At 41.8% G+C, this 144,179-nt stretch overlaps 5 protein-coding genes and 1 pseudogene across 15 annotated transcripts in view; 2 read left to right on the top strand and 4 right to left on the bottom strand.

Annotated features, from left to right (window-relative positions):
* Positions 1 to 388: 388 nt before the first annotated feature.
* On the bottom strand, positions 389 to 7,812 carry LOC134536655 (uncharacterized). The gene is made up of 4 exons (XM_063376506.1): positions 7,756 to 7,812; positions 3,976 to 4,095; positions 3,221 to 3,376; positions 389 to 1,370 (listed from the first exon to the last, which is right to left on the bottom strand). The coding sequence occupies exons 1-4, from the start codon at positions 7,792 to 7,794 to the stop codon at positions 1,143 to 1,145; spliced, it is 543 nt and encodes a 180-aa protein (XP_063232576.1). The 5' UTR covers positions 7,795 to 7,812; the 3' UTR covers positions 389 to 1,142.
* Positions 7,813 to 9,394: 1,582 nt separating this feature from the next.
* Positions 9,395 to 26,934, bottom strand: LOC134530987 (snRNA-activating protein complex subunit 3). Of its 3 annotated transcripts, none has more exons than XM_063366411.1 (7): positions 26,547 to 26,934; positions 23,685 to 23,868; positions 22,029 to 22,283; positions 16,712 to 16,953; positions 13,311 to 13,418; positions 12,716 to 12,883; positions 9,395 to 10,185 (listed from the first exon to the last, which is right to left on the bottom strand). In XM_063366411.1, exons 1-6 carry the CDS (start codon positions 26,756 to 26,758, stop codon positions 12,736 to 12,738), a joined length of 1,149 nt encoding a protein of 382 aa, XP_063222481.1. In that variant the 5' UTR covers positions 26,759 to 26,934; the 3' UTR covers positions 9,395 to 10,185; positions 12,716 to 12,735. The 3 variants fall into 3 exon arrangements, with proteins under 3 accessions (XP_063222481.1, XP_063222473.1, XP_063222465.1); XM_063366403.1 differs by having other exon boundaries at positions 9,398 to 10,185; positions 26,531 to 26,913; XM_063366395.1 differs by lacking the exon at positions 9,395 to 10,185 and adding an exon at positions 12,121 to 12,319 and having other exon boundaries at positions 26,547 to 26,913.
* A 19,064-nt stretch (positions 26,935 to 45,998) lies between these two features.
* On the top strand, positions 45,999 to 107,104 carry LOC134531001 (transcription elongation factor SPT6). 8 transcript variants are annotated; one of them, XM_063366443.1, is made up of 33 exons: positions 46,008 to 46,206; positions 47,626 to 47,739; positions 50,613 to 50,673; positions 51,366 to 51,474; positions 51,783 to 51,979; positions 52,962 to 53,081; positions 58,109 to 58,123; positions 60,288 to 60,448; positions 61,255 to 61,395; positions 61,745 to 61,853; positions 62,246 to 62,386; positions 62,476 to 62,664; positions 63,176 to 63,318; positions 64,057 to 64,349; positions 64,433 to 64,562; positions 65,623 to 65,802; positions 67,890 to 68,055; positions 70,192 to 70,368; positions 72,046 to 72,261; positions 72,758 to 72,970; positions 74,863 to 75,000; positions 75,346 to 75,641; positions 75,731 to 75,932; positions 76,022 to 76,196; positions 77,238 to 77,359; positions 78,792 to 79,039; positions 84,381 to 84,585; positions 86,767 to 87,075; positions 90,068 to 90,302; positions 90,398 to 90,543; positions 90,800 to 90,978; positions 103,990 to 104,118; positions 104,199 to 107,104. In XM_063366443.1, exons 3-33 carry the CDS (start codon positions 50,635 to 50,637, stop codon positions 104,410 to 104,412), a joined length of 5,337 nt encoding a protein of 1,778 aa, XP_063222513.1. In that variant the 5' UTR covers positions 46,008 to 46,206; positions 47,626 to 47,739; positions 50,613 to 50,634; the 3' UTR covers positions 104,413 to 107,104. The 8 variants fall into 8 exon arrangements, with proteins under 8 accessions (XP_063222529.1, XP_063222561.1, XP_063222513.1 ...); XM_063366459.1 differs by lacking the exon at positions 47,626 to 47,739 and having other exon boundaries at positions 45,999 to 46,218; positions 51,369 to 51,474; XM_063366424.1 differs by lacking the exon at positions 47,626 to 47,739 and having other exon boundaries at positions 46,008 to 46,218.
* LOC134528653 (U2 spliceosomal RNA) lies at positions 52,074 to 52,249 on the top strand (annotated as a pseudogene).
* Positions 107,105 to 110,570: 3,466 nt separating the features above from the next.
* Positions 110,571 to 123,190, bottom strand: LOC134531023 (probable isocitrate dehydrogenase [NAD] subunit alpha, mitochondrial). Its single transcript, XM_063366507.1, has 6 exons — positions 123,110 to 123,190; positions 122,838 to 122,960; positions 118,013 to 118,185; positions 116,061 to 116,324; positions 115,721 to 115,970; positions 110,571 to 115,634 (listed from the first exon to the last, which is right to left on the bottom strand). The coding sequence occupies exons 1-6, from the start codon at positions 123,134 to 123,136 to the stop codon at positions 115,398 to 115,400; spliced, it is 1,074 nt and encodes a 357-aa protein (XP_063222577.1). The 5' UTR covers positions 123,137 to 123,190; the 3' UTR covers positions 110,571 to 115,397.
* A 12,401-nt stretch (positions 123,191 to 135,591) lies between these two features.
* Positions 135,592 to 144,179, bottom strand: part of LOC134536784 (LWamide neuropeptides-like) — an 18,573-nt gene continuing 9,985 nt past the window's right edge. Inside the window, exons 3-4 of one of the 2 annotated variants that reach the window (XM_063376744.1) lie at positions 140,410 to 141,142; positions 135,592 to 135,889 (exon numbers count right to left, since the gene is read on the bottom strand). In XM_063376744.1, coding sequence (XP_063232814.1) covers positions 135,800 to 135,889; positions 140,410 to 141,138 — 819 coding nt within the window. In that variant the 5' untranslated portion in view covers positions 141,139 to 141,142 and the 3' untranslated portion in view covers positions 135,592 to 135,799. The remainder of the gene's footprint in view (positions 135,890 to 140,409; positions 141,143 to 144,179) is intronic. The other variant, XM_063376838.1, reaches the window with a different exon arrangement.

Raw genomic sequence — 144,179 nt, forward strand, 5'->3', positions numbered from 1 at the left:
TTACAACCATACTTACTATTTTTCATCTTAAGAGGTGGAATTTAAGAAAGTGGTAAAATAAAATTGGTAGATTATCCATTTTAAAAATCATATCGTATAACTAACATCCCGCTTGATTATCTTCAGAGATATTAATTTTATAATAAACCCAAAATTAACCGCCCTTGCACGCATTTTGCGGTTGAATACATAACAATGGTAAAAGTACAAAACATGCTATTAAATCATATAATACATGTTATTCTTGCTGTTTTTTTACCTCCAGCTTAATATACAAGGATTTATGATTTATATCAAAACAAACGTACTCCTAATTAACTGTATTTGGGGAAAATATTCAAAAAATGGTAAAAGCACCCTACAATATTAATTATTTGATTTATTCATGCTCAGCTCCTTACATCCAGCTTTATTTGCTAAGGAGATATGATTTTTTCATGATAAAACCAAACTTACCTGTTTTACACCCCTCGGAGACAGAATTTTGGAAAGTGAAAATAATAATGTACTTATGGTTTATTTGTTAGCATTCTTACCAAATAATGTAGGTCTTACTTAAATTTTTTTCCAAGATTTTATTTATATATATATTTTAAAAAAACTAAAACAAATCAAAACTTACCCCCATTTCACACCCTTGAAAGATGAATTTTGATAAATGAAAGAAAAAAATATAAGACGTAAATCTACATGCAAGTTCTGCTTAGTTTTTAACCCCTAGTCTTAACACAATAAGAAGTGTTCAATTTCGTTTTGAAACCATACACGTTTTTAACCCTCCTTGAGGGTTGAATTTTGTAAAATGGTAAAATTGTGGTTGGTAGTTTTTGTATGCTTATCATTGGTACCAAATAACATTTCCTTAGGCTCGATTACATATCGGCACCAACAAGATTATAACTATGTATGCTGCAGCCGCAAACGCCGAAACACAAAACAATTGCCGCAGTTACGTTAGTTGCAGACGTTGCAGTACATACTTAGAAATGCCAGTTAACATGTATAGCATTTCAAATGTGACCAGCTTGTACAGAACTATTCCACGCTGGACTGCGAACCCGAGGGCATTGCTAGCATCAAGGAGCAGACAGGCACAGAGGCGTCACATTTATTCAGTACAAGGACTCGACACGGCAGCGCGGCTAGGCGGGCTCGCCGTGCCGCCCGCCCGACAGCGCCAGGCACACGGGCACCGCGGAGCTGAGCCTCACACGCACGGGGCAGTGCGCGTACGAGGCGTGGTGGCGGCCGCGGCAGTTGCAGCAGGTGGGGTCATCGCGCGGGTGCACGCACAGCTCCACGCCGTGCGCCTCGCCGCAGCGCACGCAGCGCGGCTGGTGCCGGCAGCTGGCGGCCGTGTGCCAGAACCCCTGCAGGCAACACACGCCATGCACGTGCCAGATCATTCAATTTAACAGTACATCTTTATCACTGTGTCATACTAGGGATGTAAGGGAACGAACAAATGAAATGTCGGAGTGGGCGCCACCACGTGATGTGGGCACGTGGACCCGGTGGAGACACTCTTCAGAGCATGACGTCGCCCGTGTAGGGCTAGGCCCGGTTACCTTAGCACGCGATATCGCACCAGTGGGCTCTTAAGGCGTCCCACACGCCTCGAGGTTCGGGAGCAGGGACACGTGGTCACTCGACTAAAAATCACAAGTTCGACGTTACTCCTTTTATTCCGGCAACGTTACAACACGTCTCCAATCGCGCTACACCTACATACACTCAATGAAACTGTTAATAATGCCAACGGCGGGAAAGAATCAGTTTACAGGCCGACCAGGTCACTTCGTGGCCTGGCCTCGTGAGTTTAGGACGCGGTTCGTGGTTAAATGTTCGAAATGAACTGAAATATTTATTAAAACGAGTCGGCCACCCTAAGTAGGCCTCGCAGATACAAAAAGGTGGTGGTGGGAGGAGAGGGGTGGCGATGGTGTGAGGCACATCGGGCTTAGGGAGGGCGTAGCCCCGGTCGACGTCAACTGTTTTAATAAATTAAAAAGTATTCCATTTATTTAGTTTTAAATATTTTCATTTATGTATTATTATGTAAAATATTGCATGCATATTTAATTGAATAAAAAAACATTTCAATTATTTAATTTTTAGAAATTAAAAGAGCGATATCTCTAATTTCTTAATTAATAAACCCTACTACGTATTTATATAACTTACAGTATTACACAGAAACATTCTTTTTTTTACTTCACGTGTCAGCAATACAATCAAAAGTCCACTATTGTACAATGTGTGGTTCTAATCAATTATAAATTAAATTTTTAAAAAATTTAACAGTATAAAAATAAAGAATATGTAACCATTGTAACTACTCATGTAATTTATAATTATGGTGTTCAACAGAAACAACAAAGGCATATACAAGTTAATATATTTTGGCTCTCAGGGAACTTAAATCGCAGTGCCCTATCTTTATAAGCTGTCTATTATTATTCTTAGCAATTGCAAGTGAATCTACATAATTTGTTAATATTATATTTTTGTGAAATAACAACCAAGCTATTTTATACATGTATACAATCAGAAGAAATTTGTTACGCAATATCTTGAAAAGTACGGAATATTAATTGAAAACATGAAAGAATTCCTCAGATACCTGTATGGAAACAAAATCATTGTATTTCAGGAACCAACCCGAAACGTCGGTTCAATCACGAAAGTGGGTTGGATGCACTAATGTAGCACTAATGTAGCACTAAGGGGTGCTTTCATAACTTAGAAACACACAACTTAGAAACACACAACTTAGAAACACACAACTTAGAAAAACATAACTTAGAATTTTCTAAGTTATGACAGTTCTAAGTTATGACTTTCTACATTATGGCATTTCTAAGTTGTGTGGTTCTGCATTGTGTGTTTCTATGTTACGTGTTTCTAAGTTATGACGTTTCTAAGTTGTGATAGTTTTAAGTTATGAGTTTATACATTATGATGTTTCTAAGTTGTGTGGTTCTGCGTTGTGTGATTCTAAGTTGTGTGTTTCTAAGTTATGATCTTTCTAAGTTGTGTGTTTCTAAGATACGTGGATATTTCCAAGTTTTATAAGTTATGACAGTTCTAAGTTGTGACTTTCTAAGTTATGTGTGGTTCGCTAGCACTAATGTAGTATTGTTTAAAGCAATTGAATTGTTTTCAACTTGCACGCGAGGCGGTGCCGGGGCGCTCAGGAACGGACGACAGAGGCAGGTACCTGGCAGCGGTAGCACTGCACCACGGCGTCCCGGGAGCCGGGCCCGTCCCCGGCGCGGCCGTGCTGCCCCGGGTCGGGCGTCGCGGCGAAGCTCGTCACCCCGAAGAAGCTGAGTCCTCGCACCAGCAGGAGCTCGTAGTCGCTGCGGCGCAGCACCTGCCAGGCACAGCAGTCGCCTGCTTCCGTGACACGCACACACACCCCCTTGTGGTCCCACAGACTACACCGTCGCTACAGCGCCACCGACTTGAACCTCAGTCTCACTCGCACATCGGTTACTTCATTTTCTTCACATGTCACTACAAACTGACCATATCTAGGTGTTTGATTTGTAGTTTCGAACCAAATTTCGTCAACGGATTTTTAATTTGCAAGCTGTTATGAACAGTTGCGTGGTATTCACTTGCTAAAAGATACGTTCAGAAGATACCTTATTCAGAGGATAGGTACCTATCTGGCCCTAAAAGTTTGGAACAAATCTTTGAAGGCAAGGAAGCTAGTGCGATAACATTCAGAGCTTAGATAACCGTCATGAAGTGTGAGACTGAGGTTTTTAGGCTTTTCACCCAAAACAATTACAAGCTCCGAGCTGGACAACATGTGACGGGAAGGAACCAGTGATCGTCTTCAGCCTCGGTCACATCAGCAAACCTCCCAACTGGCAGAGCGCTCGTTCCTGTGTGTGCACAGATGTGCAATGAAACGACCCTTCCTTCACAGACCTGCACCTGTGCCTCCCGGAGCAGAGTACTCACTTCTACTCTGACGTGCTGGGGCGACCTGTCCACAGCTCCAACAGGGATGGACAGCTCCTGGAACGCCTGTCTGATGTCCTCCACAGGAATCATGCTCGGCACATCTCGCAGCAGAACAGCCTGCTAACAAACACACTAGTTTATCTACCTTGTGACAGCAACATTTATTACAAGTACCTATGAGAAATTAAAGTTTTTTTTTTCTTAAATTTATTATGCTTGTGTTATCGTACTTAGATACTTGTTATTCAAAAGTCCTGCATGGTGATAAAATGTGACTAGAGGCAAACAAAATAAAAATACTACTAATTAACCACTCTGTCAGCAATAATTGCAACAAACACATTTTGAGTTTTGCCAGAAGTGAATCCACACAACTTGACTATTCCTTTGAACCAAAATACAGTATCATTATTTCCAAATTACTGAAGAAAAACTTTAACTGAAAATTGCTTAAAAAGGACATAAAGTATATTTTATATTTCATACTTGGAATTAATTAATTGAATTTCAACACCAAGAATGAAAAAAATATATATATGAGTCCAGCAATATTGTTTAAAAAGTATCTTTATCTATACATGATTTGAGAAATGACCAGTGAAATGTAAAATATAACAGGCTAGAAAACAGGAATCACTGCACTGAAATGAAAACTGACAGTAACAATGCATACAGCAAACTACAAACGCAGACAGCTCAAACCCGCCCAGTGACTATTGACGCTGGATTGCAGAATGTGCTGAACCACAAGTTACCATTTATAAACCTTTTCCTACAAATGAAAATTATAAACATTTAATGATTTTGATACTGTCAAACAAAATTCAGACATTTCTCGTGTACCAACAGCTGAGATACACTTCCACTAAATGGCTTGTCTCAACACCAGGAGACAGTTATTGGAACATGGCATCAGGAGCCCACCATGACAGGAGATATAAGAACATGGCATCAGGAGCCCGTCCGACAGGAGACAGTTATAAGAACAAGGCATCAGGAGCAAGCTACGACCAGGAGATAGTTATAGGAACAAGGCATCAGGAGCCAGCTAAGACCATGAGACAGTTATAAGAACATGGCATCAGGAGCCAGCTACAACCAGGAGACAGTTATAATAACAGGGCATCAGGAGCCAGCTACAACCAGGAGACAGTTATAGTAACAGGGCATCAGGAGCCAGCTACAACCAGGAGACAGTTATAATAACAGGGCATCAGGAGCTAGCTACAACCAGGAGACAGTTATAAGAACATGGCATCAGGAGCCATCTATGACCAGGAGACAGTTATAAGAACATGGCATCAGGAGCCAGCTACAACCAGGAGACAGTTATATAACAGGGCATCAGGAGCCAGCTACGACCAGGAGACAGTTATAATAACAGGGCATCAGGAGCCAGCTACGACCAGGAGACAGTTATAGTAACAGGGCATCAGGAGCCAGCTACAACCAGGAGACAGTTATAATAACAGGGCATCATGAGCCAGCTACAACCAGGAGACAGTTATAAGAACAGGGCATCAGGAGCGTGCTACAACAGGAGACAGTTCTAGGAACATGGGATCAGGAGCCAGCTACAACCAGGAGACAGTTATAATAACAGGGCATCAGGAGCCAGCTACAACCAGGAGACAGTTATAAGAACAGGGCATCAGGAGCCAGCTACAACCAGGAGACAGTTATAAGAACAGGGCATCAGGAGCCAGCTACGACCAGGAGACAGTTTTTGGAACAGGGCATCAGGAGCGTGCTACAACAGGAGACAGTTCTAGGAACATGGGATCAGGAGCCAGCTACAACCAGGAGACAGTTATAATAACAGGGCATCAGGAGCCAGCTACAACCAGGAGATAGTTATAGGAACAAGGCATCAGGAGCCAGCTACAACCAGGAGACAGTAATAAGAACAGGGCATCAGGAGCGTGCTACAACAGGAGACAGTTCTAGGAACATGGGATCAGGAGCCAGCTACAACCAGGAGACAGTTATAATAACAGGGCATCAGGAGCCAGCTACAACCAGGAGACAGTTATAAGAACAGGGCATCAGGAGCCAGCTACAACCAGGAGACAGTTATAAGAACAGGGCATCAGGAGCCAGCTACGACCAGGAGACAGTTATTGGAACAGGGCATCAGGAGCGTGCTACAACAGGAGACAGTTCTAGGAACATGGGATCAGGAGCCAGCTACAACCAGGAGACAGTTATAATAACAGGGCATCAGGAGCCAGCTACAACCAGGAGACAGTTATAATAACAGGGCATCAGGAGCCAGCTACAACCAGGAGATAGTTATAGGAACAAGGCATCAGGAGCCAGCTACAACCAGGAGACAGTTATAAGAACAGGGCATCAGGAGCGTGCTACAACAGGAGACAGTTCTAGGAACATGGGATCAGGAGCCAGCTACAACCAGGAGACAGTTATAATAACAGGGCATCAGGAGCCAGCTACAACCAGGAGACAGTTATAAGAACAGGGCATCAGGAGCCAGCTACAACCAGGAGACAGTTATAAGAACAGGGCATCAGGAGCCAGCTACGACCAGGAGACAGTTATTGGAACAGGGCATCAGGAGCGTGCTACAACAGGAGACAGTTCTAGGAACATGGGATCAGGAGCCAGCTACAACCAGGAGACAGTTATAAGAACAAGGCATCAGGAGTCCGTTACAAGGAGACAGTTATAAGAACAGGGCATCAGGAGTCAGGCGCAACAGGAGACAGTAATAAGAACATGGCATCAGGAGCCAGCTACGACAGGAGACAGTTATAAGAACATGGCATCAGGAGCCAGCTACGACAGGAGACAGTTATAAGAACATGGCATCAGGAGCCAGCTACGACAGGAGACAGTTATAAGAACATGGCATCAGGAGCCAGCTACAACCAGGAGACAGTTATAAGAACAGGGCATCAGGAGCCAGCTACAACCAGGAGACAGTTATAATAACAGGGCATCAGGAGCCAGCTACGACCAGGAGACAGTTATTGGAACAGGGCATCAGGAGTGTGCTACAACAGGAGACAGTTCTAGGAACATGGGATCAGGAGCCAGCTACAACCAGGAGACAGTTATAAGAACAGGGCATCAGGAGCCAGCTACAACCAGGAGACAGTTATAATAACAGGGCATCAGGAGCCAGCTACAACCAGGAGACAGTTATACGAACAGGGCATCAGGAGCCAGCTACGACCAGGAGACAGTTATAGTAACAGGGCATCAGGAGCCAGCTACAACCAGGAGACAGTTATAATAACAGGGCATCAGGAGCCAGCTACAACCAGGAGACAGTTATAAGAACAGGGCATCAGGAGCCAGCTACAACCAGGAGACAGTTATAAGAACAAGGCATCAGGAGTCCGTTACAAGGAGACAGTTATAAGAACAGGGCATCAGGAGTCAGGCGCAACAGGAGACAGTTATAAGAACATGGCATCAGGAGCCAGCTACGACAGGAGACAGTTATAAGAACATGGCATCAGGAGCCAGCTACAACCAGGAGACAGTTATAAGAACAAGGCATCAGGAGTCCGTTACAAGGAGACAGTTATAAGAACAGGGCATCAGGAGTCAGGCGCAACAGGAGACAGTAATAAGAACATGGCATCAGGAGCCAGCTACGACAGGAGACAGTTATAAGAACATGGCATCAGGAGCCAGCTACGACAGGAGACAGTTATAAGAACATGGCATCAGGAGCCAGCTACGACAGGAGACAGTTATAAGAACATGGCATCAGGAGCCCGCCCGTCGGGCCCAGGGAGGCCAACACACCTGCGTGTGGGGCAGGTGCTGTGGTCCCAGCCTCGCCATCCTCACGACACAGCTGCACACTGCCTGCACGTCAGCACGGCAGAAGGCCTCTGCGTCTGCGGCAGCGGTGAAGGAGACCAGCAGCCCGTGACCGGTCTCGGTGAGTGTCCATGGGTGCGGCAACTGTAGGGACGCTACCAGTGTTCTGAGCTGTGCAGCGACCGTGCTCGGCTGCACGTACAAGGAGCACGCCCAGTCAGTACCCTCCGTGGTTGCCCGCTCCGAGTCCATGCGTGTTCCGACAATCCCTGTGGAAGATACGCAACTTCAGTACTGGCACTGATCCGGCCCTACCCGAGTCAACCACACACAACTACAGCCATTCCAAATATCACATCAATTATTATTTCGTCTTTAATAAATAATGTAAGCAATTTCTTCGAATCAATTTATTCGAATTAGAATTAATGCAGAAGTTTTCTTCAGCTCACTGCCAACTACACTGAACCCATAATTCATTTAATTACTGGCAATTCATGTACTCAAGCATTTAAACCTACGGTTTAGAATAATTCACAAGCACTATACAATAAATAGAGTCCCAAATTTTTTCTCAAATAATGTGTTAATGAGTTCAGTTTTTAGCTGCAAGGATTAGTTTTTCGTTTGCAAGCCCCACTCTTCAATTACATCAATATACTGGCATATAGTATTATCTATTTAGTTTGTGTTTATCTGTGATCATTCACTATACAAAATCAGGGTAACATATTCATTCCAATAACTAACAAACATGTTAACGTTAACTTCATAATGACTACATGATGAACATCCAGTTCAGTTCACATCCAATTTGAAAAATTATTTTTTCCTTGTTTTAAGTGTTAACATTTTTAATGGTGACCTCTCAAATTATGAATCTAGCAGTAGAAGTAAAATATTTTGAAAATGCATAGTATTATAACGTCCATGGCAGTTGACTGTTCAAATGCACAGTAGCTCACAACGGTATGGTATTTGACGCTCTACTCCAAACGTCACCTCGCGCCAGCCTCGATGTAGGCAGAATGGTCAACCTAGTGCACTTCCTGCCCTGCGTGTGGGTTCGAGTCCCACCTCACACAAGGGCATTCACTAAGCCCTCAAGCTTCCTTCAGATGTACTAAGATTACTGAAAATGGCAACTTACCACGATAGACTGCAAATAAAACAAAATGTTGATGGTGTGCTCCAGAAAAAGAAAATACACAGAATAATTTAAGGAACAGACACGGGAATTTTGCTAGCTTCAAAACCTCTGACGTTTGTTTACTTAACAGCTGGCAACGGCATCTAGGTCTGTCCCGCGCTCAGCAACGCAGCAACACAGCTGGACAGTGTTGCTGGAAGACAATGGTTCCACATTATTGAAGACAAATTTCACCATCAAACAATACTGCTGTCTACCCCACTCTGTCCCACACCACGACACTCGCGGAGCTCTGTGATTGGCTGCGGCCCACAGAGGCCTGACAGCAGCATGCCGACAAGGTAGTCACGTCACCAGGTGATGCCAATCTTGCTGGTGCCAAACCTCAACAAGTGATTACTATTTTGTCAAGAATTAATGGATTTTCTTTACAAAGGTAGACGTAACAATACATAAATATTAATATATACATGGTTTTTCAAATCAAAATGTTTATTTTCAAAAGAAAAATACATTCTATCCAGAGCCAGTTTCAATAGAAATGAAAAAAATAATAACAATAAGACAAATACAAATTTTTTTAAAAGAAAATAACTGAGAAATATAACAAAAAAAAATTTTTATGTGAAATAATACTTGAAATGTGATCACAAGGCTGACACTGCATCCATTCACACTTATCTAATAATACACAAAAATTATTATTACAGTTTGACATTTAAAATTACAGTTTACTCGCTTCTCTAACGTTTCATGCAATTTTAAGCACTATCCATGTTAATATTGAATTCACTTTATAAAACAGTATAAAATATAAAGTACTTTTTTTTATAAATAACATAAATACATACTGTAAAACTATACTGAAATTTGTGATATGCTCAACCTAAGTTTATAATTTTGAGTTTCGGCTGGAATAATACTTAATAAACGTATTGCCTCCAAATAAACATTTAGCTATAGTTGAATGTTACAAACAAACAATTCTATAATTCATAACTGGCACAAATAACTTGCTGGTATACAAAGCAAATTGATGATCAATGATCATCAAAAAGTTCAAAACTGTTCCTAGGAACTGCACGCTGACGACGTAACAGTCTGTCGTGGACGTTCCCGGGTCACTCGAGGTAACAGACTGTGGCGAGTGACGCAGGCACAACACGACGTAACGCACTGCAGCACGGCAGTCGGCGCACCACTGCTCCGACGGCATGGCGCTGCAGCTAGCAGCAAGACGACCGTCGCCAGCGGACTGCGACCTGGGGCAATCAGAGAGCAATGGTCCAGAGGCGATAAAACCAAAATAACACAGTCACTACACCACTACACATCAAAATGCAAGTCAAAACACAAAACGAAGTGAAATTCATCTCAATTACCTTCCTTCGTCTATTAAAATAAATATACAATTCGGCACTTAAATATTTAATTTAGACTTTTATCTAAAAACCTAAATATTATGCACTAAATGAAAAAATTTATTTAGTTTTTACATGTGAGTGTTTTATTTTTTCTGAAAGAAAAGTATATAAAAGCAGTCATTACTGATAACAAACTGTCATAGCCAAATACTCCTCTCTGGCTGGTTTATTTGTAGGTTATCCCCTCCCCTCCTCTTCCTCGCAGCACAGCAGACACGTCTCTTGCCGGTCGAGCGGCCGACACGGCACACGGACAATAACTGCTCTGTTCACGGAGCTTCACGCGACTGCCGAGAGGTTTTGATCTAACAATTTATACTTAGTCGTGGAGTTACATTTATTAAAAACCAACAGGATATTTATTTATGCACATATTCAACCACACAGTACAATTTTATTTTTTTAAACCTAAAATTTGCATGTGAATCGCAGTACATTTTTTTACTCTAAAAAACGGCATAAAATATGTGACTCGCACACAAGAAAATACGGCATTTGAGAATGACTATTTTCTTAGATCCATAGTATTGATTCTCAGTCCAAATTTGTGCATTGATTTACATAACAATATTTATATCTTCTAATTAATTTTCCAACTAGACCTTCTCATTAATAAGACTAAACTACAGCAAGTCAGAAATCATACTAACAATTTAATTCGAACATTCTGATGTTTATTCTTCAAGTAATAAAATAAAAAAAAATAATCTGTCTAAATAAAAATATATAATCTGTCTAAAACTACCCTAATGGATGTGACCAATCAAAGTTGACGTTACAAGTTCATATCCATACAATATTTTAGACTATTTTATAACTGCATTATTTATTGGTAGTTGCAAAAGTTGATTTAATTTAGGAAGCAAAGATAAAATATCATGAAAGGGGTTGAATAAAAACATAAACATACGTACTTGCATTCAAAATATTGCAAAGATAAAATATAATTCACAAATTTAACAATGTTTGTAACCATTTACTATGAAGGTGATATTCATTTCTTCCTTCATACAACCTTGAATGTAAAACTGTCTCAATTAAAAGACTTATTTGTATTACAAGTTCAAATGCAAGATGATATCATGTCCAAAACAAACTCGGATAGAAGAAGACATCAAATGTAAAACGACTTTAAATGTTAGACATCAAATTTTAGAACGCCTAGACCATCTAGCCTGTACTACGATCTCAAATGTAAGATGACCTTAAATGTAAGACAACTTCAAATATAAGACCTCCCCAACATTTACAGTAAAGCTCTGAAATAAGACAACCTTAACTGTATGATAAATTATAATAAAATGATATGTTAAACACAAACCAACTCATTGTTTAAAATGATTCCAAATAAGTTAAAATTTTATTACGGCCAGGTTCACATGTGAAATAATGTTTATGTTGTTATTCATTATTCTAAGCTTTGGATCTTGAAACACTCTAACAATTGTTTCATTTTTGTTTCAGTAGAGAACAGCCGTATTCACAAAACCTTACGCAATTATAAGCAAAGATATTGAGCACGAAGCTGCTACCTCGCCAACGCTGGACAAACCTCATGTCCAGCAACGCAAAGCGCTGCTGTCTTGCCCAACAAGGGTGTAGTGTGTGGTATTGTAAAACAAACCAACACGAGTCATAACATGTTCATGAGAATAACACAAATTTTTAATAATATATTATATAAATTATTCCCAGGCTGCGCCCTTCTGAGCCCGATGTGCCACCACCTCCCCCCTTCCACCACCCTCTACGACCGCCCGCCGAAGTGTGAGTGTGTGTGTGCGTGCGTCGGCCCGCGCCCACCGATGTGACGTCAGTGCTCCGCTCCCGAGAGTTGCCGAGCGAGGACGAACGGGCAGTGAGTCGCGAGCGCTGCTAGAGGAAGGAGCTTCACGCACCTGTTATCGTTCTCGGAGGTATTCAGTGCTACAGGAGGAAACGGGCCTCGCCACACACGGGCTACGTCACGGCCCTGGGAACAGAGTAGCCGGGACCACATGCCCGTTATACATGTGGTGGCGCCCTAGGCTTCGACGGACACGTCAACCCCCATTGCGGTAGCAATATATACATAATATTTTTAAGTCAATTTCAAATGGCATAATTCGTCAGTAAAACAGTCTTTGAAGACATACCTTAAATATATATATATATATATATATATATATATATATATATATATATATATATACACATATATATACATATATATATATTTTTTCTATTTAAAAGAATAACTATTACTTTGAAAATACTTTAAAAAGTTGTAATGTTTTAGACTCAAACATGCAGTAAAAGATCCACGAGAAAGAGTTGACCGGCTGACAAACTCTCTGGTGTCGCTGGGGGACGGCTGAAGGCTGCAGACCTGCTCGCCGGGCGGACGCCTCACTTGGCCGGCGGGCAGACGCTGCGGATGCAGTAGGCACGGAAGTCGCACACCTTCTGGCTGTCCACGTAGTTGAAGGAGAAGAAGCAGCTCTCGCAGAAGTAGCCAGGGTTGTAGGGGCAGTGCTCGTTGTCCACTGTCACCCACCTGTCACACACACACACACACACACGACTGCCGAGCGAGCGCGGGGACAAGGGACAGGGGGCAGGCGAGAGCAGTAGAAGACACCCTATGTTCTCATGCATTCACACCACAGAACACACTCCTCCCGTTTGTCAACTGGCCATCTAACATTTTGCAAGTCTCTCAATGCAATGTATGCACAATGAAATTTTTTTATTTCCTTGTCTGTAATTTTTAATTACTTTCAGTAATGTAAATATATTTTACTTTTAACTTTGAACGTTTAAAACTTAAGATTAAAACACAAGTTTCAGAAACAAGTAGACTTTGAACCTTTCTATAAAGCAAGATTGCAGTAACATCACCTACTTTCAAGTGAAAGGTAAACCTTGCTTGGATCCAATGACACTGTCTGTCGAGCGTAACACAGGTGCTGATGGCGACTCACTTGGCCACGTGGGAGTTGCAGATGTTGCAGTAGCGCTCCTTGATGTGCCCCACGTGCGCGACGAACGGGTAGGCGGCCGAGCAGAGGTTGTCGTCCGAGTGCAGCAGTCTGCGGGACAGGAGAGGTCGGCAGTTAGCCGAGACCTGCGGCGCTCGTGAGCAAACACAGAGCGTCACGTCACCCACCCAGAGCCCACACTGAAGTACAAGCAAGCATCATCCACTGCCAGGAACAAAGGTGGCAGAGGTGTTTGACGCAAACACAGAGTAAAAATTAACGTTTTACAAATATTTGTAGCCGAACAAACATGACAAATAATACAGAAATAACCTATCCTCTCGTTTGTTTACATTTGACGTTTTTTTGTAATTTTATAGATTAGGTCACGAAATAATTGTTAACGTTATGATAAAACATGTTCACAATGTGTTGCGTAAGTTTAGCCCCATTCCTTGGTTTACATTTACTTAATTTGTTAATACAACATCTAGAAATGAACACACTGTGTAGGTTGTACCAAATATTAGGATATGTGTATTGCTTTTTTTTTTTCTTCAATACCTACCAGGTGTCAATGATTTAACAGTACTATATTTTAGATGTTTGGTAGAATTTTATGCCAGTTATAGAGATAATCAGGTGTATAATTAATCTTTAATTCTGAAGAAGAGCCTCTTTTCTGAACTAAAATAATAAAACTGCATTTTATTTATTTCTTTATATATTTTTCAAACATCTCTTTTTTTTAAAAAAAAAAAAAAGAATGCTGTGATACTTCAAAATAGTTTACTATTTTAATACTAATTAGGTTTGGTTAGTTAAATTCAGAATACTTAAAAATAGGTAGTGTAGACATTTGGTTAGGTAAGATGAGCAACATATACCTAATATACTTTAAATAGTGTGGCTGGTTGATCAGGTTTGGTTAGCCACATTAAAAATACTTAAGATCATTATGAATTACCAATTTAAAATATAACTAGGTAACTTAACCAATCATCCTTATTGTTGTAAAATATTTTTAATGTAGCTAAGCTAGCCATTTGTTCACATAATTTTACAGATTTTTTTATGTAGCAACTTAACCAACCGTGCACACAATGTCATAGTACTTTTAATATACCTAACCTAACTTGTGAAACCAGTTTAATTACTTTAAGTATTAAAACAGCTCTCTCTTAAAAAAGGATTGAAAAAAAAAAGGAAGGAAAAGACAGATTTTTAATTCTTTTTTAGACAGGAGGCTTTTTCTTCATAATTACCTAAAGTTCTTAAGTTTTAATTCACAGTGTATATAAAACAACTTTTAAGGGAATAAAAGGCAAAAATAATAATAATTTGATACTGAATTTTAGAAGTAACATTTAATTTTGTACACAGATTTTTATGTTTTAGTACCAAAATTTTGCACAGCTTTTGCCATATTTTAACATCAATTTTATTTACAATTTTTCAAGGTCCTACTAATCATTATACCGTATATACTCGTGTATAGCGCGCCCTTTTTTCCCCTCAAGTAAAGGAAAAAAATAAGGATGCGCGCTATACACGGGAAAAAAAAAGTGAGGCGGGGAGGAGGAGTGGAAGTCGTTAACTGCCCGGTGACGGGTGACGTTTCTGGCCAGCCCCCACACATACGCACAGCACAAGGAACGAGGCATCTCTTTCACACACACACACACACACGCGTGCGCGCGCAAGCTCGCACATCATGGTCTCTTGTTTATTTTTAGACCTCCCCCTTTACAGAAAGCCAGCTCAGAAGCTAGTAAAAAAAGAGACAGAGAGAGAGAATGTTGTCACCAGTTCCCCCCACCCCCCTCCACCGATCGCTTTCTTCGCTTCCACCATTCCTCGTCCCAGCAGCAACCGGTGAGTCATCTAGTTCTCGGCGCCAGCTTAGCAACGTAGCGCGGCACGCCTCCCTCCCTCCCTTCCACATACCAGTTGTGACGATACAGCGCTTCATTATCTTCCGTCTACACAGCAGAGTTTAAGTATTTTCCTGACGCATCACCACACATCAATTTAAATAATCAGGTACCACAAAATGTTAGTAAAATTTATTTATGGGGAAAAAAAATTTCAATTTTTTTTTCTTTGGAATTTATTGCAAAAATCGTGGTTCGCGCTATACACGAGGGCGCGCTATACACGAGTAAATACGGTAATTACCTCATTTCTATTCATTCAAATAACAATTTTCTATCACATGCTGTATGCCAAAATTCACATCACAGCAAGCAACTTGAACCAACTGAAACACATACTTATTAAATTACCAACTGAAAATAAGAATGTTTTTTTCTTCAAAATGCTTTAATTATTCTTGCAACAGAAATAAATTGAAAAACACAGATAACACACACATACAAGCATTAAGAAAAATATAATTCTTAAACAATAATTAATATTAAGTTATAAAAATTAAAAGCAAATACTACAATGCCAATATTAAATGCTTGAAAAGATTAATTAACTTTATGTAAAGATAATTCCATTTTTTATTTTTTTACAACTGTAAACAAAACGCGCACACCTTGATGGAGCTTGCACGTGAGAACAGCGAGCAACACAGGGACTAGGACATACCCTCTTTTATCGCATAATAATCGTACCCATAATTTAGGGCGTCAAAATTTGGATAAAAAACTTCTCGCGTAAACGTCGCATAATGTTTTTGGTCCCGCTATTAGATTTCGAGCGCTTTATGTAGGTATCTTTTCCGTATAAAACGATGTATTTTAAAGAAGAAATCTAATAATCAGAAATCAACTATTTTACTTATTTAATTAACGGAAATACGAAACTGTCTGATGTGTAAATATTCTTTTAAAGACTTTTTAAACGTTATAACCTTGATCTGATCGTCTGCGTCGCCGCGGTGTACCGCTTATAAAAATGCAGCCAGCGCTAGTTGGCATCATTCATGTTTGGTTATGTTGCTTCCTGTATAGAGCGCGCGCACGCAGTCGAATATCGATATCTCGCCGACTGGATGCAACGCGCGCTCTCCGTCAAGTGCCGAGTTAACTACATCTGATGGCCCGCACTCTTTCGCGGTAAAATGTGTACTACGACGATAGTTACGCTTTAGTTCACGTCACAGATTCAAGTGGCTTGCGTTCGGGTCACAGAGTTTGTTTTCTATTTAAAGTTCAATAAAAGTTTTTTGTTGCATGAATTATTAATATAAATTTTTGGCGTGCTCTTGTTTAACCAACTTTTTTTTTTAAATTGTAAACGTACTTTTTATGAACGGTTTTTTTATGAATAACTTTACCTAACAAAAAAAATTTTTCCGCATAATCGTCGTAATTTTACTTTTCAAACTTGATTGTAGCATAAAATGTGCGAGGATTGTGCGAGGGTCGCCGGAGGCAGAGACCGTGTGGAGTTACCGTGCGACGGAGAAGACGACGAGGTGCTCGCAGTCGCCCTGGTGCACGTACACGTACGGGTAGCCCAGCCGCACGGACAGGTCGCACAGGCGCGTGCTCTCCATGCGCGCGGTCGCCATGCGCGGCAGGCCTCGCTCCAGCGCCCACTCCCTAGTCTGCGCGCTGATGTCGTGGCTGGAGGGGTGCCGCCCGTCGTTGTAGAACACGGACTCGATGTAGAAGAAGCCCGACCTGTAGATGGCCTGCGGGCACACGCCGGTCCTCTCTCTCACTGCACGGCCCCTTCACTCCCTCAGCCGACACCTCGCACGCTCGCTTCCCAACTCGTTCCATCTCCAGCATCACCGAGCTGCAGAGAACTCCTGATGCCATTAGTCAGGCACAATTTTAACTGAGAATATTTAAAAAAAAAAATTGGTTGTCTGTAGTCTGTTTACGGACGATAGTTTAACGTGACGTCATAAAAAAACATTGATGAAATGAATGCATACTTTTGTGAATAAAATTGAATCATTTTTGTTGAATTATCACTATTTTGTATGGAAACAAAGGAGTGAAATGAAATCTACAATTTAATTGATAAATTTACTTTTATTTGCACCCATTAATTAAAATATGTTTAATACATTAACGAAGAGATTATTTATATATATAACTTGACGCCGACCGCCAATGCTCCTCTGTCGCATAGACCGCTATGCCTCATCAACGTCTCGTAAAAACGTGTGCACCGAACGCGCTCGTGCGCGCAGCAAAGTGTAGTGCGTGCGACGAGGCGAACGCCATGCAACAAGTGCTGCGCCGGCGGAAGGATCCGGCCGGGTGTGGCATATCCCTCCGCCGCACTACAACAAATTATTTTAATTATGTTTTCCACAGGTTTTTATTAAACATTATTTTTCATTAATTAATAATTCAGTCTTTGCAAAATCATGTTTCACTGTGCGATTTGTCCCGAACCTGGCCGGTTCAGTTTCCCGCGAAATTCACACGTTTCCGCGGGAGGGCTGGCGGGGGAGGGGGGTCGCGCGCGGCGACACAGTTAGTGTCCTTCGAGAGCTCACCCAGGCCGGCAGCCTGCGCGCAACGCGGAACCTTCAACCTTTGCATTCACCAACATGTAGTTTTCAATAGTGTAATTTCTTTTCAACCTTTTACATACAGTTCCGCGGTCGGCCTAAATTTACCATGAGGTACTTAACTTAATGAAATCAGTGTTCCGAGATGAGTGTTCTACGTCATACATAAGTACTGTGGGGAGTTTTTGTGAATTTACGTCGGCGCTTCACGCCCCAACCTAGCCTACCGGCTACATAGTTTTGGCCCGCACGGGGCAGCCAGCAGGAGACGCGTGCCATCGAACATAATAACGATTCAGTCCCTGGGACACATCTAGACACCACGTAGAGTCGCCGGAGACACGGGCCTACGTGCTGCTAGCCCAGTTTATTAAGAGCTAGGTAATAGTGTAGTGTATTGTTCATCAAGATATCGTGTGCCATATCAGAGTGTATTTTTGTACCTATCGCATCACGTGTACAAGTCCGCCCCTCACGCGCATTAAAATCGTGAGCCACCACTGAGGAAGTGAGCTGCGCGTGTGACTAGTCGCGTCGGGCAAACCGTTACGGCCAGAACGGGCAGCACCATGTATTGGGCTGTGCTGTATTAAATTCACCAAATATCTTCCAGAAACTTTGTGTTCTTCTTCAGGCGTCCCGAGTGGCCATAACAGCTCGGGGGGCCCTACTGCGTTGACCCCTACCTCTAGCCACAAGGCCGAACCCTCCCTGAGATCACGAACCCGAGCAAAAATCACGTCTAAATAGTCAGAGGTAGCGGGGACGGCATCAAACTTTTATACATGTTTGCTATTTAACTTCTTCCAATCTGTGTTATTCTGTTACGGATAGGATGATGATAGGAAAATTAGAAAACGAATGGGAGTGTTTCAAGTTTAATGTGCCTTGAAAAAGTCAAATCGATGGTTGTTCCAATCGAGTGGAAGAGAGATAGATGCGGCACAAGTGTACAATGAGCTTAACGGGACAATGTGCGTTATGGGACACTTTTTCGTGCATGCAGCCGGCGTTCATCGATTTATTAGACGTCACGTCAAAAAAAAGCTGATAGAATAAAGCTAAATCTGATGGAAATATTAACAGAAAGACACATGCAACACTTTCCCGATCAAACATCTGTATTAGTTACAATAAAACACAAATAATGCAGTGAAGAAACAATAACCAGCCGGCAGACTGTGCCACGAGCGTGAGCAGAGCGCTGTCAGCTCGCGTCCGCTCTGAGTCGAGTCAGCGGTGGATGTGCAGTAGGGTGCAACGAAGAAAATAGATTCGTCAATTTGTTTCATGGCAGGCAAAACTTGGCCTTTTGCCATCATTATCAATTCCCCAAAACTGGGGCTATATCGAAAATTATCTTGAGGTGCCGCAAACGCCTCAAACATTTGACATTTTCATGATTTTGGTCGGTTTTGATCCTTTTTTGTAATTTTAAAACCTTAAGAAAATTGTTTAGATTCTTGAATTGAGTGTAAGGATGTACCCTATTTATACAGAAGAGTATAAGAAAAATATTAATATTTGCTAGAGTACCCTCCTTTATCGCATAATCGTCACACGCGCATAATCGTCACACCCATATTTTAGGGCGTCAAAATTTGGATAAAAAACTTCTCGCGTAAACGTAGCATGATTATGCGATAAAACACGGTATTAACAAAAAGATGACATTAAACGCTGCAGACTGTTTCCTGGAATCAACACGTAGGCTATAAACAAACACAGGAATCCTAGTTTCGTGTCACCCCTTCCTTCTTCCATTCCCAGGCTCCCCATCCTCCAAATAATTTTCTCTTTACTTGCCATTTTGATCATTTTTCAATCTGCTAGTAAAGAAGGAACGATCTGTATTGTGTGGTGTTTTGTAAACAATAACAGTTAAAGCAAGTAGTGTAGTAACCCATGATGTGTTTTCCCATCACGGTTGAATAAACAAGTTCTGTCAAGTTACTGTGATGTGATGAGATAATATCTTAATTTATGGAAAGCACTACGAGCAGAAAACAAGTCAAATTTCCCCTACCTTGGTCACGAAAATTGAAGAAATATGGGTTACCGATTTATTCCCACTGTGTCACGAAACCAAATTTGAGAATCATAGACATGTATCAAGGAAAAAATTGGAGCTTCCTCATAAGTTAAGGCCGAAAAGGAAATCAGTAATTTTAACTAAATTTATGTGCTTTCAAAATGAGTTCAGATAAACCTTTTGATGTAGCTGCTTGCAAATGCACGGAATTTGCATCATGAAAATGTGAAAACCCCAAAAAATCAAGTCCTAAAAATGGAACAGTCTTTTCTACAAAACCAAAGAACACTAAAAAAAAAATGAAAATGGGTGGGGATGATGAAAAAAACTACTAAAGAATTACTCAAGTGTGGAAATAGAAACCAAAAGATAAAGGAAGAGATGGAAAAAGATAAATAACAGAGTTCAGAAATAAATAAAAACTATAGTGGAGAGCTTGTGCAAAGTTCCATAACCATGAGTGTAGCTGTAGATACTGTAAATTCAAGTTCCGTTCGTGAAGATGGAAGCCAATCAGTTCCAAAGGGTAAGCCATCGTCGTCAACAGGCGCGTCATGGTTTTCCCAGCCATCTACCTCTCAGTCACAAATGTGAGTTAAGTTACCTACATTAGCATCAATTTGTGACAGAACCAGCATTTCAGATCGTGAAGCAGCTATCATTGCCAATGCACTGCTTCACGACGTGGGTCTTGTAAAAACAACTGACACGAGCAAAGAAAAGAACAATTTTCCAACAAAAAAAAGGTGCTAAAAAATTTAGAAGATCCGTTGTTGAAGAACATTACTGTAGTGGAAGAACCTGGCTCAAGATTTTTGCATTTTTGGGATACTTCACCCCACAATCTGACACCTCGCTTGAAATTTAAAAAAAAATATTGACTTCTCTGAAGAAAAAGCAATCTATACATCTACAATAATAATGGTAGGGTGTCATGGAACTAACAGTAACACAGGAACAAAAGGACGAATAATTATATTTGGGTGGTATCTGCTAACAGCTAGAAACTTGCGAACAGTTTCCAGTGGTGGAATTCCAAACAATCCAAGGATGTCTACCCGACGGTTTGACTGCATTTAGTGATTTAAGTAGTGACCAAAATTACCTTTTTGAAAGGTTCATGTAATTTCAAATGGTGTGTGTTCATCTGATCTGGCGAATAGGAACCCAGGCAAACTCGCCCGTTCCCGCTGGCTCACGGCGGCAAACAGTATTCTTAGACTTTACATCGCAAGTTACAAAGCATCGAAAAACCTACGCACGCTGGCAGAATATGTGGTTAAAGTGTAAGCCCCGTCTGGTTCAACTCAAGCTAAGAGCCCTACTTTAACGATGGCTCATAACACCTCGGCTGTTGATCAAGTCATCGCGGTATCTTCCCCGGACTTTGTGGGAAGTTACTGATACGGGTACTATGCAACACCTGAAAAATATTCTGGCAATGTTGACAGATGAACGTAAGGGCATTTAAGTATTGGGGTTAAGGCGAATTGTAAAAGCCCAAACCCATTCTTCTAGACAAATCAGACATTTCCATATCCCAGAGATCCAGCTCACTGATGTGATGAACTGGCCGGAGTGCCAAGCCACCAAGCCTCCCTCGACCAACCACAACGGGACAGTGGACTTCAACACCTTGCGCCTAGGTAACCAGCAGCTCTGGGGACGATCTACCACACGACACTTCTGAGACCACCACGCCCCACTCGGGCTGTCGACAGACTGGTGGAGCTGGTTAGAGGCTTCGTCCGCGGTTCGTGCGACGGCTTCATCATGTCAACATTGGAATCGCACAAAATTACGCCAATTTGAAACAACGAAACACTTCAATTTTGAGTAAATCACTACTTTTTCTCAATGCTTTCTTACATTCCAAGTTCTTGATTTTTATTTTCCCAAACAGTTATATATATTGCTATATAGTACAGTTGAAAAGCATAGCTCATTTAGTATTCTGTAACATTGTTTTAAAATCTTTGAATAAAATTTTGTTGATGACACGCTTCAGTTTCATTCTAATCCTTGTGCTAGCGGACGGACGCCTCGGCCGATGCGGGACGCAACCAGGGCGAGGAGTACTCTCCGGGACAGCTGCTGAGCGAGAGGGTGCACATCGAGCGGGAGAGCGACACAACTGCGCTGGGCTAGATCCCCTCGGGGACTTGAACCACGCCACATCAACGTCACGTGCGCTGCACGCCCTCACCTTGGCCTTCTTGAGCGACTGGTCGGCCCCGAAGGGGGTGGTGCTGACCTCGCGGCACACCACGTCGTCGCTGCGGCACTCGACGACGTCGCGCACGTGCGCCAGCGTGTGCTGGCCCAGGGCCACCACCTCGTGCGAGAAGCGCGGCAGCTCGCGGTCCCCCCGGGAGTGCCTGAAGGGCAGGTACACCCGCAGGTGCACCACCATCTCGTCCAGGGGCTGCAGGTCCAGCCTCATGGACCTCGGCGGCCGCACCTGCACACACCACTCAACTACATGCTGGTCACTTCAGCCACCTTCGCAGCTCAACAATCACCGTACACAAGTTTGTGTTCCGGAAAAATATTTTGGTAATGTACCAAAAACGTTTCCACAAAACTAAGAAAATTTTTTCAACGCAATATACTTTCACAGATACACACAAATTTTATGGACCATTTTACATCAACATAACCAAACGACAAAAGAAGTGAGCCATATTCTATATATGTATACAGGCATACCCCACAATTCCACACCCACTGTTAAAGTTCAAGTTAATTTACCTGTTAAGTGAATATAATGGTAACGTAAAATTATGCAAGTGGCACTCAAAAGGTTGTAACACAGGATGAATGCAGAACACTATAAACATGCATACAGATTACAGTATTGGTTGAAGATTGTACTATTATTTTAGTAAATCAACTTATCTTAAATTATGTATTCTATGTTTGTATTGTGGCTACATCTTCTCCAAAAATTTGCCCCCTCTAATCTCTAGATAAAGGAGAAAGAAAGGAATATTAGTGAGCTGAAGCTAACCACACTCCCTTCACTGCCACAGCATTTCACCATTCTCCGAAACAAGACAATTTAAAATGATTCTCGTGCATAATATGAGCACATTGTCAGTCTGTCGGGCGACACTTGCACACGTACAGGCAGCAACTTTAGTTTCAAGTATTCTAACCACATGGCTACTAATATGTAAAATTGACAAGTAATTAATTAATTAATTTAAAAAATTTGGAAAATGTCTTAAGTTATGCTAGTCTTGGAAGTATTAAACATGTATTTCTATATATAATAATTCTATAAGGGCTCAAAACATACTGGATATAAAAACATAAATAATCACAGGTAAAAAAATTTCAATGAAATATGAAACCCAATTTTTTTTTCTAAACTTATATTTTTTGTAGCACCAGCCAGTTTGATTTGTCGAGTTGCCTAGTGTATACTTTCCCTTCGCTGAGGTTGGCCACCTTTTCCAGCTAAGCCTGTTTGGTCGAAGCCACGTCCAAGTTCAGGAATGATGCTCCAGTTTCAACTCACAAGTGCAGCAAACTGTTTAGTACTTTGTCAATTATCATCTGATATCCGACCAGAGTGTACCAATACGAAACCGAACCTGGACTGAAAAATTTTACTGCCTGTATCTCTCCCTCCACTCTATGGTCAGCTTGAAAGAAGTGGGAAACTAATCAGTTTTAAGATATTTCTGCAAAAAAATTCTAAAATAATAGTTTTGTGCTGCTAGATTTGTTGTCTTCCCTAAAAAAATTTATTTTTTTTAGTACTGAAACTGTCCCTTGCATTATTTAATGACTACGTGGAAGCACGCGGAAGACGGAGGAACGGAGACCACTGGCGAGAGAGAGCGGAGGCACTCACGACGGGGATGTTGCCTCGGTACTTGAGGTCGGAGTCGGCGACACGAGCCAGGCGCCCCACCACAGTCTGCAGCTTCTTGGCCTCCTCCACCACGCCCATGCCGCTGAACAGGCACGGCCGCATCTTCACCTCCTGCACGTTCGTCATGGGCTTCAGGAGCTCCCGGTGCATGAGTCGCTCCGGCCTGCGCAACGCACCGCGCCGTCACACAGCTGCACGCGCACCGCTGTGACTGCCGTGCGTGGCTGCACGCGCACCACTGCCACTGCCGTGCACGGCTACATGCGAGCCTCATCAATGCCATGCATGGCTACACACACACAGCCTACACACCACTAGCACACTGCTGCAGTGCATGGCTACACACACACCGCACTGGCACACAGCCTCTGTACATGACTACAAGCACACCGTGCCGGTGCACCGCTGCCGCGCGTTGCTACACGCAAAACTGCACTTACATACTCCTGCTGTGCATGACTACACGTGCAACCCCACCGGCACACTGCTCAGTGTTCGTGGCATGTTGTGATTCCTGGGTACCTACTTAAATATTAATCCATTAAAAGTTTGAGTATGGTCAAAAAATATGTAATTGAAAAATTAGTCCATCGATTACAATTTCATTTTTTTCACTGCAAATGATGGAGATCCACCCCTATCAATCATCTGCCTGTCTGTCTGTCTGATTGTCTTGTGACATGTCACATTTTTGTAACTTGAATCCAGCTGCTGTTGGGCAATCGCCTGTCAGCAAGCAGTGGCCCTACTTTCCTCTTACCCTCCGCCTGAACTGTGCCACATTCCTCGCCGACACACACTCAGATAAACCATTCCATCCTCCTAGCCTTCTCTTACTCCTTCCATTACCACCCTGTCCATTGGGTGATATCCAGTTTAGGAACATCTGCAAAAAAAAACTATTTATGGTGGTTATTATAAGACAGGTAAAGTTTGTAACATTTAAATGATTTGCAAAACGTTAATAGGTTAAGTGGTGTATTCACGTCAGTATATCATTAGCACCATGTTAACTACGTGTGTGCATCTGTTTTGGTATGAACCCGTGTCAAGTGTGGTGATTTATTAATAATGCAGATAGTTTTGAAAGTAAAATAACAAATGTTTTCGTCGCCGCAGCTGTAAAGACTGGTTCATTCACGTTGCCCATGCAGCAACAGTGACTCGGACCTTACAAAACCTGGTGTCATGTGACATGACAAGGTAAACTGCTGCAATTGTGGGGTGAAATACATTAAAAACTAGAAAAATAATGATTGTAATGTTGCAGCAAGTATCTTTGTTATGTCATTTGAAACCTGTCACTACGTGAAAGTACTGTTTTAATGTGCCTATCACTACTAAGGCAAGCTGTTTGCAAGCATGATAGGGATTCATGCACGGTGGCACCTGCATTACCACGCAGGCGAACATTACAACGGTTGTTCTGGGAAATAACCTGTCTTTATACTTGCAATCATGAAGAAACCTGTTGGATTATATACAAATATATTTTCATTATTAATAAAATAACACAAATTGAAACAAGTATTTAACATAGCGCTAATTATGTACTGATGTGAATCAACTATAAACAGTAAAAGTTTTGTATCACATATCCAAGTCTTATCCCTTGATCCTAATGGCGTGATCCTGAATACATTGATCCTGCGGTACATTATGCTTAATGTTGTAATATGGTACATCGAAAGATCCTGGATATGACAAAAATTGTGATTTAATAATGAATTATGATTGTATTATCAGATCAAATAGAAACCTGAAATTGAACTTTTTTTTTTACTTCCTAACATTTTTATAGCAATATTTATGTTGTGGCTACGGGCGGATCCAGAAGAATGGTCAGGGGAGGGCCACATTAAATTTCTTATACAATTTTAGAACATTTAGAAATTAAATATTTAGTACGTTTTGTGTGTTATTCAAAAAGTCATCTATTGCACTGCTGTAAAATACTTTAGTAAGTTTAAGAATCTATGATAAGGAATTTGGAGAAAATCTGCAAATTGTTCAGAATTCAGAGGGGGCCATGCCGCTATGGCCTCCCTTCCGAATCCGCCAGTGGTTACGTTCAGGATCTTTCGACATACTAAATTAAAACAGCAACAACCGTACAAGAGCATACCATCAGGATCAAGGGATAAACTTGGAAACATGACCCAGAACAATTACAGTATAAACATTTCACAAATCACTGAAATGTAACAAACTTGCTCTCCTGTCTCAAAATAACCACCATAATGGTCAGTCAGTAAAAATAAAATAAAAATTATTTGTAAAGCCTTTGTTTAACTTTTAAAGAAGCCTTCCAACTAGACATTTACCTTCATGATTTTTCTTATGAAATTAGACTACACAAGTCCACAGTCGAAAAGAGCTGTTTCCACCATGTCTAACCCGACTACTGGCACAATGGTACACATTTCAACAGCTCTCGAGAGCAGCCGTGTTTGAAGACATGTGCTCTGATCATAATTTTGTTTACATTGAAATTTGTGTTGTTTGTGATACCATCTCTGAACTACTTAATAACTGTTACGCTCGCAATTGGACCTTCACCCGGTGGCAAGGAGTCCCCTTTCACACACTTCCCCCCACCCCTTTCAGTTTTCTCCTCAGATCCCTTGCATCTTTCACCCCTAGCAACTCATCAGGCCAATCCACCCCCTCCCTGGACTGCCAAAGGAAGCGTTCCTGCCCCTTTCCGTTCACCCCAAAGTCCCCTCTGGAGCTTCCACCCCGTGATCTCTAGGCCCTTTAAAACCCGCCGGTGTATCCTACACTGTTCACAAGACATCGTACCGATTAAAAATTTATGAATTCACCTATCTATGAGCATACCGACAATCCTTCATTTCTTCAAAATCTGTCTTAGAACCATTGCGTCCCATAAGCTTGAAAGCCAAGTCCCATTTCAATTTATCTGACCTCACTTTAAATGGAACAATTGGGTCATTTATCCGTATACGTTCCCGAAATTCGGTCAACAATGTAGATAACTTTATCTTCTCGGATATCCAGAAACGTTCATCGGCTTCATAAACACTCTCCATTACACTTTTAATCAAACACTAATATACTCGGTGAACACAACCTTAAAATGATTTCTAAATAGTTCAAAACAAGGAGTATTCAAATAAATAAAAAAAGTTTGTTTCACTCGCAGACTCTTTTCAACCAATTAACTCTCGGAGTGTTTTTTTTTTTTTTCGTTGTATACAGCGGAAAACAATTTGGAGGGGATTTTTTTTAATATATTTTGTGGCCTACTCTTTCATCAACGGCCAAAGGGTCATTATATTGACGTCATCACAAATGTCTCCTCGGCTCCTTCAGGCCGTTATGCCTCGTCAGCGTCCTCTCTTGCATAAGTGGTTTACGATCAGGGACGCACCCGCGTGCGCCCTAGCACGACAGTAGACTTCATTATGTTAGTATGCCGTCGTCCGGGGTCTCGGGCTCGAGTCCCGGTGCGGTTCCTAGCGCGAGTGGCTGTTGCAAATGTAATGATTCCGGGTGGGCGCCAGACTAGTTCTGGTGCTAGTCGGTAGTTGGGTCGTGGGGTCGATTGCCCTGCGTGGCCCACTAGGACCGTCGGCGGTGTTGCGTGGGTTTAAAAGAATCCCCTACTCGTCGGTGATTGGGAATAGCAGGTTTAAAGAAGCAGACGCTGGAATGAGGTAATAAATGACGGACGTCATTTATTCAGTCGACAGTGGCTCTGGTGTAACGTTGCTAGTTACACGCCACGTCGTACAAGAGGTGACGTTACAAGATACAAATTACACAATTACACGCAACTGAGTCTGAGAGTTACTGAATTACCGTAGAACAAGTTTACAAAAAGAATGTTACACGAGGTTGCGTTATACAAGTTTACGAATGTTACGTGGAGAGATGCGTCGAACAAGTTTACAAAAGAATTGTTACACGAGGTTGCGTTGCACAAGTTTACAAAAGAAATGTTACACGAGGGTGCGTTGCACAAGGTTACAAAGAAATGTTACAAAGTCACTAATTATTCCGTATTATCGTGTCCCTAGGCGTTTCTGAGCCTGGTTACTCAACGATGGGTGAGGGTGATTGGAGGCGGCCAATCCCGTAAATCTGCGTATTGAGGCGGTGCTCGCGTCCACGGCAGTGGAGCGCGGACCGCAGCTAAATTCGCTCAAGAGTTCCCTTACGGGGAGTGTCAGCGCCGGAGCGACTGACATTAGCAAAAGTTCTGTCCTCGGGAGTCGGCCCATACCGGATAATGCACCTACCCCGCGGACCAAGTGTGGTGCAGGGGGGGGTGTGATATTTATGCGGCCGGATTAGGTCCTGGACCGAAAAGCTGGACCGGGTACACACGGAGAGATTATTAAAAGGGTTTGAAGAATGACTATATTTACCAGAAGTGAACTCGGTGTGGACAAAGGATGATGTCTCTCCGTGGGACGTGCGTCCGCCCCGGTCCACGAGTCGCGTTGAACTGGCGTCATGTCATGGCGTCCGGCCGAGGCTCGGTGGCCCTCGCGCCAGGGTTGACCTCATTACATTAATTTCTGATCTGATAAGTTAATAAGAGAATTTAATGATGCTAAATTCTTATATTAATTATAAAGGCTGAATTAAGGTCATTTGTCCCTTCTATGAATTGAAAGTTATTATATTTAAGAATTATTATGTTTGAATGTTTTACGTCACACCAGCGACTGTTCGTCTCTCGTCAGATTGCTCTGGTGGGGTTAATGACGCAACACAAGGTTTGAATAATTATGTCATAAGGTCTGGTTGATTGATTCAGGCAGAAGGCCGCCAGGGGAACACTCACACGCGTTTTGCTGTAGTTACACACGTGAGTGACCGGGCACTCCTACGTCGCACTTCCGTCAACCGACTTTAAATTACTACGTAATATAGTTTAATAATTAGTGTTTGTTTTTATAACGTGGTTGATTGAAGTCTGTTTATTTGAGGGGAGGCCGGGTTCTACCTTAGTTGCTGGTGGCTCGCCTGACTCGGGTGGGCCATGGCTAGGGGCGCGTTCCGTTAGCGGGGTGAATACTGGCGGTTGCAGGTCGGGCTTTAGGGTGGCCTTCGGTCGGACGACGTCAAGTAAATAGTTATACTTCTTATGTACATTTAATTCATCACGAGCCTCTGAATTGTATAATTTGTAATGTAACAGAACTCTCACGTCTTTAAATAGTGTGTTTGAATACTGTACAAATACTTAACTAATTCTGCCGTCAGCCGCGGTCTCGTGTTCGATGTCGGGCGCAAGTCCTAGCGGGGTGGCTGGCTTTTTTAGAGATTTCTGTTCCGGGAGGGCGCCAGGTTAGCTCGGTGTCTAACCGTGTGATGGTCGTGGGTTCGTTGCCCCAGCGTGGCCCGCTAGAACCGTCAGAGGTGATGGAATTTGGTTCCTGATTAGGTTGGGTTGTTTAGGTTTATTTCCATACACTGTTCTGGTTGTTTTACGGGTCGCACGTCGCGCACAGGAAGTGCGGGGTGGACGTTTTATTGTTCAAGTTTTACACTGGTTCTTTACATTAGGCGCGAGATCTACTTGGCGGTACATGACTTCCTGTGAGGCGTCGGAACACGTAGAAGTTTTGGTTACACTATTACACGATTACACTTGAAAAAACTGCACACTGTGGTGCTCTTACGTACACGATTACACTCCACACGTTATCTAAGGGGGGCACCTGCGTGCCTCTACGTGTGTTTACTTATTAAGCCCTCACGCCAGTCGAGGGTGGGGGGGGGAAGCTTGATTGTTTGTCGGCCAATCCCGTAAATCGTCTCTACGTTGTGGGCCGGGCCACTTGCGTTGGCTGCGGTCCGTAGGCTACATTAGGTTCACAAGCGAAGTGTCGTTGTGGCCGGTGCCGGTGCACACGGCTTTTAGTTAAAGTTCTGCGGTGGCGGGAGTCGGCCCGTGCCGTACATTGAACTGCCCCGCGTAACCACTGGTGCGGGGAGTTTTATTAATGAGCGGCTGGGTTAGTCCCTACACCGAAAAAGGACCGGGGACACACGGGGAGTTTAATTGTAAGAGAAAAGGTTGATTTTTTAAATGACTATATTTACCAGAAGTGTTCGGTCGGTGTACAAAGGATGATGACTCCCCGTGGAACGCACGTCCGCCCCGGCCCGCAAGCTGCTCTCAACTGGCGTGTGACCCTGGCGCGAGGGAAGGGCTCGGCCACTTCTCGCGCCAAAGTTTCCCAATTTCCGTTATTCGGAAATTAATATGTTTACAAAAGGCTGAAGGCCGCTTAAAATTCCTAATATTATTACTAATGACAAGTTCTGACAAAATACTCTCTTAAATAATTGCAATTTAGTGTTTCACGTAATAAAGTTTGAATTTGTAACGTCACACCAGCGACTGTCTGTCTCTTGTTAACCGCTCCGGGGCTAATCAATTATGTAAGCACTGGGTTGCACACTGATGTTAATTAGTTGCTGTATTTAAGTTAGGCTGAAGGCCGCAAGGGGGGCACTCACACATGTATTGTTTACTTAATACGTGTGAGTGACCCGGGCACTCCTACGTCGCACTCTATTAGTTAGCGGCTTTTGTTTTGACGTCGTCCGACCGAAGGCCACTCTAAAGCCCGACCTGCAACCGCCAGTATTCAACCCCGCTAACAGAACGCGCCCCTAGCCATGGCCCACCCGAGTCAGGCGAGCCACCAGCAACCAAGGTAGAACCCGGCCCCCCTAATAAACAGACCAACATTACAGCCGACCACGTTGCAAAAACAAACACAGAATACTAAACAATATTACGTATAAATTAAAAGTTGATTAACGAAAGTGCGACGTAGGAGTGCCCGGGCACTCACGTGTGAAAATACGTCGATACGTGTGTGAGTGTCCCCCTGGCGGCCTTCTGCCTAGATTAGTTAATTAACCCATGTGACATAATTATTAACCCCTTGTGTTTCGTTATTACCCCCACCAGAGCAGTCCGGCAAGAGACGAACAGTCGCTGGTGTGACGTATAATTTAAAGGACATAATTCGTAAACATACTAACTCTAAATTGTAGAAGGGATGAGTAATGTTAATTTAGCCTTAATAATTAATGTAGGAATTTAGCGCCCTTAAAATCTCTTATTAACGTGTCACATCAGAAAATAACGTAATGAGGTCAACCCTGGCGCGAGGGGCAGCGAGCCTCGGCCGGACGCCATGACATGACGCCAGTACAGCGCGACTCGTGGACCGGGGCGGACGCACGTCCCACGAAGAGACATAATCCATTGTCTGCATTGAACTCACTTCTGGTAATTATAGTCACTTCCTCGAAACCTCTTTTTACTTATCTCTCCGTGCGTACCCGGTCCAATTTTCGGTCCAGGACTTAATCCGGCCGCATAACTTTTAAAACCCCCTGCACCACACTTGGTCAGCGGGGTAGTTTCAGTATACGGCACGGGCCGCCTCCCGAACCACATAACTTGAACTAAAACCAGTCGCTCCGGCGCTGACACCACCCCGTAAGGGAACTTGGACGAATTTAGCTGCGGTCCGCGCTCCACTACAGTGGATGCGAACACCGCCTCAAGACATTGATATACGGGATTGGCCGCCTCCAATCGCCCTCACCCCTCTTTTGAGTAACCAGGCTCAGAACCGCCTAGTGCCACTCTAATACGAAATAATTAGTAATTTTGTGCGACGCCTTGAATCTGGAACGTCTTTAGTAAACTTGTGCGACGCGCCACCACGTAACATTCAGTAAACTTGTGCAACGTCCCATCAATAACATTTTTTGTAAACTTGTGCCACGTCTTATTACGTAACTTTCAGACTAACTTTGTGTAATTGTGTAACTTCTGTATTGTGTGACGTCACCCTCTGTACGACGTGGTATGTAATCAACGGTACTTCACCAAACCCACAGTCGCATGAATAAACGCCGCACATCATTTGTTGCACTACTTCAGCGCCTAATCAATTAACCATACGAATCCCAATCACCACCAAGTAGGGAATTCCTCATATCCCACGCAACACCGCCGACGGTCCTAGATGGCCACGCAGGGCAACCGACCCCACGACCCACCCGGAAACACTACATCGACAACAGCCATTCCCGCTAGGAGCCGCACCGGGACTCGAGCCCGAGACCCCGGACGACGGCATGTTTAGTAATGTAACCGCAGCCTGGCTCGCAGCCAGACGGGCCTCTCCCATGCCGGCCTATTTCCCCTCCCCTCCTCCGCAGCCCTAGAGCCCCGGCGCGCGGACGGGCGAAGGAAGGCAGTGGCTAGTCAGACTCGGAGCCGATCAGACGTGGGCTCGCTCCGCTCCGCTCGGGACGCGTGTAGCACGGCAATGTTGTTCGCTCTCAGTACGAAACTGCCTCTGCAGTCGAGTTGCACTGTGTCAGAATTCGTCAGTACGTATCGTTACCGAACTATCTCCGCTTATGTAACAGACCATCTACCATTCCTTCTACCTACGTAAATTTCCCTCCTGGTCCCATATTTCCCGGTCCTGGCCACATTGGCCTGAACTTCACTCACTCTCCAACTGGAGCTACGCGAGCAAACCAGAGTGAGTCTCAGGACAATTCACAACAGGGACTTAGGGACCATAGGCCGAGGGACATCAATATTCAGTGTGAATCTCAATTTCAACTCATTATCAATATCAGAATATATATGGTACACCCATGCCTTACCCGGAACTCGAACCCAGGACCCCTCGCACCGTAAGCCGGTGTGCATCCGATTACGCTACGGAGGTCGGCTCTTGTCTTTAGAAAGAGTGTGAAGGTATTTTACTAATTAAAAATAAGGAAGATAAGACTCTATGAATGGTAATTAAATTGAATATATTGGCGTGTCATAGTTTTTGAATCAATTAGTGGTTGTTAATTCTAGCCAATGAAAACGTGTGAGAATGCAGCCATGTTATAAAAGAAGAAATTTAAATCTGTAGTTAAAACATCTTTAATTTTAAGTGCATTTCGATTAGAAATTGTTGCCTTTTGATAATTTGTTCAATGTAGCAATTTTATATAGGACTTTTCCTGATATGTATTATTATTCCAACCGAACTTAGCTACTAACATGCATGCCAAATGGCCCAAAGAATGTTAAAGGGGCCTATGCTGGCATAGCAAAATATGAGGGCTTGCCAGAAAAAAAAAACTGCGAACAAAATAGCCCAAATGTCAGAATTGCGAAGATAGTTTATGCATGACGAAAACACTGTTTCCTCATTCCCCTGATTGATTTAAGTAATTTGCTAATACTTTCAGTATATTTGAAAACATTTACTGTATGCCTTTTCAAAAATAAAGGGAAAACGAACTCCGGCCAAATAAGGTGGCCTCTCTCACCTGTCGTTGCCCTGCGACTCTCGTCTCCGCGCACGTCTGCCTCGTCCAGTCCATAGACGCCAACTGCTCTCACCTGTCTTTGCCCTGCGACTCTCGTCTCCGTGCACGTCTGCCTCGTCCAGTCGCCAGATGCCAACTGCTCTCACCCGTCGTTGCCCTGCGACTCTCGTCTCCGCACACGTCTGCCTCGTCCAGTCCTCAGACGCCAACTGCTCTCACCCGTCGTTGCCCTGCGACTCTCGTGTCCGCGCACGTCTGCCTCGTCCAGTCGCCAGACGCCAACTGCTCTCACCTGTCTTTGCCCTGCGACTCTCGTCTCCGTGCACGTCTGCCTCGTCCAGTCGCCAGATGCCAACTGCTCTCACCCGTCGTTGCCCTGCGACTCTCGTCTCCGCACACGTCTGCCTCGTCCAGTCGCCAGATGCCAACTGCTCTCACCCGTCGTTGCCCTGCGACTCTCGTCTCCGCACACGTCTGCCTCGTCCAGTCCTCAGACGCCAACTGCTCTCACCCGTCGTTGCCCTGCGACTCTCGTGTCCGCGCACGTCTGCCTCGTCCAGTCGCCAGACGCCAACTGCTCTCACCCGTCGTTGCCCTGCGACTCTCGTCTCCGCACACGTCTGCCTCGTCCAGTCGCCAGATGCCAACTGCTCTCACCCGTCGTTGCCCTGCGACTCTCGTCTCCGCACACGTCTGCCTCGTCCAGTCCTCAGACGCCAACTGCTCTCACCCGTCGTTGCCCTGCGACTCTCGTGTCCGCGCACGTCTGCCTCGTCCAGTCGCCAGACGCCAACTGCTCTCACCTGTCTTTGCCCTGCGACTCTCGTCTCCGTGCACGTCTGCCTCGTCCAGTCGCCAGATGCCAACTGCTCTCACCCGTCGTTGCCCTGCGACTCTCGTCTCCGCACACGTCTGCCTCGTCCAGTCGCCAGATGCCAACTGCTCTCACCCGTCGTTGCCCTGCGACTCTCGTCTCCGCACACGTCTGCCTCGTCCAGTCCTCAGACGCCAACTGCTCTCACCCGTCGTTGCCCTGCGACTCTCGTGTCCGCGCACGTCTGCCTCGTCCAGTCGCCAGACGCCAACTGCTCTCACCCGTCGTTGCCCTGCGACTCTCGTGTCCGCGCACGTCTGCCTCGTCCAGTCGCCAGACGCCAACTGCTCTCACCCGTCGTTGCCCTGCGACTCTCGTCTCCGCGCACGTCTGCCTCGTCCAGTCGCCAGACGACAACTGCTCTCACCTGTTGTTGCCCTGCGACTCTCGTCTCAGCGCTCGTCTGCCTTGTCCAGTCGCCAGACGCCAACTACCCCTCTCCTGCCGGGGGTCGCGCCCCTCTGCCCGTCCTACCCCCACTCCGTGACACGTACAGTGTTCGGAGAGATTCCGGGTGTTGGCCTCGGCTTCGTCGCCCAGTGAACAAAGTTACGTAATTATTTAACATAGTTTTTTAGAAAAACATATAATCATTATTAATACAAAATATTACATAAAATATAAACCATTACACATTAAACATATAAGTATGTTCTTAATACTCAATTACACAATATCACACTGCACGGGGCATGGGTGGCTCAGGGCCTGACAAGGCATAACGGCCTAAGGGAGCCAGTGAGATTCTTGGGTCGACGTTAACTTTATGCCTGGGTCAGAGCCCTGCGCTGTTGGAACACACCTTGTCGTCATCCCACTAGCCCTCCCTCGTTGTTCGACGCCCGGCTGCTCAGTTGTCCTAGGTAGAGTGGGGTTCGGCCAGTGTGGCCAGGGAGGGCCAAGCTCAGATATATACTTTGACGTGTCCCGGCAACATCATCCAGTGCTGGAGTGGCTTGAGGTAGGTTGTGACTTCCTCAGTCGTCACTGTTGAAAAGCTCCCGTAGTCGGCAGCCCGCCAGGCAGAGAGGGGCTGCAGCTGGTCCTCCTACTGGGCAGGGATCAGGGAAGAGGAGGGAGGGAAAGGCCCTAGAGCGTAATCCTCGAAAGGCCGCTCCAGGGGGAAGATCCTAGAGCGTAATCCTCAAGAGGCCGCGCCAGGGGAGGAGGGATGCTAGAGCGTAATCCCAAGGGCCGCTCCAGCTTAGGATACCAGAACGTAATCCCGAAGGCTGCTCCTGAGGAAGGAAAGAGAGAGAGAGGAGGAAAGAGGAGAGCAGAAAGTAATACACCATTTCTAGTTTCCTGTTGTATTTTTTCAGATTTCTCTGGGGTAAGGATCTTTGACTGGTACAGTAGAAACCAAGTTTATATACAAGTCGGTACCATTATCATTACAGTCAATATTTACATATTTAGCCTTTGGAGCATTCTCTATAAGATGTCAATGACTGTCCTGATCATATGCTAATTACTGACTCTCGGAATGTTCCCAACACGAGTGGAAGCCCGCTCCTTCCCTGAGTAATGACACAATGAATCCCACTTATTTACATTCTGCATCAGGCACCATTGCCATAAGTCGGGGTTTCGGGTGCGATTCCCACAGCGAGTCTAAGGAGCTGTACGTGAAAATTGGGGTGTTTTCCGGGAGGGTGCCAGGCTAGCTCTGTCGTCTAACCATGAGTGGGTCGATCGGCCCCAGCGTGTCCCCTATACTCGGTGGCTTGACTTGGAAAGTAGCGACGGCTGGGTTAATCCCTGCACAGTAGAAAAAAAACAGACCCGGAGTCGCGTGGGGAGTTGCGTTGAAAAAGGTATTTGGTGATGACTATAGTTACTAGTCGTGAGGAATCAGAGAGACAAAACTTGAAGGATCCCCACGGTACGCGCACGTCCGCTCCGGGCCGCTAGCTGATCAGAACTGCTATCAGGGGTTGGCGTGCAGAGGTGGGGACACTCCCTCCATGCGCCAAGGTTACGCCGCTCGTCTTGTGTGGGTGGAGACTTGACGAGGGGTGCGTTCCGCCAGCAGGAGCTAGTACTGCGGGCTGAGGCCGGGCTAGTGGCCTTCGGTCGGTACGACGTCAAACGCCCCCCTGAAGAAGCCCGGCCTTAAACGCGATCAGGCTCTGCGGCAGTTTGCACTCCTAGCATGTCGTTGACTCCTTTTCCTGGCGCCTGGGGTGGCTGCGGCTGGTGGGGCCGGCGCTCTGGACCTGGTGGCTATGGCTGGTGGGGCCGTGTGGAGGCGTGATGAGGTGGTGGTGTGCAGTGTTGTGGTGGTGTCCAGTGTTGTGGTCGTGTGGTGGTGTAGTTTGGTGGCCTAGTTTTCACAGCATGTCCAGGCAGTTGGGGCTCTGGGCGGTCGCAGGTAGTAGTGCGTGTCCACCGGTGGTCGAGTTTCCTCTGTCGTACCCTCGGGGTTGCGGGGGCCGCGGTGGCCCCTCTGGGCCCTCCCGAGGTCGTACTCGGCCAGGTACCCCGGGGGCCGCCATTCCCTGGCAGGTCTCGTCACTTGGTATGTGGGCGGTTCGTCGGGCGCTCCTGGTGGGTTGTGAGGCGTCCGAGTGGTGGTCGTGGTGTTGTTGTTGTGGTCTTCCGTCGGGGTTGTATGGCGGTTGCTCGCGTCGTGGTTGTTGGATAGCCCGCTAGAGTAAGGTTGCCTCCATCGTTCAGGTATACCCGGGGTTTTTCTTGCCTCGTCGTCGGGTTCCTCCACGACGGGTGTTGTGCCCTCAGGTAGGGTTGCCGCCTCCTCCTCTGATGCGTGGGCGATCACTGGTCCAGCCGCACAGAGTTGTGGTTGTTGTCTGGCGGCGCCGAGTACCACGTCGTAGGGTTCATCGACTATGGTGGCGGTGTCTCCCAATAGGCCCTCCGGGTCGCTCAGTGAGATGTCGGTGATGGTCACCTGTCCGTGGCGGGTCATCTGTCCCGGTTGGCGTGACGTTGTCATCTCGTGCGTGGGATCTTGTGCATCACTTGGTGTTACCAGGTCGTCGAGGGCCTCTTCTGGTGTCCTGGTTCGGATTGCGTGGTCATGCTCTCCGGTAGCTGGTTCGGGCTCGTCTGCTACCGGTTGATCGTCGTCGTGCATGTCGTCGTGTGTCTCGTCGTGGTCTGGTTCTTCTGGCATCAGGTAACCCGGTGTCGTGACCAGTCGTAGATTGTCGCGGTGGATCTTCCGGATGCGCAGCTCCCCGAGTCTGACCAGATATGCGGTCCTGCCCACGCGTCTCTGGATTTTGTAAGGCCCGCTCCAGCGTGGTGCCAATCCAGCGCAGTAGTTGCGGAGGGCTGCCGACAGCGGGTGGACTCGGGCGTAGTCTTGGTCTCCCGCTCGGACTAGGGGTGGCTCCCGCGTGATCTTGGGGGTGATCTTCTTCGAGTAGGTTGTTTGTCGTCGTCGTGCATCTTCATACATGTCTGTCCTGCGTGGTCGCATTCCTCCGTCCCTTCTTTGTCGTGCAGTATCCCGTGGGTGGCCTATTCGCCTGGGAGGTGCAGATTACTTCCTTGCACCATCTCGGCGGGCGTGTGGCCGGTGGCTGCGTTCACACGACGGCGGATGCAGAACAGGGCGTCGGCGAGGTGTTGGTCCCACTTCGAGTGGTCGTCAGTCAGTCGGAGTCGGAGTTGGATCTTCAAGTCCTGGTTCCTGTGCTCGGTGGGGTTGGCTATGGGATGGTAAGCTGTGGTGGTGTGGTGCTGGATATGAACCCGCGCGCACCAGTCCTGCCATTGCTTGCCGATGAATTGGCTTCCATTATCGGTCAAGGCCGACTGTGGTTAGCCCCACCGAGGCAGGAACTCCTGCGTCATGAGGTGGATGATGGTGGATGCCCTGGCATTGCTGCACGGATATGCCTCTGTCCACCTTGTGAACATATCTGTCATGACGAGTATTAACATTTTCCCTCTCGGCGACCTGGGGTAGGGCCCCATCTGGTCAAGTGCGATGGTCTGGAAGGCATGGGTCGGTTGTCGTGGGTGCTGTTGCAGCTCCCCGTCGCGTCGGCGTGCCTTGCGGACCTGGCAGACCTCGCACTCCTGGACGTACTCCCTCACATCCCGCGCCATGCCGGGCCAATGGTAGTGTTGGGAGACTGCGTGTCGTGTCTGGTCCGTACCGGGGTGTCCTGCCAGGTCGTGGTCGTGGTAGAACCTCAAGACGGCCTAGCGCGCCTCGGGAGGCATGTAGGTCTTCCATGAGCCAGCCTCTCCAGGCTCTCGGTGCATGATCCGGCAGTCCTGGTCTCTCCACATCGGGTGTAGTTTGTCTCCGGCTTGCTGTCGTCATCGGGTCATTTCGGTTGATTGATGTTGAGCGGTCATGACCCGTTGGTCGATGTCAGTTGTGGTGTCAGGTGGTGGGTCGGTTTGGTTGGCGTCGGTCGTGATCCGTAAACAGGTCTTTAGTGGCGAGAGGTGTTCGGTGTTGCGACCGTGCGGCAGCATGTCCTCCCACTCCTCCACGTCGATGACCTCGTGTTGGTCGCTTGGTTGCCGCGACAGGGCGTCTGGCAGCTGGTTTTCACGCCATGGCACATGCTCCACCACGAAGTCGAAGGACTGGAGGAGTAATGCCCACCGTATGATTTTCCCTTTTCTGCTCTGCATGGTCTGGAGCCAGGTGAGGCAGCGGTTGTCGGTACGGAGAGTAAAGGTCCGGCTCTCGAGATGCGGCTGGTACGTTTTTACTGCCCAGATCACCGCCAAACACTCCTGCTCATTTCTGTGGTATATACGCTCAGCAGGCCCGAACTTTGCGCTGGCGTACTCCACTTCGTGCTTGTGTCCTAGGTGGTCAACTTGAAACAGGACGGCGCCTACCCCTAAGGCGCTGGCATATGTCTGCAGGATGAGTGGGCGTTCGGGGTCAATACGCGCAAGGGTGTGGCAGCGAGTGAACGCGCTCTTTACCTCCTCGAACGCGCATTGCGCATCGCTGCCCCAGTGGTAGCACCTTTGCATTGACAGCAGGTCGGTGAGGGGGGCGATTACCCGGGAGAAATCGGGTATGTATAACCTTGCCGTCACCCGACCTATGTGAAAGGCCCGGGGGATAACTGACGGGCGCTACGGGCGTCGCGGTGCTCTTGTTGTCCGGAGGGGCGCCAGGCTAGCGGACTGCTAGGCCGTTGGTGTCGGGTCGTGGGTCCTCTGCCCCCGCGTGCCCCGCCAGGTACACGGCTTGAATCTACCCTGAATGGTTCTCTCTTGACTGTGAAGGCCGCTCGGCCGTGTGGGGGACGGGAGACTCCGGAAAATTAGTATACACGAGTTGGTGAGAATTACCTTTAATCTAGTCCCGCTACAAAACACTCTCACCAACACTTGGCGACGTCTAGCCGTTACACGATTAATACAGAAAAAACATAACGCTACGCGACATTAATGGTTACCGCAGCAGTCTCGCGGGACACGGGTCGATGCTCGCTGGAGACGGCCAGCGCCGAACATTAATGGGTGCAGGGGGTGCTCTATGAGCGGGCTCCTAAATTCGGCGAAACACTTACGTGTGTGCAGCCGGCAGGCATATGCACGGCGTCTTTAAGTAAAAACACTTTCGCTGGAGTCGGCCAGTACCGTACGTTTTGTGCTACGATACGTATCGCGGTATCGCGCTGAAGACGGTCGGGATAGGCCCGGCTCCGCAAAATACGCGCCGAGTCGACGTGGGCAGCGGTGAATTAACAAAAGGTTTTAAATTTAAAGATTTAGTACAGAATAAAAAGTAATAAAATGAAAGAAACTTGGATGCTGCCCACGGACACACGTCTGTTCCCGGCGCGGAGTGGTTCGAGACTGCCGGACATGGCCGCCTCGCAAGGAAGAGAAACTTTCTCTTCTTTGTGAGTCGGCGTCAAAAAACTTATATTAATTTAATTTACTATATTACCAGTTAAAACATGTTCCAGGTGCTCAATTAAAATGTAGCACCTGGTAATTGGTGCTTAAGGCTTAACAATAGTTTTAATGTATTTAATTATTTAAAATTTGACATCAAGTTGGCGACTGTAAATTTACTACCATGTTGTCCCACTGTGAATTGTTTTAGAGGGACTTCTCCGATTCCGACATTCACGGGCATTTTAATTAAGGCCAGTGGCCGTGGTGACTGTTAATTTGGTTTGTTGTTTATTGGGGTCACGCCCGAGGCGCTCGCCTGACTCAATCCGGCTGGGCAAAGGGCGTGCTCCGAAAACGGGATACGGTACTGGCGGTGCGGAGCACGGGCTTAAAGGCCATGGTCGGTACGACGTCAACCTCAGCCAATTGATCAGACCGATAAACATTTGGAGCTGCTTCCTCGTACATGGGGCCTCCGCGTTCGCGATTTTCTGTAGATGGCCAGTCTGAGGCTGGCTCCCCTCCACGTTGACGGGGTGCCCCAGGAATTCCACCTCCTCGGTACCCAGGTGGCATTTAGCGGGGTTCGCGGTCAGGTGGTGGGTAGCGAGTCTTTCGAACACGAGTGTTAGGTGGCGGCAGTGGTCCTCCCATGTCTCCGAGAAGACGATAACGTAGTCTAGATATGCGAGGGCGAACTGGCCGAGGTACCCTTCTAGCACCCGCGTCATCATTGCTTGGAATGTCGCTGGTGCACTCTTCAGCCCGAAAGGCATGGCCCTGTACTGGAATCGCCTGCCATCTGGGACGGTGAAGGCGATTTTCTCCCGGTCTTGGTGTTTGATTGGTACTTGCCAGTACCCCGACTTCATATCTAGCGTGCCGAACACGCAGGCCCTCCCAAGGCAGGATACCGCCGTCTCGATGCTGATTTGCGGGGGTGGTGCACTGATGGTTACGGCATTGAGGGGGCGAAAATCAGTACAAAAACGCAGGGTACCGTCCCTTTTGGGGGCCAGAACTATACACGCGTTGAAGGGGCTGCTGGAGGGTTCGATCACCACACTGTGCAGCATTTCAGTGACCTGCTCCTGTATGATCCTCGGCTCCTTGTACCCATAACCCTGGGGTGATTCATAGATGGGTTGGTCGGTGGTGGTCGGGATTGAGTGCTCGGCAACAGTGGTGCGCCGTAAGGGCTCGGCGGTCGCGAACACGCCTCGTCGTTCGTGCAGGACTTTGTTGATGGTGCTACGGAACTCCGGTGGTACATCGTGGTGGAGGTCGTCTAGGGTTATGGTCGGGCCTGATGGTCTAGGTGTTCGACCCACCACGTACACAGCGAACCTCTCTGTTCGCCCCACATTGATTTTAGCTGGCCCCATCTCCAACACGGCATCGTGTTCGGCCAGCCAGGGTTGCCCTAACACAAGCTCTTCCCCCAAGTCCCCTACAACAACAGGGGTCACTGGTGTAGTTAGCTCTGGAAGGCTTACCTTTACATCTGCGTGTCCCATCATTCGGCCGGCGTGGGTGGTGGTTGCCAGCAGGAGCACGCCCTGGTGTGGGCGGAAGGTGCCGGGAGGTACCAGCGAGGGGTGGATGAACACCTGGCTCGCCCCCATGTCGATGAGGGCGAGGGTCGGACATCCATTCACCTCGACAGGCACGCGGAGCAGGTGGTCACTGGGTTGTGCGAGTTGTTCCATCCTGGGGGGTTGTTGTAACTGGATTGGTCCGCCGTGGCCGGGCTGTTGGGCTTGGTGTATGTCGGCGCGGTGGGTGATCTCGGCGGTTGAGCATAGTGTGGTGCTGGGGTCACCGGGTCCTGTCGTGAGTGTAGTGGTGGGTGGTTCACATCGTGCTGCCCTTTTCGCAGGTGGGTTTGTCATGGTCATTGCACACCTGGTTCGCGTGTCGGTATTGCGGGTGGAGGCTCCATCTGTGTCCCCCCCTTACTCGTTTCCCGTTGGCTCTTGGTCGTGCGAGGTGGTGGGTGGCCGGTAGGCGAGTTGTGTCGTGCGCCGGGCGTTTGCCCCCCTTGGACAGTCGCTGTGCCAGTGGTACGTGCCCTGGGAGCATTCTAACCTGCACTGCGGTGGTTGATAACTCGCGTTGGCTTCTGGCCGCGTCAGGCCATCGGTGCGTAGCGTTCTCGGCTCCCTGAGGTTGAGGCCCCTCTGTTGTGGTTGGGGTGGTGGTGCCTGGATTGCTAGCAGGTGTCGGCGGTTGGGTGGGCTGCTCCGTTCTCGCTCGGGGCCACGTGCGCTCCTTCCCCACATCCTCTGAACATTTTGCTCCGTCGCCACTGCGAGTTGCACGTATTCCATGACGGTGTTTACGTGGGTGACGCGCATGAACGGCTGGAGCTCGTCCCTCAACGGTAGGGTGATGGTGGGGAGTGCTCTGGTGGGCTCTGCAAGTGGTGCTATGCACTTGAAGAGCTGTAGCTTGTGTGCCACGAAGTTCTCAACGGGTTCGCCGTCTCGCTGTGTGTTCCCGTAGAATTGCACTGTGCATTGCACCATCTTCGCGCCTGCATCGAACCGTTGGCTGAAGGCCTCGGTGAATTCCTGCCACTCCATATCGAAGCGACCCCATAGGCGCCACCAAGTCAAGGCGCTTCCCAGCAGCTGTTCGCTGGTCCGCTCGTGCCACTCATCGATTGCGGTTCCACTTCGCGTAAGTCTGATTTCGCACTGGTGGAGGTAGGCGCGAGGGTCCTCGTGAGGCGCACCACTAAATTTGGGTAACCTCGATGAGTATAGGGCGGTTCGCACCTACTCCATGTGCGTGTTGGTAGGTCGCGTTGCAATGTCGTGCCCAATCGGTTGTGCTGTGGTTTGGTGTGGGGGCATGCTGTAACACGTGTTTGGCATGTTCCCAGTGACTGGCACTGTCAGTGTGGGTTGTGGTGGTATTGTATCCCTGTCTCTACTTTTTCCTCCCAAATCTTCTCCCAGTCTATGTTCCACTGTTCGTGGTTTGCTTGGTTGATTGGTGACGTGGTATTGGTTTGCGCTACGCATTGGCACATGCTTTGCCAAGGCAGTGAGCCTGTCAGCAAGTCGGTGGTTCTCGGTTGCTTGCAGTGTGCGCATGTCCCGTTGGATGTTTGGTGAAACATAGTTGTGTTGCGACTCTTGGTGCTTTGGACAGCTGTTATCGTTGACGTGCCGCGCGCGCCTACAGCGGGTCTGCGGGCTGTGTGCCCGGACAGCTGCACAAAGCAGAGATCACGATTCGGATGGCGGGTTGGTTGCGCGCGCCGCTCCAATGGCCCAGGAAAAGGGGGTGGTGCGGACACCTGTGTGAAGGTAGGGGCCGAGAGCACCCGGACTGCAGCACAAAGCGGTGGACCGATCGGGCATGGTGGAGAAGGGGGAGTACGGATAGCCGTGCGCAGCGGCGGCCGAGAGCGCCCGGACAGCCACACATAGCGGAGCTGAAAAACGGTCGCTGGGGGGAGGGGATGTCGGGCTGTTGTGTCGCGCTCCCACGTCGCGAAGGTCGTGAAGAGGGTGGCTGCGAGGGGGGGGGGAGTATCTCCTATGTCCTCTCGCCTCGACACGCCGTCTGTCTGAACCTGATTCGTTCTCGCCTGCAAAATGGCGGTTTCGTGCCCGCTTTGTCGTCCGAGTTGGGAAGGGCTTGAAGAATTCTGTTTTGAGATTTCTCCTGGTTTGTTTTCTGTCCGGTTTTGCTTGATGGGTGTTTCTATTGCTGATTTATTTTGCACTATTTGCCATACGCAGGGGCCCTATTTGCCATCAGCCGGGGTTTTGGGTGCGATTCCCACGGCGAGTCTAAGGAGCTGTACGTGAATATTGGGTTTTTTTCTGGGAGCGCGCCAGGCTAGCTCTGTCGTCTAACCGTGAGTGGGTCGATCGGCCCCAGCGTGTCCCCTAGACTCAGTGGCATGACTTGGAAAGTAGCGACGGCCGGGTTAATCTCTGCACAGTAGGAAAAAAAAACCGACCCGGAGTCGCGTGGGGAGTTGTTTTGAAAAAGGTATTTGGTGATGACTTTAGTTACCAGTCGTGAGGAATCAGAGAGACAAAACTTGAAGGCTCCCCACAGTACGCGCAAGTCTTCTCCGGGCCGCGAGCTGATCAGAACTGCTATCAGGGGTTGGCGTGCGGAGGGGGGGACACTCCCTCCATGCGCCAAGGTTACGCCGCTCATCTCGTCTGGGTGGAGACTTGACGAGGGGTGCGTTCCGCCAGCAGGAACTAGTACTGCGGGTTGAGGCCGGGCTAATGGCCTTCGGTCGGTACAACATCACCATCTATTGGCGCCATGTTTGTTTCAGGGGTGTGCATGTAGCACTCGCATAAGGGGGCCGAGGCCAAATGCAGGACACGACAAATTATCCATTACCAGTCTGTGTCAAACACTCAGTTTATTAACACATTACCCTGTATATGGGGCTGTCCCATCCCCGCCTGCGACAGTCTGTTTTTACGCACAGCGACACGAGGGTTTTTTCTCCTGACTGGATACGTGGCATTACTTTCAGGATAGTCTGCACTGTACTATATACGAGTTTAGGCCTGTGTAACATTATGGAGGGGGGGGGGTTCCCTGCCCGCAATACATGTCCTAACGCCCTTCTGGTTTGGCGACTCTACTTCGCGTGGCCCGGCAATGTCTGGAGATGCGGCACGATATGCACACTAGGTTGCAAACATCTACGTACAAATGCAGATATTCCAATCCGATACGCCCATATACACTCCTAACAGGCCTCGCGCTAATGGTGCCTTCTAGCGCTATATCATACATTTCGGCGACGTCCGGAAGTGTGGCGCAATACTGACACACTATGCTACAGGCTTATTATGAACAGACGTAAATATTCCGCAAGCTACTACGTGCAAACGTAAATGCCCCAGTCCTAGCCACCTGTATACGAACAAGATGAAATTCGTGCTATGGCTGTATGCCGTCGCTATGCTCGCGTCGCGATGCCGACATCCACTTACTGACTCGTTTGCTCACTGCTCGCTGACCGTCTCGAGGCACGACTGCCTCTCGTCACGTGACTGCTTCTCGTGCCCGCCTGGCGACGACTGCTCCCTGCGTGCTCCGGCGCGGCATGCGGCTGATCCTTCCCCCTCCCCGCATCCCGTGCCGAACCTGACGTGTCGCAGATGGGTGTGTTGTAGTTGCCCAGTAAATAATAGTAATTGTACAAAACATAGACTTCAATGATAAAAATAAATATGTAAAATAAATGTGATTAATAAAAAAAATTACAATATTCGTCCTGCTGTAAATATAGCGTCTATCCTTTCCAAAGGAAGTTCATCTTCCACTGTTGGTCCCCCTGGCGCATGAATCTCCCTCGCCCCCCTGTTCTAGCCGCACCGCACTACACTGTTCGGCGCACCGGCGACACAAGGCAGGAGAAGGCGTTGGCGTGGAATAACGGGCTGTGAGAGCTGGGTGAACACTTGGGTCTACGACACACATCACTAACATTTAAAGTTAATATACTTACATGAAACAATATCATTTAAAACAAAATATCTGCTTGCTCTGAAAACTATTTATGCAATTTTCTAAAGTGTATGACACCCCATTGAAACTGATTGAAGGTAATGTTATATTCAGTCTGGAGAATATGAATCAGCCTCATGATTCTAAACATGATAATTAAATAAAATATACTCATCTGTGTTCAGGGTAAGGCAATTGAAAACTCTGTACTTCTAGGACTTCTGGTCTTGTCCCCTGCTGGTTCAGGATATGTGCCACCTCTTGCTGTGAAATGAAGTCTAGAACTACGACCCAGCAGAAAAAAACATGTAATATTTTGCACATTCTGTACCATTCACTTTCCTTGAAAGTTATTTTTCATATTTACACATTAATGTCAGACTCAACGATTTAACTTGTAGACATGCTTTGGTAGCCATTTGCACTGATGTAGGACTGTAATCCGGGCTTTGGTATTACCCAGGGCAATGCGATGTTGTCACCTTTAAGTAAAAAATATTTTTCTTTATTTTTGTTTTGAAATTAGAGATGAAATAAAAATTTCATTAACATGCAGTTTTTGTATTCTGGCAGCATATGTGTAAGGAAAATGATGGTGAACGATTTAATTTTGATTTAAGTACTTAATATATGCTCTTTACAGTATGAAAACATATGATAAATATTTTATTTACAAATTGTGATGAAATCTTTGTATCGTTGCTGTTTTGTGCAACTCTATGGTGACCAGATTTAGTAGAAAATTGTTTTGTTACTTGGAAAAACAAAATCGAATTTTCATTTTGCGAGACATTACTGTGTAGATTCTACATTTTTCTGCAGCTAATTTGTTTGATATCCAGATCTCAGAAGGGTTTTGGTGTCAGAATAGATCGAATTTAGGTTGCACACATTTGTTTGACCACAACTTGATACGAGGTAAAATTTGGAGTGAGTAAATGATAAGTAAAGAAATGTTGCATGGTTTCTTATCCTAGGGTATTAAAATTACACACACAAACAAAAAATACAGAGCCTCATCATGGCTTGTGTTTAGATAATTGTGATTTCTTTTTCTTTTCTATTTAGATAATTGTGATTTCTTGTGTGTGGTAAGTTACGCATATGTTTGCTAGTAAAGACGAGTCCCAATTGCGGATTGACTTATTTCGTGCTCTCCCTTTTTGCACACGGTGGTTCACTTCTGAAAGGAGGGGCGATATTCGCTTTTGTGAATGTGCCTTCTGTGAACTTAACGGATATTTTTCTTTATCCGGTTTTGCGTGAAAATAAAAATCCGAAAATTGTATTTTTGATCTAATGTTTCTTGATTTTCGCACAAAACGGCGGTATGTTGAAGTTAAATTAATTTTTTACACAATTTTAAAAGACGCTAACCAACCGTTCACTCAGTTACTATTAAAAATACCACAAAGCTGTTTTACAAAATTATCCAGGAAAAATGTAGGAAATTTAAAATAAGATAGGACTAGGGGTGCTATTAAGAGTAAGGAAAACAGCCGAAAATATATTTATTCAGTTCGTTCTATTTTTAATGATTCTGTTGAGGTGCATTGAGATATTTTCATGAACTTTAGATGTAATTATCTCTGTTTATGTTTTCCTGTGCTACAATTATGCTATCACCATGCTTGAATCCAGGTCATCTTTATGGTATTTTGAGGTTAAGGGTGGTATAACATTATTGTAAATATTTCTTGCAATATAAATAGTGATTTAAATTTATTTTGTGCTGTAATAGCATAGCCAAGACTTTTCAACAAGAGATATCCGTGATGCTGTTGCTGTCGACCTACTGTTCATTCTGTACTAGCTGAACATGATCCTTTGGTTCTCTAGAGCTATTTAGAATTACAGCATAGCTAAGACTGTTTTCAATAAGAAAGTGTTGTTTAGTGTCAGTATGTTACAGCTTGGGCCAAGACTGTTTTCTACCTTAAATTGGTTTTCTATTCCAAGTTAATATTGTTCAATCTTCAGTTGAAATGGAAAACCAATTAGGGTGAAAACAGTCTTTGCCTCGGGTGTTACGTACTGACATTAAACATCCCTTTCTTATTGAAAACATCCTTGGCTGGAGAACCACAGGATCATGCTGCAGCTAGTATCAAGGGCTGAGACAAGTCTCGTTGTTAACAATATCAGCTACGCTATCAAAGCCTACAGTAATTGGTAAAAATTCCATATCACGTATCCAAGTTAATCCCTTGATTTTGATGGCATGTTCCTGTTCCTGTACACATTGTTCGTGTGGTACAAGATGCTTGTTTTAATTTAGTTTGTTGACTGATCTTAGACTTAAGAAAAACTTGTGATATTGAAGGGTACTTGTTGCAGATCAGCAAGTAACCTCCAACCCACGCATGGATAAACATAAGAAGTACCCTCATAAAATATGTACCTTAAAACAAATGACAAAGTCCTAAGCTGGATTAGGAATGGCTACTAGAGGTGTGTTATTGTAGGTACAAGCAAAGTTATATTTTATCTTTATGTCTCCTGTAATTATTATCCTTTCAACTGTAAATAGGTACATTATAAATAAATACATATAGTTTCTTACACAAAATGCCTTTACATATTTGAATAATTCGCTCAAACATGTATAATACTGATCCATGCACCTTTAACATTCAATACTTGTACAAAATTATAAGCATAACATGAAACCATTATATTTTACATTATCAGGTTCCTTAATCTTACTCTCGCAAAGCAAAGCTAGCCAGCTGTGAATGACAAAAAAAGAGAGAGTCAAATAGATAACAGTGCATCATGCCTCAAACGGCTTAAAATATTAACGTAGACCAGACAACAATACAGAACTGGCAAAGCAAGATACAGTTACAAAAAAAGAAAAGGAATTGAAAAATTATTGAGCCACAAAACCGTACGTACCACAAGACTACTTGAATTGGTTACCCTATTGCAAAATTCCAAACGTATATTTCCAAGTGGCAAGCCGAAACAAATGATTTAGAACAAATTTCAAAAGGCTACATAACGATCACATGACGTTAAGAACAGGGCACAACCTGTTGGTGCCCAAGAACACAAACCCAAGTTCCGCGAAGAAGCTTACCATGTCGAGAGCTCACCAGCACCGTACCCCTAACTGACCTAAAGAGTAACAAAAGGAACTACATGCTGCTCAAATGCAAAGTGACCCGACACTGTCGGTAGCTACAGCTAAACAGGCCTCGAGACCCAGCGCGGACAATCCTCAAATGCCGCGCCCCAGAAGGGGAACAGCGCAAGCGCTGTAAACCTGAAGGGTGGGGGATCAATTACCAGTTGGAAGGAGAAGGAATCGTGACATATTTAAAGGGGAAAGGAGGGGGAATGGGTAGGAGGGGTGATGACCACGCCGCGCCAAAGTCAAAGTACCTACATGACGTCATTACAATATATAAAAAGTAGTTATTATCGCAAGTTGAATACAAAAATAAAATTCCACCAAGACATTACATAATTTATTTGTATTGTGATATGTTTGTTTTGTTCAGGGTCTGTTGACGTACTAAATTAAAACAGCAAGCATCATTTACCACAGGATCAATTATACAGGATCATGCCATCAGGAACAAGGGATAAACTTGGATACGTGATATAAAACAATTACCCAGTAATTTACTTTAGTGTATTTCTTTTACGTAGAATATTTATAATAAATTTACACGAACCCTTAACCCAAAAATGCCATTATTCACATGGTGGCGTGCAAGTCACCACACAGGCGAATGTAAAATGATTACTTGCATGTGAAGTTCTTGAAAATAACTGAATGCACCTGACATAATTATTAGAAATAAAACAAGGAATTAAATAAATAAAATTTAGGTTTTTTTTTTCTTTTTTGAAAATAGTTGCTTTTGTGGTAAAAATTACCAAAAATAACTTTTTACTGAATTTTTTATTTACTAGGTAGCCTATTTTTATGACTCAGCCGTGCTTGTAACAAATTACCTCTTATTTCCATAGTTTTTTTCCCTGTTTCAAGCAGAAGTGTTGAGTCCCTGGTACCGTGGGATGCTGTGCCACACTGCACTGCTTTAGAGATACAGTGACCTGTCACATACATGCATAGATTGTATGTAGCTTGTAAATATGTAGTCACTTATTATTTGTGTATATAATTATTATATGGAAATTTTATTTGCTATGACCATTTTCATCTTTATTTATATTTTTATACCTAAATCAATATTAATTTACCAATAAATGTAGAGTTCCTGTTTATTACTGTGTCTGCATACAACTCTCGCACTTTTGAGTGGTTCGTGTCATTACTCGTTATGGCCAAACATGCGTGGAGTTCTGATAACCTTCGTATAGAATTAAATCACCAAATCCATCAGCACTGCTCTCATCTGCCAATTGCAGTCACGTGAAAAGTAACCTACTTAAGTATGCAAAATGACCATCGGACTGACGGTGGCTCAATGCGCCAGGACTTTTGAAAACGTTCCTCAGGTTTTTAAAATGTATTCACTATGGATTTTCTTGCCCAATTGTTTCTATAACATTGTACTGCAGGTCACTAATCATTGAACATTTTTAACCAAAAGCCTCATCAGGTCATTTATTTATCTTTTTCAAGATGAAATAGCAATTCAAAATTTTATTTGATAGTTTTAACTACTTATTACTTCAAACACCGTAGACCTGGTTATAAATGAATGGTTTGTTTATGCTATGGAAAGTAAGCTGGCTGCCTAAAAGGGAACACTTAAAAGATTGGACACTTAATTTACTCTCACTGTCCTCTTCTCCCTTGAGTTGTAACACTGCTACGTCGAGTGAGCGAGTACTCTCTCAGCGAGTTGAAACACTGTGCTACTTCATCTTATTATATCCACGGTTATATCACTGGCTCGTGCGCACATACACGTTAATAGTTCAAAAACGAAAAGAAGAGTATGCGGAGTCACATTGAACCCCACAGTAAGCGTAGTTCCTGGACAAGCAAAGGAACAATTATTACTTAGCTCGTGTTTCATAATTTTCAAACAAAACTTTGACATAAGGATGTGTCGGTTTAATTTATCAGCTTTATGAATAAATTCAGTTTTCTTTATTGCTAAATTATACATTTTCAGTGCTATGTTGTATATTAACTTGCATTCTGGTGACTGTTTCAGTTTTCTCTCTATTCAGGACATAATCGTCACTCCTGACTCTTAGCCCATGGCTGCGTTACTTGTGATTGTTCTAATAAGAGTAATACAAAGAGAGTGCGGTTTTGGAGTGCACGTGAACACACTTAGACTGCCTGTGCAAATTTGACGCTGGTTAGTTGTTCTAATGGCTTGATCTTGTTTTAGGAGTACGGGCGCTAGGTGAATAATGGCCGACTTTTTGGACTCTGAGGCAGAAGAGAGTGAGGTAGGTAGTCACCTTCTCTACGCACTGTGTGTGTGTATGTGTGGGTGTTTGTGCAGCCAACAGGCTGGTTACGAGTCGAACCATGATTCTGTGTCTAGTTAGCTGTCGACGTGGGTCCACTGTTATGGTTACAGAACACAGTTGTAATGATGTGTGCTTGCAGATTTATTTATTTATTTCAAATGTGTTACCCGCCCAGCAACAGTCACCAAGGACTGTGCCGGTGGGCACGACAGTGGAACAGTTCCAGGACAGACACAGCACTAGTCTCGAGACACACAGTTCCTGCAGTGACGTGGCAGCCGACAGCCGGCGGACTCGGGGCAGGCACCACTTGGAGAGGGAACCCCCCCAAGCAGTCACTACCGCAACCGCAACCACGTGACTGCAGGCATTATTGCAAAAAAACACTGATAAAAATAACAAAAAACAATACAAACGGGCAGAAAGACTGACAAAACAAAGACAAGTAGAACATGTATAAGTTCTTGAACAAGGTATTAGTCATATATTTTTTTTTACAAAAATACAGTCGTAAAATGACAAACTATCAGGTGTATAGCCAGGTTTTTGTCTTGCAAGGGAAGTGTTTGTTCCACTAGATGTACAGTTACCTGCACATGTGTACTGACGTATGGAGCGTCCGCGGACGCACATGCTGATGCGAGTGTGTGTGTGTGCGTGTGTCGCAGGAGGAGGAGGAGGAGGAGGATGAGGAAGAGGGGGGCTACAAGACCAAGAAGAAGAAGAAGAAGGGCAAGAAGGTCCGGGCAGTGGACAGCGATGACGAGGAAGAGGAAGGTACGGAAACCAGCAACTTTGTCCACCTGTGACGTTCATTCGCGAAAGGAACTTAAATTTTTTTTCTTCAGCATTTTTGCGCAGCTGGCATGATTATGTTTAAAAATAGTAGTTTGCCTTGTAAAGGAAAACTCTGGCTCTTTCGTTATTAAGTTTATTCAGGGATGAATACTTTGCTGTGAATTTGGCCAAGCATGTTGTTGGAGTTGAAGCTGGTCAGGTGTCTGCAGAGTGTGTGTCGCTGTGTGCTGGCTGGTGAGTCGGTGAGGTGTGTGCGGAGTGTGCGGAGTGTGTGGTGAGTGGTGCAGATGACGAGGAGCGGCTGCGGGAGGAGCTCAAGGACCTGATAGACGACGCCCCCATCGACGAGAGCGACGGGGAGGACTCGGACGCCTCGCGCGGCTCCCGCAAGCGCAAGAAGAGCGACGACGAGGAGTTCGACGACCGCCTGGAGGACGAGGACTACGACCTGCTGGAGGAGAACCTGGGCGTGAAGGTCGAGAGGGTGCGTGCGCATCTTCGCTCGTCATTCTCGTCCCTCGCGAGATACGTTTCCGTCCTCCTCGTGCACTTGCTGACCAGTGGGCGTGAGCCATGAGCAACCATTTCTGTTTTGTAATTAGAAAAACACGTCTTTCATAAACTTAAATTAAGTCAGTCTTAAGACCAGAATACTAAACTGATTTTTGGAACAGGGCAGAGTGCTAGGGGCTTGCAGCACCTCCGCCGCGGGTTGTCCCTGTATTGTAGTACCACCGGGATCGGCCCACCACAAAATGTAATAAACTTTAAGTTTGTTTCAAATTTTATAAAAACACCCTTGGCAGTACTTTTCTTGTTTTTTGCTGTCGCAGAGAATCGATTAGTCATCATTGCTGCAAGTACAGTGCAGTTTTTTTGGACATACGCCATTGCAGTTTTGCACTGTTTGTCATGGAAAAATTCAGAAACTAAAAATAAATTAAAAAACGAGTTTTGTTTCATCGTTGGTTCCGTTTGTCCACCAGCAGCCGATTCAGTCTTGTTTTCTGTGAATTTTTATTGTCATATATATTTTTTTATTTATTTTTAGATTTGAAATTTTTCAATGACAAAACAGTGCAAAACTGCAATGGCATGTCCAAAAAAACTGCATTAAATCAAAATTCCCCATTGCATGAATCATTTAAGGAACATAATATCAACATTTCTGCGCGGCACAAGTTTCCATCCCTGTGGTGCATTGATCACTAAACCTCTTGTTTGACACTCCATATTCATACCTTGCACATAGTTGAAGGTTGATGAGAAGTTGTTTTACTAATGACAGTAGTGTCTCATGCGTTGCTTCTCTGCGACAGAGCATCTTCTGAGCAACGGAAATAATCATTCCTCGCAGTCCAAATGGTATTGTGATTGTGTTTGGCACACGTAGCTCACGTGTGTGTGTGTGTAGAGAGAGAGAGAGAGACACAACTGGATGCACGTGGCGTGTGGCGTGGTTGCAGAACCGCTTCAAGAGGCTGCGGAGGATCCAGGACGAGGAGTCTGAGGACGAGCAGGAGGACCACGTCGAAGGAGAGCGCGACGCGATCGCCAACGAACTGTTCGACGAGGGCTCGGAGCACGTGAGTACTGGTGTTGTTCGAGTTGGCCCGCCTGCCGCGTGGCTTTGTGTGCTGCTTACCTGCGTGGTTTCCAAACATGGGCCGGGGCCCGGCTTGTTACTCGGTCCGTTATCGTGTCCTCTCTGTGCCAAAGGCAGCGTCAGGAAGCTCCTGCAATTTAGGTTTGTCAAGTTGATCCAAGTTCGAGCAAGTACAGTAGTCTCATTTAACTGAGTTTCCTTACTATCCACGCTGACCTAAAGTGCCATTACCAGCGAAGACTGTTAAATCATTTGCTTGAGGACACAGGACATGATGTAACTGTCGTCGATAGCCGAAATAACATTACTCCCAAAGATGTCATTCAATTGAAAACCGAGATTATTTTCTTATTACCGTATTCACCCAAAAATAAGTCAGACCTGAATATAAGATGACCCCCAAATATACAAGTCCGGCTTCCACAAAAAATTATTAACTACCATGAGAAAATAATTTAATAAATTTTTTATTTTCTTGTTAAAATCTATAAGGATTAAAAATGGTTAACTAATATTTTATCAATAATAATGGTTCTATTCAATATAAAAAAAAAAAAAAATTCTGTAATTTTAAACAATTTTTTTCAATAAACAATATTTTCAGTTAAAACATTTTTTGAACATTTTTGCAATACAAATTGCTAACCATTCCCAATTGCTGTTAGATCCCTGGTTTTTGGGTGGTCTTTCAACTAAATACTCTCGTCTTCTTTTTTGGTTAATATGGTACATATATCATCCGTATTTTCTGAGATTTTGCTTTACCGAGATTTCTGCAGACCACATCAACTCAATTAATTGAGACTCTACTGTTTTGCTTTTGATCTTGAGTCAAATTCAAATAGATGTTTTCAGTGCTCATTAAAATTTGTTTATGAGTAATTCGTAAAGTTTTGTATTAAATAATGATGCTCATTGTAGATTTTTAATTGTGTTTGTCCATATTTGTCAGTAATAGCACTCATATACTCGGTACAAAATGCTGAAGTTGAATTCGTTAGAGAATATCCGTGAAAAGTCGCCTATTAAAATTAAAGTAGTTACAGTTCTTGCTGGCTACTTAAAAGAAATTTTGTACTTAAAGGAGAACTATTAAGGATGATTAAAATAAGTGCATCTTACATTTGTAGATGTGGCACACTGTACAATGTCACGGCAACGTTTTTCTATACGTTACTCTTCCCTTTAGCGTTCAAACAACTTTCACTAAAACAAGAGGAAACATTCCACAGTACTTTGTTGCAAGTTGAGATGAGAATGTCACAGGCTGCTGTTAGCAGAGCTGTTTTCAATACTCAATATGAGTACAGATACTACAGAAGTGATGTAAGCTTTAATAGGGGTTATTATAAGTTAGATTAGGTTAGCAGGTATGGTTTAGTTGGCATTAGTGTGTACAAATTTTTGAAGCCATTCCGTTGATGTGTGCATACTTGTAGCCTACATAAAATATATTTTTCCTCTAGAAATTTATAATCAATCATTGTTGAATCAGGGCAGAAAACCTTGAATTAGCTAGGATTCTTTTTGGTGCTGGGAAAATCTTGAAAGCCATTGGATATAATTTGTGTATCTACTAAGTTGAAAAGAGCTTAAGTAGTTGAAAAGCTACTCGCAGTGCCTTCAAAATGCACCACATATACACTAGAACCCTGATTTTATGAACCCAGATTTAATGAAGTAGTGAGTTTACAAATACATTTTCAGGAACCGCCAAAAAATCAGAAATTTTGTCACCAAAATATAAATGATTTAACATATAAAGCTGATATTGTGAAGTGCGTAGAATTGGAAGGCATGAAATTCTTCCAGCTTATCAATAAGGCCCTGGTATTTCCGTTGTTCTTTTCACCCCTTTCTTTATCACTCCCGTACAGATTGTGTACTGGCGTGTCTTTAGGCGGAATTAATTAAAGAGGGGAGGAGAAAAGTATCGGTGTTGGCAAAATAAGAAGCAGAATACACGGTTGTTGTATTTTACGCGCGAAATGTCTAAAATGTGTAGACCTATCAAAAAAATACGAGCATTCATTAGTATTAACATTCAACATGCTGTCCACAACTGGAAAAAGCCAGCATTCACACGATCGTGGGAATAACAGTGTGCGTGAAAGGTGGGCATGATTACACCGCATGATAAGCTGTGACGTACGGTATGTTTGCTACGAGAGAGACGCGAACATGCGAGACTGACTACAGCGCAGAGGAGGGAGGGCGAGCGCGCGGCTGACTGACGGCCCGCCCGCATTCCACGTTCACACGCTGCGGCCGGAAGTTATGTTTGTGTGGCATTAGTATTTTATACTAAATTGGTATTTTATTTATAAAGACCAAATACACACAGATAACACCAGAATTGTTTGGTTCAAAAAGTAAAACAAGAATATTTTTCTTTGGTGGAGGGGGGGGGGAGCGTCACAATGGGCCACCCCCGATTTTACGAACGCAGTCTGTGGAACCCTGAGCATGCATATAAAGTCAGGGTTCTAGTGAACTATCTGTGAGCGCTGTGAACCGGTGAACCTCCCCAGCGGATGTGAGGAGTGCGGCAACGTGTTAAAGTAATGCTGTTGTTATCGCTGGGGTGCCAGATGACGACGGAAATAACCTGGAAGGCGTCGCCATAACTTTTTAACACATTTATTCAAAATTATAATGAACCAGTTCACAATAATAAGCGACGAGCGTCGGCGAGTGTAGTGATGTCCTCGGTGAACTCCATGCTGTTACTTGCCCTCCAGGGGGTTTTATGTACCCGAAGCAGCGCTGATCGGCCCAGAAGAGAACGTCCTAGAACACTCTTCTACGTAGTCGCATCTGTGGTCGCCTTCTGGTATTACGTAATCTCAGGGTGTTTACAATAGGAACATTATTTTCCTCAGGACACTTCTTTTCTTGGCAGATCCACTGCTCCCCTGGCTGTTAGACTGCTCCCTTGTCGTGCAATCATTGCAGGTAGCAAACCCCGCAGGCATCGTGTTAGAGATATTACTAAATAATTACAAGACAAGCGCTAGATGGGAGGGGTCTAACACTGTGGCCACTCTGGGTAGTCTGCTGGCCGGAGGAAGCTTCCTTTAATTTCTTTTCTCTCTTTTGTCGTGTTCCTTTTTTATATTATGTTTTACCACCATTTATAAATTACTGCAGGTACAATAAATATTGATTTCAGTCATAACCTTGGAGCAATATTAAATATTTAATAAAATTAAAAAAAAATCAAAACCTAATTTAGATACATTAAACTCTTCAGATTTTTTGGTTGGGTGTGTGCATGTAACTACTTAAACGCAATAATGAAATTTTACAAGTCTCAGTTCTATTTAAATTGTCTTTCAAAAATTTATGCCTTTAAAACAATTAAATTTTTGCTAATGTATTTACTTACTGGCACTCTCTGATATGTTTCTCTGTTTCGTTAACAACTCCGGGAAAATTTAGTGCAAAACCCTCATTACAAAAAGGGGCAGTTCCAGTGCCTTTAAAATCTTGGTCTGCTGCAATGCATTTTGAGAGACGGGGTTCACTTGAATATCTTGATTATGTTGTTGGTGCAGTTCTCTCTGTGAAATTTCATTCAATTTTATAGGCATATTTACGAAAATCGTAACAGGCTGAACTGGCCCATTACCAATAGGCGTAATCTCGACACGCGTTATCTTGCCAGTCACCCAGAACACAGCAGACAAAAAGAAACATTCACAAAATCTTGGCATTGCGAATATCAACAACGCAGTACCATCGCCGGGCATTCACACAGCTGCGTCGTACGAAACGTAGACCTCCATTGTGTTGAAAACTTTTTAAAATCCAACATTGTTCCAGGCCTAACCGCCACACTCGTAGAAAACATTTTTACAAGCAGTATGATGCCACACACATCCTCTCTCGCGCGCCGCCCAAGCACAAGAGGCACAGCTGTCAGACTCAGACACTCCACTTCTTCGCGACTCGGAAGATAAACCACTTCGGCTTTGCTTTTTTGTGCACACACCCGAAGCCTTTCTTACGCATGCATACACATTAGATTTTTAATACATACTAGCTTAACACAATTATTAACAACTGACCTCAAACTACGTTCTTAAATATAATTTTAAATTGCAAAATTCTCTGGCCCATGTTGGAATATTTTAGAGTTCAGCACATGTTGCCAAACTTTTCCATAGTTCAAAGAAAATTGACATCCAAATTACAAAATTACCCAAAACATGACTGAATAACATAAAAAAATCAATCTAAAACTAAATATGTATTTTACCTCAGGATGCAACGCTTTGTGGCCATGCACAAGTGTAGGCCACAGTTTTCCCAGAACGTTGGAAAAACCAGTTAATAAATGAGTAATGAATTTATATGACACCACCACAGTATCTTGCATCTTCAATTAAAAGCTCAAAAAATTGTGGAAATGGTTGGAAATTAGATGCCAAATATTTGCTAAATTGTGTGCAAGTTATGAATGTGGTTGAAAAATTTCTGGTTAGTGCAGGTATCCGATACCACTTCATTGATTAGGGCAGTCTGTGGCGTTAGTAAACATTAAACATACCCGTACGATGGTCGGAGCAGCATGCTAACTCAGCCGTGGAAAAGAAGAACTTGAATGATCAGGTTTAGTGCTAGGCTGAAGGTTGTGATGTTTTACCAAAGCAAAGGTAAAGGATGGTTTTTAAAAAATTAATCACATGATTGTAGATTCTACTAAATAATTCCTTTTTCATTCCACTCCTGTAAGTTCTTCAGCACTTTTTTTTATATAACGGTTCGTAGCAGTTTCATTTGCTATTTGTGAATATTTGTTTTTAGAAGTTTTAAGATGCAAACTTTGATGGAGCTTACTGTAATTTCGTTTTCCCCACCTTGACTCTTGAGTGAACCGACACTGTATTGAAACATGTTTACTCTATGTAGGTTGTGTTTGTGTGTGTTTGCTTTGACCCTTTTTTGCGTGTTGTGTTTCTAATATTTGTCTGTTTGTTTCCTTTCAAATCACGGTCCATTTAGGAAAGAGAAGAGCTGGTATGTTACATTATGTTTCTTTTTTTTTTTACGTAGATTGTAGTTTTTTTTTTCTTGGTGAATCTTTTAAAACATTTTTGGTGATGGAACTAAATGTCAAATTTTTTGAGATAAGAATTTTCTCTATATTGCATTGATTACATTTTAAATTGACGTTTTACTAACAATAGCAGTTTTAGTTTTGTCTTGTTTTCATTTAGCTCTTTGAAATAGCTAAAATCTTTGGTTTTTGTATTTTTATTGGTTCATGGATTAGTTGATTTGAAGGTTCATAACAACTCATAAGTGTTGTGCATGGTTATGGTGATATGCTTACTGTAGTCACAAGAATTACTAATCTGTGTTGCTTCAAGGTTACAGTGAATATTAATTTTTATTTCTTTTTAAGTGAAATACTTAAAAGTTAGCAATGTTCAAATTATTTCCACTGTGATATTTGTGAGGTGAGTAGGCCTACATTAATTACTGTAGAAATCTAACTATTCATAGTAATTGTACATTAACATGGTTGGTTATGCAAAAATCAGTATAATTTGATCTTTTTTTTTAAAAAAATTTTACAACATGTTAAAAATATTAACAGAACAAGAGCCCCAAATATTTAATTACATAAAAAAAAGGCAGCATTCACTGATCTGGGGATTTGGGGTGGCAGGGATAAGTTTGGCACTGGTTTTGGAGCAAAGGAAAAACTATTTACCGAATTTAGTGTATTTCAATGTTACAATATATTATGTTGGGATGGTCAAAGTTCTACGGTGTAAAAATTCTGTACAGTGATGCCCCTGTTTATTTTTTTGTGATTTTTTTTACATCTTTCTGATCCATTCCTTATAGTGCTTATTTAGCTATGTAAATATAGTAGATTCACCATACATATATCTAACATGTGTTAATAGTGATAGAGAATTGTAGAGTACGAAATTATTTTCGGGCAACTAGTCTCACCATATTTTTTAAAAATAATTCTTTCCATTTGTCATTTTTTTCTGTGATAGCATTTATTTGAAAGTGTAATGCAGTCGAAGGATCCATTATTTTTACGTTATCACGGTAATTTTGTGCAAGTATGTTCTAAACTTGTTTTTGGAGAGAATAAAATGGCTAACTTTTTGACGATAATGACCCACAAATGCAGTGATGTGAATCATCCCAGTCGACAACACATCAGGACAGTTATTAATTTTACATCGTAACATCTTACTGACTGCAGGAAAACACGTAACGGGGCTGTGTGAGCAGTCATGTTACATGGCCTTGTTATGTCGTTAGCTCTCTCTGCACTTAGTGAGCTCATGTCATCTCTTCCACTGAAGGAGTTTTGTTTTTTGGAAGTACGTACAGTTCTGTGAGGATGTGGTCTGGCATAGCTTGCTAATTTTGCTGCATTCAGTTTCTCTGAAGTGGAAATGTTTTCTGCAGCTCAAAACAATTTTCAAACTCATACTTTTATTTTTAAGAATATTTTAATTTGCAAAGAATAGAAAGGATTTAAGAATTTAAGATTAATTTCAATTACAGCCTATTTATGTTTCTGGTATTTGCTTTACTTGCTAACGTAGATATAGGTTAGCCAATTCCTCACAAAAAAAATTATGTACAGTACAACTATTTGGCTTGACATTTTAAGTTTTATTTATAAAGAGCTGTACATGGTAAATTATTTCCAGTCAATGCGAGTCGAAAGAGGCAGCAAGTATGAGGAGTAGGTGCTTGGTAACATGAAAAAACAATGTTCAAGCAACTGGATAAGTTGATTGTTTACCCTCCAAAGAGCGGTAACCTGTGCACGTTTACTTGTGTGAGCCGTTGCTAGTGGTTGTGTGCCGGGACTTTTTTTTTAAATTTTTATTATAATTTTAAATTATTTTTGGTTACAAAAGGGTGATTTACACTTTGTTAGGCTGGTGTACTCTACCTAGTTAAACTTTGTGCCAGTGGTCCGAGGTACCTTTTCTCAGGGACCAATCTGGTATTTTGCAAGTGTAATGTAGACGTTAGCAGCTTCTGGTAAAACTTGTATTTTCTTTATAATTTTGCCCAGCTGTTTCCTAGGCCTTTCTTTATTAAATTAAAATACTATAATTTTAGGGCACGAGGGGCGTATCAGTTGGGTGTCTCGGAAGTGCTGTGAGTGTCGACTGTGGGTTGTCATCGTCGGTAGGACGAGGACCACGTCTCGGACAGAGGCCGCGCGGAGGTGGAGCACTACGACGACGAAGAGGAGGAGGGGGAGCTGTCCGACGCAGACGACTTCATCGTGGATGACGACGGACGCCCCATTACGGACAAGAAGAAGAAGCGGAAACCAATCTTCACGGATGCGTAAGGGTGGTCGTGAGTCTGTGAGAGGCGTTGTTACAACGTGCAGAATGAGAATCTTTTATCATTCATTAATTGGAGAAAATAGCTCGGACCTTAGAAACTAAGGCAGTGCTAAGCAGACGGTGAGGAATCTTAGTCTGATTGTCTGTTTGAACTTTGTCTTTGTCTTGCCTAGCGACAAGCAGCGTGATCACTTCACTCTGGCATGTCTGCGCACAACTCTGTGCAGCTCCAAGTATTACAGTTGTACATATATTAGTTGAATAACTATTGCAGAAGTTTTTTTTTTTAGCACTGAGCAAAGACAATCTGAATTTGTCTAGTTGTAAACTTGGAACAGATCGGGTTAAGTTGTTAAGGTTTTTGTAGTAGGTTTTTTTGACTGATGTGTCTAGTGGTAGAACAGCCAATGTTTTGCAAACATTTTGATAGTTTGTTAAAGCCTAAAATAAGTAGCACTATCAGTTTTTACTGTTTTTGTTTTTAAGCTAATTTTCGTAAGATTAGGGGAATGCGTTGAATGTGTTGTTAGTGATGAGTGTTCTGTTTTTTTTTTATTATTTCTAGTGTAGGTTTCAGCAAAAAATTTGGTTTCTAAAATTTTCTCTCTTACTGTTTTAAAAATCTGTTAAAAAAAACACATGTATTTAGTGTTCATCATGTATATTTGCTGCAGCATATTTATAACAGTTATTTGCACTGATTTAAATGAGAAACTTAACTTGATGTAATTCCAGTATTATGTGGTCGTGGTGAAAAACAGACGTGTTTGACCGCAGGACTGCAGCGTGACCTGTGTGTTCCAGGGCTCTTCAAGAAGCTCAGGACATATTCGGTGTGGACTTCGACTACGAAGAGTTTGAGAAGTACGACGATGAGTTTGATGAAGAAGAGGAAGAAGATGACGAATATGATGTGGAAGAGGGCGATGAAGACGTGGAGAAGAGGTGTGTGCAATTGTGTGTTTGTGGTTTGGTAGGCCCTAACTTGTCACAGGCACAGTTTGACATGTACAGAGGACAACCTTGTGTGACAACAGGAAGCCTGTGTTGCTTAATGACTGTTGTACGAATTAACAAGGTTGTGGAAAACCAAAGCAAGAATCATTTTAATTCCTTAACTTTCTTACTATTTACTCAGACTTTCCCGAAATTGTCAAAGCTTCCCTCCTGCTTTGCACAGGGATTCGTTAAGTGTAGATTGATAAGGAAACGTTATAAGTATGATTGTCACAACAGGTTTTCTTTTGAAGTGTTTTTGCTACTTTCTTATTGAAATTGATAATTTGTGTTGCAGACGGAAGCCGAAGAAAGCAGCGAAGAAGAAACCAACCAGGAAGTCGATATTCGAGATCTACGAGCCGAGCGAGTTAAAGCGGGGCCACTTCACAGATCTTGACAACGAGGTGAGGAGTTGAGTTGGTCATTCGCACCGCGTTTGTGGTGTGATGGTAGCGGTGGTTCAGTGAGCGTATGTTACGTAATACGTGTGTGTTGAGGTTTCAAAGGAACAAGTGATGGAGCTTAATAATGTTCGCAGGCTTCAACGGCCATTGCCTGAAGTATAGCTCGGCTTCTGGGTGCTGGCCGTGTCCTTGGCAACTGCTCCCAGATGATGGCGACTGCACTGTCGACCGAAACGTTGGTGAATTTTTTTTGCCGAGGACACGGCCACAACCCAGAAGCCGAGCTACAAGTGACGGAGCTGTAACATGCAGTTGCCAGTTGGCGTTCGTGTGAGCGCTTGCCCGGGGGAAGCGCAGACGTTGCGCCACGCCGTGCTGGTGTTTGCCGGCAGATCCGCAACACGGACATCCCGGAGCGCATGCAGCTGCGGGACTTCCCGGTGACGGCGGTGCCCGACGGCTCGGACGAGCTGGACGAGGAGTCGGAGTGGATCTACAAGCAGGCGTTCTGCAAGCCCAGCATCTCGCTCCAGGTGAGGCACGGCACATCACGGCACCGCGCACGCCCTCGCCCGCGCCTCTCGCTGCTCCGACCGAACCCCCGGGAGTCGCTGTTTTGCAGGACGGGCACGGGGAAGGCAGGGACAGGTCCAAGAAGGGACCCCAGACGATCGCCAAGATCAAGAAGGCGCTGGAGTTCATGAGGAACCAGCATTTCGAGGTGCCGTTCATCGCGTTCTACCGGAAGGAGTACGTGCAACCGGAGCTGAACATCAATGACCTGTGGAAGGTCTACAAGTTCGACGAGAAGGTACGAACCAGCGCTCGTCCCTTGCCGGCCGGCAGCATCGGGGAGTGTCTTTGATGTCTCGGAACAGAGATGTCACAAGTGCAGATGCTAGCAGTAATTGAGACTTGGAAGCACTTACTCGTGTGTTCCCAGCAGTTCACCTTTGAATAATTTTTTTTTTTGAAATTTATGAAAGAAAATATAAACATGTGAGGTATAAAATCTTAACATTAAATTGCAATATCGTGTAACTTTAACCATTTCTTAACATTAAAAATAAATGGTTGATGCTCACCTCTACTATTTAATATGCAAGCATCCGTATGTAAACTATATGGGAAATAATTTTACCTAAGCAAATAAAATAAAATATTTCCTCACTTAATTGGAATGAAATACATAGCTTGCGTGCCAGATTGTCTTATTGTGGTAGTGACTGGTACTGTACAGCTCAGAGAGATGCCTTCGAAACAGGTATTTGATAGCATTGTTGACTTGGAGAAGGGCAGAGAGTGGACATGTGTGTGGACAGTGGTGCCAACTGCGGTCCAGAAAGGAGAGTCTCACGACCCTGTTCGAGAGGATGCGAGACTACCAGGCGGAGGAGCTGATGAAGAACGTCGATGCCCCGATACCGGACCACGTGCGCATCCTCCGGGACGAGGACATAGAGAGGTTAATATTGTTGAGGGGGCGCCTCCCATTTCAGGTCAAGTCTTTAACTTTATATTTACAGTAATTACAGATAAACTTGTAGACTTTTTCAATTGTTTAACTTTCACGAAATGAAAAAGGTAGACTTTTTCAGTTGTTTAACTTTCACGAAATAAAAAATTTATTCAGCGCATACTTTTTGTATAATTAGCTGCCAAAGTTACATTTTTAATGTTTTTGAGTTGTAAAAATAAGGAAAAAATAATTTATTGCAGAACTGAAACTTTTTAGGTTTAACTGCAGTGCCAGTGGAAATGGTTTGAATTTCTTTCAGAAAATTTTAATTAATTTTACCTGGCATTTCAAAATTCTCAAATTTGTTATGATTTTGACAGCCGAGAATCATGCTACCTCTACCAAAACACTCTGAATCTAACAACGGGACCAAAAACATCATGCGATTTTTATGACATTTTTTCCCCCCCAAATTATTGGAATCTAACCTATACGTGCGATTATTGTGAGAGTTTTCCCCCCAAATTTTGATCCCCCTAAGTAACGTTGCGACGATCATGTGATAAACCGGTGGGCACGACACAAAACAAGTTAAAACAAACACTATCACAATAAATACAGACAGCACGGGATAAACACAATACATGAAAATGTAATATATTATTTTCAAATGAAGACTTGGAAGTGGATGGCGGACGGAATGTGTCAGCGGGGTCAGAGAGCGAGGACCGGACGCGGGCGCAGGCTCAGGCTGGTGCAGACGGCGGAGGAGCTCAGGGACGTGCACCACCACTTCCTGCTGCACTACGCCCAGGACGTGGCGCCCATGAACGCGGCGTGGCGCGCCAAGGAGCGCGAGCGGGCGCGGGAGGCCCGGGCCAGGCGCCGGGCGCGGCCGGAGGGCGAGGACGGCGACGAGGGCGACGAGCCCCCGGAGGAGGACGCGGAGGAGCCGCCCGAGGAGCCCCGGGACGCGGAGACGGTGAAGAAGGCCGTCGCCAGCGGTCCCTACGCCATGTGTCGCAAGGCCAAGCTGGGTGAGTTCGCCGGGTCCCCTTCCCTCGCCGTGTCCCTGGGTGCTTGCCTGGACTGACCGGCCGTGTGGCGGGCTGTGCTGCAGACGGCTTCGCCAAGAGGTTTGGCCTGACGCCGGAGCAGTTCGGCGAGAACCTGCGAGACAACTACCAGCGCCACGAAGTGGAGCAGGAGCCCTGCGCCCCGGACGAGGTCGCCCCGGAATACGTCAGCAGGTGACGGTTTCCCTTCCGTGCTGTATTGTGGGGTTTTCCCCCAATTAAGTCTGGAGTCGCATTGGTAACTTCCCCTCTTTCCAGTACAAATGTATGAAAGTTCCACATTTTACAAGTTGAATGATCTGCTTCATTTTTATATGTAATTTTATTTCTAAAATAACTCTTTTTTTTTCCCCCCATAGAATTGTGCAGAATTTTTTTTTTTTGTGTTCAAGAATTTTACGGGCATGAAAAAAGTATTTCCCACAAAAATCAGGATGGGATTGGAAAAGATAATTAGTGAAATGAACAGTGCTTGCTAATAATGTAGAACCAAGAATTTGTCAGGAATTTCCACATTTGGGTTGTAAGGGAGTGGTGATGTGTTAGTCCCGATCTCTGTTCTCTGTTCTCTGTTCTTAGCAAATTAACCGGCATTCTCTATTTTGACCAAAAAGAACTTGAAATAACGAAACAAAATGTTTGGTCAGTTACAAACACATTTGAAACAATATGGCGTCTTTCTGTTCCTTTCATATATTGGTGATATTGTTTTTTCTGCCGGTTGGAATGTTACATATTATGGCTATTTGTACTTTAAAGGCCAATTACAGTACAAACAAACCAGGCAAGCAAAACATAATTGGCTATGTGCAGTAGTATACAGTAAGACGCCAAAGGGCTTTTCGAAACTCACGCAGTGTCTAATGAAGTCTCTTGAGTACGCACAGTACTGTATCCATGTTACGAAGCAAGCACTGAGCACTTTTTATGTTTTACGTTACTGAAGTGTATGTTAATTATTCAGTAAAATACTATAATTTTAGCATCATTTACAATTTTTTTGCCGTTAATTGTAACTTGTACTGTACATAAATGTTTTAGATTTTTAAGTTGAAATTAATGTTTCCTTTTTTTGTTTCCCATTTTCGGCTCTCTTGCGGTTCATCCGCTATTTTCACCATCTGCGGTGGCCCTGCCACTTAGGTAATTTGGCGGATACTCTGGAGTGTACTGTAGTAGGAGTGTCATGCGCGGGGCACGGTCGTGGGGAACACGGTGATCCTCTGCCGCGCAGCAAGTTCAGCGAGGTGGGGGACGTGCTGAAGGCTGCCAAGTTCATGGTGGCCGTGCAGCTGGCGCGCGACCCGCTGGTCAGGAAGTGCACGCGCGAGGCCTTCTTCGAGCGAGCCAAGATCGACGTGCAGCCCACCAAGAAGGGAATGAAGGAGATCGACGAGAACCACCCGTGCTACAGGTGCGTGCGCACTTCCCTGTTGCGACTCTCCTTCTGTTCGGTAAAATAATACACGTGTTGCGCTTATCGTGCGATTCGGCGGATGGATACTACTCCTGCAAGTAGTCATCTGGCAACACTGTCCGTTGGTAGATGGCGTCGCGGTAAGCTGCTTGGTAACTTTGTCGGTGATCGGGCACAGTTTTTAAGTATATACACAACACCTTCGTCTGTTCACTACGAGAGGGCGTGAGGCGCGGCCGTGAACTGCCGTGGTTTGGTCATCAACTGTAGGTACTTGCTACCAGTGTTGCAGCTCTACATTATTTTAGTTCGATCAGCAAATCTTTTGTTAACTGTTAACTTCAGGAATAGGGCAGTCACCTATGAAAAAAATATGCCCACAATTATTGTTTTACTCCGGTTTTTAATTTTTCAGCTGTCGCTTGTGTATGAGTTTTTTATTTTTTAACATTATATTCCTCCATCAATCTTGCTAACAAGCTAAATACAAAAAAGAGGCAGATTGGAATATGTTATTAAATGTTTGTTCTTCCCAGCACGAAGTAAACACAGGCTAACCCTTTCTCTCATCCTGATTGGTGTCAGAATATGTGGGAATGTTTCCATGATTTTTTGTTTTGTTACAAGTACTGAAAAATTTTCTATGGTTTTATTTTTTGTTTTGCAAATTGTTGGGTAGGGGCCCCCCCACTATGATTCCCTTCGCGGTGACTGGTCAGTCTATGTCACTCTTCTGCTGTATTGTAGAGTGTACCAAGTACATGTAACTGTTGAATTTCTGTTGTTCATTGAAGCTGTATGTACAGCATTCACCCGAAAATAAGTCGATCCTGAATGTAAGACGACCCCCAATTTTATAAGTCAGGGTTCCACAAAAAATTATTAACTCATCCACCTTTATTCTTCCTTGCTTATTAGCAACTCACTGCACAGAATCGCAATACAAATATAAATTTTTATTTTCTTGCCCAAACCTCAGTGAGAATTGAATATGCTTAACAAATATTTAATGTTATTAATGATGCTTCGTTTGAATATAAAAAAACAACAATAAATTTAAATTCTGTAATATAGAATTTTTTGTTGAACCATTTTTTCAACATTTTTGCAATACATCTTTTAATCTTTTTCTCCATCACTGTCACTTTGAAGATCATCACTCTCACTGCTGACATTCTCTTCGTCTCTCCAGTGCCATCCACGGCATGTGTTTTGCAGATCGGTAAACAGAGTTCCAGACCTGAAAGATTGTTGAAATAGTTCGCTCTCGGTTATGTTATAAGACAACTTGTTACCGGTATCTCAATGAAAAACTCTTCTTATTTTTGAGTAGATACAGTACTTACATTGGAAGAGGCAAAGCAATATCCTTTGTACCAAATGGTAAGACTACTATTTGACTTTATAATTAACACTTAACAGAGAAAAAAGACAGTTCCTGGTGTAGTGTTTAACAACCTGCATGATAGACTGACTTTAAGGCCTTTTGAAATAAATGTTCACATTGCAAATGTAGCTCCATATTTAATTGAATCATGCTATCACATGTCTTAACATTTTTTTTGTTAATTGCATTTGTTAGTTTTTTAGTTTTTTCAAGCTGCGTCAATTGGTTAGCAAGCTTGTTTCCCACAGTCTAGTATTATTTATTCAGTAAATGGTTTGTACGATGAGCTGAGGAAACACCTTCTCAGGCTTTTAAAATTGTACTACTATTTGCAGGGGTGCATCAATAGGGGAGGGGGGGGGGCAAGGGTATTTTGCCCCCCTCTGAAACCTTGAAGTGGGGGCGAACAGGGGCAAAGAAAGTGCTGTGTAATCAATTTTTAGATGATAAAACTGCTTAAATAGCACCATTTTCCACCTTGAAATACAAATTTTCCCGGGGGAGGACCTCCGGACCCCCAGCTTCAATAGGGGGGATCGATGGTTCTTTATAAAAACATATATTGCGCCCCTGACTATTTGTATAGTGTCCTTGATGGAATGAAATGTTGACGTGATGTTTGTCTTGGACTGTGATGCAGTTGATGTGAGTTGAATGGATTGTACGGAGGCTGTGATGTGGCGTGGCGGTGCGGCAGCATGAAGTACCTGAAGGGCAAGCCGGTGCGGGACCTGGTGGGCGACCAGTACCTGAAGCTGGTCCTGGCCGAGCAGGACGGCCTGATCCAGCTGAGCTTCAGCGACCACATCGAGGGCCTCACTTCGCACTCCTACACCGAGGAGGCCAAGCAGCTCTACATGAGGGTGCGTGGCCGGCGAGCGCTGGTGTACAGTGCCCAACTGCTTCAACTCCAACAGATTGCTTCAAACAAACTAAACGTATCTCAATTTAACATACACGAGGATGGTCCAATTTTGTTGATAATGACGAATTCACCAAAAATTAAAAGAAAGATCACTTGCACATGTAATGTAAATAAAAACTCATGGGCCAAACAAATCCTCGAATACCATCAAATCCTTAGTATTCAAAGGATTCGATATACGAGGAAAAAGATTTGAAGAAAAATGTTAAAAGTAAATTTAAAAATTCAGCACTGACAACCTCTGAAGTTTAATAATCTATTTTTTCCTTCATATATATCTGGTTAACAATCTCCCCAAGATATTGTATTTTTAACATTTGATAATATAAAAATAACTACATTATTTATTGATTGTGTAAACTTAGTTCGCGAATAAAAAATTTAAGAAGGTTAAATGTTTCAACACCATAGTTAATGTTATTCATTTCATGTTCATTATTTCATTGTGGAACCCTTAATACTTATTTAGATTCTAGGGTTGTACTCGAAGTTCCCTTTGAGATTCAAATTCGTGATTCTGATTCGAGGAAATTGGGACCCGACACATGACTAACAAATAACCTTGCTCTTGGTAGTGATTAGAAGTTTCACCAGGCTTGTAGGTGCAAGGCACTGGTAGACATAAAAGTAATGCTAGCATACTTTATATGTGTGTATGATAAAAAAATTTTTTTGTACTAATAATCATTTACCATTTTCAAAGTGCACAAGACAAACGTGCATGTTTTTTATTCATAAATCAGTAAACTGTGGCTACCATCCATTAGAACGTACACACAAAAATTGCTGATTTTGAATGTCAAATCAAACAATATTAATGTTTTAAAGTTTTTTTTTGGTTCAGCATCTTGAGTACATTAATGTAATCATTTACACAGTGTAAAATAAAATGTTTATTTACCTTAATTGTCATCACGCCAGTGATCAATGAGCTGCAAGAATCTAAGTGATTGATTGCTTCAAAGAAAAGGGGGTTGTCTGTAAAGTCTGTTTACGGACTATAATTTTACGTTATAACGTCATATAAAATTTTTTAAATTGCTGCTGTTTTTAAAAAGCCCGCCTTAACCTGTTTGATATTATAGAAGATTTTCTCGTACGGTGGTTGGCCGGTTCTTGCACGCTAGGCTCAGGTGAAACGTGATAATGAGTCATGCTGTTTCGTGCGTGCAGCTGGCGTTCATCGATTTATAAGATGTTATCACGTCAAAAATAATTTTTTCAACTTCCACTAAAATCGGCAATCTCATTTTGACTTCAGTGACATTTTCAAAGCTTCAATCACCCTTACTGGTATCTTAGTGAAGACTGGGGTCTTGTGTATTTCTGCTTATTTTCAACGAGAAACATAAGTTTTGGTAGAGCTCGTTCGGTATGTATCAAGTTTGAATGTTTTGCATGTATTGGTGAGCATTAAGGGCGTGCTTCCCATTTCAGGTCATGATTTTATATTTATATTAATCACTGATCAACTTTTAGAATTTTTCAATTGTTTAACTTTCACGAAATGAAAAATACATACAGCGCATACTTTTTGCATAATCAGCTGCCAATGTTAAATTTTTTACGTTATTGGGTTGAAGAAGTAAGGAGAAAATTTAATTTCTTGCAGAACTGAAACTTTTTATGTTTAACTGCAATGCCACTGGCTACTTCATGATGTGGTTTGCATTTCTATCACAAAAACTCATTTCATGATTCTTGGCTGTCAAAACTCAAAATCGTAACAAATTTGAGAATTTTGATATGCCAGGTAAAATAAATTAATATTTTCTGAAAGAAATTCAAACCATTTCTTGAAGTTGCCAGTGGCATTGCAGTTTAAATTTAAAAGTCAGTTCTGCAATAAATCAAATTGTGCTTATTTTTACAACCCAAAAATGTTGAAAAAGTAACTTTGGCAGGTAATTATGCCAAAAGTATGCGCTGTATATATTTTATCCGTTTCGTGAGAGTTGAACAATTGATAAAGTCTACAAGTTGATGTGTAATTGTCGACCTGAAACGGGAGGCGCCCCGGCAGCGGAGTCGCGAGTGTGCGAGAGTGAGCGGCAGGGGGGCCGGCTGGGTGCAGGACGAGTTCAGCAAGAACGTGCAGGAGTGGAACAACCTGCGGGGGGAGTGCGTGGAGCTCGCGCTCGCCCGCCTGCTGCTGCCCGACCTCAAGAAGGAGCTGCGCAGCTGTCTGCTGGCCGAGGCCCGGGAGTTCGTGCTCAGGAACTGCTGTCGCAAGCTCTACAGCTGGCTCAAGGTCCGTCCCGTCCCGTCCCGTCGAGCGTCCGAACGCCCTTGGGAACGGACGAGGTGGAAGGGTGAAGCTGTACAAAGAACGCGGTCACAGTGGTGCTTTACGATTCGTGGCACAATTTATAACATGTTTCACACTTGTAAAAGTGTTACTGCCTACCGTTGGAGGTGAACCAGAATTGTTTCGGGGGAAGCAGAGTGACGTTGCTGGTTTACGTTTGTGGCTCCCGGCAGTGCCAAGACAAGCATTTTGAAAAAAAATTGTAAGCGGCATGCAGTGTAGGAGAATTCTCGCGTGGTTTACGAATCAATTAGTCATGTAGTTTGCTCTGGGACATTTGATGTCAGTGGATATGCTTTCGATTAGAAGTAGCCTGGCTTCCGGGTTGTATCCGTGTGCAAGGCGGATATATCACCGACGTTTCAGTCGACATTGCAGTTGCCATGAGTTACCTACTGCGGTTATTACAAGTTCTATTGCCTTTAATACACTGGCCTGTGAGGAGTGTTTCCTTATTGGCTGCAGCAGTGAGTTTGACCAATTCCAAACCATAGGCAACATCATAAAATACAAAAAAAGGTACATTCAAGAATCAGTAGGAATATTAAAACACTCAGCAAACATAAATAGAGAAGATGGCTACAAATTAAACAGGATATGAGATCTACTCTTCAAAAAACCTCAAAGCTTAGCTCTGCATCTAACAAAAGATAGGTCGCCTCTGGTTGGCCAAACAGCCCAGCCAATCAGAAGAGAAGAGTTCACTGATTGCCAGCACCCCCAGCCAATCACAGAAGCCCAGCTTCGATTGGCCAAACCTACATGCCATCTAGACGAAAGGAAGGCTGTGATTGGTTCACAGCTGCAGCCAATCAGGAAACACTCTCCTCTCAGGCAAGAGTATTAAAGGCAGAAAAACTTGTAATAACCTCAGTAGGTAACTCTACACTGATGATGGCGACTGCAATGTAAATTGAAACATCGGTGATACATTTGCCTTGCATGGGGCTAACAACCCAGAAGCCAAGCTACTTCTGACAATGGCCGCAAAAGGCTTTGATCTTTATGCTGTTGATTAGTGAATGAAATCAGTAGCGAAAGAGAGCTGATTCAATTCATAAAGTAACACTGAGATTAGGTCTCAGCTTAAAATGTAGGTTTTTCCTCAAAAAAATTTATATTCTTTTTTGGGTTCATTTAAGGAGAGAGAGAGTTGTCATTAATTTGCAGCAATGCATTTTTCTGCAATAATAAACAAGTAAAGTATTATATTAGTTATTAATTAATTAATTAATTTATTTATTTGAATTTGTTACATGCCCACAGACAGTCTTGAGACTTTAGAGGTGGGCACGACACAAAACAAGTACATACGACACAAAACAAGTAAAAACAAACACTATCACAATAAATAGAGACAGCACAGGATATTCTCAAAACATGAAAACAGAAAGACATAAATACCTAAAGGACAAGATAACATGACACATTACATAGCGAAATATTGTGTTTTCACATTCTGGGAAGTTAAGAGTATATTAAGTAGGCCGGGGAACCCATTCGTAAATTAAATGCTCTGCATGAAGACGTATATTTGCAAGTGAATGAAGCATGAGAGCGTGACGAAGTGTGAGTGTGCTCCGAGCGGCGCTCCGGCTGAGGCACGCACGGCTGCCGCAGGTGGCGCCCTACTCCGTGGAGTTTGCGGAGGAGGACGAGGAGGAGTGGGACGCCAGCAAGGGCCTGCGCGTGATGGGCGTGGCGTACGTGCCCGACTTCTCGCAGGCCGCATTCACGTGCCTGGTGGGGCCGCAGGGCGACTGCACGGACCACCTGCGCCTGCCCAACCTGCTCAAGAGGAAGAACACCTTCCGCGAGGATGAGAAGCTCGAGAAGGTACTTACGTGTGGGATCATGTGTACTTGTGTGTTTGTGTGTGTTGGATTTGTAAATAGTGCTTACCCTTGATTTATATTAACTAGTCCAAGTGTTGGACGCTTCAAAATTCAAATATGGCGCCATTTTGCTGCCATTAACTCAGGCGATCCTGGTGGCCACCGGGAAAGACTCGGTGGTTCGTCTGGTACCGGCGTCATCGGACGTCCGGCTATCGTTTTTGACTTTCATGTTATCTGGTAACAGTTTCAGTACGAAAAAGTGTGTCTCTTCAGCTCAGTAGGTTTCAAAATAAATTTGGCAGGAATCTTTCAATTCTTATGATACAGTCAGTGCATTTTAACTTGAATAAATTTATGAAATAATATGTACACTGCTTTGAAGACGAACAATGGTAATGAAGTATCAAGGCTTTGCTGGACAAGAAGCTAATGAAACGTCCATGTGCGAGGTGTTGGTGGGTGGCGTGACTGAGCTGGAGGGCCTGTTTCCGCAGGAAGCAGACCTGTCGGCGCTGCGCAGCTTTATCAGCTCGAAGCGGCCGCACGTGATCGTGGTGGGCGGGGAGTCGCGGGAGGCCCTCATGGTGGCCGCCGACCTCAAGGAGATAGTGGCTCAGCTGGTGGAGGACGACCAGTTCCCGTCCATCGCCGTGGAGGTCATCGACAACGAGCTGGCCAAGGTCTACGCCAACTCCATCAAGGGAGAGGTAACCACCGTGTCTCGTTACCACCAGCTCCGTCGAGGGAGAAGTGTTAAGTGTATAAATGTACATCACCTGATAAACTCAAATAGTCTTAAAATTTGGTATGAAGAGGAAGTCTAAGATCTATAGTTTTGCAGCCACAAGGGAAATTATTAGTGGTGCACCGATGCGGATACCGATGAATCGTAATCGGCGATTATGGGTACTTACCGATTAATCGTAATCGGCGATTATCTTAACGATTATTTACGTCCCGGCGTAATTAAGTAGGTTTTTACCGTGTAATATTTTGTTACACATTTTAGGACGAAATACCGTAATATTTGTATATATTACAAAATACATCTAACTCTGTAATATCATAATTACAGATATTTCGTTAAGTTTAATAAATCTCATTGCCTCGAACAATAAAAAATACATATTTCCTACACGTTTATTTATGTTTCGTCTTTTGTTTAGTGGCCATGTACATTACCTATAGCCAGAGACGTAAAATAGATGGCACGCAATCAAAATACCACAAGCAGTTGCAGTGGATTCTATGACAATCGATCTTTCCGAGTCGTAGTAGCGGTTGAAAATCGTGGTCCCGATACCTTCTAGTTTTTATCACTGCATTTTACAAACTTGTTAAGGGCGTCTTTGGTAACATTATCCGTTTGTTATTTGTATGTGACGTGAAAAGTGAAAAAGTATTTATAATTTTATATATTCAGCCAACATAAATAAAATCACATGTGCTAGAATTGGTTTTGAGTCATTTTTATATAATTATAGTGAGATGGCGAGTAGGGAGAAAAAAAGTGAAGTGTGGAAACATTTTTCTATAAACTAAAGTGAATAAAATAAAGCAGCATGTTTACATTGTTAAACGGTAATTTCTTGATGCAACCTTATGTGATAGTCGATAATAAAGCTATTTTCCGCAACAAAAACTTACCCATTGTCAATTACAATTATTAGACTGTAGTTCAAGTTGTTTACAATAACAAATATTAAATAGAAGTTAATTTAATTTACACTTTGCAATGACTTAATAGTGTATTTTATATATTTTTATACTGTTATTATAACTGTATTCTCAATTTTACCTAATCTTGTTATTAAATTCACATGGGAATAAAAATTTTTGTGTGCATTATTACACTTAAAAAAATTTCATTATAATCGGTAACTGAATCGGTATCTGCCGATTATTGCTCTCATAATCGGTAATTGAATCGGTAATCGGTAAAGTCATATTGGTGCACCACTAGAAATTATTTCTCCCATGAATAGCATTGCTGTTGTCTGTTAAGAAGAATATAATTGGATTCATTAATCTTTAGTTACGGTATTATTTAAAAACCTTAAATATTTGTTCTAATCAAAAAAAATTAATTAATTCTTACATTTTGCTTTTTTAAATAAAGAAAATTTAAATTAATTTATATCTGATGTCCACAGATGTGGCTAAAGGCCTGCAGAGACACATGTGTTTGGATATTTAACATTGCATTTTATTCATATAAATAGTATTGAAAGACAGTGACAAAAAGTAAAAATAAGGGGGGTGGGGGGGGCTGTGTAGCACCTGGTGGGTTATCTCCGCTGTGCATTCTCTAAACGTGCTGACTGTTATTCATTTTTAATGGCTAAGTGGTTCTCTTGCTGGTAAACACCGTGGTAGTTATTTGTGACCCCAAACAACAACGTTCAATCCAGCTTTTAACATATTTTTCTCTAAAAAAATATCTCGGTGAATCTTCAAAGTTTTTAATTAATTTTCCAGATGATGTAGAAGCAAATTAGTCTTCGGTTCAACCTATACTTTCTGAAGCTTCGCACACCCTTGTAGTCCTTGGTTTTCTGCTGGAGACACGTATCACTGTGATTGTTGTGATGTCCTCCAGAATGACTACCGCGAGTTCCCGCACTTACTGCGACAAGCCATCTCGCTGGCCCGGAGGATGCAGGACCCGCTGGTGGAGTTCTCGCAGCTGTGCTCGTCCGACGAGGAGATCCTGTGTCTGCGCTACCACCCCCTCCAGGTGCGCTCCGAGTTGCACGTTCCCACGGTCAACAATAACTGTCTTGACAAGATGATGTGGTGAATTGCGATCAGACCTGAGTAGCACTGAAAAGCACGTCAATACACCATAAAACTTGTTTGACACTAAAAAAAATTTAATGGCGCAACATATGATGTCATCCCAAAATTGTTATTTACAATCCTTAAAAAAAAGTACAATTGGCGTGGTGTGAAATAGTGTGCATGTTTATATAGAAGTGATATGAGAATTGTGATTGAACATTGCAGTGGCGTGGTTGAAAGAGAAGGTAGTCATGTGTGGTGTGTGTGCGAGGGAGTGATGCGAGGAGAGGGCTGCACGCAGGACCAGCTCGGGCGGGAGGAGCTGCTGGAGGCCCTGTACCTGGAGCTGGTGAACCGCACCAACGAGGTGGGCGTGGACGTGAACCTGGCCGTGCAGGAGCCCTACACGGCCAACCTGGTGCAGTTCGTGTGCGGCCTGGGGCCCAGGAAGGCCCAGGCGCTGCTCAAGACGCTGAAGCAGAGCAACCAGCGCCTGGAGAACCGCACCCAGCTGGTCACGTCCTGCCACATGGGCCCCAAGGTGTTCATCAACTGCGCCGGCTTCGTGCGCATCGACACCAACTCCCTGGGCGACAGGCACGTACCTCTCATCCTGCACACCAGGACCATGAGCTTCAATTCCTTTGAAAGCCAGCATGATGTTGACGTGTGTGTGACTCGTGCAGCACCGAGGCGTACGTGGAGGTCCTGGACGGGTCCCGGGTGCACCCCGAGACGTACGAGTGGGCTCGCAAGATGGCGGTGGATGCCCTGGAGTACGACGACGAGGATGCCAACCCGGCAGGCGCGCTGGAGGAGATCCTGGAGTCTCCGGAGAGACTGAAGGACTTGGACCTGGACGCCTTCGCGGAGGAGCTGGAGCGCCAGGTGGGGGCGTCCTCGCCACGCGGCTTCCCCTTGGCGTCAAACTGCTGCTCTCCCGGTGTTGTTGGTTGCAAGGGGCATTCTCGTTCCAGGGGTTCGGCAACAAGAGCATCACCTTGTACGACATTCGCTCCGAGCTCAACCACAGATACAAAGATCTACGAAGTCCGTATGTGTCTGCCAACGCGGAGCAGATGTTCGATCTGTTAACGAAAGAAACACCGGAAACATTCTTCATTGGCAAGATGGTGTTGGCAACAGTCATTGGTATGACTCTACTTGTGGAGCTTAGTCTCACAATATTTCTGTTCCTGTATCCTCACCTACTAATCGTCCCAGATGTCTGCATAGTAACCACGGTTGGTTTAGTTTTATTGTATAAGCGATGGGTTATTATATTAAGATCAAACAAAAAAAATTCATGTGTTTCTCCATTGGCTGCTACAAGCCAGTCATCGCATAGTTTCATTATTTTGTTTATCTTTTGGGCTTTGGCTGTTGGGCATCTAAACTTTTCAGAATAATTTTAGTGAATTAGTGTGCGAAATGGCAGTAGTGTTGTTTGGATAAAAAACTTTTAAGTTATATAATTCATCGTAATGCTTAGTGCTAAGTGAATAATTATTTAGAGATACATGTGTTGTAATTACATTTGCGGAATCAGTATGAATATATTATATGAGCGGGAAAACCAAGCGGTACTTTCAGGCACTCAGAGAGCCATGTATGTGCAAGAGTTTCTATATATTATAAATGTAGGTAATACATATGCTTTCTGTGTGGTTTTTTGTGATGTAAACATTGCATACACTTGAAAAAAATTATCTTAAAATCATGGCGAAACCACAAAACACAACAGTAATTACGAAAAGTGACGAGGAAAAAAATTCAGAATTATTTGTTAAACCTGACAACGTGAATAGTGCCATCATTAGAAGTGAGTATTCATGAATTTTATTGTCAGATATAACCTGCTAATCAGCAACTGCATCACTAAAGCATTTCCCTTAAGAAAAAATAGCTGGTACTAAAGTTTTGTAATAAGTTTATATATTTTAGTACACACCTAGATGTATTTTTATTTTTCTGAAAAGATATTGACTTTGGTAGACAGTATAAAATGTACTATAATTAGTAATTTGTCAGGCTTAATCTCAAGAGTAACCAAATTGCTGTTTGATTTAAGCTAAAATGAACCTTCTAAATGTTTCCGCTGGATTGGGTATTGGAAAAGCGGGGGCAACGAGGCAGCATGGAGCAGATGTGTGGCAGAGAGGGGAGGCAGGTTGTGACGAGTGCGGGCGGCAGGTGTGACCCACAGGAAGCCACAGGGCGACCAGCTGGACCAGGCCAACCCCGTGAGGAACGACGAGACGGGGCTCTGGCAGTGCCCTTTCTGCCTCAAGAACGACTTCCCAGAGTTGTCCGAGGTGAGTCGCGCCTTCCCTTTCCTCCGTGCACCTCCGCAGCTATTGTCTGAACCATGTCGTATCTGCCCGAATATAACGTGATTATGAGTTTTTGAAGAAAAAAACTGTGTCATGGAAATCGCAATTCATGTATATAGCTCCTGAAAAGGATTTAAATTAGTAAATTTATTCCATATTTACTAGACATTTTCTGGTACCACTTTTGTCAGTGGAGTGATTTACACGCCTCTTTTGTGTGTTATGACTAGTTAGAAAGGGGCATTCAGAAGGTTGCAGTGGTCGTCTGGGAGGAGCAAAGAGGAGTGGAGGGGGTGCTTCCTTAACAGCCACGGTGAAGAGATGCGATCAAACCCTGCGACAAACTTCATCTGCACCTCTCTCTCATCCTGCATCTCTCATCTCTCATCTGTCACGCCTGAGCAGAGGCAGAGCGTGTAGCCGTTCCCAATGACAAGATACAAATTTGAGATTATAATTCGACCCTCAAGGTTTTAGTTTCAGAAGTTTTGGTTACGGTTATCACATTATATTCTGGTGAATAATGTATTTACAAAAAATTGTAAATGTTTACACAGGTGAATGGAATTTTCGTTGAAACCATTATTTAGTTTTAAAAATAGCAACCAAATTCAGCATTGTGGAAAAAAATATTATGACCTGATTTATGTAATCTGCCAATACAAGAATATTAGGCATCTTATTCATATCTTTGCACAGCCTTTTGATGAAACTAGATCAGCCGCAACAAAATTGCTGTATTACGGGCAGTATTTGAAGTATTTGTAAAAGATTGACCTAAATGTTGGTAGAAAAGTTCGTTTGATAAATAAATAATAGCAATAGCCTTCCAGAAGTGAGATGAGATAAAGGAAGTCATGCAGATGTTGAGAAGCTGGGTCCTAGTGTCAGTGCACAGACCTGGTCTCGGAGCCACTCACGACCCGCTGCGAAGAAGCCTAGGCAAGGTGTAGTGACTGACGACCTCCTGACATTGGAACTGTCTGCCCTCATTCCTTTGCTTTTGTAGTAGTTATTTGTATTTATTCAATTGGCTACAGTTTGTGACTTCGTAATTCAACAGTGCTAAGCACTTATTTGTTTCTATGCGGAGTGAAATTTTGGGTTTGAAAGTAACTAGCAAGTTTTTATTACATATCTCTTAATTTGGAGCATGCTTAAAAAGTCTGTACCCTTTTCCAAATGCAGTGACCCTTTACTGATTTACTTACCCACTCTGAAATAATAAATCCATTACATGTAAATTTTTTTTTTTGTTGACTCTACCCCCTCATATTTTAAATGTAGTCTACTATAGTAAATGTACTTCTCATAACACTGATGTGTTGTGTAGCAGAGCTGTAAGGTTGTGTGGGCACTGGGGAGGGACCGAGTCAGGCTCAGAGATGCTGCAGAGCGACGTCGTGGGTCGCAGGTGTGGAACCACTTCGACGCGGGCGGCTGCCCGGGAAAGGCGACGGGCGTGCGGGTACGCCTCGACAACGGCGTGTCGGGCTACGTCCACGTCAAGAACCTGTCGGACAAGCGCGTCAACAACCCGGAAGAGAGGGTGTACCGTGGCCAGATCATCCACTGTCGCATCATCAAGATCGACGTGGAGCGCTTCTCGGTCGAATGCACGTCCAAGAGCTCGGACCTGCTCGACAAGAAGCACGAGTGGAGGTGCGTGTGTGGCTACGTGCCGGCTGTCTGGAGCTCACGAAACTCTCTCGGAAGTATTCAATGTCCCTAAGTAAACAACAACGGGGCTGGAAGTAACAAAAATTTAATTTCCAGCATCCTTTTGCCAACTTATATTTTACCTCAGTTAATAGTCGCACATTCAATACGAATAGTTGAAGGCTGTCCACTTAAATCATGTGGAAATTATCTTTGAGATCTACGTGATTCGGCAGGTTTTTAGGAATAGTAGATCTTTTTGTCATGTCATATATATTAGGGCAGTGTGGTTCTGTTTAGGTTTTACATCAAAACTTTGGTTCCGGTTTTGGCTATTGTAAAGAAAAAAGAATTCTGGAGTTCACAACTAAATATATACGATTGAAGTTTGATGGTTCATTATTTGGTATTAAAAAAAATTTAAATCATAGAAAAAAACTAGTACACCCTTTACACGGGCCTAAATTTTATTTAGTTTAAAAATTTGTAAGCAAACATAACCTCAAACCTTTAAATAAGCTTTTATATATTTTTCTTACAATTAAAATGTAATTTGATCTTTAAAGTCTACAGTTTTAATGTACTTTATTTTATAACGCAATATTTTCACTTGCAATCTTTGTTCATTTTTTAGTTGGCCTTTCATGTACAAACAAATTGAAATCGTTGCATTCCAATTGGGGGGGGGGGGGGGGGGGGGGGGACACTACTACAAAATATGAAAAGAACTGAAATACATCATTGTTGTCAAAGGTGTTTGTTCTATTACAAGTCATTTAGTTATTGAAATTGTTTTTTTTTTTTTTTTTAAATGCAGAAAATTACATAGAAAAATTACTTTTGGCAGCCAGTTGCTAAATACTTAAGAAATTACAGTAGAACCCTGATTGTAAATTACTGCTTTTTACGTTTTCCCGTCATTTGGATAATTTTGTTTTGGTCCCGTTTTAACTCAATTTGACGCAATGCAGTAAATTCTTTTTGATTACAACGCGCCTACAATCTTCTTCCCGCAAATTACACTGTTTGTTTATGCTATACCTACATAAATTTGTTATTCCCGTCATTCATATGAAAATAACTCTTTCGTGTGAAATACAGTGAAACCTCGTTAATAAAATACCGGTTATTTCAAAGTTCGCGTTTATTCGAACACTTCTAATTCCCCTTTAGACTGGTATAGCATATTTAATGTCAATCAATACGGTTAATACGAAATATTCGTTATTATGTATTACGAAGTAACCTCACGTCCGCTCACGTAGTGTACTATTGTTTTATTATCGGATAAACCGAATTAAATTTTAGAACAAGAATCGCACACTTTAATAACGTGCACGCAGCTTCACTATAATTCTGTTAACGGCAAATAATTTGTACGGTAAATGGTCTACAGTCAAACCTCTATCTATCGAACTCGCATGTATCAATTGTCCGTGTTTATCGTATACTTTCTACGGTCCCGGCAAAATTGCCATACAACGAAGGTTAAAAAAGTCCGCTTGTACCGATGTTCGAATTATCGTTTTGTCCGCATTGATCGTACAAAATATGTGGTCTCGTCACTATAAATTATAATAGATGATCGTTTAACCATAAAGATTTTGCAGAAATAACCATTTCTTAGAAAGAAACCGTCATAAAAACAGTAACGATAGTATACAGTAGTAAAAATCAACTTAAATCTGCAGCCAAGTAATGGAGCACGCAAATATGAAGAAAAGACAAATGAACAACTAATAACTAAGAAATATGGATGGTACCATAACTACAGTACAAACCCAATTGTTATCCTAAGATAATTACCATAAAAAGAACTAAAGATTCTTTGTCGATACCATAATTACTACAGAAGCACGATAGCTACCACATTTGCACTACAGTTACCGTAACAACCGAGATGTATACTTACCGTGACGGTAATGTATTTATTTATGACATATTAAAAATAAAGAACATAAATGAAAAATAGGATGTTTAATTTTTATATGTACGTTTGGCACATGTTGCGAAGAAATAATGCGATCTGAAAAAATGCAGTACTACTACGAAAAGCGAAAAGGGTAATCGTGGATTTTTAGGTTATGGCAGTCTCTCTCGTTTTTCAGTAATATCGGCCGAAAATTAACAAGCGTATCGGAAGTCGGCAGAAATGCCGATTCAACTAAATATTGGCAAAATCGGCTTCTTCAGTACAGCTCTACATTTGATGACATGAGTAAACATATTTCAGACTTCAGGATATTGAAAAAGACTTTAATTTCCATGTAGATTTATTGTGCGTATGTTTTTTTTTTGCAAGTGTAAATTGAATTAAGTAAAATACTTCCATTTTTATTTATTTTTCAACTGATATAACTTTAATGACAAGTAACTGATATATTTCTGACACTAATTTTGAGGTTGAAATATTTTTTAAAAGTTCTTAGAGTGAAGTCCACTTCAGCATTAATTGTCTTTGAAAATGTTCTGGCTGCTAGTGATGTAGACACTGATGTCTTGTCTTCCTTCGACAAACTTTGCAGTGCAGTAAAGGACATTTATGCAACTAAAAAAGTGCAGAAAAAAAATCAATGAATTTTTCAAGCCTCTTTAATTCTCTATTTGACTAATTTTCGAGTAAAAAATCAATACTTGATTTTGTCGATTATTATTAATGTGAGCATATGCACCTGTTAATACAAACCTAGTTAATACAAACTGGAAATTTTAGGTTCCTTCAGGTTTGTATTAAAGAGGTTTCACTGTACCAAATCCGAAATGCTGTTGGGAACACTACCGCTGTAGCTCTTGGATTTTTCGATGTGCTCATCCATAAAAATGGTATTTCCATGGCTGCCAACACTTGTCTAATAATGGCAGACTTTGAGAAAATGTTAGCACACGACGTAAGCTCTACAGTTTACAGAAATTGCAACTGACCATCAGTCACTTATATGTACCGTATAACGTAGTTTATATTTTTGTTATTCAGCTTTGTGAACGTCTGTTAAAAAATGTGATTGGTAACAAATTTAAATGTCATTAATCATACAATTTTGTCTTTTACTATGAGTAATTAACTGAATTTTTATCTGTATGTATTTTATTGAGACGGTAGCTTGTAAAGGATGGCAAACATATTAAAGTGTGTGGGCGAGCACAGAGGTACTCATGTTTCACTCACTGAGAGGTTAGGCGTGCCTATTTCAACTCTTAACACAATTGTGAAAACTTGCAAAATCATTGATGGAAATGCAGCCCAGTGCTGTAATAAAGTACTGTATTTTTTTTTTAATACCGTATTGGTCCGAATATAAGGCGACCATTTTTACATAAACGAGAGATGCAAAAATTGGAAGTCGCCTTATTTTCGCACCCAAGACGTCAGAACCGCAAACATTAGTTCCAAGCTGAAAGCTACAGTAGAAACATTGTTTAACAAAACGTTCACGATTTTTTATATTAACTAAAACTTTGTTACCTCACACGGTAAAAACAATAAATCCACCTAATATTGCAGTAATTTACAATTGTTTGAAGTTGAAAATTAAAATATTTGTTCTTGAGTAAAAACGTGAATGTTGAAGCATCTCAAAATGGCAACCTTTTATTTCACAATTCATATTTGTACTTTGTGTACAATCGCGTGTTAACATTTACGGTAATTTATCTTCAGATTTTTAACTGAAATATTTGTACTAAAATATCACAGTTATTTTCAGAACGATTGTTTACGTTTACAAACATTTCGGATGTAATGTATGGAAATTCACGGCTGCCAACTGTCTTTCCACAATATTTCTTTGTTGTAAAACGAACATTGCCGAACACGCTCGAAGACGCCATATTAACAGGAATTTGGTACGTTGCTTCAAAAGCTATTTTAATAATCCACTCTTTATTTATGTAAAAACCTTTCATAATTATAATAGATTATTCTTTCAAATTCATAGAACAGACTCTCTCTGTCAGAGAGTAATATGGACAAATATACGCGGTCACGTAACCGAAGTTATTCATGGCCGTATGCTTCATCATGTCAGCTAGCCACTTGTTTTGTTCCGGCAAGATGCATTATTTGTTTGCTTTTTTTACGTTAAACACACTACTAAATAGTAATACACCTTGTTCTGTGGTAATACGTAGCTTAAGTCAAACGGAAAGTTAAATGCTGTATTTTAAGAGTGATTAATAGCCATTGTAAAAATTTTAAATTCGTAGATACAGTAAACTGTGAAAAATCAACAATCACACATCGGTGGAACGGCGGGGAACGAGCTCTAGACAAATAAACAGCTCTGAAGATGACAATTATGCAGCTTCATTAGAGTAAACACGAAAAAATTTCTAGTGTAATATTTAAAAGTGTAAATATTTTCTAATTGTTTTCTTTTGACTTTTAGGGTAGGCCATTCAAACTTATTTTAAATAAGTAAAGTGATAAATATAAATTAATTGTTATACATAAATGCAAAAACGATTTATCAACACAAAATGTATGTCTAATGAATTTTCACATTAATTTCTACCAAAAATTATTTTTACATTTGTTTGGCCTCCTGAAACTGCAGGTCGCCTTATATTCGGGGTCGCCTTATATTCGGGCCAATACGGTAATCTTAACCTGTAAATGGCTGATGTTACTATGAATAGCTAATTAAAGTATGAAAGTACATGTACATATACGTATGTAGGTATGTTTACCTATACTCTATACAGAATGTAAATATAGAACTTACATGTTAAATATATTTGGATATGTTTCAGACACACTTAATAATTATGTTTATGTCTATTTTAAGGTCGTATATCACTGTTTTCTGAGCAAAAATAATAATTTTTTATACATTTCCCTTATTTTACACTTTCCCACATTTGACATTTTCATACACCCCATTGAATAGTGTAATAAAGTGGTTCTACTTTATATATAAATATTCAAAAGTTACCGTAGTAAAATTATGGCCTAAAATTCTTTAGGATTAAGGTGGCGTCTTTTGGTTCTCTCTCTTTCCAGAAATTCATGTGAAAGAGAAACTATACTTTATGACATAACATTTTTCGTGTGCTATTACATCGCAATATGTGGTGACACTGAAAGAATGTGTTTGCTTACCTTTCCCTCAGGATGAATGTTCCGTTAATATTACAGATTGCGAAGTAAGAAGTTATAAAAACCTCCAAAAAAATACCTGGAACTGAAATTGAAGATTTCAAAAGTTTGTTCCAGATCGTTTATTCTAAAGGAACTGAAACCAGAACCGTAAACATAATTAATACCATAATATGGGCAGTGCTATGAAACTGAAGAAGTAGTGCGAATGGAAAGAGGGTGGTAGTAGGTAGTTTGTTTGCTCGGCAGGCCGCCCAAGGACCCGTACTACGACCTCGAGGCGGAGGAGCGGGACATCAGCGCCGAGGAGGAGGCCAAGAAAACCAAGCAGCGCCAGACGTACATCAAGCGCGTCATCGTGCACCCGTCGTTCCACAACATCTCCTTCCAGGAGGCGGAGAAGCTCATGTCGCAGATGGACCAGGGCGAGGTGGTCATCCGCCCGTCCAGCAAGGTGATCTTCCCGCCGTCCCCCCGTCCTGCCCTCTTCTGACTTCACGAGGGGTTCAGTCGGGACGTCTCGATGCAATAGTGACAGTTGTTTGTTTCAATACGTGTGCATAAGCTACAGATTTACATATAGATGTCTAATTTGAATGATATCCAACTGTTTTTAACACTCTTGAAAAACAGTCACATGTCAGGAATGAATGGTGATTGATTGATTGAATGAATTCATATCTTCAAAATAGAGGTCATTATAAACGATGGATGATGAGAAAATTTTACAACATAAATTGAAATAGGCATTACGCAATTCAGTGAAAGAATAGTGCTCAAAAGAAGCATTTTTTTTTGGCATAAGTCGGCGACTTTTCTTTGTTTGTGGTTGGTCAGACTATAAATTAATTAATTAAAACATAGGCCTAAACAATATTAAATGGATAATGACTTCATGCTTCAAATGATATACAGTAGAGCACCCCTCAACCGGAATCATCGGGGGGAGGTCTATTCCGGTTATGGGAAAATTCCGGTTAAGGGGAGTTGCGGTAGGGCCGGCCTCCCAGCCGGTTGAATGACCTTCATTCAAGCAAGCTGGCAGGCACGTGTTTCTTATCACTGTGGATGGGTGCGTGCGTGAGCGAAGAGGAAGAAACAGAGTGATCAGGGGAGATATTAGGACTACAGCTGCGGTGTTGTGTTACTTCTGTGTTGACGTGCAAGCGATTCACACTTCCGGGAGAGTGTATAGTCACTGCCACGCACAGTTTATATTTCACATACACAAGAATAACACTTAATGCATCTCGTCGACGCAATGCGCGGGAAAGACTGGCTATAATTACCGTATTTACTCGCGTAAAGGCCCCGCCCGCGGACTAAAAGTCCAAGTGCCCCACCCTTGCATAGTAGAACTTCTACCACGCCCCACTCTTCTTCCAGGACCATCCTTCTATTCCTGTAATCCACCTGCTTGTAATAATGCATGACCTTTGCATCCCGCATGTATGTGCCCAGGGTTTTCCCTCTGTCTATGGAGGTTTTACCTGGGCCCAACTTATCTAGTTTTAGTCTAGAATTAAGAGTGAGGGGAGTTAGTCATGGCGAAAACGTCTGCCATGGCTGGCCAATCCCCTCCTAGCACATGATGCACGTGACCTTTTCTGCATGGTTAAAAAACCGCATGTTTAGGCTTGCTCTGAGACGCACTTAGAGTCTTCCCTACCTAGACCCCTCCCTTACACACTTAGTTTTAACTTAGGTTAGGAAAAAAAAACGACTTGAAAAGAAAAATCTATTTTTTCCTCCAAATTCGCGTATAGGCCCCCTCCCCTTTTTTGGAGTCGAAAATTTGGGGGAAAAAAGGGGGGCCTTTACACGAGTAAATACGGTAGCTCTCTGACAGACGTGTAATTAGCTCTCTGACAGACGTGCGCGCGCCTAGAAGGCATGTACAGTCAGGCACAAGCAGAAACGCCTCGTTCCAGTGCGGAAATGTTTTGTAATTTTTAATTTTTTTAATATTTTTTTTTTTGAAAATTAGTTCCGGATATCGGGAGTTCCGTTTGTGGGAATTACGGTTGAGGGGTGCTCTACTGTTATGCTATTTACACTTGATATTTAATTCACCTAACTTCTTTTATATTTTAAGTATAATCATAGAAAATAAAATGCACATTATCAATCAATTTATATATATATATATATATATATATATATGAGATTATTAATTATTATTACTATTATTATTATTTATTATGAATTCAAGAAATTGTGGAGTTATGATATCAGCTAATTATATCATATTCACCTGAAAGTAAGATGAGATTTTTTTTTGTCGAAAGGCCACCCGTAAACCGTAGGTTTTATAGCCGACAGCAGTGGGAAAATTTTTAGCAGCTGGGTTGTTGAAAAAAATTTTAAATTACAGAATTTTGATTTATTGTTTGTTTCTATAATGAATAGAAACATTATTATTTATATTAAATATTAGCTAAGCATTTTTTAATTCTCACAGAGATTTGGGGAAAAGAAGGATATTTATTTAGATAATTTTTTTGTTGCTTCTCTGCGGTGACTTCCTACTCAACAAGGAAAGGAATAAAGGTGGATGTTATAACCCGGACTTGTAGAATCGGGGGGTGTCCCTGCGCCGCAGTTGGCAGACATGCTGAGCCGGGCACTGTCGCAGGGCTCGGACCACCTGACGGTGACGTGGAAGGTGACGGACGGCGTGTACCAGCACATCGACGTGCGGGAAGAGGGCAAGGCCAACGCCTTCAGCCTGGGCCAGTCGCTGTGGATCGGGAACGAGGAGTTCGAGGACCTGGATGAGATCATCGCCCGCCACGTGAACCCCATGGCGGCCCACGCCCGGGACCTGCTGTCCTTCAAGTACTACCGGGAGACCGAGGGGCTCAAGGACAAGGCTGAGGAGTTCCTGAAGGACGAGAAGAAGAAAAATGCTTCCAAAATTCATTACGTCCTTGCTGCCTCAAAGGTTTGCATATTATTCACTTTATACATCATAAACATTTATCAAATTTATATTATTTTTAATTAAGTTTCACTGAAGGATTTAATGTTCATTTGTGTCCTACTCCATGTCCTACTCCATGTTCTCTTTAGTGTTGTTACTGTTTGTTGTTATCTGTTGTGCCCATCCCTGCAGTCTCTTCGTGGAGTCTTGGTGTGCATGTCACAATTCTATTAGAGAAATAAATAAATATGTAAACAATGGTGCACTGATTTGAAGCACAATCAAGTATCAAAGTTTTATTAAACAAATATATTTGTTTAGTTTTTAGACTGGTGCTGTTGGTTATGTAAAATAACGGTAAAAACTGTGTATTGTAATGTACCGTATTGGCCCGAATATAAGTAGACCCCAGATATAAGGCAACCTGCAGTTTCAGGAGGCCAAACAAATGTAAAAATAATTTTGGTAGAAATTAATGTGAAAATTCATTAGACAGACATTTTGTGTAGATAAATCCTTTTTGCATTTATGTATAGCAATTAATTTATATTTATCACATTACAAATTTAAAAGAAGTTTGAATGGCCTACCCTAACAGTTAAAAGAAAACAATTACTGTATCTACGAATTTAAAATTTTTACAGTGGCTATTAATCACTCTTAAAATACCGCAATTAACTATCCGTTTCACTTAAGCTATGTATTACTATTTAGTAGTGTGTTAAATGTAACAAAACAAACAAAGAATGCAGCTTGCCGGAACAAAACAAGTGGCTATCTGCCATGGTGAAGCATACGGCCATGAATAACTTTGGTGACGTGGCCGCGAATATTTGTCCATATTACTCTCTGACAGAGAGTCTGTGTTCTATGAATTTTAAAGAATAATCTATGATAATTATGTTGTTTGAAAGGTTTTTACATAAATAAAGAGTGGATTACTGTGAAATTATTAAAATAACTTTTGAAGCAACGTACCAAATTCCTGTAAATATGGCGTCTTCGTGCGTGTTCAGCAATGTTTGTTTTACAACAAAGATATATTGTGGAAAGACAATTGGCAGCCGTGAATTTCCAAACATTACATCCAAAATGTTCTTAACATTTTCTGTTTGTAAACGTAAACAATCGTTCTGAAAATAGCTGCAATATTTTAGTACAAATATTTCCATTAAAAATCTGAAAATAAAGTACCGTAAATGTTAACACGCGATTGTACACAAATTACAAATATGAATTGTGTAATAAAAGGTTGCCATTTTGAGATGCTTCAACATTCACATTTTTACTCAAGAACAAATATTTTTATTTTCAACTTTAAACAATTGTGAATTACTGCAATATTGGGTGGATTTATCGTTTTCCCTGTGTGAGGTAACGAAGTTTTAGTTAATATAAAAAATTGTGAACATTTTGTTTAACAATGTTTCTACTGTAGCTTTCAGCTTGGAACTAATGTTTGCGGTGTTGACGTCTTGGGTGCGAAATAAGGTGACTTCCAATTTTCGCATCTCTCGTTTATGTAAAAATGGTCGCCTTATATTTGGACCAATATGGTATATGTTATTGTACCAAATAAACTGATGCAGGGATGGGCATGTCGATTCTTCGGTGCTTCGATTCCACCTATTCTACCTGAGATCAGATCCGTCGATTCTCAAGCTGTAATGAGGAATTGTACCGTATAAGGAGTCGTATCATATTTAGAATGGTAGGTTGTAAGTACTGTCAATAATTAGGATGTTCTAATAGATTCACATAAATTAATTGTTCCCACAATTGCATGATTTCTGACATTGTTTACACAACTCACCTAGCACTGATGTACTAAAAACGCAGTATTTTATTTTAAGGTAAGGTCACAACCGTGATCACCTGTATTGATTCATAAGTACCTGGATGACCGAGCTTTGCTGGGTATATATATATTTTTTTGGTAAATTATGTTTTTTAGAAATTATATTTAAATACGAATTACATATTGATGAAATGATGAAATATGAATAATATTTTTCGATCTTACCGACAAATAATAAGCGTTTTTTTCAAAGATTGTTTCGGCATTTTTTTAGTAAACACATGAGTTAAAAAGACACAAATAATATAAGTAAACAATTGATTTTCTTGGTCTAACCTCAAACCAAACACTCACTGGCTTAGTGTTGCTTAACAACGCCATCTACTGCATTAGCTTTAGTGTTGTGTCGTTAAAGCAGTTAGTTGCGCCCATTTAAAAAAAATGGTATTACTCGCCAATAGATGTCAGGAAGAGTCATTTATGTGTAAGTTGATTATTGAAAACAAGGATAAAACAACATTTTCTAAAAATGAATCCTATCTAGATTGATTTATTGCCCCCGAAACCCTATTTTTATGCATAACATGTTGCTTCCAGTGTTTCAACAAATTTTTTAAAAAAATGCACTGTTTTCACATTTGTGTTGATGTTTCATTTGCCATTACCACGATAGCTCGCACTATTATTAAATTCATTTTTGAATTTGAATCGCAATAAACAGAAAGTACCTCATGATCAGTTAATGTTTTAATTTCAATGTAAACATTCACGGGCATAAATCAATTGAAACAACAATTAGGATTGTTAAAGCTCATAGCAGCATATAGGGAATTTCACAAGAACACAAAAATCATGGATTTGCATCAGTTTTAATTATGAATTTCTCAATACTTGCAAACGTTTTAAATGTAAATTTTCAGATAATGTACGTGCATTTAAACTTCTTAAGTCTTATTTTTTTTTATGTTAACTATCTGCTTGAATTTCCATAATTTCATTCAGAAAGAAAGTAAGATTGGAAATTATAATCGCAATTGGTCCTGGAATCGAGGGAAATTGTGGAATATAATTATTAAGGATGTGGACAGTATCAGTTTTAAAATAAATCAGTATTTGATCTGAGCAATTTAACAAGTTTTATACATTCAATCCTGAATTCTTGAACTGTGTACGGTTGCTGTGATTGTTGGAAACGTGACGGTGGCGTGGTTGCAGAACTACCCGGGCAAGTTCATGCTGTCGTACCTGCCGAGGGCACGCTGCCGCCACGAGTTCATCACCGTGACGCCGGAGGGCTTCCGCTTCCGCCAGCAGCTGTTCGACTCGCTGGGCTCGCTGTTCCGCTGGTTCAAGGAGCACTTCCGGGACCCGGTGCCGGGCACGCCCAGCACGCCGCGCAACATGGCTACCAACCGCACGCCCTACCAGACGCCCGGCCTCAACATCGCGGGTTCGTGCCGGTGCCTGTAGTGTCTGAGTGCTGGCTAGCGAGACTGGCAGACACAGGGAGGGCGTGACGGAGCCGTGCTGCCGTGCTGTGCGCAGGCATGAACCAGGAGGCCATCCAGCGCGTGGCCCAGAACCTGCCCAGCCACATGCTGCACAGCCTGTCGCAGGTGGCCAGCCGCACCCCCCACTACCCGCACACGCCGGGCGGCTACGGCGCCAGCCTGCACGGCTACCCCAACACGGTGCGGTCCCCCTTTCATTACCTATTTGACATACTGATTAGTAGGTACGGTAACTCTAATTTATTTGAATAAAGAGCACAGTTATCTCTGTTTTCAGTTCAAAATCACATTTACTAGTCAACCAATGTATTTTCTTGTGTTAATCGTAACAATTCTTGTTCACTGGCGGTTTTTCAATTGGTCTGATGTACAATCCGAGTTGCCAGTGGTTAATAGCCGTTGTTTTGTTAACGCGAGTGGTTGTTTTGCCCCTCAGCCGTACACACCGTCTGGCCAGACGCCGTTCATGACGCCGTACCACACCCCCCACTCGTCGCAGACGCCGCGGTACGGCCAGCAGACCCCGTCCCACCCGGGCCCCTTCCTGCACCCCGGGTCGCTGACGCCCGCCCACAGGACGCCGTCGCACCGCTCGGCCGGCGCCACGCCCCAGAGGTACGGCTACCAGAACTGCCAGTGGAACCCTCTACGCGTTCCCGCAGTTAACCACATTTTATTAAGGTCCCATTCATGTGTCGTTGGATGTAATTCATTTTTTCCTTCGAATTGCGTTGCGGAAATTACTTTCTTCCCGCAATGCACGCCCCGTACAATGTAAAAAACTAGTTTTTTATTTACACAAATCCCCATTTAAGACATACTCTTATGTTACTATTTTCCAAATGTTTTGGCCCTTCCATTTTCTCTGTAAGATGTACAGTGTACATTGTTTTTTCTCATAGTTTCCCAAAATCTTTGTTTTCTTAATAAAATGTTTTGTTTTTAATGTTTAAATTGATTATTTGTTAGGAAAAAAAGTTGACTTATTTAATTAACAGGATTACAAAGATGTCTGATACTCAGGCATCTTTTCCATCACCACTGTGTAGCACCTATGGAAATGTATCCAGTATGATGTCTGCTCTACTTTCTTCTCGGTTCAGTTGCAGTTCTTAAAAATTGGTTCTCAGATCTAGGTTAACCACCACACAACTCAGCCACACAAGAGATACAGTATGTCCTGATAGATGGTGTATGTATTTGTGTAACGTGACTCCACACACACACCAGTCACCTAGCCCCTGGGCAGCACAGGTGCTATTGGGGTGCTGCTAAATACAGAAATACCGTATTGGTCCGAATATAAGGCGACCATTTTTACATAAACGAGAGATGCAAAAATTGGAAGTCGCCTTATTTTCGCACCCAAGACGTCAGAACCGCAAACATTAGTTCCAAGCTGAAAGCTACAGTAGAAACATTGTTTAACAAAACGTTCACGATTTTTTATATTAACTAAAACTTTGTTACCTCACACGGTAAAAACAATAAATCCACCTAATATTGCAGTAATTTACAATTGTTTGAAGTTGAAAATTAAAATATTTGTTCTTGAGTAAAAACGTGAATGTTGAAGCATCTCAAAATGGCAACCTTTTATTTCACAATTCATATTTGTACTTTGTGTACAATCGCGTGTTAACATTTACGGTAATTTATCTTCAGATTTTTAACTGAAATATTTGTACTAAAATATCACAGTTATTTTCAGAACGATTGTTTACGTTTACAAACATTTCGGATGTAATGTATGGAAATTCACGGCTGCCAACTGTCTTTCCACAATATTTCTTTGTTGTAAAACGAACATTGCCGAACACGCTCGAAGACGCCATATTAACAGGAATTTGGTACGTTGCTTCAAAAGCTATTTTAATAATCCACTCTTTATTTATGTAAAAACCTTTCATAATTATAATAGATTATTCTTTCAAATTCATAGAACAGACTCTCTCTGTCAGAGAGTAATATGGACAAATATACGCGGTCACGTAACCGAAGTTATTCATGGCCGTATGCTTCATCATGTCAGCTAGCCACTTGTTTTGTTCCGGCAAGATGCATTATTTGTTTGCTTTTTTTACGTTAAACACACTACTAAATAGTAATACACCTTGTTCTGTGGTAATACGTAGCTTAAGTCAAACGGAAAGTTAAATGCTGTATTTTAAGAGTGATTAATAGCCATTGTAAAAATTTTAAATTCGTAGATACAGTAAACTGTGAAAAATCAACAATCACACATCGGTGGAACGGCGGGGAACGAGCTCTAGACAAATAAACAGCTCTGAAGATGACAATTATGCAGCTTCATTAGAGTAAACACGAAAAAATTTCTAGTGTAATATTTAAAAGTGTAAATATTTTCTAATTGTTTTCTTTTGACTTTTAGGGTAGGCCATTCAAACTTATTTTAAATAAGTAAAGTGATAAATATAAATTAATTGTTATACATAAATGCAAAAACGATTTATCAACACAAAATGTATGTCTAATGAATTTTCACATTAATTTCTACCAAAAATTATTTTTACATTTGTTTGGCCTCCTGAAACTGCAGGTCGCCTTATATTCGGGGTCGCCTTATATTCGGGCCAATACGGTAATATTAGGTAACAACTTTCTATTTGTTGAGTCACTATTTAATTTAGGCACATTAAACATTGAGAAAAATTTGAATATCTTTTCACAAGAGATTAAGTTAACTATAAGAAATAAATAATATAAATAGTAGTAGTAGCAACCAAAGCAATTGCAGTTAGAAGAAGTCATACACACATGATTTATTGTGAGAGTTACTTGTGATGTAGGGCTGAAAAAGTGGTGAACAGTAGACAACTATAAAACATGATGGTTTATTTTAATTTAAGATTTTGAAAAGTTATAGGTAGAGACACGGAAATTTCGCGAATCGCGATATCGCGAAATAACACCGCAATTTACCTTAATTCGCGACAAAACACCGAAATCGCACAGCATCGAGAAATAAAACTGATAATAATGAATTAGACCACCCATGCAAGACATCGCGAAAAACAAGTAAACACGACGTTGACGGCACATCGCCATTTTTCTAAGTTTCAACATGGCCGCTTTGTAGTAATGAAAGTAAATAATGATTTACAGTATTCCCGTCACGTAATCATTACAATTTGAAACGAAAGCAGTAATTGCAATCATAAACTAATTAAAAAGAGAAAAATGTACCTGAGCATCAACACAAAGTTAATAAAAAATACCGGCGATGTTTTCAACACAATATAGCTGCCATGATTTTCAACCCGCTGTATTTACACATTAATCTTGTAGAGAAATATAAAATTTTAATTCTTCCTTTCATGTTGAACAGTTAACAACCTCATGCTTTCAACTACGTTTGACTGGCTTGGCAACCTACTCGTTAGAGCTAGAGGTGGGTCGAAAAGTATCAACCTGATACTTTGGCACTGATACGCGCCTGTATCAGGAACGGCAAACGAGTACACTTGAAAAGTATCAGAGACTTTAGTATCAGTTCAGAATTCAGCTGGAACAACACCACGGCCAATGAGCGCAGTACCCGATCGCAGATGACGGTCACTTGGCCGGAGCTTGTGAAAGGGGAGGGAGCAGGAACGACGAATAAGGGATAAAGAAGGGAAAGAATGTAGGGGAGGAAGCGCAGGGGAAGGCGTTGAAGCCTTGAAGGAGAGGCGCAAAGCGATATTGTTACAAGCAGGGCTGCCACTCATGGGTTTTTCCACCCAGATCTGGGTTTTTCCAATGGTGTTTGGGTTTCTGGGTTTTTAAATAATGAATTCCAACAATTCTAGGTTTTTTATAATTTTAATTATTTTTATACCTAAAACAATAATAAAGGTAGTAGCTACTGTATCTGTTGCAATATCTGTTTGATAAATGCAAACAAGTCTATGTGTTTCACACACAAAAATACATATAAACACAAAACTAGTTTTCAAGAAGCTAAGTCGAATATTAAATTAGACACATTCTTCAAAGAGGCTTGCAGAACACAAAACCAATGCAACAATTAACCTTCAAACCAATCTTGTAGAATCAGACTCTGAATAAAGACTAACGTACATGATGCAGTTTTATAAAAACAATTACCGGTTTAAAGGATGCAGTGATGGTGTTTGTTTTGTCATGTATATATTTGTAGGTTTTTTTATGATATGTACTGGTCCAAGAATTACTTATACAGCCATTTTGCTGCAGTGTAATTTTCTTGTATTGGTTGTATTTAACCGTTTTCAGTCTTGTAAGGTAATTAATTGTTTTATATTAAAACCAGTTATGTTTATATTTTTGAATTAGTACGCAAACATTTTCAACGATAGCATTTTAGACGCATCTGGGTTTTTTACCCATGTGTCTGGGTTTTTTTGTAGGTTATCTAGGTTTTTGATGAATATCAGAGTGGCAGCCCTGGTTACAAGTCGTTTTGTTTATTCTCCTACTTCAAAGTACGCTCAGTGCGCAGTGCGTGCACCGTCTCGTTCAATAATAAAACTAATGAAAATTTAATATTAAAAAGTACATTAATACAAGATATAATATTTATATTTGTGCACCTAACAGCTATGAAAATGCAAATAAATTCTCAGTTGACACTAATAACAGATGTAATCAACATATGGACTTTCTTTTTTCGAAAACAATTAGTAACTAGTGTTTTTATACATTAAAAATGCACGATTTTATCAAAAATAAAAAATAAAAAACAGATAGGTACATTAGTGAGCATACTATATCAATGTTTACGTTTCAAATGTTTCTTCAGATTAGTTGATGATTTATAACTCAGTTTTTGTTTACACAAATTACAATTAGCAAACTCATTATTTTCCGTGAAAAAATTCCACACAAATGAAGTCTTTTTCGTGCACTTATCAATTCCTTATTTCACTATAATGATACTAACTACAAAGCATGACAGCCCGCAACATGGTGATACAAGGCCAGGACGAACTGCAGTGAATGTTGAACTGATTGATACTGGTTGTATCAGGCGGTCATGAGAGTATCAGAGGTAGAGAATTACCGGGCGTGATAAATAATGTATCAGATTCTCCTTCCGGTCGCACGGTCTGCGTACGCGGAGCTTTGTTGCCTCCTGGGACCGTCTGATACAGAAGTATCAGAGACTTGTACCTAGGTACATTACTGTATCAGTATCAGGTTGGGACTGATACCGAAAATTGCTGTCCCAACCCACCTCTAGTTAGAGCTGTAGGTGTAGCAAGCCGTATGTATTCGGTACTGACTGAGTAACGGGTGCGCCATCTAGTATCGAGTAACGAAACGTTACACACGGCTGGATTTCGTTACTCGCATTTTTCGTATGTTTTACGCATGCGCGCGCATATTCGATGAATTTACGTTACAAAGAACGATGTTTGTTTATTAAGTATAATATGGAAATTTGTCGTCCAAGTTTTTTACTGTTTATAAGAAAGTATTTTTTACAAATTAGAAATATGTATGTTTTTGTTATTTATTATCGCGTATTTTCACGTTTTTTGTTGTTTTTATCTTAAAAGAGATAATATAATAAAACCGCTCTAATGAGATTTAATTGTTTCTTGGTTAACAAAAACTGTTAATTATCAAATATTGTTAATTGTTTATATTCTATTTATTATTATTTACGTGACGTCATACTGTACGCGTACGCAATACGACTCGATTCGTTGCTGCAACATAACATTGCATGTTATGCGGTATCAGAAGTAACGAGTAACGTACCGACACGATAGTAACGAGTACTAATTGTTATAGTAACGAATACATACGGGTACACTTTTTTTCGTTACTTTTACACCTCTACTACTCGTAAACATGAACACATGGCACTACGCCGATTGATAAGCAAAATCAGTGACCTTTAACTGCCGTAACTACACTTCTCAGCAAATGCAATACGACCGCAGAGCAAGTGAATACGGCGTCAACGGGACAAAGAACAGCAGCAAGAAATATTAAAAGAATACTAAGTTGAGACATGCCGTGCCGAGGCAGCGCGCTAGGCGACACCGGGCCGTGCCGAGGCAGCGCGCTAGGCGACACCGGGCCGTGCCGAGGCAGCGCGCTAGGCGGCACTGGGCCGTGCCGAGCTGTTTCAAGCCTACAATTTTTATTTGCCAATAGTGTTGACTTTAGAGTGCAGTATACGAGTATACGCCGTGCCACTATTATTTAGCCAAGCAAAACTTGTAGGTCATAAAACCATTCTCAAAAGTTAAAGTAAACATGAAAAACCAAAACAGCGAAATAAAACCGAAATTTGATTTTTTCAAAACGAAATTTAAGGAAAAATAAAACCATTTTTACGGGACTCTAGTTATAGGGTACTGTGTTTTATTGCATAATTGTCGCACTTGTATAATCGTCCAACTGTTATTTTAGGGCTTCAAATAGTGGGGGAAAAAAATTTCTCTCATAAAAACGCATTATGTTTTTGGTTCCACTGTTAGATTTTGAGCGCTTTGTACCGTATATACTCGTGTATAGCGCACTTTTTTTTCCCCTCAAGTAAAGGAAAAAAATAAGGATGCGCGCTATACACGGAAAAAAAAAGTTTGTTGGGGGGAGGCGGGGAGGAGTGGAAGTCGTTAACTGCCGGGTGACGTTTCTGGCCAGCCCCCACACATACGCACAAGCAACAAGGCCTCTCTTTCACACACTCACACACACACACACACACACACACACACGTGCGCGCGCAAGCTCGCACACCATGGTCTCTTGTTTATTTTTAGACCTCCCCCCTTTACAGAAAGCCAGCTCAGAAGCTAGTAAAAAGAGAGAGAAAGAGAGAATGTTGTCACCAGTTTCCTCCCCCCCCCCCCCCCCCCCGGTCCACCTTCTTCGCTTCCTCCATTCCTCGTCCCAGCAGCGACCGGTGAGTCGTCTAGTTCTCCGCGCCAGCTTAGCAACGTAGCGCGGCACGCCTCCCTCCCTCCCTTCCTTCCACGTACCAGTTGTGACGATATATGGCTTCATTATCTTCCGTTTACACAGCAGAGTTTATGTATTTTCCTGACGCATCACCACACATCAATTTAAATAATCAGGTACCACAAAATGTTAGTAAAATTTATTTATGGGAAAAAAAATTTCAATTTTTTTTTCTTTGGAATTAGTTGCAAAAATCGTGGTGCGCGCTATACACGAGGGCGCGCTATACACGAGTAAATACGGTATACATAGTAAATATGACCTTACCAAAGATAGCAGTACAAAAGCACCATGCAACAGCAATCAGTTTTCAAGTTGGTGTCAGGTAATGTGGTAGTTATACATAATGGAAAATACAGTAATTAAAAACTCGTTTAAGATGTACCCGAACAACATGTTTGCCCATCCAATATGGTTGAATGTTTCGGTACTTCCATTTTCTCCACAAGATATATACGTTATTTTTTCCTTGTAAGATGTTACTCATAAACTTCTCTTCTCGTATAAAACAATGTATTTAGTAGTGATGTGCGAGTCTCGGCATCATCGAGAACGAGTCGAGACAGAAATTTTCTCGATCTCGTCTCGAGATAATTTTTTTGGCTCGGAATTTTCCAGAATTTTGTAAACAAGAAATAGGTTAGGTAATATAATGTATGGAGGCAGCATTTTGCGTTGCGTGTTGAAATAATTAACATATCTTCAACGTAACGTAGATCGAATAAAATAAAATATACTTGTTACGATATTATACACGATAAATTATTAAAAAGTTAAAAACGAACAACTTCCGTTCACAAGTCACTACATGAAACGGTAAACGTAAACAATGAATTGTGCTGTGGTTATCACTTTAAATTACAGAAGAAAATGATTATTTTCCGTTAATAAAACCAACATTAAAGTTAAAAATAAATCATTTTCGGTATCAATATCAAGTATCAACGTAAAACGGTACGGTACAAAATAAAAATATAAACATGACTGCAGAATTCTTCCGCGATTGCATTTTGTTTTATGGCCTTAGGTTATACACACGGCCAGCAGTATATAACAAGCAACATCATGATTAAATTGCGGTCCGTATCGATACTGACATATCGATAGTGGTGAATGTTCAGACTTTCATTATCAAGTACCGTCCATGGCTCAAGGAAACTGTATAGACTATGGAGTAAATAACGTATGTTTACATACGACAGTAGGCAAATATACTGTTAAGTAGAGGTGGGTTGTTACAGCAATTTTCGGTATCTGTTCCAACCTGATACTGATACAGTAATGTACATAGTTACAAGTCTCTGATACTTTTGTATCAGAGCAGTAGCGGTCCCAGGAAGCGACAAGGTATCAGCATTCTCGTTACAGGGTACACATCCTCCGTCCCGTCATCACCAGCGTAAAAAAGTATCGGTGTCTCTGATACATTATTTATCACGCCCGGTAATTCTCTACTTCTGTTACTCTCATGCTTGCCTGATACAGCCAGTATCAATCAGTTCAACATTCACTGCAGTTCGTCCTGGCCATGTATTAATTACCACCATGTACATTGTTGCGGGCTGTCATGCTTTGTAGTTAGTATCTTTATAGTGAAATAAGGAATGGATAAGTGCAGGAAAAAGACTTCATTTGTGTGGAATTTTTTTACGGAAAATAATGAGTTTGCTAATTGTAATTTGTGTAAACAAAAACTGAGTTATAAATCATCATCGACTAATCTGAACAAACATTTGAAACGTAAACATTGATATAGTATGCTCACTAATGTACGTATCTGTTTTTTTTATTTTTAATTTTTGATAAAATCGTAATCTTTTAATGTATGAAAACACTAGTTACTAATTGTTTTCGGAAAAAAAAGTCCATATGTTGATTACATCTGTTATTAGTGCCAACTGAGAATTTATTTGCATTTTCATAGCTGTTAGGTGCACAAATATAAATATTATATCTTGTATTAATGTACTTTTTAATATTAAAATTTCATTAGTTTTATTATTGAACGAGACTGCACGCACTGCGCACTGAGCGTACTTTGATGTGGGAAAATAACCAAACGACTCGTAACAATTTCGCTTTGCGCCTCTCCTTCAACGCCTTCCCCTGCGCTTCCTCCCCTACATTATTTCCCTTCTTTATCCCTTATTCGTTTTTCCTGCTCCCTCCCCTTTCACAAGCTCCGCCCAAGTGACCGTCATCTGCGATCGGGTTCTGCGCACATTGGCCGAGGTGTTGTTCCAGGCGAATTCTGAACTGATACTAAAGTACTTGATACTTTTCAAGTGTACTCGTTGGCCGTTCCTGATACAGGCGCGTATCAGTGCCAAAGTATCATGTTGTTACTTTTCGACCTACCTCTACTGTTAAGTGAGTGTAAAGGTAAAGTTGTAATTGCAAACCGAAAACAAGTAAAGTTAAGTGCGATGGAGGAAAGTGTTAGTGGTGTGGATAAAAAAGAACGGAAAATGGCCACAATATGGAACTTTTATTTAAAAAAGAAAGAAGGTGGCGAATGTAAATTGTGTAAAAACATTATTAAAACGCCTTCATGCTCGACAAGTGGACTTTTGCGGCACTTGAAACAACATCCAGCCGCTGAAAAAGAATTCAACAAAATAACTGCTGAAGAAAAGAAGACTTCTAGTCGACAACTTTCAATGTTTGAGTGTGTTGCAAAAAAACAGAAGCTTTGCATCAGCGATGTGAGGAAAAATCAAATAGACAAAAAAATTGCTATCATGATGGCTTGTGATTTTCAACCTTACAGCATGGTGGATGACCATGGCTTCAGAGGTCTAATCAACGAATTAGAACCTAGCTACGAGATTCCTTCGCGAACAACATTTTTAAGGACGGTTATACCACAGTTGTATCAAGAGGAAAGAACCAAACTGGCTGATGAAATTAGTACAGATGCCATCAATGGTCTGGAGTCGCTTTCTTTCACTACCGATACATGGTCATCTAGGAGACATGAAAGCTACATTTCGCTTACAGGCCATTACCTAACAGAAGAGTTCAAATTAAAATGCCATATTCTTGGCAATTACCACTTTCCAGGCTCACATACTGCAGATGCAGTACATGCAAAGCTTGTAGGGGCAATGGAAGAATGGAATTTGCCAACTGATCAAGTCCCAGTTTATGTCATAACAGACAATGCAAAAAACCTTAAATGTGCCATAAGGAAAACCTTATTTCATCATGTTCAGTGTTTTGCACATACACTACAGTTGGCACTGCACGATGCAAAAAATGAACATGATATTACAGCACTTTTGGCAAAAGGATGAGCTATTGTTGGCCATTATCGACACAGTAATGTTGCTCGTAAGAGGCTGCATGCACTTCAAGTGAAGCTAAACAAACCTGTTCACGAGCTACTACCAATGGTGCTAACTAGATGGAATAGTGAATACACCATGCTGTCACGTCTTGTTGAGCAGCAGGTGCCCATTTCTGCTGATTTAGGAGAGAGCATGGCAGTGGAGAACTTCACCTCTAGTGAGTGGAAACTAGCTGCTAGCATTGCACATATTTTGCAACCAATAGATGAGGCCACAACCGAGCTATGTTACTCAAAGTTCCCAACACTGTCATCAAAAATCCCATTGATATATGGAATTGAAGCAATGCTTACAAACTATGTCCAAACAGACCAATGCAAATCTGGTACTGCATTTGCCAAATCACTGCAAAGAGGTTTAAAATCAAGATTTCCTTCATATTCTTGTGTGAAAGAAGATCTTCTTTCAATGGCGCTTGACCTTAGATTCAAGACTGTGATATTGCAAGACCATGAAAAGTTGTTGTGCACGAAATACATCACTTCACATCAGCAACCTGAAAATGATTATCGTCCTGAACCAGAACTGGAGCAGGTGAGTGAAGCTAAAGAGACTTGCTCACTGTGGTCAAGTTTTGAAGTGTTGAAGAAGACATCACAATCATCAGTTAGGACTAAATCATCAAGTCTGGAGGAAGAACTAAAAATATATTTACGTGAAGATGTAATTCCAAGGAACGGTGACCCACTTACCTGGTGGAAAAACAACAAGATACGCTTTCCAGCTCTGGCTAAAGTAGCAAGAAGGTATCTGACAATACCAGCTACACAAGTTGAAAGCGAACGACTATTTAGTACTGCTGGAAACACTGTGAGCATTAGGCATGAAAATTTGTTGGCTGAAAATGTTGAACAGCTGGTGTTTTTAAATAGCCGCTTTAGACCTTAAATTAGGCTAGCCACTAGAGTATTCATTCTTTGTAAACTAATGTTTCATTCATCGTCTTTTGTGGATACTTGATAAAATTATTGAATAATTATGTATGTTTGTCAGATTATTGAGTTTTACTTTTTTGGATCATATTATCCTGTTAACTAAAGTACAGATTTCTCGATCTCGACTCGATTCTCGAGAATTTTTAAATTGCTTTCTCGATCTCGTCTCGAATTCAAAAAAGTCTTTCTCGCACATGCCTAGTATTTAGAAGTTGAAATCCATTATTCTTTAAGATATTACTGCTTACTTTCTTAATTAACATAGAAAAGATAGTTGCTGCTGTGTAGCGTGTATAAAAATGTAGCCGGCGCCTGTTGGCGTCTTTCATGTTTAGTAGATGCCTATATAAGATTACATGCATGTAGTCTAATGTTGATATTGATAGCTCGCTGATGGCATGCAATGCATGTGCTCTGTCTCGTGCTGTGTAAACTAGAAACTACACTCTTTCGTGGTTATTGTATACTACAAAAATAGTTATGGGTATGGTGCAGGCTTGGTTTTTAGTTTTCTATTTTAAGTGAAATGAAATATGTTTTTGTTGCATGACTAATTATTTTAAATCATTTGTCACACTTTTATGTACTCTGCATTTTAATTTTGCACAAACCATTTAACAGTTTAAGCTTTTAAATAGTGGTGCACCGATATGACTTTACCGATTACCGATTCGATTACCGATTATGAGAGCAATAATCGGCAGATACCGATTCAGTTACCGATTATAATGAAGAAATTTTTTTAAGTGTAATAATGCACACAAAATTTTTTATTCCCATGTGAATTTAATAACAAGATTAGGTAAAATTGAGAATACAGTTATAATAACAGTATAAAAATATATAAAATACACTATTAAGTCATTGAAAGGGGAAATTAAATTAAATTCTATTTAAATATTTGTTATTGTAAACATCTTGAACTACAGTCTAATAATAATTACAATTATTGTAATTTACAATGAGTAAGTTTTTGTTGCGGTAAACTAGCATTATTATCGTCTATCACATAAGGTTGCATCAAGAAATTACCGTTTAACAATGTAAACATGCTGCTATATTTTGTTCACTTGAGTTTATAGAAAAATGTTTCCACACTTCACTTTTTTTCTCCCTACTCGCCATCTCACTATAATTATATAAAAATGACTAAAAACCAATTCTAGCACATGTGATTTTATTTATATTGACTGAATATATAAAATTATAAATACTTTTTCACTTTTCACGTCACATACAAATAACAAACGGATAATGTTACCAAAGACACCCATAACGAGTTTGTAAAACGCAGTGATAAAAACTAGAAGGTATCGGGACCACGATTTTGAACCGCTACTACGACTCGAAAAGATTGATTGTCATAGAATCCACTGCAACTGCTTGTGGTATTTTGATTGCGTGCCATCTATTTTACTTCTCTGGCTATAGGTAATGTACAAGGCCACTAAACAAAAGACGAAACGTAAATAAACGTGTAAGAAAAATGCATTTTTTATTGTTTGAGGCAATGAGATTTATTAAACAATATATACAAATATTACCGTATTTCGTCCTAAAATGTGTAACAAAATATTATACGGTAAAAACCTACTTAATTACGCTGGGACGTAAATAATCGGCAAAGTAATCGTTAAGATAATCGCCGATTACGATTAATCGGTAAGTACCCATAATCGCCGATTATGATTCATCGGTATCCGCATCGGTGCACCACTACTTTTAAACTTAACCCCAACAAAATTGCTTTTCTTGCTTAAAATTCGCACCCCTCTTTCCAGACATGTTTTTAGTGTAAAATGTGCAACAATTGTGCGATAAAAAACAGTATATAGCCTATGTTATTTTTCTAAGCTGTACTTTTAGTTAAAATGATTATCCCTGTCTTCAAGTTAAAAAAAAAAAAAAGAGGACCAAAATGGGTGGGAATCTGTATGCAAAGAACTGTTTTGTTTATTATTGTCCCGTGTGGACAGGCTAGCGCAGGGGGTACGTGCTGTCAAGCCGTGGTAACTCCAAGGTACCTTTCTTTCACATATCAAAAGGTCACAAGGGCATAAAGGGAAGAAAGTCACGTGCATTGGTTGCCCAAAATATTTGTCATAAAAAAGTGTTTCGCAGCTTGTACCAGAAGTCTACTGTATTTTCACCAGGGTATATTTGTCTGTCAAGCCTTCCGTGGTACCGAGATTATATTTACGGTTCTAAGTGCCGGTTGTTTTGCTTGTAACTGGTGGAACTGATAAGTGGGACCAACCCATCACTAACTCGATTATCTTTGTACGATCTGCTACTCGATTTTAAAGAAGAGGTATAGATAGGTATAGTGGCACCAGGAATCTCTCTTCTGTAGCTGCGTGTGTGTGTGTGTGTGGTGGCAGGCCTGCCGTCGCCAGCATGCCCGCCGAGCCCATGGACTGGGGCAAGGCGGCCGAGGCGTGGGCCAAGCTCAAGAACCACGAGCAGAACTCCCCCAGGATGGACGGGCGCGCCACGCCCCGGTCTCACAGGTAGGCCTGATGTCCGCCTCGTGCCGCCAGACGTAGACGTGCGAGTGTGTCGGGGTGCTGAGAGTGTGGGTCTCGCGCAGCTCCGGCTCCACGCCCGGCCAGGACGCGCGCAGGACGACGCCGCGCTACGAGGACCCGCCCCGCGGAGTGTTCCCCGCGGCACGGGCCTCCCCGTACGGCTTCAAGTCGCCCGGGCGGGACAGCCTGCGCTCCACGCCGCTCACCAACGCCAGCCCCCAGTCCATGGTGGAGAGCTCGCTGGGCGACGCCACGCCTCTGTACGACGAGAACTGATCTTCCCGACCGCGCAGTTGTGTTTATCCTGACCAACCTGACGGCAGCGGACCTGTGGGTTACCGTATTCAAATAATCTATTACAGTATACCATTAGTTGCAATGATACTTTTTATATAGCAATCAAGATAAATTAGAAGAATGCATATAGTAATTATGCAATTGTGAGATGATTTATTGAGGTTGCATTTTTTTTTATCAGCAATGTGCGTTTGCTTGGTACTAAATGAGAAATTAAGTAACTTATTAAAATGTACAGTCATTAATTCTTTGTTATTCTAAAAATGTAATTTTATGTCTTGACTGAGTCCCCTTTTTTATAATTGTATTATTGGCATATTGTTTTTGTATTCTGGCCATGTGGTAGGATTTCATTACAAGGCAGATGTGCACGTAGATACTTGATGTACAGCGGAACCTCGTTACTACGAGAGCTGACAATGGCGGCAAAAATTCTTGTAATAACCAAATAAAAAAAATTAAAGTTAAGTTAGATTCTGGACTGTCCAAACAGTCTTAATTTCACACCGTAACTTGAAAACGGTGCACTAAAGTGAAAAAAAGTATTGAATAAAGTTGTAGCAAATTTAATTACGAGTAGAAAGTGTCTCTCTGGAATTTTTTGTATCTACCACGATTTTTGATTTAATCGTGAATGAAATGGCCTGATACAAAGACTGGCGCCGTTCACGGTCACGGTGGTAAGGTATGTGAAGCGGTGAAAAAAAAGGAGCGAAGGAAGAAAGGAAGGGTGTTGGCTGGTATATTTTTAGATTTACCCCTCCGCCGACCTAGGAGGGGAAGCAACTGGCGCCGGCAACAGACAGAGAGTGGGAGGGAGGGAGGGAAAGAGAGAGAGAGAGAGAGAATGATGTTTGTCACTAGTCTCCCCACGTCCTTCCTTCCCAGACCCTCCCTTTCACCTGCTAAGGACCAGGGTGTCCACAGTTAGTACTTTCCTTCTACATCTAGTACTTTTATAATTTTTTTGGTGGTCTAGTACTTTTACGCTCTGATCGGGTACTTTTTCTTTAATATAATAATATTACAGTAACTCCAATATGTTTTATTATTAAGCGTAATAATTTTTAAAAACTATGGAATGTATTTGTGTGTGGTGTGATATTTAGGTTCGAGCATTGCAATGTCATAATAACTTCCTAAATTGTTCAAACCATACCAAAATTATAATTTAGTACTTTTTTTTTTCAAATCTAGTACTTTTTTCTCACCTAAGTTGTTACGAAATATTTTTTTCCTTGTGGACACACTGCTAAGGACCCAGTCCGTCTGGCGCCCGCGTAGCGTAGCCACGCAGCTGTCTGTGTTTACTGTGTGCACGTTTTTCAACTGACAGTGTTTTTCCTTTTTTGAAGATGCCATTCAAAACACTCGTACTTAACGAAAGGGCCAACAAGGAGGCACTCGTAATAACCGGTTTAATCAAGTATGATTTACGTAGTCAAACTGACGGTGCATTGCAAAACTGTAGTAACAACGAAGGTCTCATTGTATCCTGTACTCGTAATAACGAGGTTCCACTGTACTTCACTTGTGTATCAAACTGCGCCGTGCATGGCTCCAGCCTATAGAGCAGCAGGACACCACAAACTGTGGCAAGTGGAGCATGCAGAGCATTGTCCATCTCTTCTAGTGGTGCCTCTTCAGAGTTTCATTGTGTCGTGTACAGATACGTAGCTCATGTTTTTGATTGTATGCTACATATATTAAATGCTCAGCTAGCTTCCTTTTGAGGTCCAAATTGTCAGTTAATGCTGTCAGCTGCTACATCCATAATCAGATAGTTAAATGAACTGATGGAATACACTTTTTGTAATTTAATTAAAAAAAAAAAAATAGTTGATTACAGTATGATTGGGATTCATTACGCCCCAGTTTAGTTGTTGACTTGAATACGAGGCCTTCTCTTGCGACACGTATTGAGACCAGAGCTCACGCCTTGTGCCTAGGAGTGGTCATGGAGTTCACGTTGAGCATAAGACAAGTGTAAGTATGCACAAGGGTGCACTGTGCATCGACTACACCAACTTCTGTTCAAGATTTTGTTGGAATGAAAATTTTAACATTGGATTTATCTCCATAAAATAGTGGCCATTCCACCATTAATTCTCTTGAACCATAGGTACTCTATTTACTCACATAGGGATCACACATTTTATGTTGATTTCTAGTTTTAAAAATATTAGTCCAGTGCTTGTGCTGTTTTTCTTTCATTTTGGGTAAGAACAAATAAAATTTGAGTTGTTGGGTATGTATGTAAATAACGTTCCTTTGTTGGTGTTCAAATATAACGTCACAAGTAATTAAAAATGGTTTATTTAAAATATCTCAGCAGTGTGTGAATGGGGCTGTTGTGCTACGTCTGCCCGACTGCCGCTCAGTGACGCGACTTGCCGGGCACCATTCGGCTGGAGGAGAGGAAAATATTAAAATAAACCAGCCAGTGTGTGTGTGTGTGTGGCCATGTAACGGTGTTGACAGTTCTCCCTCATCGTAAATGTAAGTGAACTGACACTGTACACAATCTCCACGTGTCTTATTTCTACGGGTTTTTGTGACTCAACTGTGACTTAACATTATTTTTTTTTTTGCATAAGATTTCCCAGCTTCAAATGGAAACATTCCGTGCAGTGATTTGTGCAGGGTATAATAAACAACCTTGCAGCGGAAATTGTCTCGACGAATCATTTACCAACTGTAACCTCGTGCACCCCTGCCACATGATATCCACAGACACTCAGTCGCGCCGTCCTGCGGTGAGGCGGTCGTGCTAGCATCTCGACCTGGAGTGCAGCCTACTGTGATGCTGCACAGGCCTCGTCGCGCTCAAGTGTTGGTGCCGATGGTTAAATGTTAACAGAGATTGCATGTCAATACCCCAAAATTTCATTATTCAAAATCAAATTAGCCTAAAACACCTTTTATTCTTTCTAAATATGTACATAATTTTTTTTTTCCCATCATTGCATCACAGTATTTTGATGAAATGGTCTGTGATTGCTATGATTGCTAATACAGCACTCTCAAATGGCCTCATCTCACTTGTCAAGTGATCAGCATATTTGATTTTGTAAATAATACAAATATATTAGCAAATAATATGTTTTATAAATGAGTAATTAGGTAGGTTTGCAAATTTGTAAAATATTCACACTAGCATATTCATATTCTCCTACCAGTGAATATGCAATACCTTCATTAATATTTAAGTTATCTCGAGGTCTAGACCACCTCATGAATAGCCGATGCACTGCCACCATACACTCTTGTGCACTCGTAAAGGCCATAACCGCCGTGCAGCTCCAAAACAGTTCAACACATTTCATGTGGACGAAACAAGAGGCACGCCCACTAAAACGTTTCTCCTCATGTGTGTCTCTTACACGTAGAATAAACAATCAAACAGTGCTCTGCATCCCACACACATATTAGAAAAGAATAAAAATATTACAAAAAGATTGGCATAAAAAGTTACAAACTTAAACACTAATTAAAATTACAAAATATTAATCTTTTAGCACCTGCCGGCACTATAGCCAGCCTTAGGTAAACAAAGCACAAGGAAAGTGGTAATATAAATTAAAATCTGTGGATAATCCAAGGTTTGCAATTGAGGATGTCCTTGGTCTTGTCATAGTGTTTTGTCTAGAGACGTACGAGACTGTAAAATCCAGATAAAACTACACAATTAATGATGCACTCGCGAACAACTCGATTGGCAGCAAGCGTGCACAATAGCACAACATACCGCCATGATGGTTGAACAACAACTGTTGCTTCGTTGCCGGAAGCTGCAGGGCTACCCACCTCGGCAGGCAGCCAACTTGAAAAACTTGGCGCTGCTAGCAAGCAGCGCGTTAAGTTCAAAATTCAAATGTTTCAAACACTATACACTAAATACACACAATATTTACAAGTCCAAACACACAGGTTGGGTTCTCTTAAGCAGACCAACAGGGGCCTCTGGCAAGGCTGTAACCTTTGTGTGGGGGGACAGTCGGATATTAATAACCAAGGACTTCCTAGGTGTTGTTCCTCTCACCCGCCCGGGACAGCGGCACTCTACCTGCCACGGGACTAATCCCTTGCTGTGAAACTTCCCTGCCGAGGTTTCCTCAGATGGCCCTGGATCAGTGTGGGAGATGGACTCGGTGGTGAGCTACTTAATGCTCAGGTACTAGCCTGCAGAGCCAGCAGAGGTGGATGTCCTTGGCTGGATCACGAGCAACTGGGTGACCGAGGGGTCCCAGGGATGTGACGGTACTGCCTGGAGCCGGGTTAAACGGCAGGCTAGCAGCTGTTTGGTGGCACCAATGTTGGGATGGGAATCCATGCGCGATTGGAAATGTATCTATTATCCAGTTCTCGGAACCCATGCCCAACATTTGGTTTTCTGAATTTTGGACATGTAAAAGATCCACTTATCTCCTAATTGGATTATGCCCTAACGGGATTAGATGCCGAGGGAGTCTGTGCAAGCAAGGCTATAGACCATTGTTATGTATGCTGTGTGTTGGCAGTTGAATGAAACTATAAATATACAAATACAGTCATCTCGCAATTTTTTTTCAAGTTTTGGAGTTATTCATTACATATAATCAATTATTTTTTTTTTACTTTCTTCTCTAGTTCAGAAATGTGCCACAGTGATATGTGATATAAAATATCTCATGTATTATACCTTAGTATTAGTGTTGAATTCTTAAATTCATTTTTGATAGTTCCGTAATAGCCTGCAATTGTCCGTAAACACACCATCAGACCTGCCAACCCTCCCGCTTTAGGCGGGAGACTCCCGATTTTGTACCCTTTCTCCCGCCCTCCCGATTTTTCATTCAAATCTCCCGTTTTTTGGTTCTGTTTCTCTTGAAGTTTTTAATGCAATAAATTTATAGAATTAAAATATTTGTACCATTATTTCGTATAATCGTATAGTAACTACGGTTTGTACCATAACGTGTAGTTATTTTAATAACCTAAATGCCCACAATTGTCGGCTAAAACGCTTGGTTAAGCGTACTTTTAAGAAAGAAACGTAGTTATTTACGATAATTATGGGAGCTGTATTGGTACACGTTCGCCATTGGTGTTTATTAGCCAACCACAAAAAGGTTTCGTTTGTTTTCCAAGATGGCGTGTTTTGTCAACATTGTAAACTGTATTTTCGGTGGTGTTGGCTTGAAATAAAGACGGAGTGGATTAATAATGAGTTTATGATACCACTGTTTACATTCGTGCCCAAATTCGCTTCGATTTGTCAGCCGGCTGTGTGTGAATTGTTTGTTCGTCCCCGAACAAATTCGCCTTTGTTCGCGTCTGTGCTCACAGACGAAGTGTAGAGGTAGCATTGTCTTCGAATTTAATCAACGGTGTATTCATCAAAATATTATTTTGTGGAAGCAGTTGCGTGATGAGTATTTTATATGCGTTGTTTAGTTGTAGGCCTACTCCGGAATAGGGATTTAATAGAAATGGCGCTAAGTAAGCCTACAGTGAAGTATCTTGCTGTGTACAAGAAGACATTTAGTGACGAATTTCCGTGTATTTTGCAATCGAGGAAAAGAAAACATGCTGCATTTTGTTCTTTGTGTCGTTGTGATTTTTCCGTTTCGCATGCCGGAAAGGGCGACATTGTGAAGCATATAAATACGAAGAAACATGCCGTCAATGCCATGGCATCAAACCAGAAATTAGACGTTTTTCGTGACAAGTCGGAAAGAAGATAGTGTGACAAAAGCAGAGTGTTTGTTAACGTATTTTATTTTAGAACACAATTTTTATATTGCTTGTGCTAATCATGCTGGTTTACTCTTAAAAACTATTTTCAAAATTTACAAAATAAACAAAAATTTTCACGCCACCCCCCCCCCCTCCCCCTCCAATTTCACTAAAATCCTCCCGCTTTTTGACTGGCCAAAGTTGGCAGGTATGCACCATGCTTGGTTTTTTCTTTCTTGTAGCACATTGGCTGGAAACTTCATAAAATCTGCTTATGTACAGTCTGTTCTTCAAAATAGTTTCATCTTCCTGACATGTCTGACAAGAAATTCCATTAAATAACTGGTGAATAAACTTGAACTTAATGGAGTCTTGTGAAATGCATGCATTTAACAGCAATTATTTTAATATAACTGGAATACAAACACACTCGTTTATTATTTTATTAAGGAACAACACTACATGACAACTAAGAAGAGAGGCACAATGTTATTACAGCCAATGTATTGTTCAGACTAGTTTCAACTAACATTAATCTAGGTAACGAGAAGTAACATCAGACACTATATTCCAATCAACAGTAACAAAAGTTTTATTAATATCACACACACACACACACTGTCACAACTGTGAATTAAAACAATTTCAACAGTCCACTGGTAGAAAAATCAAATAAATATTAACAAAATAATTTAATTACAACAAAAGTTTGTCATGAATCAATCACAGCTACAGGAGTATCTCCCCACCACAGATCAGATGTTTCTGCACACTGCTTCGAGTTCATGTCCCAACTAGCCGTACGGAGACGCTGTCATGGTCCACATGAACAAGTGCATTTGCGGACATCCCGTACGCTAGATTAGAGATTAAATACTAAATTTTTTTTTTATAACATCTTACACCAACCGACAACACACGACGGGCCACATCCTGCTCCCAGTTTCCGCCGGCCTTCGTGTCGGCCTTGCAAGCACGTTCTGTAGAACAGGCAGAGGCGGACTTGCAGACACGAGACAGTCAGTGATCAGAACAGGTGTTTCACGTATGCGTGTTACCTTTTATTCCCAGATACCCATAAACATAAAGTACACATTCCAATTATTATAGACGCTGATGAATTACCTGTATAATCAGAGTTTGTTCTACGTAGAATTTCAAAATCTAGGAAACTTTCACATGATAATTTAAATGTTATTTCAGCTGGAGCAACATTAACTTAATTCATATGCAAATTAGTAAAGTATTTACCACTTGCTCTACAATAACTATGTATATAAGAAACCTTTTTTTAATACAAAGCTAAGCCTAATCTGGTCTGAATCTGCAGAAAACACATCATAAATGTGATAATCTAAAAAAAGATATACTACATACACATGTATATAAATATAAAAGAAAAAATAAAATATAAAAAAAAACAATGTACATTAGCTCATAATTACATATCTTAGCAGATATCCCAAAAAAAAAAAAAAAAAATGTTTACTGTTTTAACAGATGCCAACAACCAAAGAAAGCTGTAATCAGACTCATTGTGATAAGTTTCTTTTGTCGTGAAACAGCCTAGGGTCATAACCAAGACATAGTGCACTTGTTCCTGGGACAGACTTCATATTGGGGCCGTTTGATGGTGTCTTGGAAGCAAAACCTAAAGTGAAACAGTGTGCATGTATGACAAAATGATTGCACCAATCCAAGCAACGTCTTACATAACTTTCAGATCAACAATGTCAAATAAAATAATGTTACCGCAAAAATACTGTTGTAACTGTAAGCCTGGTCAATGCAATACGCAATCACTAAACAACGGTAACACACTCATTGATGCAGAGATCCTTCAATGAGGCTAGTCGCAAGAGCACGAGTGTTGCGTTAGGCAGTTCTTGTTTCTTGCTCTGCATTGGCTCACTCTCCAACCAACCAGGAGATGCCCGGAGCTCGTGCATTGCAACTCGGCGAGACTCGGAAATGCTGTCCCCCGATTTACCAGATAATTTAATTTAAACATGCACCCTATCAAAGGCTGTGCACAACACATGAGCACAGTCAATACTGTTCTGAAAACACTCAGTCCCCTTTCAGGTTTGAAATTCTCTGAAAAGAAAACTTTTAAGTTATATGAATATCAAGTGCCTAACCAATGTTTAATGGCTCATGTACTGGTTTGTAGTGTTTTTTTATTTTAATAATCTTTTAATGTTGTATACTTGCATATAAAATGACCTCCAATGTACGACAATTTTGATTAGAAGATAACTTCGAAAGTAAAACACTCAAACGTGAACATATGGTCGTATGACAACCTGATTAAACAGTTTATCGTAGAATGTGTGCCAAACTTAAAAAGATGGATTGAAACCATGGCAGCTAGTTGCATCAAGTTCCAAAGGTTGGGTGACCCATGCTAACGGGTGCTTCACCGCAGTCAACACATTACCATTCTCCCGCTTATAGCCTCGCATGCCTGAGAGTTCAGCCCTCGGTGTTGGTAACATTGGGAATCATCCACACAATACAGTAGAACCCTGTTATAATGTTTTTCAAGGGAGCACAAGGAAAAAACATTATAAGCAGGAAAACATTATAAGCAGGAAATCTCAATTTAGCACTTAACAATGTTCGAGCTTTGTACCAATGAACTCACCAAGCTATGTAAACAACTTTAATGTTAAAACCAAAGATATTATACTTGATACATGAATTTTCTAAAACAAGCCAACAATTTTTCAACTTCGTCTTGTTCCCTGGTTAAATTTTGTTTGTCTTTAAAGATACACTGCCACATTTTTTGTAAAATTGTCTCACGATTCATGATGACAACATTAAGAGTGAGAACGTCTACTCCTTCGCCACCTGAAAATGTTTAATTTTGGGATTCCTATGTATGAATGGAAAAAAATATATTTTTAAGCAATAGAAAACACTTTTAGTTATGCCCCCTCGCTCAATGGTTGGCAACTTAAATATCATAGGACTATGTACGTGCATCTGAATACCCACTGGAATGGCAAGGAAGAGTTGACTAAGGGTGCCAACTGACACGTAACTATGAACATTGTGTACCTTCAGTGTATTGCATAAAATTGTATTTTAACAAACTTTATGTATTGTATGGCAGTGATTGTAAACATAAACATACATAAAGGAAACTTTTTATCGTAAGTGTTGGAATAATTTGGTTTTAAAACATTTTTTCCCCATTTATTGAATGTTAGAAAGCAAACATTATTAGCAGGAACTTACACTATTTATGAACGTTATATGCAGGAAATAAATACATTGTCCTTATGGAGGAAATATTGGGACTTTAAAAATATGACATTATAAGCAGGAAAACATTATATGCAGGAACATTATAACAGGGTTCTACTGTATCTTAAGAATACACTTAAAAGTATTTTATTGCAAATATGGGTACATTTAGTTCTTTAGTACTTTTGTTGCAAGAAAAACTGCTGGAAAAATTACTGGCAGATGTCAGTAATAAGAATGCTATTTGTTTAAAAAGGAACAATTTTTTTTTACATGATTAACACTGGAACATAATAGAAAATTAAAACCATAGTTACAAGCTCTGTTTTCATAAGTTTGGTTAAATGTTTATTATAATCAATGATTATTTTTGGTTATGATCTAAAGATAATGGGTCCGGGAATTATTCAGGTAAATGAACTACTATAGGCAATATGAGCTTCTGAGGTGATTCAGAATAGTTTCACTTAATATTTTCTAATAAATATGTACATTTGAGGTTGCATTATGTTATCCAAGACTGTTTCATAAAATACTTAGGATACTCTTTTCTTACAGGTCACCCTTACATCCATGATCTTGAATTCATAGTCGTATTCTTATCTAGATTGTATGTTATGTACAGTCTAAGCAAGCTATCATTTAACATTTAGTCATTCTATAGAACTGCATGGATACATTCTTAGTGTTTAAAAACTAAAATCATACTTAAATATAATAAGTTTATTCTTTTAAGAAGAATAATGTTAATGTTTGTTAGGCACTCAAGATATTCATTTAACTCAAAAATTGTTCCATTTACTTTCATTAAAAGAAATATCAAAATTGAAACTTACCTAGAAAGTATTTCTAATATCAATATCTCAGTATCTGCCATGCACATGATCACAGTTCCTGACCACAACGGCAGCCTTTACAAACATACATGATCATTCAATGGTAGCAGTCCTGTAGCTACCAAAACCCACCAAAAGAATTGAAACGAGAGAGTAAAATTTTCAAAAATGATTTCGTAAAGTATTTTTTTATTCCCTAAAAACATCACTAATATAATACTGACAACCATCTTAAAATTTACAGATTTGTTGGTAGGTTGATAAATGCTTATCTAAATAATATTTGTGACTTCCATACCTAGCATGGTGGAGTTAGATACCAGCTGTGTATTTTCTACTAAATAGCCTCATAAATACTGTACATGAGTGGTAGGAGCTACATGAGGACAGTCTGCTCTCGCCAGCAGTGTTCAGTCCGTCCTTGTGGACGCCGTCTCCGCTCCGCCACTGGGCACGCTGCTCACAAGAACAGACGCTCCTCATCAACCCACAACCAATTAGAACACACAGCTCACTAAAGAGTCAGATTACTACACTCCTATCACTGCATCAGCACACAAACCACTTACATTAATTAAGTTCTGCTAGCTGAAAAATCATTACACTTGTCTGATTGACTGACTGCAAAGATTTTTTTTTGCCACAGAACCACATGTTACTAGTAAACTAGCAGTTAAATTACGAGATAGAATTTACCTAAAGACGTGACTAGCAAGCGATGAGAGCAACTTGTTTATTACCAACGTGACATCACAGTGGAACCTTGCTAGCATGATTTAAAATTCACTAGTTTGTTAGTACAAAGAATAATAAAGAGTATGACAAAACTGCAAGTTTGATAACACGAGCGTAGCGATAACGCACGCCACAATCCCCCGCTATCGTCGAGAGTTCCCAGCCGGTTCCACTGCACATCACGCCGCGAGAATACTGGACAAAACAGAGGGGAGCGAAATCATAACTGGCCAGCGTCCAGCCGAACTGCGCACACGACTCACGGCGCAAGCACGAGGGTGTGATGCTTCAGTGGGCCCGCAGCTCAGCGACAATCTGCCACAGAACCGTCCCATCAAAACAACGTGGAGGCCCCCACAAATAAAATAAATACTTGTCAAGTTCAACGCCAGTTATGTTTCCGCGGGAGGAGACGCGGGCCTACACGGAGCTCTGGACCTTCCTGCAGATCTCGTCGGTGTACCGCGAGCAGGAGGCGGAGCCGCCCAGGTCCCCGGTGCGGAACTGGGGCTCCTTGATGGTGGCGAAGCAGGCGCGCTCTATGGTGTCGGCGTGCGTGCCCAGCTCCATGTAGCGCAGCATCATGACGGCCGAGAGCAGCAGAGCCGTGGGGTTGGCCTTGTCCTGGCCCGCGATGTCCGGAGCCGTCCCGTGCACCTGCGCCCACAGCACCGGCCGTGTCAGGACCACGCCCCGGGCTCCCGGCGCCGCGCCGGCACGCAGGCGACTACACCGGGACTCACCGACTCGAAGAGCGCTCCGTTGAGGCCGATGTTGCCCGAGGGGGTGAGCCCCAGGCCCCCCACCAGCCCCGCGCACATGTCCGACAGGATGTCTCCGTACAGGTTGGGCATGACCAGCACGTCGTACTTGTTGGGGTCCTGCACCATGTTGAGGCACACCGTGTCCAGGTAGCGCTCCTCGAACTGCACCTCGGGGAACTTCTCGGCCGCCTCGCGGCAGCAGTGGAGGAACAGGCCGTCCGACATGCGCCTGCGTCACCACCAGGCGATCCTGTCACTCTCATATGTGTGTGTTTGAAATGCCCCAAGCTTCATTATCCGGGCTCTCAGCAGCACTCACATGATGTTGGCCTTGTGCACGGCCGTGACCTTGTGGCGCCCGTTGTCCTTGGCGTACTGGAAGGCGAACTCTGCGACGCGCCGCGACGCCTCCTCCGTGATGAGCTTGATGCTCTGCACCACGCCGGCCACGATCTCGTGCTCGATGCCCGAGTACTCGCCCTCCGTGTTCTCCCGGATGGTCACCACGTCCACATGGTCGTACAGCGTCTCGTAGCCCTCCAGCGAGCGGCACGGCCGCACGTTCGCGTACAGGTTGAACTCCCTGGGGGCAGCCACGCACTCCATGCCGCGTCCTTCAACGCCTGTCCGACCGATCTCACGTCTACCCGGCTGTAAACAACTTGTCTGTTTCAGCACGCAGCAGCAGACATTTCATGTAACCACGACATCATGTTAAGATTTGGAAAAATGTGAAATACATTTTAATCACTTGAAAGCAAATAATTAATGACACTATTTTGCAACTGTTTGAAACTTTTCTAGGTACGTAAATTATTCGTAACTTCTGCGAACCAATAGAAAGCCCAAGGTGCACGGCAATGAAATCAGTCAAAAGACCAATTGGGGTCTCAAGCCATCATAACGATTAGAAGTAGGGCTGGGCCGATGCCGATCACCAATCACAATAAGAGGCCGATTTTAACACATCAGCATCGGCACCGAATTGCAAATTATATACCGATCACCAAACGCCGATCATTACATACTAAATAAAAATTAATAAATACTGAATTAAGCTTACAAATGCAAAGTTGTACGTTTCAAATTTACTTACAAAATAACTAATAAGGTAGGCCTACAATCACGTATCAACAAAAACACAAATTTACAGTACAGTAGAACCTCGATGATACGTTCCTGTTTCATACATTTTCTCGTGTCATACGCTGCTTAATTTTGGTCCCGCCGAAAGTAATATATTTACAATGGTTTATTTTCCCGGAACATACACTAATAAAAATAATTAATTTCCCGTTTCATACGGTTTTACGAAGCGGAAAAGTCCCAAAAATTAACAAATGGTTTGGTTTTATTCCTCCTTTTAAACTACGTTTAAATGCTTTTTAAAAAAGTCCATTGTTTACCTTTGCAAACGTAAGAAAATAACTTTACTGCACCATAGATATGGATAGCATCAGGAAGAGTGTGCACTTCGCTAGTAGCATCTATGGCCAGCACCGAAGCGAGACTAGTGGCGCAAACTAGCATTGATTATGAAAACGGTGCATGCTCTTTACCAAGGCATGGATCTCATATTTTGTGCATCCATTAATCTTTGAACTAATATACCTGTTTGTTATTGTTTCCTTATGATCTGATTGTTTTGTATTCTAAGTTTCTAAAGTTAAAATTTTATTGAAAATTGTTTTGTTGCATAAAGTTGTTTGTAAAAACAACCAAACATTTCTGATATATTTTTTTCTTTATTTCTACTTTAGGCTTGGTGACTTGTCTATTTTAGTGATTCTTTAAAGCACTTATTTTCAAGACCTCTGAAAAGTGTCGTATGGGTACTTTGGTTTGTGGGGTGGGAAGGTCTAGAAATTGTAGAAATAGGAAATACTTAATTTACATAATATTATTGTTCATTTTTAAAAACTTATGAACAAATTGTTTTCTGTCAGAAGTGTTAAATAAATGGTAAGTTATCATAAGGTAACTTTTTCATTAATTTTTTTTTATATTTTTATTATTAACATCAAACAAGCTATATAATTCTTAATTTGTCTGATCAGTGATCGGCAATGATCGGGGCCGGTATCGGTGGAAATGATCGGTATCGGAATGATCGGCAAATTTAGTGATCGGCCCAGCCCTAATTAGAAGCCTCGAGAAAACAACCACAACACTCGCATCATCAGCCAGCCATGTCTGTGGATTTCCGTCGGTCAAAGCCATGCACGAATCAAACAACCTTCTGGTTTGAACCGAGAGAGACGGGAAGCTCACTTGCGCAGCGCCAGGTTGAGGGAGCGGTGGCCCTTGCCCACGGGCGTCATGAGCGGGCCCTTCAGCCCCACCTTGTTCCTGTTGACCGAGTCTATGGCCTCCTGCGGGATGCCGAACTTGCCGTCCGGGCCGCGCACGGGCGTCACGTCCACCGACTCCCACTCTATGGGCACCTGCGCACACGCGCGCCTCGCGTTACCCTCCTCGTGACCCCTCAGCTGCTGCCGTGCTGCTTTACTCCTGTGGTTATTGGCTGAGGTCGGCGAGAGGTGTCGTCCCGCTCTTGACGGGGCCAATGAGAATGTGGTCACCGCACTGCTGCACCCTCACCATTTGCCATGACACTTAGAAAAAGCTACAGTGTTTTGCGAAATACCTTGACACGAAATGTATTCGCGAAATACAGGTGTCCCTAGTAATATGACATCATTTCTACGTCAAATGTACGTAAGAAAAATGATTTTGGAATTATATACAATTACGGTGTCAGCATGATATGATTTATCCTTACATCTTTTTTTAGTCACAACAGACGTCAGTGGCATGTAAAAATTACGTAAAAATTCATTACCTAGCTATGACTTACCAGTGATGTCAGACCTAGGCTATGTATTCACGTGGTCAAATTAACTTTACTCACCGCTACTACAGCATGTCGGTGACGCAAACCCATAAGTTTCACCCCTACCAAAAATCACTCAATGCGACTAAAGAAGTTTTCACTTCAAAAAAGTATTAAAAAACTAAAAAAACCTGGTTTGAAAAAAAACCAGGTTTCTTGCATTTAAACCATGTTTTTTTTAAGGTTCATACCAGGTTTGTTTTATTATATTAATTTTGGTTACCACGTTCAAACTAAATATATCTGACTCAAATTGATTTATAATTTTAGGCACGATTCCTGAGAGCAACAAAAATTAATTTATAAAATAATAATGGGGAAAAACCATTCAGTGACAATACTATAGTATGTACAACATTGTCAAACCTAGAGATATAAAAAAAAAAATACGCTCTTTTCTCTTCAATCTTGTGGATTAATCAGTTATTAAAATAAAAATATCAAGATTAACACGTTAAAAATACTTTAGGTTAGTTCTTTCCCATTTATTTTGTAGATCACATCACATCACTGTTGGTTGTGTTTGTTGACTGCTTTAACAGAAACACAAGTTTGCCTCACGTATTACGTACTTCAGAATGCACAAATCCAAGTGATTAGAAGTCTCTCTCTACACTTCCTGAAGTATGTAGTTTAAGCTATTGTAACTGTTTATAGAAACAATAATTTTGTCATTAAATTTCTCGGTGATATTCTCACTTCTCCGCCACTCACGGTGGCAACCTAGGGTGTTGCTTCGTTTTAAAAAAGTAATTTTTGAAAAGGTTAGCGTTTGATTGAAATTTAATGATTTATGACAGCAGTGAACTCTTAGTACTTTTATTATGCAAACTCAAATGCTATTCTGAAAATCCTTTGTGAAGTATTTTTTATGTAGCATACCTTGTGTAATTGACCATTTTCACTATTTAACTAAAGTTCTCCAATCGTACACACGCAGACCCACACAGGAAAGTGAAAAATGGCAGCGGTCAAATTAATGCATTGTACGGTAAGTAAGTAATAAACAGTTATTTCTCAGAAACCAGCAGGAATATTGAAATACTATTTCAGGGTAAATAAAGAAACGTATCCAGTGTCCAAACAAAGTATTTTCGGAAAGTTATTATTACTTCACAGAAAAATGTGCTGTAAGAATATTTTTTGAGTTAAGAACAGAAAAATTCAAAAAAATATACATGACTCGGTTTCAATCAAGAGAAAATTTTACTCTTGAATCTTACCTGCACTATCTTCATCATCTTCAACTTGCGTAACTGAACTTTAATATTTAGCTTCACACCTATTCCTGACTCCTTCTCAACTTCAAATGAAAGCCATAAACATTCCGCTCGTGTTGAACAAGAGAAGTTATAACATCAAAGAACCCAAGTCCAGCGAATCTGCACATCCAACTGGGACTTAACCACAGAAAGAGTGTATTTCCCCACAGGAGGAGGATTCTCCATAGAATGTGTGTTTCCCACAGTATGGGGATTTACAATAGTTGGGAATTTCCCACAGAATAGGAACTGACTTAACTATTTTTAATTTTTGAGAAGTATTTGGCTGGGTATGATTCATAACTCATTCAGATAATTGAAATAAGATCTTTACTATTATACGTTTTGTTCCTGTAAATCACAAGAAACATCAATGACCTAACTATTAATCTTATTAGAGAGGAATTAAATTTTTCATTAAAGAAATGAAAATATATTTAAAAATATGAATGTTATTAATTTTTTTAAATAAAAATAACTTTTTTTAAACCATATTTTAAACCACAGTGATTTAAATTAGCCAACCCCGAATATGTTACATTTCCACTCCATGGTACATGAACATTTTGTCACATAAAATAAGTATAACTTCAAAATCTGAAAATGGCATTTTTGAGTTCCTTTAACTATCGCTGATAGTTCTGTAAAACTACATTGTGGTATTACAAGTAGTTTACTGTTTAGATGACATTTAAAATAAGTACAGTAAAGTCATGTGAAGGGTCGGCTACATTAAAAGTACTGTAAGGGAAGTTAATATGGTAATGACTATAAGGTAGTCCTGCTCCGAGACGCGTTGTGCCAGTCGGGACCTCCGGCCGTTGGACAGGCATCTCCGACTTGCAGCGAGCAGTCACTCATCGACTCACTGTTGTCTCACAGTTGGACGTGTGCAGGTGGAGCGATGTTTTAAACAGAGCGGTAGCAATAACAGTTGTACCGAGGAGCGCGAGTATAGCGGGTTGCCTGCCCGATGGTCTCAGGAGATACTGCACCCGAATCTCACATGTCTCCGGCTCGAAGCTACACAGTAGATCCATCCGCAGTGTACCATTACAATATTGTAGAATAGTGTGAAGGTTGGTTAGGTGAGCTACAATTAAAATACTGTAAATTGTGTGGTAGGTTAGTGACAAAATATTCTAAATGCAGTTTTGGAGGACGTGACAGGCATTAATTGGAAAATATAATTTTCAGAATTTTTTTTTTTTTTTAAATTTCCAACTAAAGCTTCTAAAGTAAAAAAACACAAACATGCAAACCCCCCCCCCCCCCCCCTCCTTCTACAACCATTAGATTACACATTTCACATTTGGGTGCAGAAGTTGCGAAAAGTATATTTTGCATGAATACCTGTGACTGCAGAAACATAAATATTGTGAGTTGGGTTCAAAATCAATTAACGTACCAAGAATATCACCCATGCTAAATACAGAAACTGCACAAAGATATAAAATGGTTTGTTTCACAACACTGTAAAGAACCAAAAAAGGTATCACTCGGACAGAGCAGCTTTTTAGAGCGGAAAGAAAAGAATTGGAAAACTTGGTTTTCACACACTACACACCATCCCTATTCATAAGGGATTGTTTCGTATTTCCTTCCTACTAGTTTGTGAATAAATTAAATTTTTCTATCTTACATTACAATACCTGTGCTTTTACACTGCCAAAGCCATTCATTGTTTACAGGGGCATAGCCGGGGGGGGGGGGGGGGGGGGGGTATAGGGGTTCAAACCCCCCCCACCCCTTTAGCTCCAAATCTTTAATTAAATTTCTTATTCATCACCCAAACAAATTTAATATTAAAAATTAATAAAATTTTTACCATTGCAATATTTAAATTTAAGTACCGAGAGCTGCTAAAATAGCACTATTTTACACCTTAAAATCCAAATTTTCCCGGGAATACGGGGGGGGGGGGGGGGGAGGAGGAGGCATGCTTCTTAGCTACGCCACTGATTGTTTACTACAGACACAAAAATAATAATATAAAAAAGGAATCTATGTTTTCCATATACTTGAGACATTCCTGATTTAAAACAAATAAGGTTTCTTAATTCCTACTGATTTGTGAAAAAATAACAGTTTACAGCTTACATTACAAAACCAACTTATTTATGCAATCACCAACATTAATTATTTACACATGTGGGTTTTTAAAATTTTTTTTATTTAGAGAACTAAATGTAGGTGTGTTGTAATAATGAAATTTGTTTAAATAACAACTGTATTGCAATAAGGAATTTTTACTTAATGCTTATATTTCATGTTTGTTTTATTTTAATAAGTAATTGTATCACAAAATGTTTATTTTGATTCATTGCATTTTAAAGTATGTACTATTTTGAGTCACATTGTAACGGACAAGTCAAATGGGAGAAGGCTTGATCATGTTTGTTTGATCCAATGGTACATGATGCTTGCTGCTTTAGTTCAGTACATGGTAAGAATCTGGATATAAAAGAAATTGCCAAATCATTAAGAATTATGATTGTAGATTAAAAAAAGAATCCTTTTTATTCAACTTATTATCATAATTTATTCTATGACAACATTTTTTTTATGCCATCAGGATCCAGGGATAAACTTCAATATATGAAGCAAAAGAATTAGCGTTATTTTTTGTTCTCTGTTGTTGGCTACAATTGTGCTGAACAGACACAATCACTGGTAAACAATGAATGGCTGTGCCAATGTGAAAATACAGGTATTTAAAATGTTATTTTTCACAAACTATTAGTAATTAAAAAACCATATCTTCAAGGTAATTTCATTAGAGTGTTAAGTGTGTGAAAACCATGTGTTCCGACTTTTTCTTTCCGTCCGGGTATTACCCCATACATGATTATAAAATGCAGCCGGCTTACAGTTCTACCACCTGTAAAAAAAAACACTTGGGCAAATCACTCTTAACGGTTTAGAGTATAAAAATATTTACTTTCGCTGCAGCGAAAATCTTCTGGACGGCAGTGGATATCTCTGGCCCGATGCCATCGCCGGGGATAATAGTCACCTTGCGGGCTTCCGAGCTGTACAGCCTATTCAAAGGCAGTCCTGTGACCTGCAAGTGTCGCATACGCCTTTCTCACACACATTCGCAAAACAATAATCAACATTTATTTACAACTTAAATGTGACAAATGCTTATAAAAAATACTAGCCGTAAGAGTATTTATACAATATATCATATACATCAGCTACATAACTCACCAGCCTACGAACCAGCTGAGCAGCCATTTTAGATTTCAAACGTGAAGGAAAAGACAAGAGAATATCGCGGAAGGCGAAGGTCTTACCCCACACAGCCAGAACCATTGCTTTCTCGTGATCACGCACACGTTTTTCTTGTTCTTCTTTGAATTATGTGGCCTACAGCTCTACGCCAAACGGCCAATGGCTTAATTTGTTTCAGTGCAATCATCAATTTCAATTCGTAGGTAATCAAATATCAGCATGTAAATGTCACACCCATTCCTTACCCGGGACTCGAATCCAGGACCCCTCGCACCGTAAGCCGGTGGGCAGCCGACTACGCTACGGAGGTCGGTAGCACTCGCCTATGAGGCAGCGAGATGGCACAACGGCCTGTGAGAAAAGAGGAAGCACAGTGTGTATAGACTAGTAGACGAAACAGGCTATGTCTAGAAATGTTCTCGCTCAGTGAACAATGCTCATTTATTTATACATATACTATTTGACCCAGCAAACGTTGTTTTGCCATATAAATTATTTCTAGGGCATTTCTAGTTTACATGTAAATATTAGAATGTTTTACGAAAGGGAAAAATGTTATTTTTCTTAATTATATCTAGGTGGAAAAAAATTTCTGCGGAAGTTACAGCTTTTATAAATGAATAAAAAAAATTTAGCCAATTATAATAAAAATCTAACTTTCACCGAATTTATTTTTGACCATTTCCAACAATATATTTTCGATATAAATAAAAAAAAATTTGATTTTATAATAAATGTATAAGAATAATTTATACTTACAACACAAAAGCTGTTGATAACGGGAGCTCATGACACGTGTTGAATACTTTTGAGGTTATGTAAATCACTTAATTATCTAATGGCGTGAATTACATTCAAAATTAATAGTTTTATTAATTATTAATAAAATATGAATAAGTAGTTATGGTCCAGCAAATTAATAATAAATTTACTTGAGAATATAGTTAATATGAGAGTTACACTGAGATAGTAAAATTATAATTGTAAACGTTACTACTATGCTTGATGGATAAACAATAATAATGGCCGAAAACTGTGGAGGGAGTGAGAGAAGGCTTATTGTGTGAGAGAAACAGGAGACCGGCTTCGCTCTCATCCCTATTCCGTGCTGTTTACGGGGTGAGAAGTGACACGGGTAGACCCCTGGTGGGGAAGGTTGATCAAGTGTTAATTGATCAGCTATCGACCGGGGTTGAAAAATATAAAATTTTATTACAAATTAGGGGTTGGTGATAGAAGGGTGAAAATTTAGAGTTGTATGTATTTTTTAATGCCACATTATAAAAAAAAAAATAAAAAAAATTTGTCCAAAAAAAAATAAATAAAAAATGTTAGGGGTGGACAACCCTTATCACTTAGGGGTATGTAAAATAGATAGTAGTCGATTGTCAGACCTAATGAATATGCATACAAAATTTGATAAAAATCGGTCAAGCCGTTTCGGAGGAGTATGGTAACTAACACTGTGAATCGAGAATTTTATATATAAGATAATAGTGATCAGACACTGTCTTAAATTAAGTTCGTTGTTTATTCACATCATGTAAATATCGCATATTATATAGACAACCCCAATCAATAACCGCGATGCCGGCTATTGACTCACTGGTGTCTATGCTTGTTCGCGCCTCTTCCCCACACTGCATAACACTTGTTTGCATCGCACACTCCTGCATATGTCCCAGAAGGGATGTCAATGGGACATAATGGCTTGTGCGATCTGGGTGAGCACCGATGGGTGTCATCAAGGTGAATAATATATTTCGCTTATCTAAATCAACCAATTGTGCGTCGAACACGCCCGAGCGTGATGACCGCGGAGTGTGTGAAAGTGCGCCGCAACGAACACCAAAGCGACGTCAGTGCCCGGCCGGGTGTGGCAATGCGCCTAATTAATTGTATAATTATTTTGTCAAATTGAAACAACTAAATTAATAACAATTTAAAAGAAGATTCATGTAAGGAAAATTATGTCTAATTGTCTTATAAGCATATATTGTGTAACTTGTCTTTAAGTCCAAAACTGGCCGGGTCGGTTTTCCCGCGTTCCACGTGGTTAGGCGCGAGGCCGCAGGGCGGTCTCGCGCTCAGTTACCGTCGGGAGCTCGAAGGGGTCGGGCGCTCCGCGAACGTCGGGCCATCAACTTTCGCGCTTCATCTCCATATCAGCAATAGTGTAAGTCTTTTAAAATCCTTTAACTAGCTCGGCGCCGACCCCACCCCAGTCGCACGATATTTCGTGCGACTCGTAACTTATTAATTTTTAACCCGACAGGGAATTTTCACATATTTTACGTAATTCCATGTCCAGTTTAAGGACAGCGTATAGTGTTACGCAGTTTCGGCTTTATAGCCAACTAATTGTTATTACCGTAGACTCTTTGTAACGAGTGTTGAATGCTACTGACTAACTTTCGCCTTTTAATTTTCACCATCTTAAACATGTAATTTGTAACGTGCGATTTAACTGAATAACTTTCAATACTAAGAGACTTTAACGTGTACGTCTCCAGCTGGCGTATCTACGTAATTTTAGAGACATTCATACTTCGTCGCAGGCTAGATTGCAAACAATCTTGAACATAGGGATTTCTCTTCATGTTTCCGAGTCAGCCTAAGTCGTAGCAACTTAAGTTCCGCGACTATCCGCCAAATCCTTCATAGGGACGAGTACTCACCGTTCCAGCTTGTCGATATTACTTTGCAACCTATCCTGGTCGCGCGCGTCGTTTACGTTCAGAGATACGCGTGTCACAGCGGTCCGACAACGGACGCGGCCAGTACCGGGACCAATAAGTGTATCAATACTGAATAAAGTGCAGTGTCCTGTAACTCGTTTACCAATCATTTACAAGGCGTCCTGGGTGGTCTGAACAGCACAGGTAGGTTCCGAACCACGACGCGCTCCTGCCTGCAGCCACGAGGCCGAACCCCCGTTAAAACCCCTGAGATCTTTTCCAACGCTAATATTTAATTAAAAACTTAAACAGGCAGCGGGAGTGGCATCAAACTTAACCAACCATCTACCTGGAAGTCGTGGGTTGGAGTTCAGCATTAGTGAGTGGAATGAGCAACCTGTGGATTAATGAGTGAAGTGTGGTTTCAACAGATGGAAATTGGGGGAAAGTCACAGTGTTTGTAGTGACCTGTGATGTCCTGGTGCGAGCGAAGAATCGACTGTGCAAATATGAGACTGACAAGGCGAGTCACATCGTACCACCCTGAGACAATCTAATAAAGAAGAGGAGATGTTACCCATCGAGGGAGTATTAACATACTGAGTGAGTAGAGTTATTCGTCCGAAAAACGAGAGGGTCTTGTGAGATTTCTAGTGGTGGTTTGGTATGCAGCGTCAAAGAGGGCGAGTCCAGTACCTGGATTCGTCAATGGCACAGTAGCAGTCGCTGATATCAATCGGAATGGTCGAGCGACCCCTGTGTTCGAGACTAAAATAGAAGGTTAGTAGCTATTTTCTTTCAAACTACATTAGCCATTGTCAAGTAGTAACTTACAAGTGAAAAAATTTAAATTACATGTTGACCATAACTTGATTTCGTCCCGACCATGGCCTCTAAGCCCGTAATCCACACCGCTAGTACCAGATCCCATTTTCGGAGCACACCCCTGGCCCAGTGGGAATGAGTCAGGCGAGCACCTCGGGCGTGACCCCAATAGACTCAAAGAAACTTAAGGGCACGGAACTCCGGGGGCTCGAACCCATAGAACAATTAAGGGACAAGACAATGGGACACAATTATTAATTCACAGGCATTAAACAAGTGTTTCGTAGCCACTCCGTGCGAGCACCGCACGCACGGAGCAGACAACGAACCTCATTAACATTCACCGCGGCCAGTGGCCTTAATTTAAGTGCCCGTGACAATGATCAAGTCGGATTAGGAGAAATCCCACTAATACAGTTCACAGGGAGACAATATGTTAGTAAATTTACAGTCCCCAACTTGATGCCACAATTCAAATAATTAGATAGTCTAAATCATTGTTAAGCCTTAAGCACTCAATTACCAGGTGCTAACTTTTAACTGGGCACCTGGAATGTATTTTTAGCTTATAATAGAGCAAATTAAGTTAATGTAAGTTTTTAGCACCGACTCACAAAGGAGGTGAACGTTTCCCTCCCTTGCGAGGCGGCCATGTTCGGGAGTCTCCAACCACTCCGCGCCGGGTCAAGACGTGTGTCCGTGGGAAGCCTTCCACTTTGTTCCACTGATCGTTCATTCAGTAGTCACTTTAATATTTAAACCTGTTCTTTTACTTCATTGCTGCTCACGTCGACTCGGCGTGTATTTTGCGGACCACGGCTTATCTCTACCGTTTTACTTAGTGGTTCCGCACCGCATTCGCGGACCACGCCATTTACGTCACTGGCCGACTCCAGCCAACACGCTTTCCCTAGACCACCGTGCATACGCCTGCCGGCTGCAACCTCAAGTAAGTGTAAAGTGTACCTATTATAGTTTCACGCTCACTGAGCCCCCCTAAGACAGTTAACTTTCGGTACTGGCCATTTCCAGAGCACTCGTAACCGCGGCCCGCGAGACTGCCGCGGAAAATTCATAGTGTTATGTTAGTGTCGTGTTTTGTTCTTTAATCAGCGTGTGTTAATGTAACTGTACAACAGCTCGGACGCCGCATAGCGCATTCGCATAGTTTTTGTAGCGGTTCTGACACCGCGTAGTGTACGCATAGGGAGTACCGCGTACCCATGCGTACCACCGGAGAAGTCCTTGAATCAAACGCAAATTAACATGGCGTCACCCGACCTCTGTGAAAGGTCCGGGGGGTACCTGACGGGCGCTACGGGCGTCGCGATGCTCTTGTTGTCCGGAGGGGCGCCAGGCTAGCGGGCTGCTAGGCCGTTGATGTTGGGTCGTGGGTACTCTGCCCCCGCGTGCCCCGCCAGGTACACGGCTTGAATGTAACCTGAATGGTTCTACCTTGGTTGTGAAGGCTGCTCGGCCGTGTGGAGGACGGGAGATTACGAAAAATGATTGTATACGAGTTGGTGAGAATACATTTAATTTGGGAGTTTCACTGGGGGTCCATGTGGGTACACGGTACACTCTACAAGTCCGCTCTGCGGTTCAGTCCCGCTACAAAAATTCTCACCAACACTTGGCGACGTCTAGCGGTTACACAATTAACAAGAAAAAAACACAACACTACATGGCACTGAAATGGTTACCGCGGCAGTCTCGCGGGACGTGGGTCGATGCTCGCTGGAGATGGCCAACGCAGAAAGTTAACGGGTGCAGGGGGGCTCTATGAGCGGGCTCCTAAATTCGGCGAAACACTTACGTGTGTGCAGCCGGCAGGCATATGCACGGCATCCTTAAGTAAAAACACTTTCGCTGGAGTCGGCCAGTACCGTCCGTTCTGTGATACGATACGTAGCACGGTATCACACTGAAGGCGGTCGGGATAGGCCCGGCTCCGCAAAATACGCGCCGAGTCGACGTGGGCAGCGAAGAATTAACAAAAGGTTTTAAATTTAACGATTTAGTACAGAATAAAAATAATCAATGAAAGAAACTTGAATGCGCGAAGTGGTTGGAGACTGCCGAACATGGCCGCCTCGCAAGGAAGAGAAACTTTCTCTTCTTTGTGAGTCGGCACCAAAAACTTATAATAATTTAATTAATTACATGATAAGTAAAAAACATGCTCCAGGTGCTTGATTAAAATGTAGCACCGGGTAATTGGGTGCTTAAGGCTTAACAATGGTTTTAATGTATTTAATTATTCAAATTTGACGTCGTACCGACCATGGCCGTTAAGCCCGTGCTCCGCACCGCCAGTACCGTATGCCAATTTCGGAGCGCGCCCCTTTGCCCAGCCGGAATGAGTCAGGCGAGCGCCTCGGGCGTGACCCCAATAGACATAATGAAATTTAAAGGTACGGAACCCCGGAGGCTCGAACCCATAATTCAATTAAGGGAAAAGCCATTAGTACGAAATTACTAATTACCCGACATGTAATAAGTGCGTCGTAGCCACTCCGGGCGAGTACACCACGCACGGAGCAGACAACAAACCTAATTAACAGTCACCGCGGCCACTGGCCTTAATTAAAATGCCCGTGACTATGATCAAGTCAGAATAGGAGAAATCCCTCTAAAACAATTCGCAGAGGGACAATATGTTAGTAAATTTACAGTCGCCAACTTGATGTCACAATTTGCCGTCACCCGACCTCTGTGAAAGGTCCGGGGGGTACCTGACGGGCGCTACGGGCGTCGCGATGATCTTGTTGTCGTCTTGGAGCACTGAATAATTAAGTTAAATACCACTCGGTAAGTCGAGGCCGACCACGGAACTGAAAGAAAAGGTTTGCGGAAAAATACAACTATTGAAACTACATATCAGTGAAAATTAGAATTCCTGGTCCCGTGTTGCGCGGAGGCTGCCTGCCTCTGTGAGCTCCGGAAGGATACTGCCGCTCTCACAGCACGCAACCCCCCTACCCCGCATGCCCTCCCGCGGAAACGTGTGATTTTCGCGGGAAACTGAACAGGCCAGGTTCGGGACAAGGCGCACGGTGAAACATAATTTTGGAGAAAAAAAAGTATTAAATAATGAAAATAATGTCTAATAATATCCTGTGGAAAAATACATAAACATTTGTTGTAGTTCGGCGGAGGGATATGTCACACCCGGCCGTATCCTTCCGCCGACGTAGCATTTGTTAACTGGCGTTCACCCCGTCGCACTTTCTGCACTCCGGTGCGCGAACGAGCGCGTTCGGTGCACACGCTTTCGCGTGACGTTGATGAGGCATAGCGGCCTATGCGACATAGAGGAGCATTGGCGGTCGGCGTAACAGTTTAACTCGATATTATTGTTCACAGCCATCTGATGTAAATACAAGCTGCGACAAGCCCCTGCTCAGAGACTAGGCCAGGCCATGTTCTGGACAAGCATGTATGAGTGACCAGTTTGTAATAAAAAAAACATTGTACAAGATTCCCTGTGATTGTCATTCTGTAGTTGTAAAATACCTAATATAACATCCCTAGTGGTTACAACTGCCGGGGTCTCCCTATTGAGCCAGCATCTGGTTACGTGATGTCCCACCTCGGGACGTGTCTCAGCTCTACCTGCGGGCTAGCTCACAGTATCTGCCATTAGAAGCTAGTTGACATTCTCACCAACATCATCATCAGTGGGCAGAAGACGGCAAGTTGACAGTAGGTATAACAACACCTTCTTAGAGAATGACTGGAAAACATGCCATGATGCAAAAACAAATTAAATTTTTATTGGATCCAGAAGAGAGGCTTTCCTTTAGACCTACTCTGCCTTTATGTAAAAAAAATCCACTAGATGCAGTTTAGAAATGCCAACCAAAATTGTGTAATTTACACGAGAAAAAAATAATGGTACATACCTTCATTGTTGGTGACTTATGGAAAATCATATTTCTGGAGAAATACACTGGTGTTGAAAATCATCTGTGAGAGAGGTCTCATGTGGTACAGTGCTCAATGTGTTAACTCATTTTTTACATGGCGATTTTACTCAAATAGGCCTATTACAACATGGGGTAGTTGTTTCGTATCATGAATACAAATTGACCCCTTGATCCTGATGGCTTTTCCTGTATACATGGATCCTGTGATACATTAATCTAACTGTTTTAATTTAGTGCATTACTTTGAAAGATCCTTGGCATAACAATAACTCAAATATCACAATACAAACATATCATGTCAGGTATTTGGAAATGTTTTTGTTCATATTCAATTTACCATCATGATTCATTGTTATATCAAAAGGTTTTGTTATGTCCAGGCTTTTTCGCCGTACTAAATTAAAACAGTAACAATCATGCACCATAGAATCAATGTACACAGACAGGATCATGCCATCAGTTTCAAGGAATAAACTTGGAAATGTGATACAGAAATTTTACCCTTTGTTTTTTCCTTTATCATGGTTTTTTCTTCTATTTGTTATTTTAGGTAATTCTAGCATTTAAGTACTTAGGGCCGTATTCCAAGACACAAAAATAAAAGTTTAGGTGTTGAATATGCAATACCTGTACCCTAACCATATTCCAAGTGCACGATAGGACACGGCCAGTCCCTTATTTTTAGGGCACTGATTTTTGGTGTCCTATCTGTTGTCGATTTGATCCATAACTGTATATATATATTTTCCTTTTTAATGAACTTTAACGGAACTTTTACGATTACAATCCCCCCCCCCCTTATATCTTAAAAAACAGCAAACATAAATACGGCTAAAAATTCATCGTTTATTCTTGTATAACCCAAACTAAATATTTTATTTCACATTATAATTCCATAGTTTTAAAAAATAAGCTAAAATTACGATGGATTCCACGAAGTACAACTGTTTATAGCCTCGCACAAGTCCTCGTTTATTAAAACGGCTGCCGATCTGATACCTTACAGGGGTTCAGTTAGGAAACGTTTTGGAATATGACCCGAGAGTTAGGGTATGGCAGTTGCCCAACAAGGCAGTGCATATTCGCTACTTTACTCAAATGTCTTGGAATACCGCCCTTAGATATTTTAAACTTTGGTGAAAGTGTTAACGACCTAAGTGTAACGACAGTGTATTTCTGTGAATTCTATTTTAAGAAGGCAACAAGAATGACGTCAAACCAGTTCATCTTGCCACACAATAAATTGTTGTAAATACTTAATATTGAGTGTTTTATTCTGCATGCCTAATTGTGATCTAATTGGGCATAAATATAAAATTTGTTTTGCGAATTCAATGTTTCTTTACTGATAGTTTAGTGTACTTCAAGATTATACTAATTAATTGATGGATATAACCAAGAAAAGTTATTTTCTGATGAAGCATTAGCAAAATTTTATTTCTAAACCTAGGGGGGGGGGGGGGAGGAAGATTAAAACGACTTTCTCCACTGTTTTGCATTCAATTTATTTCCTTTATTGGTGGAATAGATTATATATTTTTAAGAGTTTTTTTGATGGGAGGGAGAGGGGTGGTAACCCCCTTATACTATGTCCCTGCTTTTGACATTCACAAACTACATAAGCAACTTAGTAGTTGCATTAGTATTTTAAAACGACTTTTACAGAAAAAAAAGGAACTGTTGGCTTAAACTAAAAAAAAATGCATGGTCATTCGAATATCTTACATCTATCGTAGAGCACAAATTGTAGTTATGCATACCAAAATAAAATTCACTGCTTATTTGCTAAACACAATTTGCTTTTATCTGAAAACTCGCGTCCACTCAACTCTCACACTTATTACATAATTCGTAAGAACTCCCAAAAAGAAATACACTATATTCCAATATTAAAAAAAAAAAACTATATAACTCTGTGCGTACAGCCCTAACTGCGAAAATTAATCTAGAAGTCCATTGCCACGAAATACTCTGTTCATGTAACTGTATGCTACATAAGAAATGGGGCATTTTCCTGCAGTTTTTAAATGACCCTGAACAAAAACGTCACATGATCCAAACTGTCAATTACCTCAATACATAGTCTGTTCACTCATTCCATCAACTGTCTACAATTCACAAAGTACAAGCAAATACATGCTGTATAAAATAGCATTGCGAGAGAGACACTAGTTGAAGTGGGGACATATAGCAGTGCGTTGTGAAGAACAACCAGGAAATACAAATTATGCATTACTAACATAGCTTGCACGTGGCCAAATTTTGTTATAAGCTAATTTCATATATATTTTATGCTGCAAAATGATATTTAGTTTCATATATAGTTTGAGACATACATGAGGCGTGGCCGCGAGGCATGTCAATGAGCCTGCCAGTGGTCAGCTGTGGGGCGCTATGAAGCGCGGCACACCCCTCGTAGGTCAGCGGCCTGGCCTCGCTACCTGCTCCCACAGTGCTCTGTCATCGACCCAGAGCCGTCCATCTGGAGGGTTCTGCGGGCTCCTGGAGGCCGCCGCGTGAAGTGGCATAGCTGGTACACCAATGTTCTGGTTGCTTCAGGCGTCGGGTCAATCCTGATGACGTGATACATCAAAGGAGTGCGAGTCCATTCCAGAAGGAGGGGGGGGGGGGGTTGAGGTATAAAGGCAGTGACACCGGCCTTTGAGCCAGTGAAGTGCAGATGGCGAGCGGTAACCGGACAAGCGACGGTCTCCGTGTGCGAGACTGGTGCAACGGGGTCTGTGTGGTGGCAGGCGGCACGGGCGAGTGAGCAGTGCGAGGCAGGGTGTTGGGACAGAGGTGCGAGGTAAGAGACCAGCGGTAGACAGAGCCAATGTCGAGCCGAGCTGCAGTGGGGAGAGTGAACCGTGGACTGAAGGAAGGAATGATTAATTTGTAGATCAACATTTCAAGTATTTTAATTTAACTAAAAGTGTAAATATTAGTAATAGAAAAATCTATATTTAACTAATTGGATTGACTGGGAGCTGTGCTGGCACTACAAGAGAGGCACTGCATGGTGTGTGTCAAGAAGCGAAAGGAATATCACAATCTTGGAAGCCTATGAAATAAATAAACTTATTCTAACACAAAAGGCGTAGTATATAAGAAACACGAGATGATTACTGGCATACTATCAAAACCAGGAGTGTTTCATTTCCTTTCAACCGCTTACCTTACACTAACCTTTGGGAGACTATACGACTATAAAATGGCAGTAGTACATTCACTTAGCCTCAGTAATTGATGCCACAAGCTCAGAGAAGTATGAGATGAGTACGGGTATCTGAAGAGGTTCGACTAACCTTACAAACTCATAATCGCTCACAAATGCAGGCCAACCATTGTAACAGGTAACATGTGTTCTTGCCTGAGCCGGGACTATCTGGCGCCTGAAGGACGGGAAAACTTCTTTTCACAGACGAGAGAGCCAAACGCCCGATCGTGCATCTTCGGTTTTTTTGTTCATTGTAAATAAATATGGCGGTGTTGATAAAAGGATACTAATGGTCAATTAGGTTAGGTTAGCTACATTATAAATACTTTAAAACATTGTGGACGGTTGATTTGGTTAGGATAGCTACATTAAAGACACGGAAAAAAGCATGAACTTCGGGGAACTCCGGGTGTGGCTCTCTCGTCTGTGAAATGAAGGCTTCCCGAAGGACTCCGCGCGCGCCGCCACAGAACAATGGAGCGCGCGGACGGGAGTGACGGCAGTAACTTGAGACGCCTCATTAGCGCGCCGCCAGGGGCGGGCTTGTCGCTCCGCCGGGGTCAGAGGTGGCGCGTCTGCCGCGCAACTAGCCATGGAACCCTATACCGCGACTCACAATGAGCCGCTACGTACAATAGGGCTCAGATCAGGGGAGAGCTCATTATAACTCATCACAGGGCTTACCGAGTCGTGCTTCAACACAAGCAGGTAATGCACTTACCTAAGGTTTTTTTTCCCTAAAAATTTCCAATATTTTCCCTATTTAGATAATTTTCTTTCAGCTGCCCCGGATACCTTACTGGGACCAGGGCCATCGAGCGGGAGGGGCAGAGGTGGCAAAATCCCCCCCCCCTTCCATGGTGGTGGGGGGGTTTGTTAATTAAAAAAAAAATTTTTCAATGAATAAGTTTATTCTGAGTGTACGTAGGACAAAGTTAAAAGTATATTGCTAACAGAATTCTTTGAAAAATGATCATTTATGCAATATACTCAGGTCACATTTACAGTCATGGCTACTGTAATGCTTATTGTAGACTTTAGATTTTTTTTAACTGTGGGGTTTGAAAAATTTCACAAGTAATGGGGAAGGGGCCCGATACAATTATTTGTAATCAGGACCTGACTGAGATCTGTAGATGATAATGTCTTAAACCGTGAAGCTGGGCTGGCAAAACTAAGACGTACATTCTGTAGCGATGCCAGGAGACCGGTGTGCTACAAGGAAGTCTCCCTACCTCATACTAGACGAGGCCCTGGTAGGTGTGACAGGAAGACACAGTGTGCAGGTGTGGCCATGTTCGCGCCACAGTTCACAACCTCACGGAGGCTCATGTTCTTCTGATAATTACACACATCTCGATAACAGGGCTGTTCGCACTACTCATATGTGGAAACATAGAAAATACTTAACGTTAGTGACCACGGTGCAATTAGCCAGGCAAAAATTTCAGTTTAGAACATTTTGCTGACTATTTACAAAGAGTAGATAACAAGTAGAATATTTATGGCACAAAATTTAAAGACATGCCGTAATATGCAATGATTATACGTTTACACATTTCCTAGCATTTACAACAAAACAAAATTAAGTAACCTAAAAATGCAATAGCTAGAGATAGAATAGAAAATTTTGTGTATTTTATTCGTATCACAGTTGCAATGCATTTTTTTATGATAGTGATAGCATGTAACTAGTAATATAATATTTAATTACAGTATTGCCATGTTTGCTCTAGATAAAGTAACAATAATTCAGACACTTGAAAACTCTCTTTAAAGCAGCAAGCAAAAAAAAAAATCGAACGTCTGTACCTAACGTATCAATCTTTTATTATTACCAGTTCTTCGTGTAACCACACATAATTGAGACAATTACAAAGTGTTACAGAATGGTTGTGAGATTTTCACGTTTTAACCTCGTAAGGTAAACACTGCTCATCACTCGTCATGATTACACAAAGAGAACATGGCTGCTTGGGTTCAACTGGAGTAGTTGCGAAGCAGACGCAGCAGACGGCTAGGCCACCGGGCGGTACACAGTTGCCTTCACCTCCATCACCAGCACGCCATCTGCTGGCTGCAGCGAGGCAGCTGCCGGCACGTCCATCTGCAACCAGCGCGCAGTGCTGCCACCTGCGGTCCGCGCCACCAACTACTACAACCGCCCAGCAGCTGCGAGCCGCCTCGTCGTGGGAAAGCCTAAGATGTCCAAGTTCCGTCCCTGCCCGATACGCCCGAATATTCATCTTCGGCCAACCTCGGGGTTTGTTTTATTTTTGCGCAGGAAAAATGAATTCAAATATTAAAAGTGGTCGGTTAGATTAGCTACATTAAAACACTTTAAAACACTACGGACGGTTAGTTAGGTTAGTATAGCTACATTAAAATAAACATTGAAATATAAATAAATATAAATAAACCCGAGGTTGGCCGAAGGTGAATATTCGGGCGTGTTCGGGCAGGGACAGAACTTGATGGACATCTTAGGCTTCCCCTCATCGTGTTTTTGATGAGTAAACATCTTAAACTTTGGTGGGAGTAATCACAGAGTAAATAAGGTAGTGATTTCGTGAACGGGAACGGAAGTTGATTAGACCGGAAATGTGGCCTACCGTGCTGCAATCTGCGAAAGTTACAGAAATCTAAAAAAAAAAAAAAAAAATATATATATATATGGCGCACCCGCCTGATTCATCCGTATAAATTGCTTCTGTGAACATTTCATAATTTACACCGCATATAAGTATTAACAATAAAACTTTATGATGGTAGGTAGTATTCTTCGATATTTTATGTTATAATATAATGTCACAAAAAGAAATAATAATAACTTAAAAAATATGCATCACAATTTTGGCAATCCTTCGTTAAAGTTTAAATGTAGTAATAGCGCAGAGTTTATCATTCTGTAGAGACACAAGAAATTGTTAGCCTAATTATATTCTACGCCATGTTGAATAAAATAATTTTGTGATAAAATTTTTACTGTTAAATTTTAATTGTTCAATCAGCTTAATAAGGTTAAGGTTGGATTGTAGAAAGTATTTACAGACTTACAGCCTGATTTCTGTTCTTTTGATATAATATACATACATATACTTGTTTTATGATATGTTTTAAATTGTATCAGGTTAATTTTGTTTTAATGTATCTATTGGTCTGCAACATTTAGTTTGAAAAATACCTCAAAGATAGCGCCGCGTTCATAATACTTTAGAGAATCAAATGTTACTTACATTTGACGCCATGTTTTTTCCCAAAACCATTTTCGTGGCTAATAAATTTGAGGTATTATTAAAGTTGCGATTATATCTTGTTATGACTATTCATGTTTACAAAATATATTCCAGGGTAGTTTCACTACCATTAAGTTTACTTTGGCAGACCAATACGCTTAGTACATCTACCGATGTTCGCGAAAATTAATATATATGGGTTCATGTTGCCATACGTGAGTTCATCTACTTGACGACTTCAGCTCGTGGCTATAGAAGGTTCTGAAAGCATGTGCATTGGACTTTAAACCTGTCAAAGATTCGTTGTGTAATGCACGCTTATTTCATTGTGTTTCTGGTGCATTCTAAAATTTCACCATCAACATGCCTAAAGAATAATTAACCTCAAAAACGCAGGCGATGATAATTCCGCTTTAGGGGGAAATGTCACGGGTGCAGCGTCGAGGCATCTACATGCGACACTTCACTCAGCGGATGGATTACGCCAAGGCAAAGGATAGGAATTTGCCAGAACTTACTATATGACCGTGTGGCGGACATACAGAAACGTCACAAACCCACTGTTTTTGTGTGTATGACCTGCCGCGTTTGGTTTTCTATTATAAAACTGAATTTAACCCTTGTTCACTCCCTTAGGGATGGAATTGAATAATTATTGGTAGTCTATGTCACTCTCCGCCCCATAAACTATCCATATGCAAAAACATCATGTCGATCCGTTGCTACGTTGATGTATGGAAGAAGGACAATCAGACATACACACTTTCGCAATTATTATATTAGTAGGGTTGTATAATTAATATTTATTGACCATTTTAGTTTCAAACGATCAGATGTCATGTATATTTTCTGTGAAAGTTTCAAAACGTTCTTTTTGTGTGATTTCCTGATGTGCTTTTATATAGGTAGAAGAAAATGGCGAGGGAAGATAGTTTTCGAAAAATTGTTTAATATGTCACCAAATATCGGGGGATCAATTTATAAATACAGAGGCCTGCATGACGACATAAGCATACTATACTTGAAAATGATCGAAAGTGAAGATAACTGGATAAACGTGGTTCAAAATAGTTAAAACATCAAATAAATAAAAAATACAATAACATCTATACTAATATTATAAAGCTGAAGAGTTTGTTTGTTTGTTTGTTTGAACGCGCTAATCTCAGGAACCACTGGTCCGATTTGAAAAATTCTTTCAGTGTTGGATAGAACATTTATCGATGAAGGCTATAGGCTATATTATACTATCAATTACATTAGGGATTCTTACTAAAAGTACAATTTAGAATCAAATGCGTTGGAGGGGGTTAGATACAACATGCAGTACACGTACGAAGTGTGTGTTGACAATGCCGCAGGCGCTAGAAGTTTATTTCCTATTGCCTATTAACATTGTTGCCACACACTAGATGCCTAATCATTCTTAATTTTCCCATACAAGTAAAAAACACCCGTGTGATATTAACAACGAAGCAATGAGTACCCTCATAAGAGTTCAATTAGTATTTAAATACTTTTTATCACTTTAAATCGCAAATCTAAAATATTGTTTTTTCCTCCCTCTCTGTGTTTAATTTGCTTTTTTATTGCCCTTTTTTTCAAGTATATATATTTTACAGACTTGAAACTTCACAGTAATGTTCCTTATGTTACGCAGGATGACATTTTCCGAAAATGAGATCCCATGGGGTGGTTAAAACCAGGCAACAGTGGGTACTTTTTCTGCATGAGAACAGGATTTTGCATTGTTCATGCCTTCTGCGTCTCCATGGCAACGGGCATCGCGCGGCAGTGGCGTACCCACAAGGAGGGGCATGTATAATGAGCGGCGCAAGAGTGATCTGCCTGTAGACTGCAGTAGCGAAGTACGGGTACATCAGTTGTACGTTGCGTGCACGAGTCGGGAAACCATCGGTGCTATTCATTTTCTCTCCGGTACATTATACAGCATTGTAATACATTTTCACTGATTTTTTTAAATTTACCATTACTGTGAATGGGAGATGTGGCTTAATTTTGTTCCATTAGTATAGCCGTTCGAAGCCGGGTCGGGCAGCTAGTTTAAAATAAAATCTTCTAAGTGCAGACTATCTAGAGAGAATCTAGTACCGTATTTCACGTTTCTAGGCCTTTTCGAATTCGCGTTACTTTAACGACAAACAGTCTCATTCATTATGATAAATATGTTCTATGATAACTGACTGCAGACACGTCACGTGACCACTGCTATGGTTTTAAGGACGGGCTGTGGACGTGCCGTCTGCACAGACATTGGCCAAGGACTTCCGCTTCCAAGCACCTTCAGAAACGAAGTAGCTTGGCTTCTGGGTTGTAGCCGAGTCCTTGGCGAATAATTCACCGACGTTTCGGTCAACATTGCAGTCGCCATCATCAGGGAGCAGTTACCTACCGGGAGGTAACTGCTCCCTTAAGTTACCTAACGGTAGGTGACTGCTCCCTGATGATGGCGACTGCAATGTCGACCGAAACGTCGGTGAATTATTCGCCAAGGACGCGGCTACAACCCAGAAGCCAAGCTGCTTCAGACAATAGCCGTGAAAGCCTGCGAACACCTTCAGAAATATCTGGTCAATAATGTTGACGAGGTATGACGTCACCAAAAAGCTAGATGGCTAATCCCAGTTTATTTGGCAATTTGTAAGACTAGAGTTTTGTTCATAGGATTGGGTCTGAACTATGTCAGATGTTCGATGCAATAAACCAATCAGAATCGTGCCTAGCGAAAACGGAATGGCGTACGTAAGCGGCACGAATCTTTTATATGGCGAAAGAGACATGCGAGATTAAAGAGGTTATAAACGGAAAACAATGTTTATATGAATGTCATATGTTAGGTTGTTGATTTAGTAAAAGCTAATAACATTTAAAGACAGAAACTAGATCATTTTATTGTGCAGCGAGCATTAATGTGATTTAATTTTAAAATAGTTCGGAAGTGAATAAATGAATAACAATCACAAAAAATAATAGCTATTAATTTGAAGCATTTAATTAGTTTTAAAAATAAGTTTATGTTGGACAGTTTTATCTAGTGGAGTCCAGTAATTAACTTTAAAAAGTGACGGTATTTAAAAAATGTTTTGAGGTTATCTGTGAAATTATATATGATGGAGAAATTGTAAGCTAGCTATATTTTTCTCTCTCGATATACGTCGAAAACGTTGTAGTGAAATATGGAGACGGTACGCAAGAAGCAGTGTAAACGTCAGTATACGCACTGAACGTGTCCTGCCAGCTCCCTCGGGTGTTACAGCAGCCTGGTAGCTGCGCCTGTCGCCTGGTACCTGACACTGGTACTGAGGCTCGCCTCTCCCCGCGGTCAAGTGGGGGCACTGCAGCCAGGGTGTAGCCACACCAGCGCACTCACCAGCACCTGGTAGCCGCGGTCACTGCGCAGTCTGAAGGCGCCCACCCGCCGGTCCAGCTGCTGCCCCAGGTAGCGCCCCGCCTGCCCCGCGAACACGCCCACGTCCACCTGCCGGCGAGGGGCGGCGCCCTCTGGGGCGGAGTCCCTGGAGGCCAGCAGGGAGGGGGCCCACAGCCCTGGGGCGGAGTCCCTGGAGAGCAGCGGCGAGGCCTGGGCCAGCAGCGAGGGCGCCCACAGCCCTGGGGCGGAGTCCCTGGAGAGCAGCGGCGAGGCCTGGGCCAGCAGCGAGGGCGCCCACAGCCCTGGGGCGGAGTCCCTGGAGAGCAGCGGCGAGGCCTGGGCCAGCAGCGAGGGCGCCCACAGCCCTGGGGCGGAGTCCCTGGAGAGCAGCGGCGAGGCCTGGGCCAGCGGCGAGGGCGCCCACAGCCCTGGGGCGGAGTCCCTGGACAGCTGCAGGCGCTGGTACGGCAGCTGGGCCCGGGGCGGGTCCTCGGGCTGCCCGATGCCCAGCGCCACGTCCAGGTCCTGCAGGGCGGAGTCCCGGGGCCAGGCGCGCACCGCCGTCAGCGCGACCAGCGCCAGCCACGCCGCGGACATGACTGCCCTCCCCTCCTCCCGGCAGCCCGCCACACTCCCGTGACCTTGCCCCGTGCCGCTGCCAGCTGTGCCCGCCTCCACGCGAGCCGCCCGCCGCCTCACCTCGGCACCGGCGGCGCCATCCTGGATCATACATCTGTCTGCCATTTTAAATACTACAACATTCAGCTATTTTGGATCATGTCATCGTTCATATTTTCTCTACAGTCCCCATCATAAAAATCTTTAATAATCATAAAAAAATTTCGGAGAACATTTAAAATTTATTAAAAAAAAAATATTTAATTTCAGTTTTGATAAAATTCAAATAAAACACACACTTGCATCATAAAATCTTTGGTTAAAAACCAGTAAGGGCAAAAAATTAATCCTCCCCCCATAGTGGCAGCAGGCAGACTGAACCCCGCCACTCTGCCAAGGAATATATTACAACAATTAGTTTGATGTCTGACGACCATCTTGTTTTCAATACCCAATACCAGGAGCGCTAAGGTCACGTAAGTAGTATATGAATGGGACTCCTGCTACAAGGTGCTACATTGCGATTATCGATCTGCCATCTTTGATTCTGATGTCACAGCGGCCATCTTGAATGATGATGTCACCATTGAATTTTCATTACGGACGCCATCTTGTATTATGACGTCACGGCAGACGTTTTTATTGACATGTCACCATTTGGATTATCCACTATTTTTTCTAGAATTTCTCATCATATTGTAATCCAACATTTTCTTTTTTTTGCATAATCGTTGCAATTTTCTTTACGCCCGCAGCCTTTATGTGCATGACTTCACCGTTGCACTTTTATTTATGGCTGCCATCTTGAAAATCCGTAATTTTTAAGCTAGAGAATCGGGCAAAACATAAAATTGTAATAAAACACAATTTCATAATTTAAACATTTTCTCTACATCGAATATCCATAGTTTTAAGCTAGAAAATAGGACAAAACTTTAAAATTCATACAAATTTACTTAGTTAAAGTTTGATAAATAAATTTATAAAAAGGTACCGGCTTCGAACCCCGCGATTTCATTAGATTAAAAATGGCGGTGGATCCTTCCTCCACGGAAGCCACCAGCAAGCAGATTGACCTCCCACCAATAAAGCCAAGGCAGATATTACATCAGCCAGTATGACTTTACAGCAGCCATCTCAAGTCCGCCATACTGTTTTGGTCTGCTTGATGTCACCATCTCATTTTTGACTGCTAAAGTGCACTGCAATACAGCTCAATACATGTGGCGACATCTGTTGACAAGAATCTGAACTACTTGCGACAAGTATCTTGACGTCAAGTTGGCGACAAACTTACTATATGCTATAACGTTTTACGTAATGCAGCACAAATTCTGTTTTCTACGGCACAAATTAGCAAAAATTGAGCACTAATTTTTGACAAATTTTGACCTTGAAAATTCCAATGTGTGGTCGCCAACTTGACACACGTATTGGTCGATTGTCTGAGACTACTGATAGCATTGATTAGTGCAGGAAACTACCGCACATCGCCTTCATACTCAAAGAACTGAGGGAAGCTGGCTACATACAAGAAGGACTTGTTTTACTTGCATGTGTATAAAACTGAAAAATAAATTTTATTTTGGATTAAAAAAATTATAACATTATTTCTCAAAATCTTATTTCTAACTAAGACTATGTTCTCGTAATGCAGCTTACTTTTTTTTAATGTGCTTCGGAATGTGATTCCTTTATTTGAATGTGCTTCCAAATGTGCTTTTTTTGTGATTGTGCTTCCTTTTTGTGATTGTGTAAAGTTAAATGAGCAAATTATTGCTGTGAATTATCTCGATGAAGTAACTAATTGCATTTATTGTTATAGTAATATGATAAAAAAAACCTACATTAAATAATACTCCATTTCCATTATATTCTTTTTTACCTAATTATACTGGATTTTCACAAAAGTATAGCAGGAAGATTACATTTTTATTAAGTTAAAAATAGCACAGAATTCTTTTTATATGCAATATATTAGGACACATTCGTTGTATTTTAGGCAAATGAATTATAGTAGAAAAAATTACAAATATTTTTTCTCCAGGTTACATAATTTTAGATTCCACTGCTGAAATGTTCATGTCCTTTCAGTTATTGGTCAAATTATAGTGTTTATTTATACTTATATACACACATATATAGGCTAGCTGCTTTGGTCAGCAACTATGTTGGCACATTATGTATCATATGTGTGTGAAGAACCGAATTCATTCTTCTCTACTGATATACAAAATGTCATTCTTACTTTCATACCTCTGGGATGACAGACGATATGGCAGAAATTAAACATCGTGTAAGACGGGCTTAATCTAAACCTAAAGTGTCTCTGTTGGTCGATATGTCACAACATTTATTCACATAGAAATATTATTCTGTAAACTGTGCTTATGAAATATGGACGGTAATTCCTTTTAGTAGACTTATTTTACTTTTTACTATGTTATTTTGTGTTAGTTTATTACTGTGTTGTATAACTTACTAACATTTTTGAGTAATTGTAATAAACCGTTATTTTTTAAGAAATAACCCAGAAACAAGCAAAATTAAAGATAAGTGAAGACATAATCATAAACTAAAGCCCTAAATTAAAGAAAACCACGTCGAATTCTTATCAATTGTTCCTTCAAGTATCAATAAAATAGGAGATTCACTTTCTTGTAAAAAAAAATTTTCAGTTATAAAGTTAACAAAAAATATATTTTAAAATTACTTTTGTTTTTATTGTTTATTTTAAAATAGTTTATAAAAATTTATGTAGGCCTAACTAGTATGAAATAACATAACAAATGGGCGGAATAGGTATTAAAAGTTGTGAGAGCAATTAGAGAAATAAATACTATTAGTAATAACATTTTATGCATAGAGTATATATAATGTAATAACGAAATATTAACAAGATTAAAATATATAATACAATGACAAGGTCTAAAACATGTCTTGGCCTTCATATTTCGTTCATTGGCACCATGCACTTTGCTGTTGTGTTACAGGCACACATAACCTACAAACTTGAGACGTTTCTTTAGACATGTAATGAAGCTAGTTTAATAAATAATTCTTACAGTTGTTTTTCATATCTAAATGATTTAAGCTACCAAATGTATTAATTCGCCCCACCGGTATGTTTGGTGCGTGTCCCGATGTCCATA

This window comes from Bacillus rossius, chromosome 1, assembly GCF_032445375.1.
Source record: "Bacillus rossius redtenbacheri isolate Brsri chromosome 1, Brsri_v3, whole genome shotgun sequence".
Lineage (NCBI taxonomy): Eukaryota > Metazoa > Arthropoda > Insecta > Phasmatodea > Bacillidae > Bacillus > Bacillus rossius.

Coding starts and splice junctions, on each gene's coding strand:
- LOC134536655 (XM_063376506.1), bottom strand. CDS start 7,794: ATGGCGAGGCTGGGACCACAGCACCTGCCCCACACGCAG. Junction 3,377..3,975: donor CCCAGCACGTCAGAGTAGAA/GTGAGTACTCTG, acceptor TGTGCCTGGCAG/GTGCTGCGCCGCAGCGACTA. Junction 1,371..3,220: donor TGCAGTGCTACCGCTGCCAG/GTACCTGCCTCT, acceptor TGTTGCCTGCAG/GGGTTCTGGCACACGGCCGC.
- LOC134530987 (XM_063366411.1), bottom strand. CDS start 26,758: ATGGAGAGTGTTTATGAAGCCGATGAACGTTTCTGGATATCCGAGAAG. Junction 22,284..23,684: donor ACCGAGGCAACATCCCCGTC/GTGAGTGCCTCC, acceptor TGGTGTGTGCAG/GTGCGGCCGCCGAGGTCCAT. Junction 12,884..13,310: donor TGCAACTCCCACGTGGCCAA/GTGAGTCGCCAT, acceptor TGTGTGTGACAG/GTGGGTGACAGTGGACAACG.
- LOC134531001 (XM_063366424.1), top strand. CDS start 50,635: ATGGCCGACTTTTTGGACTCTGAGGCAGAAGAGAGTGAG. Junction 50,674..51,365: donor CTGAGGCAGAAGAGAGTGAG/GTAGGTAGTCAC, acceptor CGTGTGTCGCAG/GAGGAGGAGGAGGAGGAGGA. Junction 62,665..63,175: donor TCTACAAGTTCGACGAGAAG/GTACGAACCAGC, acceptor GTGTGTGGACAG/TGGTGCCAACTGCGGTCCAG.
- LOC134531023 (XM_063366507.1), bottom strand. CDS start 123,136: ATGGCTGCTCAGCTGGTTCGTAGGCTG. Junction 116,325..118,012: donor CTCAACCTGGCGCTGCGCAA/GTGAGCTTCCCG, acceptor GGCTGCCCCCAG/GGAGTTCAACCTGTACGCGA. Junction 115,635..115,720: donor ACGGAGCGCTCTTCGAGTCG/GTGAGTCCCGGT, acceptor CTGTGGGCGCAG/GTGCACGGGACGGCTCCGGA.